The sequence below is a fragment of the Delphinus delphis genome, chromosome 5 (assembly GCF_949987515.2).
Source record: "Delphinus delphis chromosome 5, mDelDel1.2, whole genome shotgun sequence".
Taxonomy (NCBI): domain Eukaryota; kingdom Metazoa; phylum Chordata; class Mammalia; order Artiodactyla; family Delphinidae; genus Delphinus; species Delphinus delphis.
The window spans coordinates 25,106,201-25,250,379 of NC_082687.1; the positions used below are offsets into that span (position 1 = coordinate 25,106,201).

Consider the following 144,179-nt stretch of genomic DNA (forward strand, 5'->3'; position numbering starts at 1 on the left):
GGGCCTTTGTTGCTGTGTGCTGGCTTTCTCTAGTTGTGGCGAGCAGGGACTGCTCTTCGTTGAGGTGCACAGGCTTCTCACTGCAGTGGCTTCTCTTGTGGAGCACCGGCTTTAGGCTCACGGGCTTCAGTAGTTGTGGCACGCTGGTTCAGTAGTTGTGGCTCACGGGCTTAGTTGCTCCGCGGCATGTGGAATCTTCCCGGACCAGGGCTCGAACTCATGTCCCCTGTACTGGCAGGCAGATTATTAACCACCGTGCCACCAGGAAAGTCCCTGACCATTTATTATTAATTTTGATTGTATTTTATTATTTTTAGAGAATGTGACCTGTTTAGTTTCAGATTTTTAAAAAATTTACTGAGTTTTTTGTAGCTTAATGTATATCAATTTTAAATTTTATATTTATTTTATTTTTTATATAAATAAATAAATATAATAATATATAAATAAATATTTTATTATATTTATTTATTTATTATATAATATTTATTATATAAAATAATAAATATTATATAAATAAATATTTATATTATATTTAATATTTATTATATTTAATTATATATTATATATTATATATAATATATGTAATATATATTATATATTAAAATATATATTAAATATTATATTTAATATTTATTATATAAATAAATATTAAAATATTATATATTTATTATATTTATTTATTTTATATTTATATTTATTTATATTTAAATTTTAAATTTTATATTTTTTGAATATATTGATATATTTGAAAATATATCAATTTTCAATTTTCAATTTTAAATCAATTTTAAATATTAAATAAATTTAATATTTTAAATAGATATTTTATAGATCCTTGTCATAAAGAAGTAGTGATACATCGGGTCTAACATTCAAGATATACATAAACAGATAGTTGGCAGGTAGATAGATAGATACCAATCTTTAAAATTATAGTCATCTGAGGGGTTTTTTTCCTACTTGATTTGTCAGGTCATTAATTCAAATGACACAGGTATAGAATATGAATCTGCTTAGGGATAACATGTTTAAGCCTATGCTTTTCTAAATTTGAAGACATTTTCCTTTACATTACTTTAGAATACTTAATATTTTCACTAGTGATACTGGAAAGAGTAAAGCACATGGTTAGTGTCTGTAACAAGATTATTTTCTCTGTCAAATTTTTACTCCCTGTACCTCTTTCAAACTAAATACATATCAACTTTGCCACAGTTGAATACATGTCATGTATAGTCTTTCTGTGTCTTGTCTCTCCAGTAGGTAACATGACGACTGTGTTTTTTCTTTATGCCTTGGATGGTCACTGTGTCCATCTTTTCCTAGCAACCATATGTTTAGGGGAAAAAATGGGCAAGAATGGTGTCTCTAACTAGTATTTTGACTTTGGAAAGTCCCCCCTCTCTATTTCTTCCTTAATCATTATATTGATAAAATATAGGAATAAAATAGGAATTTAATAGGAATAAAATGGTTTCTCATAGAAAATTTGAAAACAGCATTTGCAATATTAAGAAGCAGGGAAAAAAAAGGTACATATAATCCCATCACTCCAATGCAACCACTATTAAGTAGTTTTGCCTGTTTCCTTCTATTTTTTTCAAGAATTGTTTTTACACAATTGAGATCAATTTTGTATTCTGATTTTTCCAGTATTATATCATAGGCATTTTCCATTCTTAAAAACTGTCCATCAAGCTCATGTTTAAATGCCTCGATAACATTCTACTGTTTACTAAATATTCCTTTAACGATAGACTATCATTTTCAATATCTTTGTATTGTTAATAATGCTTTGATGAATTTCTTTTCTTTTTTTCCAGTAATACAGTGGACCTTGAACCTTCAGGTGCATCAGAAGCACCTGGAGAGCCCCTTCCTCAGAGTTACTGATTCAGTAAGTCTGGGGCAGGGCAAAGAATTCACATTTCTAATAACTTCAGGTAATGCTGATGGTGCCAGACCACATTTTGAGAGTCACTAGAATCACTGTAATTAATAGAATGTATAAGGATTTGCTTTAATACATTTCTGAGAAGCAATGCTTCTTCCTTCCACAGTAGGTTATATCTTTGATATTTCAGGGAAAAAATGGTAATGCTTATCCTGGTTGGAAAAGGAAGTAGTGATGTCTATTTAAAGGTTCTCTAAAATCTTCTAGTCACTGGCTTTTGCTAACCCATTTGCACTTACTGTGGAATCTTACTGGAACAGGCATCCATTTGACCCTGGAGCTCCATCACTATACAGCTGGTCTCTTTCTTTCTTTCTTATTTTTTTTGGTAAGTCACCTGCTCTCATTTAGTTCATTTCCTTTGGTGTTTTCCTTCTTGTGGGAAGCCTCTGACATCTGTCCCACATACTTCTTTATAAATACAAAGGCTCATCTTTTATCTTTTTATTTTTAACTTTTATGAGTCATTTACTCCTACCCTTTTTATAGTTGTGATCTTTTCATTCCTTATGTTTTAAAAAGACACTTTAGACTAATTCTTTATGGCTGCTTTTTAAAAAAAAATCTTATTTTTTTAACACCTTTAATTACATTCTGTTGACATTTATATTTTGGTCTGAGCCTAGTGTCAAATATTAGGATCACATGGCTTCTCACTTCATTGGCACCATCATGTGGTGAAATTGTGTATCACATTGGAAAATCTGCCACATATAGTGAGACAGGATGCCATATCACATCTTACATAGAGATAACACTGAAATTAGAGAGGTCATGATAAGTTGGGGGATCTGGAATAATTCTGTTAGTTTAGTAAATACACAGCAAAATGGGAGCTAATAAACACCAATGATTAAGCATGCGGATACTGGAGTCAAGGACATGAGCTCAAACCCTGGTTCAAACCATTTATAATGATATGACCTTGTGTGCCAGGTTAATCTCCTTGAACCTCAGTTTACTCCTGAGTATGGGGATACCAGGAGTATCTACCTCACAGGGATGTTGAGAGAAGCAGTTATTATTATGATAATAGCACAATGGCCATCAAACAGTTCAATAAGATCATTAGCTGTTTACAAACCATCACATTTGGTTTTCCTTACATTCTAACCCAGGATAGAAAGAGTACCAGGAAAGAATGATTCCCCTGAGATTTTTAGAAAGTTATACCAAAATGGCATAATTATTTTTAGAATGATCAGAAGTAGCATGAAGGTAAAAGCCACAAAATGTTGATGTTGAAAGAAACATTTAAATAAAAATGCTTTTATAGAAAAAAGGAAGGGAACTTGTGAAAAAAAAAATGTCTTCTAAACTCTACCTACAAAGTGAAATTTGAAAATTATCTGTCTAAATTAACCATAATTTACAGTCAAAATAAACAATTGGCGGGGGGAGTAACTTAAAATCCTTTTTAAGGGTGGAAAAAAACTTTTAAATATTAAAAATGATTTATAGCCCCAAATCCTTTCAAAGTTCTATTAAAGAGAAATGTTTACTTTTATAAATCCTTGGAAAAGATACACTTAGGACAAACCTGGATGTTGGACACTTTTCTAGTAAAAATGAATTTTAATTATTTGATTAGAAAAATAGGATGAAAAGATACTTAAGATCAGTGAGAATAAAGTATGTGGGGTATTCCGCCCTCCACCTTAAAACAATGCATCATGATTGAATAGAATGGGAAACCTTGCCAGAACCAGAATCTTTTTTTTTTTTTTTAAATAAATTTTATTTATTTATTTATTTTTGGCTGCGTTGGGTCTTCGTTGTTGCTGTTTCGCACGGGCTTTCTCTAGTTGCGGCGAGCGGGGGCTACTCTTCATTGCAGAGCACCGGCTTCTCATTGCAGTGGCTTCTCTTGTTGCGGAGCATCCTCTAGGCACACGGGCTTCAGTAGTTGTGGGCTCATGGGCTCAGTAGTTGTGGCACGCGGGCTCAGTAGCTGTGGCGCACGGGCTTAGTTGCTCCGCAGCATGTGGGATCTTCCGGGATCAGGGCTTGAACCCATGTCCCCTGCACTGGCAGGCGGACTCTTAACCACTGTGCCCCAGGAAGTCCCCAGAACCATAATCTTACATTCAGTTTTCAAACTGTAGTTTCCTCAGACAGCCTCATTCAGTAAGTTTTTGTTATGCCATTATGCAAATGTAGTCTATGTTCATTATCTTTCTACTTATTAAATTCATCAAAAGCTGTCCAGGAACAGATTTTCTGTTTTGTCAACTACACCCACAGTCTTGTTCCCAGATTTGTCATCAGCATTTCCAGACTGTGAGGGAAAGAAAACAAGAAATGGAACACTTTTATGAATTTTAACTATGCTGTAACTCTGTTTCAGTGCAGTATTCTAGTGTGTAACAGCCGTCTGCTGCTGCTCCCAGCATACCCAGTCTCAGGGCGGTGCCAGGTTAGTGCAGTTGGTTAGAATGTGGCATTAATATGTTCGTAATCAATTCCTATGTCATTCAACTGGCTGTGCAAAGCAGAAAAATATCTTCAGTGTCAACCTGAACTTCTGAGGCAAGCAGTCTCGAAAATGTATGCCTTTGTTTATTGAGATTTGGGAATTTTCCAGAAATCTACTATTGACTTCTATTTTTATTTCATTGTGGACAGAGAGCAAATTTTGCATGATTTGAATCCTTATGAATGAATTGAGACGTGTTTTTGCCCAGAATGTGGTATATGTTTTGTGTGCACGAATATGGTATATATCCCCATTTACTTAGATCTTCTTTCATTTCAGCAACATTTTGTAGTTTCAGAGCATAGCTCTTGCATACCTTTCATTGAATTTATTCCTAGGTATTTATAATACTATTATAAATGGTACATTTTAAAATTTCATTTTTTAATTGCTGCTTGTTAATATATAGAAATGTTGATTTTCATATACTCATCTTTTATCCTATGAGCTCACTAATTTCAATTATTAATTCTACTAGATTTTTTTTTTTTTTTTTTGTGGTAGGCGGGCCTCTCACTGCTGTGGCCTCTCCCGTTGTGGAGCACAGGCTCCAGACGCGCAGGCTCAGCGGCCATGGCTCACGGACCCAGCCGCTCCGCGGCATGTGGGATCTTCCCAGACCAGGGCATGAACCCGTGTCCCCTGCATCGGCAGGCGGACTCTCAACCACTGCACCACCAGGGAAGCCCAATTCTAGTAGATTTAATAGATTTTCTACATGGACAACTTATTAATCTAAAGACAATTAATTAGGGACTTTCCTGGTGGCCCAGTGGTTAAGAACCCGCCTTCCAACGCAGGGGACTCGGGTTCGATCCCTGGTGGGGGAACTAAGATCCCACATGCCATGGGGCAACTAAGCCTGTGCGCCATAACTACAGAGCCCACGCGCTCTGAAGACCGCACACTGCAACTAGAGAGAAGCCCACGTGCCACAACTAAGACCCGATGCAGCCAAAAAATAAAATAAAATAAAAAAATGTAAAAAATAATATTAATAAAGACAATCTAGATAAATCTATTAATCTAAAGGCAATTAATAGTTTAAAAATTAGACTTTCTATGTAGACCACTGTAAATAGAAAGTTTTACTCTTTTCTAATCTTTATACCTTCTATTATTTTTGTTAATTTTTGCTATTGTACCACCTAGGACCTCTGATACACTGTCGAATAGAAGTGGTGAGAGTAGACATTCTCACCTTCCTAATCCTAGGATTGACTAATTCACCACCAAGCATGATAGTAGCTATTGGTCTTATAGTAGCTGTAGATATCTTCATAATACGAACTCAGTTCTAATTTCTAATTTTGTGACTGTTTCTGTCATTAAATGGAAATAGTATCAAATTGCTTTTCCTGAATCCACTGAGATGATCACATTTTTTTCCTCCTTTATTAATGTCATTAAATTACATTGTTTGATTTGGTAAACCTTGCATGCTGGGAAAAACCCAGCCATTGTATTTTATCCTTTTTCTATATTGCTGTGTCCAATTTACTAGTGTTTTGTATAGAATTTTTGCATTTATATTCATAGATGTGATAGTGGTCTGTGATTCTTTTCTTCTAATGTCTTGGTCAGATATTTCTATCAGGGTTATGCAGTCATTATAACATTTGGTGGATAGTATTCTATTTTCTCAAAGAGTTTATAAAAGATTGACATTATGTGTTCTTTAAACGTGGAAAGAACTCACCATTGAAGTCATCTGGGCCTGGAGTTTTCTTTGTTAAGTGGTTTTTAATTATGAATTCAGATTCTGTAGTAAATGTACAACTACTCAGTTTTTCTATTTATTCTTAGCCAGTTTTGGTAAATTTTGTTCTTCAAGGAATTTGTTCATTTATTCTAACTTATCATATTATACTGACCTAAATTTGTTTATAATATTCCCCTTTTATGATTTTAATTAGACTTTTCCAACCTCGGTACTATTGATATTTGGGGCAAGAAAATTGCTGTGGGAGACTGTTCTGTGCATTGTAGAATGTGGAGCACCATGCCCGGCCTCTACCCACTGAATGCTGATAGTGTGACAACCAAAAATGTCTCTAGACACTGCCAGATGTTCCTTGGGGACAAAACAGCTCTGATAGAGAATCAGAGTTTTAATGTCTATAGGATCTTTAGGGATCTTTCATTCCATGTACTGGTAATTTGTCTCTTTATTTTTTGATTAATTTTGTTAAGAGCTTTGTAGGGTGTGCAGAAGCAGGCTCTGCCCCAGATCTGGCCCATGGATCATTTTGCTGACCTCAGCTTAGATCACTAACTTTTCTTTTCTAATAAAGGAATGAAAATGCTATAAACTTCTCTTCTAAGAATACTTTATCTGTATCCCATAAATTTTAAAATCCTATGCTGTGTTGATGGATATCAGCCAATTAATAGCTCTAAACAATTAGTATTGTTTATCTATGGAGATAACATATGGGCATTACTGAGTATTATTCCAACAAAATTGCTTACAAATGGATTTTTGGTTCTGTGAGAGACAAGGGATAATATTAATATAACAATCTAAGAAAATGTAGTCACATACTGTCCCAACTAGTTGATAAACTGATATAAATTCTTACAATTTGGCAATATTCTTTTTGCTCTTCTAGCTAGGAAAAGCCAGTCTGCAACATCGAAAAATGTTTACCAGGATGAGAAAATAACAGTGATTTTACAGCACCTTATCAAGTATTGATTTGGTGCCACCTGCTGGGAGGCAGAAACGGGTTTCCAGCATCCTCAAAGGGTGAGAATTATGACCTTAGAAGCTGTAAAACTTTGCCTATAGCATAAAATGAAACATAATATAGGTACCTTTGGGCCTGTAAGAAATCAATAATTCTAGAATAAATAAACTGCATATAAAAATATGATCTATGTATTAAAATGGGAGTGTATTCTTTTCCATCTAAGAGAAATCAGATGGCATATTTGCATTTACCATGAAATGATATACAATAAAGTTCCTTAAAATGGTGAGCTCCTCAGGTACTGATTGTGTATTTCTGTAAAGGTAATTCATCACTTGACTGGGGCTAGTGGAGGAGCTTAAGATGTGAAGAACCACTGCTAAAGGAAGATTAGTAAAAAAAAATAAAACTAAATCTAATGATAACATTGATTGTCATAGGCAGAATAGTAGCCCCTCAAAGACATCCATGCCCTAATGCTCAGTGCCCAGAGGATGAAGCCTTGCACCCAGAGACCAGAACCAGGAGCCACAGAGGATTATACCTAGGCCTTGAAACTAAATGGAGACTGCCAGATTGGATTTGAAATCGTATGGGCCTGGGACTCCTTTTTTCCTTCCACTCTCTCCCTTTCTGAATGGGAATGGTTATAACTGCTCTCCTGTGTCTCCTCCTCCACCATTGAGAACTGGTTTCCTAGTCTCACAGATCTACAATAGAAAGGGATATCTGCCCCAGCATGGATTATACTCACCTATACCTAATTTAGACTTAGATGATACTTGGGATTTTTGAGATTTAGATGAGAAGCTGTCACGGGTTGAAAATTTGAGGGACTTAGAGAGGGGATGAATCGATTTTGCATGTGAACAGATGTGAATCTTTGGGAGGAAGAGGGCAGACTGGGGCAGGCAGAACGGCCCCTCCCAAAGGTGTCCTCACCCTAATCATCAGAATCTGTGAATAAATAACCTTATGAGGAAAAAGGGACTTTGAAGATGTGGTTAAGGCTAAGAACCTTGAGATGGACAGATGAGCTGGGTGGGCCTAATTTAATCACCCACATCCTTAAAATTCTTTGACCAATGTTACTGGCTTTGAAGATGGAAGAAAGGGGCCCCAAGCCAAGGAATGTAAGTGGCCTCTAGAATTTGGGAAAAAGCAAAGCAACAGATCCTCTCCTAGAGCCTCTGGAAAGGAAGCAGTCAGCTGACATCTTGCTTTTACTCCAGTGAGACATGTGTGGGACTTCAAACCTGCAGAACTTTAATATATTTGTGTTCTTTTAAACCACTAAGTTTATGGTAATTTTTTTTACAACAGTAATAGAAAATGAATCTGGTAATAACAGCTAACAGTTACTATGTTCTAGCACTACAGCACTACATCTATCTCAGATGATAACTCTCTTATGAAAGGAAGATAAAGCACCCTGAAATCATATTACATAATCTGGCCTTGGTTACCTCTCTGACCTCATCTCCTGTTGCTCTACCTCTTGCTTCTATCACCCATTCACTCTGGTCTCCTTACTATCTTTTAAGCATGCCAAGCAAGCTGTCCCCTTTTTTTAGTATGTGCTTTCCTTAGATATCCACAACTCACTCCTCACTTTCTTCAGGTCTCTGCTCAAACGTCATCTTCTCAGTGAGGCCTTCTTCTTTGTCCACCCTCTATAAAATCTATACCCATCCTTACCTGGCACTCCCTAACCCCTAAACCCTAGTTTATTATTCTAAATAGCACTTTTAATCATTTGATATGTATTTACTTGTTTACTCGGTTTTTTCTTGCTCCCTAAATATAAGCTCTATGTGGCCAGGGGCTTTATCTGTATTGATGACAGTTGTATCTCCAGAACCTAATACAGCGCCTGGCACATAGTAGTCACTCAATAAATATTTGTAGGACTAAAGGAACATTTTCAAAACAATTGACAGATTACAAGAATTCATTTATGCTAAAATTCTAATGCAGAATACACATCATGGAGCAGGGCAGATACACATTAACATTACTTTGGTTGGCAAATGGACCTCAGTGTACAGATTCAATATCATGCCTTGAAGAATGAGATCATTTCTCAGATGACTTCCTACAGTTTATAAGATTTATAATCCTACAGATTATAAGAAAACTAGTATATAAATGAATTTTGCATTTTCCTATAAATAAGCATAACCAAAACATTTTTAAAAGATAATTACTAGCTACATTTTTCCCAACTTTTTAGTCTTGAAAAATTTCAAACCTATAGAAAATCTGAAAGAAAGAACCACAATTAACACAGTGCCATATTTTCTCTCTGCACACACACTTTTTGTTTTTTGGCCTGGACTATGTGAAAGCAGTTTGCAGATATCATGACCTCATCCCTAAATACTTCAGCATGCATCTCCTAAGAACAAAGGCCGTTTTCTAATAATCACAATATTATTATGCCTGAGAAATCTAAGTTAACAACATATCTATTATGCTTCCATGTTCAAATTTCCCCAACTGTCCACAAAATGTCCTATATAACTTTTTAAAAATCCATATTCCTATCCAAATCATGGTTGCCCATTAATGGAGATCAGTCCTTCTGTCTTTCGTTGTCTTTCATGATATTGACATTATCGAAAAGTCCAAACAAATCACATTCTTAACTTAACTGAGTGTTTCCTCACAGATTCAGGCTAAACGTTTTGGCAAGAATGCTACATCAGTGTACTTCCAATAATTTGTGTTTTCCTCAGTATTGATGCTAGAAATTTTTTCCTCGAAGCAACTATTAACTTTTTGCAAAGTACTAATGTTCCAAGAACATGCTTTAGAGAACACTTGGATAAGGAAAAAAAAAGTGAAATGCACAAAAATGTTTAAGAGTTTGAAGTTAAAAAGCAGGTAAGGATTGTAAATCATTTTTAAATTACAAACTTCATTTCCTTAGGTAATGCAAACTCAGCTTTCAAGTTTAACACATACCAAAAAAAACGCACAAAACATTGTACAGGTGAGCAGCACCAAGCTTAAAGAAAGGAAATAACTTCTCCCAAGTTCTATCCTTATTCTATTTACTGTGTTCAGGAGCTGAGACCTAAAACCAGGTCTGAGTGCTTACATGTTCTTTCCACCAGACCCCCTGCTTCACTTAGCCTGTTTTACTTTCTGTAATTGACTATTCTTGGGTCTACAATTACTCTGGGATGTAAGTGGTGGGCGGTTTTTAGTCTAAATAATAATAATAAAGATGCTAAGGAAGACGAATCCATTTTTTATTGTTCCATATTCAGTAAGAACCAATTCATGGCAAGTAATTGAGGAATGCCTAACCCCTCCCAAATGCATGCAATTATGCAAATCATATGTGGGGACTGGGGGCTTGGCTCCAGGCACTAATTATAATATAGCCCCCATTTATGACTATTTCTATTCGCCGTAATTTGATCCTTTGCTATTGCCTTATGATGCTGTCTTTATTACACTACAGCAAACATTTGGGAGACGTCAGTTTTTCCTAAAAGTCCTGGAACTCAAACTCAGGTTTTTCTACTTATTACAGGATTCAACAGTTTTTCAAAAAAAATAAGTTACCATTCTTAGCTGCAGTGAGGTAGCAAATATTAAGCATGTTTGTTTTCACCCATTTCAGGCGAAAGCCTCTCGCCCTCTGACGACTTTCCAAGGGCGGTGAGCGTGAGTCCTTGCTTTTGGTACAACTCACGAAATATTAATCAATATAAATGTGTAACTTTTAAGAGAAAAATCTGCGAGCCCTTCCGCCGTTTAAAACCACGCCATGCTTAAAAGCTTGAGTTGTACAGAACGTGAGCATTTACTCCTACAGGTTGGAAATTGCTTTGCGGAGTTTGAGTTCCCTTAATTTCACCAGACTGTCAAACGTCCCCATGTCCCGCCCTTCACCCCATACTTCTTAGCTTCCAGGGAGAGTTAGGAAGAGGTCTGCGTCTCTGGACCGCCGCAGGATGCGGGGGCTGGGCTGGACTCTGGCTCCATCTCCCGGGCTTTGCGGAGCGCCAAGCCCGGGAGAGGATGGACATTACCCCTCGACCTTCGGAGGCGATCTGGAGCTAGAGGAGAGCAAAAGCTACCCGTGAACACCGTCAAGCGCCCTCCCCAGCTGCACTTCCTTGACGGCTGCCCGGCGCCCCGCGGACCTCCCTACGCTCCGCGGGCCCGCAGGCCTTCAAGGCTCACAGGCCCTCCGCCACATAACTCGCGGCCAAGTCCGCCGGGACCCAGGCCACACCCCACGCCGCCACCCGGTCCCCGGCCGCTCCCCTTGCCCCACGCGCCGGCAGTGGGCACTGCGCCTGCGCGCCCGCGAGCGCGGGGCGGGGCGAATCGGCCCGGCGGAAGGGGCGGGGCGGGGCGGGGCTGGGCTGTACTTCCGTGGTCGCGGGTGGGTGAGTAGGGGCTCGGGGTAGCGTGCGGCGTCCGGAGTCCGGCGGGGTTCCCGCCTCGGGTCGTCGGGGAGCCCATGTCGGCGTCGCGGCGCCCCCTGGAGGATTTGGGGAGGGGGAAGGAAGAAGAGACTATTACTGAGTTGGATGATGTCGGGGTGCGGGAAGTGTGTGGACAAGCAGGCGTTGGCAAAATGGGTTCAGAGGTTGGTTTTCTCCTTAGAAAGGAAATTCTCTTCAAACAGCGTTTTAAAATTTTCATCATTTTGGACAGGCTTGTGAGTTTACCGTTGTGCCTCAGTAAGGCAGTTTTGGTAAGGTGGCTGGTCCCTTGCCGCTGCCAAACCTAATGGTTAACCAGAGGATGGGTCGGAAAAAGGCACAATAGTCCAGCTTAGCTACTACCAAAGAGGGAAATTAAAACTCATCTTTTATGGAATAAAATCCAGGATATAAAAATAGGGTGCAAAAAAAAATAGGGTTCAAATCGAAAGTCACAAACAGCATCTAGGTTCTGTCAAATACTGTGCCGGGCGCGGACTAGGTCTCTTCCAGCAGACATACTGTATTCAGATAATTTGTTTTTATCATTAGAAAATGAAAGACAATCTAAGCCAGAATGACCTGAAAAAATTTAATTATCTTGAGAGTTGTGCCTTAATACATATACTTTGGAAAACAAACACTACTATAGCTTTTCCAAGTTGGTAGAAAACCAAAAGTTTCCCGAAAGCCTGTGCAGATTCCTAATCATTTTGGGGTCTACAATGTCCAGAATGTTCTTTTATGTAGTAAAAACTTCATATCGTTTTGTGTGCAAGGTAATAAGAACCAGACAGTTCCGTTCCTTTAAGGGCTGTATTCTATTAGGAGAGACAAAGAAACGTGAAAAGTTATATAATGGTAAGAAATGTAAGTTACAGCTTGAGATATTTGAAGATATCGAAAATCCTTTATTTGGCATGGAAAGTGCTGGTGAATGCTTGAAATGAGTACCCCTCAGCTGATTGTTGCCATGTGGGAATGTGGGTCCCTCAAACACAGATACGATTTTCTCCAACACAGGCCAAAAATCTCTCTCTTTGTGCTTTTTCTTGATTTTTAATATTGTTGGCAACCTGCAGTTATGCACTCACACACCCTCTGTGGGCCAGGAACAGGGAGTTTGTGACATCTGCAGATTATCACCTGAGTACTCAGAAATAATTGGAATCAAAAGAGCAAGAAGTTCCTGGAAACTGATAGGAAGGGATTTAAGAAAACTGGGGTTTAAGCTGGGTTGAAATGGAGAGGTGTCATGGAGGGGAAGGATGTAACGAGTGAGTAAAATCTCAGTGGGGAAAGCGAACAGCAGGTTTGGAAGATAATTAGTTAACTCTCCTTAGGAGAGGTCTGAGAAGGCAAGTGCAGTAAATGGAGGAAAACTGGTTTGGGAAACCCTTCAATACCAGACTGGACTTTATCCTCCGGCACTGGTTCTCAAATTTGAGCTTACATCAGAATCACCTGGCAGGCTTGTGAGACGGTGGCAGGCTTGGCTTCCACCTTCAGAGTTCCTGATTCTGAAGGTCTGGGGTGGGGCTTGAGAATATCCCCTTCTTACTAGTTCTCAGTTGATGGAGATGCTACTGGTCTTGGGAGCACACTTTAAGAACTACTGTCCTAGGGTGTGGGAAACTATTGGAGGAATTTGAGGTGGATCAGTAAGGAGATCACATTCATGGTTCAGTATGAGTCTTGCTGTGACGTCCAAGATGGAGGACTGGGGAAGAGAGAAAAGAAGTTTCCTTAGAGTTGATTAACGCCTGTCGATGCCAGGCCCGCTCATGCACGCAATTTCATTTCATGCTCACTTTGACCTTGATGTGTAAGTCTTAATATTTTCATATGGAGAATAGTAGAGACTGCCCAGGTCCCATAGCTAGTCTCAGAGCCCCTTAAGACTAGTTCAGGTTTGAACTAGGGTAGTAGCAGTGGAAATGAATCAGGACATTGACTGGTGATGGAATTTAGAAAAATCAAGACTTCCTCAGAAAATTGAAACCTGAAAGTAGAAATTGGGAAATAGTCTTAACAGAGAGTGATAAAAGGTAAAGTGGACAGAGAACTTTAGAATATTCCCTGCATGAATTAAGTATGCGTTCTGTATTACTCTGCTATAACAGCGACCTATTTAAAAGCTGCTTGTTTAAAAAGTCATTCTGTTCTACCAAAATTTCCTGAAATTATTTGAAAAGAAGAAAGTAAAGCCTCCTGTGGGGATGATGGGAGATGGTAACCAGATTAATGGCATCTGACAACTTATCTTCACATCAAAAGTGATCAGCATCGAGGAATAGAAACACATGGTGTAAACACTGCTTCGCCTGTATGAACTGTGCTGTGCCACAGACACTGACCTAATGTATTGATTTTGGAAATCCTGGATGCTTTTTCTTGCCAGAGTAGTTATTGAAATTGAGAATATTCATTGGATCAATTTCAAGACAAATATTCCAAGTCAGACTGGCTGCTGCAGAGCAAATTTTTAATGAAGGAAAACATCCATATACTGAAATAGATTTTAAGAAGGAAGTCCTAAAAATATATTTATACTGTGAAATCTAGAAAAATGTAAGTTTTCAAACACTGATCAACTGAGTAATCAGCATAATGGAGTTATTGACCCATACAAAACTATAACATACATTCATTCATTTATTCTGTGAGCCCTAAACTGTGAGCCATAACCTGTGGATCCAACGATAACTCGGTCTAGGCAAGACTGACATCTTAAAAAATGGTCACAAAACGATGTGATTAGCACTGTAATAGAGGGATGTGACCAGTACATGATGACAGGAGATAGAAATGCTGACTGAAGGGGTATAGAAAGGAGGCCAGGGAACTGTCTATAGAGGAGGAGACTCTTGAGTTGGTCTTGACAGCTGAGGAGGAATTTGTGAGATGATTAAGGCATTCCAATCAGAAGGAACATCACGGACAATGACCAAGATGTATAAAAGAGTGTGGGTTTTTCTGGAACCTTTGTGCAGATCAGAATAGTTACAGCAATATGGTAAAAGTGGAGGAGGGGGATGAGTTAAGTTGGAGAAGTAGATAAGAGCACTCAGAGAGTATGAAAGATTTATGTAGTGACTGGCTTGGCTGGATTGTAAACCTCATGATGTTGGGAGCCATGTTGGACCTGTACACGAGTGTATTCCAAGGCCTTAGCGGAGTGCCTAGCATATGGTAGGTTCTCAATAAATAGTTGCTGAATGAATGAACAGGTAAATCATAGAAAACAGTTTCTTTAAGATAAGATAGAGGGAACTTTTAAAGTGTTTTAAGCAGTGGAGTAATATCGTCAGATTTACATTTTATGAGGATAAGTGGTAGTATGGAAGGAAGATGGTTAATAACGACCATAGAAATGGCTATAGTAGTTTCTGCCTATTGGTAGATTGCAATCTGCATTTTAAGAAAAAATAGAAAAGAGTATTAGAGGATATCACATGTAATAGGGTTAAATAATGTTTTATGAAACTTCTATTTTAGTTATATGTATGCCTGTGTGTTGACTGATGTAAGTGTATTTTTTCCTGTGGACTTTGATGCGAGTTTGAAAGTCATTATAGTAATGTGGACATGATGGTGGAGAGAATGGAATGGATATAAAAGATATTTTGGAGGAAAACAAATGTGGAAAACTAGCACCTTAAAATGCTGCTGTCCATATGAACCCTCTTGCAGGGAAGGGGATGCACTTACCCAACCTATTTCAGTATTTTTGCTTACTTGATGTTTTTCATTATATATTAATAAGTTGACATTCTGGTTTATTAGGAATGGCGGTGCTTTGAGGCATCTTACTGTGTGTTGTAAATGCTGCAAAATTTCTCTTATTTTGGTAGTGCTCAGTTTAAAATTGTAGGATGAAGCCATACTCTTAAGAGTTGTGAAGATTCATTGAAACAGTTTGATTTGATTATTGGCCAGGTTATTAGATTTCTTTCCGTAAGAAAGCAGCGAAAGCTGCTTAGTTACATGAGCGGGTGGGAAGGCCTTCTCCCTACCTGCATGACTTTGCCACTCCAGTAGACTTAGTCTGTTCTGCCTGCGACACGTAAATAAGGGCAGAAAGGTGTTCCTACAAGGCAGTTATATTGGCTTTTAAAAAATTTACAAACTCCTTTAAAATCTGGTTGATGTGGTTAAAATGAGTTTAACTATGTTGTGCACTTCGTTGTCAGGTGTGAATTATTCTGTGGGGAAAGAAAACATTTAAAAGTTTTAGAAATTTGGTCTGTTCTGTCACCTAATACATTATTGGGATCTCCTACTGATAAGGTTTGCACAGAAAATGTAAACTAATTTTTCATCTTGGCCTAAGGGGGGAAAAAAGAGAGAGAAAGAAAAAGAAACAAAATGAAGATAAACAGCCTGCCATACTCATTCCATACTCAAATGTGGAGGGTTATTTGGTGTTCCCTTAATGTGGCATGACTCCACTCCTCTTTTTATACGAGAATCTAGAGTTGACACCAAGATCTGGAATTAATAAAAGGGCATATTTTAAATCGAATCCATTCTTTGCTCCACTTTGGGAGGGGCAGAGTTACTAATATCTATTTCCCTCTTAGCCAAAGGAGCTTTCCTTTATTCTAAAGCAATTTATTAAGACAAAATGCCACAGAGAGTCAAAAGACCTGTGTTTGAGTCCTGGCCCTACCACTGGTTATGACTGTAGTCACCTAACTCGCTCTTGGTTTCCCTTTATTAAATGAGAATAGTAACAACTATCCAACTGTCCTCATGGAATTGTCTGGGAGAATAAAGTGAAATAAAGTAGTTGAAAATGGTTCATAAACTCTTGAGTGACAAGCAAGTGGGAAATGAAATAAGTTCACATTAGCATTTTTTTGAACCATTGCAATGCGCCAGGCTCCATGGCAAGCTTTGGGGATCCTAATGTGGACAAGAGGGTCTTGAATCCGGCTTCTCCTCTCCGTCCCTTAATGCCTTGCCTTGGCCCAGGTCCCCATCATCTCTTTTGGGTCTTTGCTAGGCTGGGCTGTATGTTACCAGGATCTGGTCACTCGACTTCTTGCTGCTGCTCCTAGTGTTATCTCCTAAACACCAAAGTTGATTAGGTCACTGCCGTCCCTGAAGATCTCTGTTGTTTCTCCTCCACCAAGACAACATCTACTTCCTTGGCCTCAGTTTACATCCTGATTGGGCTTCATTTTTTATCACTAGTTCCATATGTATGTATGCCAGGTTTCTGCTTCACTGAATTACTCAGTCTTCTCTGATATGGCAGGGAAGAGACCAGGTCCCAGCTCGGCCTCTGTACAAGTATGTCCTCAGCCTAGAAGGCCTGCCTCATCCTTCTTCAGCTTTGCTTAACCTTTCAGACCCAGCCCTGACATAGTCTCCTGCATGACTTGAACCCTCTCCTCCCACAGGAGAGTTAGTTTCTGTAACCTTGTCTGTTCCCACAGCACATTGTTCTTTCTTTGGACACGGTGTTTATTACTCTGTGAGCTGTTGAAGTGCTGGGATTACGTCATTTAGGGTAAGATAAGGAGGCTGTCCACCTAAGGAGGTGTAGTGGATTGAATGGTGGCCTCCAAAAAGATATGTCCACGTGCTAATCCCTGGAACTTGAGAATGTGACTTTATTTGGAAAAAGGGTCTTTGCAGATGTAATTAAGTTAAGGATCTTGAGGTGAGATCATCTTGGATTATCTGAATGGTCCCAATTCAACAACAGATGTCTGCACAGAGGAGAGACACAAAGAGTAAGCCGTGTGAAGACAGAGGCAGAGATTGGAGTGTTGCAGCCGTGAGCTGAGGACCCCTGCAGGGAAGAGTCCCCTTCTAGAACCTTTGGAGGGAGTGACATCCTGCTAACACATTGATTTCTGACTTCCAGCCTCCAGAACCATGAGAGGATAAATTTCTGTTGTTTTAATCCACCGAGTTTGTGGTTAATTTGTTACAGCAGCCTTAGAATACTAATACAGAAGTTTATAGTACAGTGACTGGAACATAATAAAATATCACTGTCACCACCCTCAAAGACACTATTATCGCTATTATTTTTGTAACCAACCTAGCCTGGGACCTGGAAGGTAGTACCTGCTCAGAAAATAGCCTTGCCTGTTCACTTTCTAGTCTGGTGGCAGTGGTGGTGGTATGTATGAGAAAGAAGTGTGTTTAAAGGTGGTATCGAAAGAGAGCCAGAATAGAGCACCTCTTAGTTTTTTTTGTTTGTTTTAAATGTCTTTTTGTGTGTTTATGTGAAGGGCGGTAGTGGATGTTTTTAAGTTGTTTTTTAGAAACATTTTTACACATTTTAAAATAAATTGTCCTTTTAGAAGACTAACAGTAAAATGATGAGCAGTTATATTTCTAACAATAAAAAAAATCTTAAAATGTTTCTTCTTTTTTCCTAATAAAACATTATTTAGCTAAAATTAATTTTGTGCTGGCCTTGGAACACAATTTAGAGAGGGACTTGGGAGCCACAAGGTAATTTATTTCATGTGCTACAAGGTACTTGAAAACCAAAAATTTCAAATAATCATAAATGCAGACTTGGTAGGTGTTATGTATTGTTTGTAAATTTTAGTTTGCCACTGGAAGCTAGGTCTATGACCTAATTTTTACTAAAGTTTTATAAATTGGTGTCGTAGTAATAAGAGCTAATGTTTATTGAGCTCTTACTATGTTCTAGGCACTGTTCCCAGCTTTTTATATGAATTAACTCATTTTGTTCTAGCTTTCCTGTCTCTTCTCTATTCTCTTAACTCAAGAGGAAGCTGAGGCACAGAGTGGTTAAGTAACTTGCCCAAGGACATGATAGCTTAAGTGGCAGAGACGCAGAGTGGCCCTGGCTCGTAACCTCCACACTCTCCTGACTCTCAGTGGACCCTGTCAGCCTTCATTGTCTAATACAGTCTGAAGCGGAGAATATCAGTAGATCTAAGCGAAGGGTCCTTATCCAATCCTATAGTGGCTCAAACTTTAGTGTGCTTACCCACGGAGATTCTGATTCCTGGGGATGGGGATAAGCATTTTTTTTTTTTTTTTTTTTCCTGCGGTACGCGGGCCTCTCACTGTTGTGGCCTCTCCCGTTGCGGAGCACAGGCTCCAGACGCGCAGGCTCATCGGCCATGGCTCACGGGCCCAGCCGCTCCGCGGCATGTGGGATCTTCCCGGACCGGGGCATGAACCCTTGTCCCCCGCATCAGCAGGCGGACTCCCAACCACTGCGCCACCAGGGAAGCCCCGGGATAAGCATTTTTAATACGCACCAAGGTGGTTCTGACCGTACTTTGAGATGCCCTGGATCAGGTTCCAGACAGTCCTCACGGTTCATTTCACACGAAGGCTTGTGGTGGTGGCTTGTGTGCTTATGTTAGGCCATTCTTTGTGTATTATCTGTGTGCCAGGTGAGTCTATTGAATACATACATGGATCTAAACTTTTGCCTGAATGCCTGCCTTACTAATCACCTTTCTTTTATGGAGATGAATAAAAGGCCAGCATCAGAGGGATTTTTTTTTAACCTTTTGAATGAGCTTCGGAATAGGGTATATTCGATCTGAGGAAATCGTTATGATGGATGTAAGGTTTGTAGACGGAAGAAAATAATCATGACATAGAATTTCTACTCTATTGGGTGTTTTTTTTTTTTTGGTATGTTTGTTTTTTGTTTAAAAGAAAATTTTAATGTGTACTGGACTTCACAGCAGAGCAGTAGTTTCATGATTTGGGTTACTCTGAATATTAACTGTGGACAAGGAAGGAGTCCTTGCTCTTAAGTTTGGGAAGAAACTTTCATGCCTCTGTACAACCCAAACCCCTGATTATGTGTGTTTTAGAATCTAGGGAGAACACTAAGCTTGCAGTTTTACTACTTCCGTATCTTAGTTGCATGTTGAACTGGCAAAATATGTTTTTCTTTCTCTTAGGGAGTCACGAATCGCACTGAACCAAAAAACGTCCAGCCATTTCTTCAGTTACAAGCAAAATGAATATTCCCATGCTGCTCCAACATCCTCATCGGGACTTCCTTAAAGTCCTTTTAAGAACACTTTACCGACGTTACCACTTCATCTTACCCTCAAGTACTCACCTCAGATCAGGACTTCCATGTGCTCAGCCATTCAGTTATCTCGGACTCCATCATGCAAAGTGGATGCTGCCGTCAAATGGTTTAACAAGAAAATTATGTCTGCAAACAACCTTAAAGGAACAGACAGAAGGACTTTCTGATAAAGAACAAAGGCTTGTGGATGAGCTTTATACTGGTTTAATCCAAGGGCAAAGGGCCTGCTTGGCGGAGGCCATAACTCTTATAGAATCAACTCACAACAGGAAGAAAGAGCTAGCCCAGGTGCTTCTTCAGAAAGTGTTAGTCCGCCACAGAGAACAAGAGAAATTAAATAAAGGAAAACCACTAGCATTTCGAGTGGGTCAGTCTTTGTTTTTTTTGGGTTTTTTTGTTTTGTTTTTTGTCCAGTGAATATTTTTCTAAATTCTCTCTTCTTTTAAAATAAGTCAAAATAGCTTATGATCTAATGGGGATTTTTTTGTCCTTGCAGAATTTTGGAATGAATTTTGAATGCCTTTTCTTTGTAAATATTAGTCTTGTTACGTGGTGGGAAATGCAATGGCCATTTGAACGAAGGCTCTGTATTTTAAGAGAATAAGGTGAGATTCCTCTTTTGGCAGGGATCTCGCTGTGGCTCCCAGAACAGAAACGTGCGCAGGAAGAACTGTTCACCAGTTTACTCCTTTCTCTCAGTAGAACTTCTGCTTAATAGTCTAAAGTGACTTCCCTGCTGTTGTGGTTATAGCAACCATAATTATCCTTATCACATTTCAGAATTCTACTTCTTAGGTGTTTCGTTAGTCTTTTCTCTAAGCAAGTCTCACTTCTTTCAGATACTTTAAAAAAAAATAATATATTTATTTATTTATTTTTGGCTGCATTGGGTCTTTGTTGCTCTGCGTGGGCTTTCTCTAGTTGCGGCGAGCAGGGGCTCCTCTTCGTTGCAGTGCGCGGGCTTCTCATTGCGGTGGCTTCTCTTGTTGTGGAGCACGGGCTCTAGGCATGCGGGCTCAGTAGTTGTGGCACCCAGGCTCAGTAGTTGTGGCTCGCGGGCCCTAGAGCGCAGGCTTAGTAGTTGTGGCGCACGGGCTTAGTTGCTCCGCGGCATGTGGGATCTTCCCGGACCAGGACACGAACCCGTGTACCCTGCATTGGCAGGTGGATTCTTAACCACTGTGCCACTAGGGAGGTACCTCAGATACTTGTTTATTAGAGTTTCTGGAAATGGCTTGGCTCTAAGCACAGCCAGCTCAATACCAAAATGCCTTTTAAAGGAGACACCATGTTCATATGCTGTCTAAAAATATTAGGTGTTCACTTCTTGAACAGTTGATCTGTTTCTGTAATTGCAAATAAGCTTGTTATATTTTCGAAGCTGTGCATTATAGAATAATCTAGACGTGTTTGACCAGAAGGAATTAAGCAAGTTTTGGGTGGAGCGAGCGCCTTTCATGATGGCAAACTAGGTGATTCCAGCCAACCCTCGCACTACAAACAACTTAAAATGGGGGACAAAGTGCATAAATTGTGTGAGGAATGGGTAAATATACTTAAAAGTGGATTGGCATTACTTACGTCTCAGTTTATTTGCAGTATGGGGCCTAAAACCTCCTAGATTTTAGGGTAATGGGGCCTAATGCTTTAAAGATAATTCCCAAAAGAGCTCACCAACTGCTGTTTGTACTAGTCCACATTTCCCCCTCACCTTATTCTTCTGCCCTCACTGCGGGGACTCTCTTTCTGAGAGTACTGCGCTGGGTGTTAATACTCTTTATGTATTGTGGACAAAATAGCAAATTCCCAAAGAGAAATTCCAGTTATGACAGAGTGTTTACTTATTAGGCTGTAGAGAATCTTTGAAGAGAAAATGTCCAGAAATACCTAGAGTTAACCAGCAACTCATACATAACTAGCAACTCATAAATTTGCAGCACTATTCTGCTTCTTCCATCCGGACCTTATGAGGCCAGATAAACCTGAGTCTTTGTTGCAGTTGTTTTATCACCGTGGTAAATAAAAGCAACAAATGTTTATTCAGCACCCATTAAGACAGAGACCTGCCCTGAAGATTGTGGTGTGTCGCCAAGCATACCATATGCCATACATACTTTATGTAGTTACAATTAAGTGCTTATGTTTTATAGATTTTATTGAACATATATATCTCCTGATGCCATGTGCTATTCTAAACATATCGCAAAATTAACTCATCTGATCCTCACAATAACCTGAAGAAATAGGTGCTCTTATATCCATTTTATGGCAGAATGTACTCAGGTACAGAATCTTGCCCAAGATTACACAGCTCATAAGAGGTAGAGCTAGAGATAGACCCGGCCGACTGGCTCCAGAGTTTGTGTTCTTGCCTGCCATGCTCTGCTAACTCTCCAAGTAGGGGAATTTCCTGCCTTTCTTAAGATTAAAAAAAAAAAAAGTTTTTTTTTCAGGATTCAGTTTATATTATTTTCTTTGAGTTATGAGTGAGATGAAAAAATTGTATTTCATAAGTAGAAAATTATTTTCTCAATCACTGGGAATTTCTGGAGTAATGAGTTGTTCTTCCAGTGGAAACATAGCATGGACAGAATCGGGGTGGGTGGAATAATCATTGATCATGATGAGAGGTGGGCAGATGTTGGAGAAATTCAGCACATTAACAACACAGGCAATGAAGTCTGCCCCAAAAGCTCTACGTTATACTAAAAAGGCAAGTCACATTTTGTAATTTTTAAAAGTGAATCTGGTGAACATATGGAACTCTGACTTCTCTCCCTCCTGTAACCCTATTACTCAGGGACTAGATAAATAGGTAGATTTTCTTTTACTGCTTTAGGAAGCGTTAAACTACATTAATGACGGTTTTAATAAGGAGAAGTAGAAGGTAGTCTGGTATTTTAATAGAACTCATCATGGTGCTGATTTCATTTATTTCATTAAATTACAAAGTCTGTCTCCACCATAGGATTGTCTGGGCCTCCTGGTGCTGGGAAGTCAACCTTTATAGAATATTTTGGAAAAATGCTTACTGAGAGAGGGCACAAATTATCTGTGCTGGCTGTGGACCCTTCTTCTTGTACTAGCGGTGGTGAGTATTGCTGCTGCTTTGTAACTTGCAGAGGAGGGGCTTGTGGAGTGGAGCCGACTCTCTGTTGCAGTTTAGGGGGAATCTGCACAGACGGGTGTCTTCTAACCTCTGGCTGAGTTTGGTCTCGGTGAAGGAAGGGAGGTGGTGGGTGTGAGGTGGAGGCTGAGGGAGGTGTTTGGGGCATCGGGTTCTCCAGGGGAGGTTAGCTTACAGGTAACCTAGGAGTAGCCTGGGTAGGTAGAGAACTAGGAGAACAGGTGCCAGAAGTTGGAGATGATCAAAAGTCAGTTTCACCCCTTTGTCTATCATACCTGAGGCTCAGCCCCTTTTCCTTCTATTGTTTTTCCTGGCTCCATCAGCCCCTACGCAGTTCAGAAAATGGCTTCTTAGTAATTTCCCCATATTGTAACGTCTCTTCTCAAGCTTAAAAAAAATCTTCATGCTCTGTTTAACTTGTCACCTGTTTATATTACATGTTCAGTTAAACAGAAAGCTCTTAGGGGGACCATGTGATATACTCTGTTCCTGGCAGCACTTAGCCTAGTACGTTGCACACAGTGCTCGGCAATTACTGATTTGAGGTCATGCAGTCACTCAAAGTTTAACTCGCAGCTCATCAGAGATAAAATGAATAAACTAAATTCCCCAAAGGATCATTTAAGGGAAACATAAATCATACTATATAAATACTCAGGAAAGCCTTTTCTTCCCTTACCCCTCTTGATGATTGAAGCATCTCACATGACAGTTATTCATTTAACAAGTATTTCAACACCTATCGTAGGCGAGGCCCTGTACAAAAAAGGTACTGTGTTGTTTAATGTTGAATAAGATGCAGTTCTCTTGGCCTTATGGAGCTCTATATCTCATGAGGGAAACAGACGGGTGCATGCAGGCCATTACAATGTAATGTGTGTTGCGAAGGGGGAAATACAGGGTGTTTTGTGGAAGGGTTTGGTTTATATCCTGTGGGTTTAATGCTAAAAAATAAATACAATATCATATTTCAGGGGCTTTAGGTCAATAGAGAGGTGGACAACAATTCCTGTTACCATCCATTGAGAAATTTAGCTGAGAACATTCACAGTTTTTGATTCACTATAATGAAAGGGTTAACCGTAAAGTAAAATTTATACTCGCAAAGTTCAAGATTAAATCCATGTCAGTGTATTATCCTTTTTTATAGTCTAAGAACTTTGTGAAAGGTAAGCACTTGAACAAAGAATTTATTTATAGTGGCCTTCATTTTCACACAGGTGCAGAGACTTGCCTCCCACCTTCATAATACTCTAGAATACTTGCAATAGCAAAAGAAAACAATAGTTTGAGATAAGAGTAGCGGAAATGGTGACATAAGATAACCTGATGGAAGTTACGTAGCTATGTGGTTCCTAACCTTTCTCAGACCAAAAATGCAGGTCCTTTTCTCAGGTAAAAATACAAAGACTCTGAAAGAAAAAACTGTGCAAGGATAAACAGGACGCTCTTACCTTTTCATTGTAACAGTAGATACATTTGAAAATAGCATTCCATTGAAGTTTGAGAAGCCTGTAGTCAATCCCTGTTGTGCTTCGGACTCACGGGCCCCCTGCAGTGGGAGCTCGGAGACCTCCCTAAGGCTCTGCAGTCACCAGTTTTAGATTCACTGGCAAAGACAATTATATGGGAGAGTAATTTCATAAATGTTTCAGTTCGGTGTGTTAGGATCTATAGGATAATAATGTAAAGTGTAGCTTTGGCAGACTGTTGACTTACACAGAGATGATTTCACCCAGAAAATTACTTTAGAACAAAGTTTTATGTCCAGTAAATAAGGTAGTCGAGCTCTGTTGGTAGGTGTATGCTGGGGCATTAGAACCTATGAGAAGTCAAAACTGGAATCATCAAGGAAAAGGTCATATCTTTAAGGGACTCCTCAGTGTTTAGCAGCAGCTTTGGAAAGGTGAGCTCTTGAGCAGAAATTAAAATTCAGGTTAGAACAGCACTACACTTTCAGATGTTACTACATGGCTAAAGGAGAGAAGGTAAAGGTAATTTCACTAATTCCGGGGCTTTCAGTCTTCTAGAATTTGCAGGTACGGGTGTTTGCCAGAATACTGCAGTACACACGGAAACAGCAACGGTTCTATTCCACAGGCATTACATTAATTGCATTCAGTGTACAAGATATGTAAGACATGGTCCTATAGACAAGCAACTCAGTGAAAGCAGAGTTTCTCAACCTTGGCACTGATGACATTCTTTGTTGTGGGCAGCTGTCCTGCACATGGAAGGATGCTTAGCAGTATCCTTGATCTCTACCTACCAGATGCCAGGAACACCCTTCCCTCCAGTTGTGACAAGTACAGATATCTCTACACATTGCTAAGTGTCCTCTGGGGGAAAAAATCACTCCCAGCTGAGAACCATAAACACAGCAACGTTAAGAGGACAGTAAAGAACCACCCCACCTGGAATGGAAGATTGATTTGGGGATTAGTGAAGCTGAAATTGGACAGGTAAGGTAGGCTACATTCTGAGGGCCTCCAATGCAAGACTGAAGAATCTAGATTTGAACCTCTAGTCAGTGGGAGCCATTATAGGTGTTGAGGGGCTTAAAACATTAAATAGATTAATTTGGCATCGTTACATACATGGTGTTGGAAAAAAGCTTAATAATATGAAATACAATTTGAGGTTTGGGGAGAAATGTCCTGAAGCACTTCCCCTAGGAATTGGCTGATTGATAATTGGCCCTTATAGGTGTTCCATGATTATAAAATGTAACTGTGTGTTTTAGGATCACTCTTAGGTGATAAAACCCGAATGACTGAGTTATCAAGAGATATGAATGCATACATCAGGCCATCTCCTACTAGAGGTACTTTAGGAGGTGTGACAAGGACCACAAATGAAGCTATTCTGTTGTGCGAAGGAGGTGGATATGACATAATTCTTATTGAAACCGTGGGTGAGTGTGATTTTCTATTCTATAACAATAAAATACTATTAAAATGAATGCTGCATAAAGATGAATGACGGCTAATCTCATTTTGTTCATTCAGCAGATACTTACTAAAGAGGTAATTAAATATAAGCTATCTCAGACTCTGTAGGAGATATGAGTATATAGACTATAATCCTTACCCTTAAAGAAAAGAAAGGTGAGCCCTGTGTCTGGATAACTGTTATACAAGGTGGTATGTTTTCAGTGCTGGAGAAACTGTCAGCATTAGGATGACCTATGGAAACACTAACATAACACCCATTTTATTTAAGCAGAGTCATATGTCTGCAGTATTCACTGAGAAGATTAGCGTAGTTGGGCACCTCATGTTTTATTTCACCTTTATATCCCTAGCACGTGGTTACACACAATGAAAATACTGAAAAGGAAACCCCAAGAACTTCACATTCCCGTGGAGAGACAATTTGTTATATTACTGTGTGATCAATGTTTGTGACACAACCTGATTCAGATTTGGGGGATCAGGGAAGACTTCAGGGAGGAGGTGACAGTTGAACTCAGTTTTTTTGTTTTTTTTTTTTTTTGGCTGCGTTGGGTCTTTGTTGCTGTGCACGGGCTTTCTCTAGTATGTGGCGAGCGGGGGCTACTCTTCGTTGCGGTGAGCAGGCTTCTCATTTCAGTGGCTTCTCTTGTTGCGGAGCACGGGCTCTAGGTGCGCAGGCTTCAGTAGTTGTGGCGTACGGGCTTAGTTGCTCCACGGCATGTGGGATGTTCCCGGACCAGGGCTCGAACCTGTGTCCCCTGCATTGGCAGTCGGATTCTTAACCACTGCGCCACCAGGGAAGCCCCTGAACTCAGTTTTGAAGGGAGGGTTGGAGTTAAGTAAAGTATGGGCTAAGGGGCCTTGACTGAAACACAGGAGTGAGCGAATGTGGCCCAGTCAGGGCACTGCATTTTGCGCAGGATCCTTAGAGCATGGAGCACGAAGGCAGGGAGTGAAGACGTGGGCTAGAGTCCAGGAGTCCATCGTCTAAGGGCAGATGGAGGAAAAGTTGCCTGAGTAGTGGTAGGAGAATCAAGGGGGAAGAGGACCATAAAATCACACATATTCATGGAAAGTTGTGTTTGGCTGCATGTTTCAGAGACTCAGACTATCTCTGACTCAAACAAGGAAGAGGGTGGGTTCTGTTTGTTTGTGTATTTGTGTTTTTTGTAAATAAAAGAAGCCTGGAGGCAGGCAGGCCCAGAGGTCGTGGTGGTTCTACAGCGCCCCGTGGGGGGGGGGGGGGCTCTCCCTGCTCTCCATTCTTAGCACTTAGTTTCCAGCCTCAAGGTTGCCCATGGATAAAAGACGGCTGATGAAGCTCTAACTCACCTCCCTGTTCCAGGTAGAAGGAAGGAAGAAGGGGGAATAAGGAAGGGGAAGGGGTCGGAAGCGGTATACCTCCTGGCTGGCTTTGCCCTCTTGAAAGAACTCTCCTGGAAACGCCATCTAGTGACTTCTGCTTTCACACATTAACATCTCTGGCTGACTGGTGATGTGGGGGGTCTCTGGGGGGTCTGGTGATGTGGTCTTTCACCTGGGACACTGATGCCCCTGGTGAACCTGGGGGAAGGAAATAGGGAAGGATGAACATTGCGTGGGCGACCAGAAGTCTCTGCCCCACCGAGGAAGGAGAGAGTTGGAGAGGAGGTTTAGTGGAGTGGGGCACGTGGAAGTCAGATTTAAGTGGATTGCAGTTAATGTGAAGTAGTCGCGTGAGGACAGTGGGCATAAGTTGCCTTTTTCCAGACATTTAGCTATCAAGAGGAAGTGAGAAATGCGGGGATGAGGGCAGGAGGTTGGGAGTTTTTGTCTTCTTATTTTCTGGTCGTGTTTGGTTTTCAGATGAGAAAGACTTGAGCCCAACTCATGGGATGTTTGAGGGACGGGAGCCTGTAGACAAGGGGAGGTTGGAGATAAAGCAGAGCCGGAGCCCAGGGGAGGTGGGAAGGAAGGAGAGGCTTCTGACACTGGGCCCGGCAAGGAGGCAGCAGGGCTGAGCGTGTGTTGTTTCTGCTTCTCTGTGGGGTTGTGGGGGGAGGCTGAGGACGTCCTTGCCTCTGTTTGGTCGTGAAGCAGGTGCCGCGGTCATCAATCATCGTCATGTAGGGAGATTATGGGACAGTGAACGTCTGTAGTAGCCACTGTGGGAAACAGGAAGGAAGCTGCCCGAGGGCGTTCAGGGGCATCGCTTGTCCTGTACCAAGAGGAAGATGTAGCCGATGTTGGAGCCCATGACCCTCTGGTGGCGCCTGTCCACACAGCTGAGGGATTTCTCCAGGACACTTAATGGAGGAGAGACACGGGCAGTAGGACTGATCCACGGGTGGGCTTTGCAGGGTGATAGAGGGATCAGGAGGCAAGGAAGCTGCCAGACATGGTCTAAGGTTGGAATCAGGCGCTCAAGCTGCTCACCCACGAAAGGGGAGCCGAGAACGAGCAGCGGGAGCGAGGGGAGAGCGCAGGTCTTCACCTTCTCCGTCCAGTCAGAGACCACGCTGGTGGGAGCGGGGCTGGACAGAGGTGGGGCGGACCCCAGCTTTGCTCTTCAGGCGAGGCAGCGGCGTTTAATACATTGTTCAGAGGTGGCGGTTAGAGCGGGGTCAGGTTGAGTGCGTGATGGCGAGTATGAGCAGATGAACTGGAGCGGAGGTGGTGGTCAGGGGAGTCGAGGAGGTCAAATTCCCGTGAATGTTTCAATATACACGCGTGATTTAAAATTCCAGGTGTGGGGCAGTCGGAGTTTGCTGTTGCCGACATGGTTGACATGTTTGTTTTACTACTGCCGCCAGCAGGAGGAGATGAATTGCAGGTAATTATTTTGACTTTCCCCCCCAACCCCGAAACACAAAGTGTACATCTCTGAAAGTACAAATTCCCCATGTTGTGGGTTTTTTGTAAATTAAGTTGATATTAGCGTAGGGAAAGAAACATCATTCACGTTGGCTAAAATACCCGAGTCAAAGGCAAACTCTCTATTTTTTTTTTCCAACTTATAGTAGTAGAACTTATGACCTTGAGCTAATGACACAACTTAGTCTTTCCACCTGTAACGTGGGGGATAGCTCCAGCCAAGAGACCACTGTTACATGGGTGTTTGTGCTACAGCTGGTTGAAAGGTCCTCATGAGATATTCCTTTGCTTTTAACTGGGATCCCACTGTCCTAGTTTATATACTGTAGAAAGGGTTCTTCCTTTCCTCCTGCAGCAGTCTGGCATTAACTCCCTGGACTTAGCACAGCCTGCACAGGCTGAGGGCATCATCCTCCCAAGACTGCTTTCACTCCGGACGCAAGCAGCAGGCCCGGGGGTTCCCAAGTCACCCATGCCTCTGTGGGAACCCGCAGATGTGCGGGTTCCCACTTACCCCTCAGGTGCGACAGTTCACTAGGATGACTCACGGAATTCAGGAAAGCACTGCGGTACCAGCTAGAGTTTTATTATGAAGGATGAAAATCAGGACCAGCCAAATGAACAGACACAGAGAGAGAGGTCTGGAAGGGTCCCAAACTCGAAACTTCTGTGTCCTCAGGACACATTTCCCTTCTGGCACATGCATGTGTTTCACCAGCCAAGGAGTGCTCCTGAGCTTCAGTGTCTGCAGTTTTTGTTGGGGTTTTATTATGCAGGCCTGATTGACCAAATCACTATCCACGTGATTGAAGTCAGTCTCCAGCCCCACTCTCCCCAGAGGAGGTCAGGCTGCTAGTGCATGGCTCAAAGCCCCAACCCTCTAATCACGTGGTTGGTTCTACTGGTGTGCTCAGCCCCCATTCTGAGTGATCTTGCATAAACCCAGGTATGGTCCCAGGCATGGTCCCAGGTACCCATGGCAAACAACAAAGTCACTCCTATCACTCAGGAAACTCCAAGGATTTAGCAGTTTCCCCCCAGGAACCTTGGGACAAAGACCAGATAAATGCTTTTTTTTTTTTAATTTTTATATTTATTTATTCATTTTTGGCTGCGTTGGGTCTTCGTTGCTGCACACGGGCTTTCTCTAGTTGTGACGAGCGGGGGCTACTCTTCATTGTGGTGCGTGGGCTTCTCATTGTGGTGGCTTCTCTTGTTGCTGAACACAGGCTCTAGGCTTCCGTAGTTGTGGCACACAGGCTCTAGAGCGCAGGCTCAGTAGTTGTGGTGCACGGGCTTAGTGGCTCCGCGGCATGAGGGGCCTTCCCAGACCAGGGCTTGAACCCGTGTCGCCTGCATTGGCAGGCGGATTCTTAACCACCGCGCCACCAGGGAAGTCCCCAAATTCTATATTACACAACACCTCCCCTTCAGCTGAAAAATTCTGAAAAACTAGTGACATCAGACTCTGGATGCTGCAGTTTAGAAACATTAACTATTAGAATTTAACCACTGAAAGTTACGTTTTAAAATATTTGAAAAGAAATTTTAATCTTAGATAGCAAAATCTTCATTTTCCAAATAAGGTTTGGCCTTAGGATTTTTCTGTGTTTTCACGCAACATAATTTAAATCAAGAGATTGAGGCGTTTTTAGCCATCAGGTTATTTTTTCCTCAAATGCAAATCAAAACAAAAATGCTACATACATTTAAGGAAAACTTCAAAGACTCTTTCTGGAAATGAACATGTTAGTGACGTAGGTGTTTTCTTTTTTAAGCACCTGAATGATGGATGGTTTTGCATCCTGCAGGGTTAGCTCCCGAGAAGTGGAATCTATCATGAGGCAGTGTGAGCTGTTTCCTGCCATTCAATCATATTGTGTCTGGATGATATATTTACTCTAATTCTGAATGTATTTCAGCGTGTTAGTCTCCAAATTTGAAAGAGATATTACAGATGACTTCCATAATCCCAAGAGTCGGTGCTTTTGAGTAATTTCTGTCAATAATTGTGATTCCTAGGACCCAGGGCTTGGGAGGGTGCAGAGAAAAAGTTAGAGTGTATGATTCTCAAAACCTTAGCAGTAACTGGTGTCCCATTTTTGATGGCATGAAATATTTTAGACGAATCAGTTTCTTTTCTTTTTCTCACCAGGGTATTAAAAGAGGTATAATTGAGATGGCAGACCTGGTGGCTATAACCAAATCTGATGGAGACTTGGTCGTGCCAGCTCGAAGGATACAAGCAGAGTATGTGAGCGCGCTGAAATTGCTCCGCAGGCGTTCAGGAGTCTGGAGACCAAAGGTCAGCCTGCATTCTGTTCTGCAGTTTTCACCCTGAGTGGACTGTGCCCGTTAGAAGAGAGGATGTGAGTCCCAAGCTAGACATATGATCAATCTTTGCTTGTAGATGAGATTATAATTTTAAAAACTGTGGCAAAGCCACAGAGTGTGTAGTTACGATTTTAAGTATAATCCTTCAACCACCAGAGGCCAAAGACTAGATGTGAGGCGATAAATTTGATTGCTTAATGCTTGGCTCGAGCCACTTGGATGTGATGACAAATCCATTCTGCAAGGAACCATCCTGAAGATTATGGCGCAATTAATGACTTGACCATCTAGGTTAGAGTTTGAGTAGGAGAGAACAGGCTTTTGATGTGGTAACTTTCCTTCCCATTATGGTTGTCGGGTGATGTTTTCGATAAGGAAAAAAAAAACCCGTAGTAAGTGATGCAGAAATACTGATGCGGACGCTTTATCTGTAGCAGGGCCCTGTGTTATTAAAGAGTAACCTATAATCACTATAACGAGAGCAACGGTGACACTTCTTGCTATCGGCTCCCGGCACGTTGTCTGTGCTGCGTCTGGAGCTGTCTAGTCCGTGCAGATACCCATGCTCGTAGCACCTGCTGAACCAGGCAATTTGATGGAGGGAACGGGGCTATTCTCTCAGCTCGGTTTCATTTTCTGGCTCTCAGCCCTCAGGGAAACCTACGTAGCATTGCCCTTCTCATCCTAGTGACCATTTCCCAGTTCATCCCTGTGGTCTCTGAAGACCATTCGAGCAATCCCCAGTCAAAATAAACCTCTGAGCTAAAAAATACGACCTTGGATCAGTGTCTTATTTCTGCTTCGCACTTAGTAACCTTAGTAAGTTACCTTAGTGTATTTCTCAGCGTGTCTACTTTGACACGATGATAAAATGTCTCATTTTTGTTGCCTACCTATTGCCATAGACTGTAAGACTTAATTGGCAAATGCCAGAGTCCCCATGACAATGTTTTCTATCGTTTTAAGTAAAATAGTTCTGGTTCTTCCCTTTTCAACAGGTAATTCGTATTTCTGCCAGAAGTGGAGAGGGGATCACTGAAATGTGGGATACAATGAAAGAATTCCAGGATGTGATGCTTGCCAGTGGGGAGCTGACTGCCAAGAGACAGAAGCAGCAGAAAGTTTGGATGTGGAACCTCATTCGGGAAAATGTGGTAGAACATTTCAGGACCCACCCCACAGTCCGGGAACAGATTCCTCTTCTGGAAAAAAGGGTTCTCAGTGGGGCCCTGTCCCCAGGACTAGCAGCAGACCTGTTGTTGAAAGCTTTTAAAAGCAGAGACTAATGAAATACTTCCTATCCAATAACTTTATATATCTTTTCATACATATAAAGTTATTGGATAGGGTGCACTTCATTTTAATAAAGTATTTTAATATTAAAAGTCACTTGCATGCTTATATTTTCAGTAATTCTCTTGTGGTGCCCTCGGCCTCCTTATCTGTGAACTGCGCTTGGAAAGTGGAAGAGCGTTAGGTACGGATGGCAAAGGTCAGGCAGTCAGCAGCATTTGTAAGGTAACTGCTGTACGTTACTCAGCTCCATTACTTTCTGTTCTTATACACGGTGGCCTGTAGGATGGTGTCTTCTCATCAGTCACGAGCAGAGAAAGCTGAGGAGGACAGAAAAAGATCATGTACCTTAAAACGCTTTCTTTGATCCTCTATTCTCTGGGTGTCCAGAGAAAATGTAAGCAAGAGTGACCACATTTTTGAAGTCTTACTTGAGGCTAGAATAATACACAGTGGGTTTCTAAGAGCTGAAAATCGTGATCGACATTTGGTATGCCAGACTACCTAGGAATTTCTGAAATGGCCATGTACACGAGTAACAAAACAGTTGGAATGTGTAGGGATGTGAACACAGTTTTACAGTCTGTCATCTAGACTTGCGGACTCCCCACGGTAGGTAGGAGAGCCCAAAGGGAACTGGGGAAATCAGCCACAAATAAGGTGGGTTGTAATCAAAGGTTTTTGCTTCTCTTCCTTCTTGGCCATTTGACTTCCTATTAGCATCTTAAAAATCTACTTTATTCTTGATGGTGAGGAACAAGTTTTGTCCTCTGGAGGAAGCATGGCACAGTGATTGAGGGCTTGGGTGCTGGCGTTGGGACTGGTGGGTTTAAACTTTAAACCCAGACCAAGCACTTATCGGCTGTGTGAGTTTGGACGAATAACCTACCTTTCTCAGTTTGAGTTTCATCCCTGGTAAAATGGAATTGACATACTAACTTTATAGGGTTGATGAGGATAAATGAGATAACTCAGGAAACTCGTTTTGCTGTCATGATGGTACATGGGAAATACTGAGAGTCCTCTTGCCATTATTATTATTATGTTAAAGTTATGAGTATGTGAAGCTGTACAGACCTTATAAAAGGTTCAGTTTTCTCCCATGATCTTATTACTACCATCATGCTCTTGTGATATTTTATGATAGTCTTTAAAGCACCCATTCTAGTTAATTCTTTGAGTATATTTTACACTATTTGATGGTAGTTATAACTGTGTACATTTGAATAAAATCATTTCTAACCATAAAATTTCTCCATTGCACAAAATGTCATTCTAGAACTTTCAAACATATTCTATTCTGAGAATATTTGACACAGTATGTCCGCTTTCATTGTGACTTACCCTCCTACCTAGAATCGAATTTCTTGATTATTATTTTAGCAAGCATTCCTTTACGTTTTTTTTTTTAAGGTTTGTGTTATTGGCATACCTACCTCATATTTGAGGATTAGGAGAAACTTGGAAAGGTCATCCAGCCAATTCATCTAATTTCAGAAAGGACCACTATTAAGCCACCCTATCAGATGAAAAACTGTTTGTAGAATCAGAGAAGGAATTCCATAACTTCCCTTAGTAAGCCGTTACAGGGAATGACAAGCCTGTCATTTGTGGTACAGTGGAAGCCACAGCGGGGCACACGCGCACTGTATTACAAACAAGGCAGAGAAAGGGTGGCATTTGTTAGCCCTAAATTTTTCTATGCATTTCATCTTAGTTTGAACTGCTTTTAAGTGTTATAAATATAGTCATAAAAAGCATTAGAAAACCTCCCTTGTGTTTCTTATGTTGTTGTACCATTGGCTATGATATAGAGACCAATTTCCAAGGTATTATTTACCTTTATTTCTGTTATTTGCTACACTGGAAGCTGTATAATATAGTAAAAGATTTGTGGCCTTAAAAAAAAATTAATGCTCCCTTTTATTAAGCTCAAAAATGCCATCGCTCCTTCCCACCTGTAATTCTACTGTGCTGGACCCCTGACCTGGTCAAAAGTACAGGTTTAGATACCCGCAGAGTCAAATCTCAGCTTTGTCACTAACCAGCCATATGATTGGGGCGCAGGTTATTTCTCCTCTGTATGCACCAGTTTCCTCATCTGTAAAATTAGGGTAAGAATAGCTGCTTTACAGAGTTGTTGAAATAATTAAATGAGATACTGTATTTAAATTGCTTGGCACTCAGTAATTGGTAGGTGTTGTTAGAAATGTTACAGTAGGCACTCTTTGTTTTACAAAACAGATTCTCGTCATTTAATTTTAGTTTGGCCAGACTAGTCTCCCTGTGCCTCAGTTTCCTTATTATTAAAGGGGTTGACAATGGTGTTCACCCAGAGTTCCTGAAATGACTAGGTTAGTTAATACACAGAGTACCTGAACGTAGTAAGTGCTAAATAAATATTTAACGATGGAGAGTTGCTACCTCTTAGAGTTGTTGTAAGGATTAAATGAGTTCATCTTCCTCTGTCTTAAAAGGGTAATTCTTTTCTGAAAATAAACCTGACTTCGCTTTTGTCAGAAGCATAATTACCATTAATTTCCGTAGGTGGGTAAAAATGTGCTGTGTTCCAAACTGAGCTCCAAAATTGACAGACATTTTGCTAAAACAATACCAAATTTCAATAAAATGACTGCACTTTCTTGTACAGGTACAGCCGCAGTTAACAGTAGCTATCACAGTGCAACCTAGCAGGGAATTGTCTCTTCATAATCACCAGGATGGCTATTACCTCTTTCCCTAAGCTCTTGTGGCTATTACCCAGTATACACTGAAGACAAAAGCTCATGAACCACATACATGTGATCCTCAGTGTTTATGTTACTAAGTCTTTAATGCAGGAAGAAAACAAAACAGGAAGAATCAGTGACAACAATTCTAACATGGCACTCATCCAGCAGATTGCCATCATAGAAGTCACGATGCTACTGCCAAGAACTGGTAAACTGCAAGGGCTTCGAGAAGAGAAGCAACTCCTGTGGTCTATACATCCATGCAGATGGTGGAGCTCAGCTGCTCCTGGAGCAGTCCACGTGGGGCTTACAAGCACAAATGCTTCCTAAGGCGAACTTTATGACACTCCTCACAAAGTCCAGTTCTCCTCACCTAAGGGGTACATCTTGGGGTGCCACTGTGACTCATGTAGTGTGTTAGAAAACTCACTAAATGTCAGCGTCATTATTCAGGGAAGACTTGGAAAATGATGAGCAAGTCGAAATTTTCCTTGAAAAAGAACCTTCAGAATGAGACTCTAGACTATTTGGTTTTCTTTCCTTCGTTGTAGTATTTTGGTTACTTGGTTACTAAATTTATGAACTTTTAAAACCCATGCAGCATGAATTTGTAATTCCTGCCCCACATGAGGCTTATGTAAGTACGCTTTTTGGTCATTAGTGGTATGTTTGATAACAGAATATTAGAATGGCACAAAAGCTGTTATACAATATTGGATGCTTTTTTTTGATTCCAGAAAAAATTCAACTTGGTCATGTAAAATGTAGATGATGCTATTGTGAGTCAAAGTACATTAATATTTACCTGAAAATTGATGCATAGAGGTACCCTGGGGGCAGATAATTTTGCTGAGCCCCCTCAGCTTCTTGACAGAACGAGGTGAGGGCACATCTAAGTCGGTAAACTGTTCTACTCTCAGCAAGTCTAAATGCTTAATCAGTTAATGTTGCTTTTAACCAACACAGAGGCAATCATGCAACCTCATCCTCAAAGCTCTGTACCGTCCACCTGGCTGATCTGAGGTGTGGTTAGAATTCGACAGAGGGATATCTTAGGATGATATCTTAAAGCCATTTATTGGGCCCATGTTTTGGTGGCAAATCTTGTTACATATGGAACCTAACTATTCAAGGATCAACACTGCCTTCTTATGAATAGAGTCACTTTTACACCCAAATTTTGCTGACTCAGGATTCCGTCACATCAGGCAGGACCACAGACCCCTCAAGGACTTTTGGAAGTTCTAGGGGTTCCTCACTGATTCACCAACAAGCTTAATTCTTGGGTGCAGCTCACTCCCCGCAGGCTTCTGTTGGGCTCCACTGTTGTAGCTGCCGCTGTTCCTGTAGGAGAACGCTGCCCTGCTTAGATGGTCCCAAACCGTGAAACTCCTAAGTTGCCGAAATAGTGCTGTGTTCACAGAGCACAGGATCCCTGCCTCTCCTCTCACAGGGGCTGGTCCATAGGGCCGGGGTCGGGACCCACTACCACAGCATCTCTCATTGAGCTCAGCTCTCCTGTCTCTTCCCCCAGCATACAAGCCCACAATCTCTGCAGAAAACTTCCCCCACACAAGCCCCCTTTTCAAAATGTCTGTCAACCCCTGCAAAGATGCCTGGGTAGTTGGCAGTCTCTCCTCGTCTGGCAGTATCATCTTCAGTTGAGTCGTGATCTCCCAGCTTCACATATATATGGTTGCTAATATTCTATCAACAACCCCTTAAAGGTATTATGACTCCCATTTTACAGGAAAAGGAATTGAGCAATAGGAATATTAAGAAATTTGTCTAAATTCACTGAGCCTAAATGTGATACATTATATACATTAGATTTAAAAAAATACTATTTTCCAGTTGCTCAGAGTACTTTATGAACCTTATTTCATACTTTCCATAAGATAGTTCAGGTATTATCTTTATTTATGGATGCCTCTGTGGTATAGAATGGGTAAGGGATTTGTACCTAATTCAGATGGTAAGATCCTGCTCAGTATGTTATCTTTAAGGCCTTTCTTCTCTGTAACCTCATATATCTTAGATTTTGCTCTTTTGGAGAATGGTGCCTCAAGGTATTTCTTTTCCAGTAGGCTTTACTGCTTATGGTTGAAGATAATATTTTAGACATTACAAAACAAAACTTAACGTCAGCTCTGTATTAGCCAGGACTCTTGTCCAGAAATGACAGAAACCTACTAGCTTGGGCAAAAAGAGGAATTTATTGGCTCATCTAATCATTCAGGGAGAAGCATAGGGGTGCAGCAAGCTTCAGGGCCGCAAACAAAGCTAGGATTCTCCATCGCTTCCTCTCTGTGTTTTGACGTCATTCTCCACGTAGCTGGAGAACTAGCAACCAGCGGCACTCAGGTCCAGGGGAAGGGCTTCCCCTGTCTCCAGAGATCCAGCTCTGAGAGTCTTGGGGAAACACTCAGACTGGCCTGCCCGACAAGTCATAGGTCTGTCTCCGTGGCCAGTGGTGTGGGGTGTTATGATGTTATGACTGACTGGAAACTTCTGGAGTCAGGGGAAGACCCATTCTCCAAGATAAGTGAGTTGCTAGTCACAGAATAAAGTAGAATGCCAGGCAGACAAAACAAATGTCTGCTAAACATGCTTTAATCTGTTTTGGAATAAAGTGAGATATAAATAAATGAGTGTTATTGATGTATTATTGTAAAGTGTGATCTTCATGAAAAGGTTTAACTACTTAATTATTAATATACCACCAGAACACACAAGTGAAGTTCATATAGCCAGCTGTCACTTATCTTCAAACTTACGTGAGTACTCTAACACTCATTTATTGAAAATACCTTTCCCTAATCCAGTTTTCCAAATACTTCCCCTAGGTTATTTTTACCCTTCCTTATAGTGAAGATGCATCTGAAAACAGGAAAAGATCAGTAGCCTAAACAGGGATGGTTAAACAAAGTATGGTATTGTTTAGGTATTATTTCCCTTTTATGTCTAGCTGATTAATAGGATATTTTAGAGTTATTTTAACCTAACCACCCCCTTTATACAGAAAAAGAAGAGGAAGGAGGGGGAGAGAGAGGGGGTAAGAGGAGGAGGAGGGGCTGTGACAGAGGTCTTTTTTTTTATTTTTATTTTTTGCGGTACGCGGGCCTCTCACTGTCGTGGCCTCTCCCGTTGCGGAGCACAGGCTCCGGACGCGCAGGCTCAGCGGCCATGGCTCACGGGCCCAACCGCTCCGCGGCAAGTGGGATCTTCCCGGACCGGGGCACGAACCCATATCCCCTGCATCAGCAGGTGGACTCTCAACCACTGCGCCACCAGGGAAGCCCAACAGAGGTCTTTTGATTGCATGGTTGTCCTACTCAAGACAAACTCAAGAGAAGACAGACTTATTTGAAATGTAGAGGTTTCCTTAAAATCCAAAGACAGGAGTCAAACTTCAGCCTTCAAGAATGGAGGCAATAAAGACTCTGATTTTAAACTCTGACATGTAAAGAACTCGGGAATCTCTACTCCCATCCCTCCAACTTAGAAAAAGCCAGTCAAATTGAGAGTCAATGACTTTTCTTGGACCCGGAGAGAAACCACAACCCCAAAATCTGGACAGACACGTGCATCCAGAGAGTCGGTCGAGATCTGCCTGCCTGGAGCAGAGACCTTTGGGGCCGTAAACTGGTGGGGACACTAAAGTGGTTATTTTGTAGAACTACTGAAGTCTGAGTGTGAACCAATAGGAGAGTGAGAAACTCCTGAGGGCCGCAGTCTTACGGGAGCCCCCCACTTGCGTGGGCTTTTACTTCCAGAAACCGTGTTGTCATGAAGCGAAGATGCGAGAAAAACCCCTCATGACCCCAGCAGGAGCCGGTGAAGTGTAATCATGTGTAAAACTCCAGAGCCTTCTCCGTAAGACCTACTCTGCAGGAAAAAGGACGTTGCTAGCGCCTTATCCCAGCTGGGGCAAGGGCATTCCTCCCACTCCATCCCGCCTAGTGCTTTTTTTCTCACCTAAAGTGGGGAGGGGGACATCGTCAACAGGGGTCGGGGTTTTAAGGAAATATTGAACAGATTGGAAACTCTGTAGCCAGCGAATGGAATAAGAAGTAGGGGTGGGAGATCAAAGCCCAGGGATGCAGGACCACTTAACAGACTGACATTTAATCAGAAGATTATAAAATTCTCCTTCCCCAACACGTGGCCAGCACACTAACAGGGCTCCAATATAATGACAAGATTACAGTTGAAAGAGTCACAAGACACAGACTCTCTGAGGAGGGCTACTCAGGGAAGCCCAAAGTCGAGGCGGGGAGACAAAAGCAGGGATGCTAGAGGGATCTGAAGCCTCTGGCACTTCCAGCAACCATTACATGTACCCCAACCCTTAGATTAGCAAACATCCTCACACTAAAGGCCTATTTACCTCAGTTCCTGCTACTTGATACGTCATGTCTGGATTTCAGCCAAAAATTACAAGGGAGGCCAAAAGGCAAGACAAAAAATTGCCTTTTTTGTTTTTAATGATGTCTTATTTTATTTTTTAAATTTTCTTTTATTTATTTATTTTTTGTCTGTGCCATGTGGGCATGTGGGATCTTAGTTCCCTGACCAAGGATCGAACCCAGTCCCCCTGCATTGGGAGCACAGAGTCTTACCCACTGGACCACCAGGGAAGTCCCGAAAAAACATAGTCTTAATCATCAGAACCAGAGTCAGAGATGCACAGATGTTGGAATGATCAAACAAGGAATTTAAAATAACTATGATTAATATATTAAAGGCCCTAAAGAAAAAAATAGATGACAGGCAAGAACAGATGGGTGATGTAAGTGGAGAGATGGAAACTCTGAAAGAATCTAGCAAAGAATTTTGCTAGAAATCAAAACACTGTAACAAACATGAAGAGTGCATTCAATGGGCTCATCTGTAGATTTGACACAGCCAAGAAAAAGGATCAGTGAGCTTGGAAATAGGCCATTAGACACTTCACAAACTGAAATTGAAGATAAAAAAAGAATGAAGAAATAAAACAGAACATCCAAGGACTGTGGACCAATTTCAAAAGATGAAACATACAAGTCATCGGAATACTGGAAGAAGAGAGAGAAGAATTATTTCAAGTAATAATGCCTGAGGGCTATCCAAAATTAATGACAAAAGCCAAATCACAGATCTGGGAAGCTTAGACAACACCAAAGAGGAGGAATACCAAAAACTAAAAGAAAAACCCACACGTTACCGTATCATATTCAAACTGCAGAAAACCGAAGAGAAAAAGAATGGAGGCACCTCTCACATATGAACCAGAAAATTTCAGTCATGACAGTTCTGCTTTTCTCTGCACCATTCTAGACTTTATGATTGTTTTCCGTGAAGACCATCAAGGGCCTTTCTAGCTCCAGTTTTATCTCATTATTTTACAGCTCTAGTTCTTCCTTTAACACTTCCTAGTTTCTTGTTTCCCAATTTCAAATTCTTGACAGAATTATGATTGGCCTGTTCATCTTTTGGAGGCAGTAGAAGTCACTGAAGGAAGTCTCTGGGTGGGTTTCCCAGAATCGGTTGCCCACCTCAATCTGTGTTTCAGAGGGTGGAATAACGTATAAATGTGGTTCCTTCTTACTCAGCAAGGACAGTTTGTAAGGCACTGTTTCTTGGTGCTTGTGGGTGGAGTAGGCAATGATGTATACTTCCACTATAGAACAAATTACTAGGTGGATAAAGGAGTTTCAGAGGGGTGAGGTGATTTGCTGAATCAGCCAGTATGACTCAAGACTCAAACCTACCTCTTACTAACTCTTTACTCAGTGATCTATTACATGGATTAGAAGCAAGCGATTAAGAAAAATATATTGCCTATTGACCATAATCTTTTAAATTATTCCTGCTCTTCCTTAGAATGTTATCAGTCTTTTTAATTCTAGAAATGTCATTATTTACTAACAATCTGCTGCAATACTACATCTTTATTTAGGATAAACATCTAAGAAGTCACACCACCTCTTTTTAAGACCAGTGCCGTTGCCGGTTCCAGAAATTTTCGTCCCACTAGCTCCAGTCACTTGGGGCCCTTGGCATACTAGAGGACACAGACACCATTTTACTCAGTGACTCTCAGAACATCTTATTGCCCCTGTGGTATCTATCATACACCCTCATTGTTGTTATGATTTGAATCGTGTCCTCCTAAAAAGGTATTTGGAAGGCCTAACCCCCAGCATCTCAGAATGTGATCTTATTTGGAAATAAGATTGTTGCAGGCGTGATTAGCCAAGAGGAGGTCATGTTGGAGGTGGATGGGCCCCAATCCAATGTGACTGGTCCTCCTAGGAAGACAGTCACGTGGAGGCAGAGACACACAGGGCGAATGCTGTGTGACGAGAAAGGCAGAGACTGGAGAGACGCAGCTGCGAGCCAAAGGATGCCAGAGATCCCCGGGAAGCCACCGGAAGCTAGAAGAGGCAAGGAAGGATCCTCCTATGTGTTCCAGAAGCAGAAGGAGCCTGAGTCCTGCTGACACCTTGATTTCAGACTCAGCCTCCAGACCTGAGACATTACATTTCTGTTGTTTTAAGCCACCGAGTTTGTGGTACTTTATTAAGGCAGCCCCAGCAAACTGATATAATCGTCAACTGCTGTCCGAGCCTAACACAAAGAGGGAAAGTTCTGCAAAGCTTTTACTGCACTCCCCCTCCACCTCAGCTAAGAATATAGTCTTCACCTTCCAAGTCTGCCTTCCCTCAGTACAATGAAAATGCATAAAAGGAAAGGAACACAAAAGATTCCTAGTGTTTCTCTTGTCAAGATACCTTGCTTCGGTTTACGTTCCACAGTTTCTACCATATCTTGCCATTGAACTCGGTATCCAGCTTTGACTATCCCAGAGGACCTAGAGTGTACAAGTCTGTGAGGCGGGCTTCCTGTAAGAGGGAGCGGGGATATTACAGAGGCATCCTAAAACACTTAGCCATGAGCAACGGTAAAGCGATCACGAAATGTCTGGCTGCTCCAGGGTATTCTGCCTGGAGGAGAGAATGTGTGAAACCCCCCGGGAAGTGTGGGAGGTCTGGAGTATATAAAAGCGCTGTGCTCTTATAAACTCACTCTGGTTCTATTCAAATTTTTATCATGTGCATTAAGCTTCTAGCATCATGCCCTATCATATGGTATTTGCAATATGAATTTTTAGCTCAAAATAATTTCACCTGAATAATCTGCTGAAAAATTGTACTGGGTATTTGCATCTCAGAACAACAACAAAAGTTAGTTCACTGTATGTGGTTTGCGTACTTCCCAATATTTATGAAGTGTACCCAATTAAACTTGTATGCTGTTTATGCTGCCTTTTTACACCGTTCTCTACTTAAATAGCTCTTGATTAGTGAACGAATCCTAATCAGGGTGGCAGGAAAAATGCCATCGGTATATCATACATCATTGTATTTGTAGGAAGTAGGCTAATATGGCGCAAAATAACAAGTGCTGTTGTTCAGTGGCCCAGAGTAGATGCACAATAAATATTAATTGAATGAATGGATGAGTGAACAGCTTCTGAGCAAAGCTCATACGTAGCCACAGGGACAAAGAGACATAGCTACATATTGAACAGTCCTTACAAAGAATGGCACATGAAAGGGCATGAATACGTTGAATTAATCCAATTCTCCGGAGCACCCTAAAATTGCATTTATTGGGATACCTACAATTTTGTAAGACAAAATGTGGTTGAATGTCTCTTAGCTCAAGGCATAACCCCGGAAATGCAGAAACAGGCCTATAAATGCCTGTGCACGTTATGAATGTGCTGCCGTTCAGATTACGTGTCCAAAGGAGGTGGGGTGGAGTATTAACCTTGATCATTCTAGGGCTAGGGTAGCCTTTTCCCAGGTCTTGTGCACATTCATTCCTGTGCATCCCTAAACCTGTGGACCCCAAATCAGCATGTGGTGTGATTCAGTAACAGAAAAAAGGAAGTAGAACTTAGATTCCTATTTGACTTAGCCAACAACATAGGCAAATAACCCCCCTTGGAGACCAGAGAGAGAATGAAGGGTCTGTCAGTTAAATCCTAGGATTTCTCTTCTGGTCTTTGCTCACCGAAAAAACATGCATTAACTGATCATTTTAGCAACTTTATTTCATGCCTTCCACCCACTCCTGCCATGACCTCCAGGTAGGATTCAACTTGTTTAAAGCTATGAGGAGTTCATCTACCTATTATTTGTCTTCAAGCATTTAGAAACTCTAATCCACTAAGATTAATCTCGTTTGGGGGAATTCCCTGGTGGTCCAGTGGTTAGGACACTGCACTTTTCACTGCTGAGGGCGCAGGTTCAATCCCTGGTCAGGGAACTAAGATCCCGTAAGCTGCGCAGCACCGCCAAAAATAAAATAAAATAAAATACGAAAAAAGAGGACTTCCCTGGTGGTGCAGTGGTTAAGAATCCACCTGCCAATGCAGGGGACACAGGTTTGAGCCCTGGTCCGGGAAGATCCCACATGCCGCAGAGCAACTAAGCCTGTGAGCCACAACTACTGAGCCCACGTGCCACAACTACTGAAGCCCGCGCACCTACAGCCCGTGCTCTGCAACAAGAGAAACCACCGCAATGAGAAGCCTGTGCACCACAATGAAGAGTAGCCCCTGCTCGCTGCAACTAGAGAAAGCCCACGCGCAGCAACGAAGACCCAACCCAGCCAAAAATAAATAAATTAAAAAAAAAAAAAAAGAGATTGATCTCTTTTTAACAGAGAAGTTTTTTTAGAATCCCAGTTAGGAACTATGCGTGGGTAATAGGCTTCCTAGAATCTCTCTTCTCATCTTGGAAAATATCGGGGGTTGCAAGGGTTTTTCATATTAATATTTAATTGACAATATTTGATGTATCATTCTTAAACTTGATCTCAGAATCTTCAAAGTATTAAATTATGTGTGTTAACAGGAGGCCCGTATACCTCTTTCCTCATAAACAAGTCTATGGACCTCAGCTTGGGAACACAAAGTAGTTGTTCATTTAGAAAAATAAGAACTTGGGCTTCCCTGGTGGCGCAGTGATTGAGAGTCCACCTGCCGATGCAGGGGACACGGGTTCGTGCCCCGGTCCGGGAAGATCCCACATGCTGCGGAACGGCTGGGCCCGTGAGCCATGGCCGCTGAGCCTGCGCGTCCGGAGCCTGTGCTGCGCAATGGAAGAGGCCACAACAGTGAGAGGCCCGCGCACCGCAAAAAAAAGAAACAAAAAAAACCCCTAAAACTCATTGGTCTTTTCTGCAGGGCACATTTATTAGGTCATCGATTAGAAGCTTCTCTGAATATGAAGATTATTACTATGTAAGTTGTTGGGGATGCTTTTGGACTGGGTTGATGTGGAAGGCAGTAGTCAGCAGGTGCGGGACCAGACAAAGGGTGCAGGGTGGGCACTGGGGAGAGATGGGGGAAGGTGACAGATAAGGAGAGTAAAGCAAGTTAAAGATGCAGTAGTTTTAATAGTCTAAAGAGTCCAGCCTCTGCAGTCACACTGCCTGAGTTTCAACACCAGTTTTCCCTCTTCCTGGCAGTGTGATGTTGGGCAGACATTTGGTGGATCACTTTCTTCCTCTGTAAAATGGGGATAAAAACAGTACCTTCGGGGCTTCCCTGGTGGCGCAGTGGCTGAGAGTCCGCCTGCCGATGCAGGGGATACGGGTTCGTGCCCCGGTCCGGGAAGATCCCACATGCCGCGGAGCGGCTGGGCCCGTGAGCCATGGCCGCTGAGCCTGCGCGTCCGGAGCCTGTGCTCCGCAACGGGAGAGGCCACAACAGTGAGAGGCCCGCGTACCAAAAACAAACAAACAAACAAACAAAAAAACCCAGTACCTTCCTCATAGGGTTGTTGTTGTGAGGATTAAATGAGTTATTGTATATAAAGGGCTTAGAAGAGTATCTAGAACATATAAATACTTGCTTCTGTTGTCACCAATTATTATTATCCTATACATGAGACTCTCCCAAGATTCAAGTTACTTGAGTAGGACTTTGAAATACCTTTTAGGATATTCTTCTAAATGACTTTTGATTATCCTAATAATGGTTCTATCTGAGATTAAGAGTGTTGTCCAAGCAGAATGGTACGGCAATGGCTTAATTTTATAATAGAGGAAAGATGGGCCTGTTCAGCTTGTGGGCCTACTTCCCGCAACACTCACCTTGAGTGAATCCAAGAAATCAGCTATCGCTTGCTATATGCTGTTTATCCCAGGACGTACCCGCTATGAGATCTCAAAAGCCTCGACCATTATTATGGCTCATTTTTTTAGTTACAATCATTGTGAGTCTTTTTGTTTGTTTCTTTGAGAGTGTGAGACACAATTTGTGGATTACTTCCTTTATCAATTCAGACAGGGCTTCCTTGGAAAACAGCATCCATTAACTCAACTTTCCTCACTTTGGGGTCCACAATATACCTGATCTATTTCTATTTCCCTATTCTCTATTCCCCACCAACACACACACACACGCACACACACACACACACCCCTGAAGACCTTGTGCTTTATTTTCTCCTTTCCCTTGACTATGCACCCAGAACTAGAGGGAGAGAAAGTCTAAGAAGCATCATATTTGATTGAACTGACTCCAGCCTTTTTGCCATAGAGTTTCTTGTTTTTTGTTTGCTCTTGTTTTTATGGCCTAGACTCCAGAGAGAACTGGAAGAGAAAAATAAATGTAAACTCAAGAGAGACTCTTTGTAAGATTAGGGAGATTGATTATATATGGATGCATTCCATTTGTTTTCATTTTTGTAAAATAGAGTCTTGGCTCTGATTATGAGTTACATATATTCATTGTAAAACATTTGGAAAATAAAGAAAGGAATGTAAAATATACAAATCACATGCAATCCTCCTACTCAGCTATAAGTACTAACATCTCTGTATAGAGCCCACTAGGCCTTTTCTTATAAATACATACACATACATATACTTTTTTTTTTTTTTTTTTGCGGTACGCGGGCCTCTCACTGTTGTGGCCTCTCCCATTGCGGAGCACAGGCTCCGGACGCGCAGGCTCAGCGGCCATGGCTCACGGGCCCAGCCGCTCCGCGGCATGGGGGATCTTCCCGGACCGGGGCACGAACCCGTGTCCCCTGCATCGGCAGGTGGACTCTCAACAACTGCGCCACCAGGGAAGCCCCATACATATACTTTTTATTAAACAAAATTTGGGTCACAGTGTTTACGTTTTATAAGCAGTTTCAGTTTTCATATAGTAAACATAACCAAAAATAAATTTCAGGAAAGGAAAGAAAAACGATCCTTCCCTTAGGCTCCTCTTCCCTAATTTTATCAATTTCCTTTTCCTGTTCCTTTGCACTTCACCCTTCATTTTTTTTTTTTTTTTTTTTTTTGCGGTACGTGGGCCTCTCACTGTTGTGGCCTCCCCCATTGAGGAGCACAGGCTCCGGACATGCAGGCTCAGCGGCCATGGCTCACGGGCCCAGCCGCTCCGCGGCACGTGGGATCTTCCCGGACCGGGGCGCGAACCCGTGTCCCCTGCATCGGCAGGCGGACTCTCAACCACTGCGCCACCAGGGAAGCCCTGCCCTTCATTTATTTCCATCCAGTTCTGGTTGCAGCTGGCTCCTTGTTTTCTGTGTCTTGTAGACCATGTAGACTGTAGACCACAGTTTTTGACAAGTTACTAAAATTTCCAAATGCTACACTTGATAAGCATGAAGAAATTATTGCAAGATCAAGGACTGAGAATTAATATTATTATAACCAACAAGCAGTTATTAACTATAACACATTACGTACACTGTCAGCTGCTGGCCACGCTTGTCCAAATACCGGAATTTGGCACCTTATGGGCAGGAGACAGATTCTTGTTGAGATGGAAGCTTAAGTTTCAAATGGGATCTTTTTTCTCAAGAGAATTCTGCTTGTTTTTGGTCTTTCTATTACTTGGTTTCTCCCTGGGTTTTGTCTTGGAATGGCATCAGTAAGTTTCTGCCTGACATATCTAGTCTCTGGTGATAAAAATCGAAATAGTAGTTACCTGTGTGTGTGTGTGTGTGTGTGTGTGTGTGTGTGTGTGTGTGTGTGTGTGCTGTTTTGACTGGACACAGAGTGGTGCATCTGGGTGGTAGTTACATAGATGTACACGTATGTCAAGTATATTTGTGTACTTTACTGTTTGATGTTACGTCTCAATTAAAAAAAAAATACTGCTAGAGTCACCCTCTTGCCAGGCTGTCATTGGTTTAGGCTGGAGATCTAGTCAAGATGTAGTAAATTCCAGAGACTTATAGACCAGCCGTTGTCTTAGCTATAGAGACCTCTGCCTTTTTACTTCCTGGACTGTTCCACAAAACAGCAATACCCAGAGACGCTCCCCGCCCCATAAAGGGAGTTAGTTGTGTGGTCAAATAAGTTTAGGAAATGCTGCCCCCTGGGAAGGATTCACGATGCACATTGAAATGTTAAAGGCCCTAAAGTCCTACAGCAAAGAAACATGTTTATCCCAACTTGTCCTAAACCTACTTAACCATGAAATTCTTTTAATTAATACCAATTAATACCTCATTAGAATAATCAGCCCGTGTTTAGACAAAAGGCTGGTCAAGACCTGCCCATTAATACCCACCCCCTGGACCTCGCCACTTATCAGGGGCAGATGAAGTGCAGCCAGGTGCAGGGGGCAGCTCTGGGCACTGGGCTGCCTTGGCCCCTGTCGCCTGCAGCCTCCAGCCAGGGCAGAATCTTTCAGCCGCAGCCAGACCATCCCAGGGGATTCCAGCAGAGCCTTATGTCCCAGTGACAGTGGCCCATACGGCCAGAGGGGAGGTGGGCTGAGCAGAGGCCTTCACTCCTGCATTCCCACTTCCAGGGAAGCCCTGATTGCAAAGAGCGGGTGCTCTGGGAATTAAACCAAGGTGCTAGTTGTCCCTCCAGGACTCTGGCTCACTGAGAGTGAAGTGACCAAGCTTGAAGTGTCTCCCTCTGTTGTGAGGGCAGGTGCAGAGGCAGCTCTCCTGTTCAGCTGAGGCATAGGATGCTGACAACTGCTGTGTGGGTGCTGTGAGGACCAGTGTGACATGGGATGTGCTCTGGGCTGGCTCTTCAGGGCACTCAGGTCCACGTTCTCCCTCACCTGGTGCTGAGGAACAGCTGGGCATGTCTCACAGGTCCCCTTCCCTGGAGTGGGTGGGCTGGGTCCTGACATAGCTGGGTCCTCTGACACAGACAGCACTTGTGATTTACAGAGGAGGATATGCTGGCTGGTCAAGCCAAAAACAATGTACAATATTTAATAGCAACTCTTCTTCCTCCTCAATTCTCTCCCCAGCCCTCTCTCTCTCTTTTTTAAAAAAATTTATTTTATTTAATTATTTTTTATACAGTAGGTTCTTATTAGTCATCCATTTTATACCCATCATGTATACATGTCAATCCCAATCTCCCAATTCATCACACCACCACCTCCACCCACTTTCCCCCCTTGGTGTCCATACATTTGTTCTCTACATCTGTGTCTCTATTTCTGCCCTGCAAACCAGTTCATCTGTACCATTTTTCTAGGTTCCACATATATGTGTTAATATACGGTATTTGTTTTTCTCTTTCTGACTTCACTCTGTATGACAGACTCTAGGTCCATCCACGTCTCTACAAATGACCCAATTTCGTCCCTTTTTATGGCTGAGTTAATATTCCATTGTATACATGTACCACATCTTCTTTATCCATTCGTCTGTCAATGGGCATTTAGGTTGCTTCCATGACCTGGCTATTGTAAATTGTCCCAGCCCATTCTCTTAAAAATTTTTTTATTAGACTATTTTTTAGAGCAGTTTTAGGTTCACAACAAGATGAAGCAGAAGTATAGAGATTTCCCATACATGCCCTGTCCTCACACATGCAAATCTCCCCCACCAACATCCCCGCCAGAGTGGTGCATTTGTCACAAATGATGAACATGCACTGATACATCATTGTCCCCCGAAGTCCATAGTTTATATTAGGTCACTCTTAGTGTTGCACACTTTGGGGTTTGGGCAAATGTGTGATGATGTGTATAATACAGAGTAGTTTCATGGCCCTAAAAACCCTCCGTACTCTTGCCTCTTCAGCCTTCCCCCTCTCTTTGTAACAAATATTTTAGTAGATTCCAGACCTCACGTGCACAGGCTGGATTTATCGAAACCTGTGCTTCGCCACACACTCTCTGCATTGGTCCCTGCTGGATGCTCTTTTCCTTTAAGATTATAGTAGAAATATAAGGAACACTCTGCACCACCAGCCAGTCCAAGAACTGGAACAGCCAGTACCTCAACCTCTTCCGCCTCCATCTGAGGTAAACATGATTCTGCACTTGGTGTTCATTTTGTTTTTAGTTCTGGGACTTGATTTTTCCTATTCAACATTACATTCCTGAGCTTTGTTTATATTCTGCGAGCAGCTGTAGATAGTGAATGTCTCCATGGTAGAATTTTTCATTGTGTGATTACATCATACATTATCCTTCCTCTTCTCCCGTTGTCGGGCCTTTGGGCTGCTCCCACGTTTGCTCTGACAAACAGGTCTCCTGTCCGCACACCCAGGGGACCCTCCTGGGAGGAGAGCTGAGAATGGAATCTGGATCACGGGAATGCAGAATTTTAACTTGGCAAGAGTTCTGGTGATGCACATCTTCTCTGACATTTGCAATTATCAACATATTTTTTTTGGTCAGTCAAATGTGTGCAAAATTCCATCTCACCGTGAAACGTGTCCCTTAATGACAGTGAGCACAGAGGGCCTGTCTCCACGTCTGTTGGCCCCTCTACTCTCCGGGAAGCACCTGCTCCTGTCTTTTGCCCATCTTGCTGTTGGGTTGTTTTTGCTACCTGAACCCTAGGAATTCTTTGTAAATTCTGACACTTGTCTTTGGTTGGTTTTGGGTGCAGTGAGAATTATCTCCCAGTTTGCAGCTTGTCCTTTCACCTTCATTAAGTTATATTTTATTGTGTAAAAGTCCTTAATTGTAATGTAGTCAAATGTATCAATCTTTTCTTTTATATGGTCAAGGTGTGTGAGTGTGTTGTTTAGGAAATTCTTTCCTATCCCGAGGTCACATAGATATTCATGTGTATCTTCTTCTAAAGTTTTAAACTTTTGCTTTTGACATTTTGTTTCTGAATCCATTTGGAGATGCTTTTTGAGTGTCATAAAGGATCTAATTTTTTGTCCTGGGGTTTTCCTGCCTCCTTTATTGCATGTCTTTCTCCAAGGACCCATCATGCCACTTCTCTTATTTATCAAAGCCCATCTATGGGTGTGTATCCTTCTGGGTTCTGTATCCTGTTCAATTGTCCAGTGTGTCACCTCCTGGGCTGACACCACACTTCATCCCACCCCCTCCCCTTTTTTTTTTTTGGCTGCACTGCACAGCATGCGGGATCGTAGTTCTCCATCCAGGGATGGAAGCCATGCCCCTTGCAGCGCTAGTACCGAGTCCTAACCACTGGACTGCCAGGGAAGTCACCACACTTCACCCTTGATTGTAGGCTACCTTACAGATAGCCTTTCAACTGGTGGGTAAGCCCCACTGCCTTCTTTTTCTTCTTCAGGAGGGTTTGGATGGTTCTTTTTAAAAAGTTGAGCTGTAGCCTACACAGAGCTAAGTGCACAGACCCCAAGTACGCATTTCACTTACTCTTTACGTGTGCACTCGCTCCCGTCACCAGCGCTGCCGCACCAGCCGCCAGAAGCAGTGGACGAAGCCCCTTCGTGATGTGAGGGCTCTGCGGGTCAGGAGCCGGCCGGAACCTCTCCACGCGGCCTCTCCACGCGGCCCCTCCTCGGGATGGTTTGGGCTTCGTCACGGCATCTGGAGGCTGGGTTCCCCGCTGGAGCGTCCGTCCAGGCGGAAGTGCGCACAGTCTTTCCGTGGTCCTCTCTCTATGGATCGAGGGATCACAAAGGTCTGCTCACGTTCAAAGGGAGGGACTATCCACCTCGCACCTCAACAGGAGCCTCAAGTCCACGTTGTGAAAACCTTGTGGGAAGGGAGAAATTGACGCAGCCGTCTCTGTACAATACAACCGGCCACATCTGTGGAGCCGCCCCCCAGGTCAAGGTGTGAAATAGTTCCAGTGACCTGGTGGCTCCCTGGGCCCCTTCCAGTCCACGCCAAGCCCTGAAGGTAATTACTGCCCTGATCTCTATGACACAGACTAGTTCTGCCTCATCACCAATATTACCCGAGTACATAAATGGAAGCCTGCGGTGCGTGCTTTGGGGTCTGGCCTCTTGCGCTCCACGTCGTATCCTGAGAGACTGACCCGTATTGAGCGGTCAGTAGCTTGCCACTTTGCACCGCTGTGCAGTACTCTGGTTGTATGACATGCAGTTTGTCCGTCCCACTACGGACAGACAACGGTAGGTTTCCATTTAGATCATTATGAATATTCTCGTACAACTTTTTGATGTGCGTAGCCTCTCGTTTCTGTTGGGTATATACCAGGAGGGGCACGCTGGGCCATAGGATGTTTGCATGTTTAGCTTCCGTAGACACCGGCAAACAATTTTCCAAAGTGATTGTAGATTTTACTCATCAGCAGGAGGGCCATCTCGCCACAGCCTGCAATTTTTAGCCATTCGGGGCAGGGGGAGGGGTGCCTGGTGCCGTCTCACTCTGGCCTGTCCCTGGTGACTGATGGTCCTGAGCCCCTTTTCCTGTTGATTGGCCATTTAGGTAACTTTTCTAAAAGTGCTTTTTCAAGTCCTTCACTCATATATTTAAAACTGGGTTGTCAGACCTAAGCGTCCATCAACAGATGAATGGATAAAGAAGATGTGGTATATATCTAGAATGGAATACTACTCAGCCAGAAAAAAGAATGAAATTTTGCCATTTGCAGCAACATGGAGGGACTTGGAGTATATTATTATGCTAAGTGAAATAAGTCAGACAGAGAAAGACAAATACTGTGTTATCACTTATATATGGAATAAGCTATCATTTATATCTAAAAAATACAACAAACTAGTGAATATAGCAAAACAGAAACAGACTCACAGCTACAGAAAACAAACTAGTGGTTACCAGTGGGGTTAGGGAAGGGGGAGGGGCAAGATAGGGGTGGGGATTAAAAGGTACAAACTATCAGGTATAAAATAAGCTACAAGGATATATTGTACAACATGGGGAATATAGCCAATATTTTATAATAACTATAACTATTTTATAATAACTATTTCTTAGACTAAATACTTATGATAATAAATTCAGTTAGTCTGTTCTACTTCTTTTCTAATTTGAAGTCCAACTTATTCTTTTTTTTTTTCCCCAGCACTTACTTTTATTTAATTAATTTATTTTTTTAACATCTTTATTGGGGTATAATTGCTTTACAATGGTGTGTTAGTTTCTGCTTTATAACAAAGTGAATCAGTTATACATATGTCCCCATATCTCTTCCCTCTTGCGTCTCCCTCCCTCCCACCCTCCCTATCCCACCCCTCCAGGCGGTCACAAAGCACCTAGCCGATATCCCTGTGCTATGCGGCTGCTTCCCACTAGCTATCTACCTTACATTTGTTAGTGTGTATATGTCCATGACTCTCTCTCGCCCTGTCACAGCTCACCCTTCCCCCTCCCCACCAACTTATTCTTAACAGACTTGTTCAACATCTAATAGACTGATGAACTAAGCTATAATCTCATCTAAACCAATATTAGACATTTTCACTCAAATTGTTAAGTTTCACTACTCTTGGTTCTTGAGGTTATAATTGTTAAAATGATATCGTAATTGATTTTGGGAGAAGAAAAGAAATAAATAAAAATAAAGGGCAGGAATGTGATGATAAGGTATATTTATACCCTAATTGATTTTTTAGAGTTTATTTCATTACACAATTGCTTATAGACAGCCACACAATCTAAGAAGAAAATTTTTAAATGCTTTCTATAAATAATCTTTCACAATCTGTTCTATTTATTTTCTAGCCTCAAAACAATAATTATTGCTAGCAGATTTTTAAACCACCATTTTTGCTAGAGTGGCTAAAGGTTTAAGCATTGAAGCAGTTGCCACCTGACACTGGGTGTGCTGAAAAGAATTGGGCATCCTGGTCTGTGCTCCCCTCCTTCACTCTTTATCTCCACCTTCTCCTCTCATCCGGGTTTCCCGAAGGAACCTCCAACTCCCTGAGAAAAAGCAGCCAGCTCTGCTAACATCGGCCTAATCCTTCTAGGGCAAATGTGCTTATGTTCCAAATTTCAAACTTTTAAGGAAAGATACTTCTACTTTTAAATACTAACAAGTATTAGCAAGTAATTTTACTCTCAAAGAAGCATACCCTGTAGTGTGTCAGCCTCACTTTTAAGGACTATTTAGGGACTTCCCTGGTGGCGCAGTGGTTGAGAATCCGCCCGCCAATGCAGGGGACACGGGTTCGAGCCCTGGTCCGGGAAGATCCCACATGCCGTGGAGCAGCTAAGCCAGTGCGCCACAACTACTGAGCCCGCATACCATAACTACTGAAGCCCGCACGCCTAGAGCCCGTGCTCCACAACAAGAGAAGCCACTGCAATGAGAAGCCCGCGCACCGCAACGAAGAGTAGTCCCCGCTCGCCGCAACTAGAGAAAGCCCACGCGCAGCAACGAAGACCCAACGCGGCCAAGAATAAATTAATTAATTAAAAAAGAAGAATATAATCTCAAAAATAAAATAAAAGACTGTTTAAATTCAGCTCGTATTCCCAGCATTCAAAGATAGACTGCCTCATGTAACCATTCAAAGATAGACTGCCTCATGTAACCATAGAAATATGTTGATTCTGGGGCTTTTCCTCAGACCTATAGTCTGTGAAGGGAGGGCAAGTCCTCTGCATGTTTAAGGCACTCCATGGGTGCTGATCCAGCCACCTATGGAGAATCCTTTTTTTTTTTTTTAAATTTTTTGGCCACGCCACGTGGCATGTGGGATCTTAGTTCCCCAACCAGGGATCAAACCCACGCCCCCTGCATTGGAAGCACGGAGTCTTAACCACTGGGTCACCAGGGAAGTCCTGGAGATTCTTTTTTTAATGCTGATGATGGATCCACTCACGGAGTTGCCAATCAAGGTGCGGCAAGACGCGTTTCTATAAAGAATCCCACAGGTTACGTGAGTGAACACAGAGGGTTGAGAACTTCTGCCCAACACTGTAAAGCAACTATACTCCACTAAAAATTAATTAAAAGAAAAAAGAATTGATCAGAGAAAGGACAAAAATAGAAAGATCTGTTTCGGTTTGCCAATGAATAACAATTGTGTGGAGGAGGAGAGGCAAGTGTATTAACCAGGTTTAGAGTAATTATTAGTGAACGATAGAGGAAATCAGGTGAACAGAAGATCCTAAAAAAGGTTCACAGTGGTGTTTCAGTGACCTTAGTTCTTAACCCTGGCTGCTCTTTAGAACCTTCCAGAAATAAGCTTTTGAAAATTACCAAAGCCTGGGCCCTACTCCAGACCAAGTCAATCAGAATCTATAGGCTGGGGGGCTGATTTTCCCAGCTCCTGGGGCGACTTCAGCACGCCGCCAGCTTCAGCATCATTGCTGTATGACGCGCAAGAAGCCGTTTGAGTCACCTGCTCTCGTTGACATCACAAGAGGGGCACGTTTGCCTCCAGACCCTTGGAGGCCAGTCTTTAGAGGAAATGAATGCTTGGCACTGTCCTCTTGTTCCACATCTTAAACCTTTCACTCTTTTATTTATAAAAGCAGTGGCCACCTGCTTTCTTGCCATAATTTGTAGCAGTATATCGCTTAGAGCAAAAGCCAGAAAGTTATATAACTTCTAAGTTTGCAAGTTGAAATTTGGGGGGATGGAAGGTGGTATTTGTGGAATTGTGTGACCTGTTGCTTGGCAACTTTAAGAGAGTTCAGCTTCTGCATTCTGTGAACTGTCGGAAGTCACGGAGTTTGGTGAGGCGGGTCAATTAGTTCTTGCTACAAAAAGGAAATTAATTCTTCCTTACTCAGAGGGTTTGAAAAGTCGTCCTTCAGAGCAGGCCATGTCACACTTCTTCTGCTTGACTCCACAAATTCTTCTGCCCTTTAGCCCTCTTACTTCTCAAGAGTTTGATCTGATCCGACTGAAAGCTGGAGCATCTTGGCAGAATGAAACAAGGTGGTCAGATTCGTCTGTAACAACATATGTGGGCAGTTACCGGAAAAAGCAGCTGCATGATTCCACGTGCGGCCGACTTCAAGCAGGGCGGCACTGGCCTGAGTGTAACCAGCACGGTTCCTTTGTGATTCACCCCTGGCGATGTCACTCTAACTAGATGAGAATGCTGTTAGAAGGAGGAGGGTATTGTCAACCCTGAGACACTTTGTAGACTTCCGCGCTGTATATTTTCCTGGGTAAATGTCAGGGGGAGGAAGACCTAAATGTCAGTTACCAGCTGAAATTATGTTTGTATTCTCTATTTAGTACTCCTAAAATTATGCGCAACTACCTTTACTCTTTTTTTTTTTTTTTTCGATACGCGGGCCTCTCACTGTTGTGGCCTCTCCCGTTGCGGAGCACAGGCTCCGGATGCGCAGGCTCAGCGGCCATGGCTCACGGGCCCAGCCGCTCCGCGGCATGTGGGATCTTCCCGGACCGGGGCACGAACCCGTGTCTCCTGCATCAGTAGGTGGGCTCGCAACCACTGCGCCACCAGGGAAGCCCGTACCTTTACTCTTGAAAAGTTAAAATATGAGTATTCAGTTAAGATGTAGATATTCTGTCTTCTCTGCTCAGCAAAGAGGTGCTCCTGAGGATTTCACTTTGTTTCTTGTCTAGTTTTTCCACTTTGGGGAATTGAAAAATTCCCTCGGATCAGGAGGAACGTCGACTAGACCCTCCTCTGCCCTCCACCATGAATTGTCTCTGGATGAATTCAAGTGCTGGGGGCCCAAAAGACATATTCTGAGTGTTTACTATAAACCAAGCCCTATGACAGGCCTACAGAAAACATTAATTTCAGTTTCATAGGGTAACTGAAACCACAGAAATAAGTAACCAGCACAGGGGAAGGAGATTTTATCAGTGTCTGTGGCAGGGGGAGGGGTATTGTGTTTCTGGAAAGAGCTCTGTAAAGCAGCTTTCTTCTGAGCTGGTTTAGCAGGTGGGGAGAGAAGGGAGGGCTGCCTGGAGGAGAGAGTGCACAAAGGCAGCGAGCACTTAATCCCAGGTGTTATCTGAGAGCTGCAAGCAACTCAGTGAGTTTGAGACAGAAAGCATTAAGTGAGGATGTGGAAAAGCTGAGGATTCGAAATGCAGTATTTCCCTCTGTAGGTTGTCAAATGTCTTGTCCAAATTCTGGAAATCTATTTGAAAATCAATTGGATTATTGGCTCCAACTTGAGACGTGAGGAATAATTCAAATAATACCCTAACGAATACTAGTTATTTTGCCTTCCAGGGCTTTCCAAATTATCAAAACAATGCTTAAAGCCAAAATGCCTCAGAAGTACTTTGCAACTGGATGCCTCATCTGGTGTATTCCAGTGAACGACACAGTCACTGCATTTTTAATAGCTCTCGAGTATGTTGACACCTCAATTAACTTTGGAAGTCCCTTTGCTAATTCTGTGAATTTTGAGGCACCTCTAGGCCAGCAGGGGAATCTTCAAGGCAATGCTTGCTTCCCTATCTCAACCTTGGACTCCCTGAGGTATACAAACCCAGAAAATATGAAAACTGTGAGAGCTCTGACTGGGCCTTTCAGAAGAGTCCCAAATTCTTTGAAAAGCAATGATTTTCCCTTCTGCATTGGTACTTACAGAGACAAATCCCTGAATGAAAAAGCAGCAGCATGTTGGATCATGCTTCTGAAATGAAGAGGCGCTGTGCCAGACTCACTAAAAGGCCACGGGACAAATAGGGAGCATTAGTTTGTTACAGCAGCAATAGAAAAGTGCAGGCGGATGTCGGAGATATTGCAATTTGGTCTAATAAAGTGAGTAACCCAATGAAGCAAGTCACACAAATTTTTTGGTTTCCCAGTACATATAAAAGTTATGTATACACTATATTGTTAAGTGGGCAATAGCATTATGTCTAAAAAACAATGTTCATGCCTTAATTTAAAAATACTTGGTTGCTAAAAAAAATGCTAACCATCATCTGAGAACACAGCGTTGCCACAAACCTTCAATTTGTAAAACACACGGTATCTGCAAAGCACAATAAAGCCAAGTCCGATAAAACAAGGTATGCCTATAACACAGGTAGAGTGGAGAGCAGAAACATTTTCATAATAAAGGAAAGTAAAAATTGTTATAATAAAGGAAGGAGCACGATACAAAATTTTCATGAATCTTTAAAAGCAGGAAATATAAAAGAAAATTAGTACTTACCAGACCAAATTTTCACTTACCAGTGAAAACACTCAGAACGGTGGAGAAAGGTCGTGTTTGCAATCCCAGGCAGATTAATTAATTTGAGCCAGAGGCAATTTTTAAAATGAAAATTAAAAAAAAATGCCACTTTGCTAAAATATGTCAAGTTTTTAAGAATAAAGATAATCAAAGATGTGTCAGATCTCCACACAGAAAACTATAAGACATTAGTGAGAGAAAATAAAGACCTAAGTCAATGGAGAGATAAACCATGTTCATGGATCAGAAGACTAAATATGATAAAAATATTATTTCTCCCCAAATTGATTTATGCAATTCCAATAGGTGTTTTTGTGGAACTTGACAAGATGATTCAAGGCCAGGGAATAGCCAGGACATTCTCAAAAAAGAACAAAGTAAGAGGGTTGGTTCTACAGACAACAAAATTTACTATGAAGCCTCAGTAATTAAGGCAGGATGGTATTGTGGCACAAAGATAACAAACAGACCAATGGAAGGGAGTAAAGAGCCCAGAAGCAACCATGCATATATGGGCACTTATTTATGAGGAAGGTAGCAGAACCGTGGAGAAAGGTCGTGTTTGCGATCCCAGGTAGATTAATTCCAGATGAATTAGAGGCCTAAGTGTGAAAGGCAGAACAGCAAATCCATTAGATGACGACATAGAGAATATCTTGTTGATCTTGAGGTTGGCAAAGATTTCTTAAACAGACACAAAAAGCGCTAACCACAAACAAAAAGTGAAGTAAATGGGACTGTCTTAAAATTAAGTAGTTCTCTTTAACAAAACACACCCTTACGAGTATGAAAAGGCGAGCTATGGAGAGGAAGACAAGATTTTCAATTCAGTGACTGACCAAGGGCTCATAACTATGATACATATAAAAAATCTCCTACAGGGCTTCCCTGGTCGCGCGGTGGTTGGGAGTCCGCCTGCCGATGCAGGGGACACGGGTTCGTGCCCTGGTCTGGGAAGATCCCACGTGCTGCGGAGCGGCTGGGCCCGTGAGCCATGGCCGCTGAGCCTGCGCGTCTGGAGCCTGTGCTCCGCAAAGGGAGAGGCCACGACAGTGAGAGGCCAACGTACCGCAAAAAAAAAAAACTCCTACAAATTAGTAGGAAAAAGACAACCCACTAGAAAAATGGAACAGAGAATCCAAGCGACCAATAAACTTATCAAAAGGTCCTTAACCACATTAGTAATCAGGAAATGTAAATTAAAACCACAGTGAGCTTACTCATGTCATCTTCCAGAAAGGTGAAAATTAAAAACACCATGAATACTAAGTGCTGGTGAGAGTGTAGAACAATGAGGTCTCTCATGTACATCTGGTGGGAATGTGCATTGAATTGTTTTCTTTAGAAAAACTGTTTGGTCTTGTTTTCTAAAGTTGATGCTATAAATTTCTTAGGACTTAGCAGTTTTAAGTATATACCCAGCTGAAAGGCATTGTCACACGTGCACCAAGAGACATGTACAAGTATGTTCATAGCTGCATTTTTCATAATAGCCAAAAAACTGAAAAGAAGCCAAAGGTACGATATGTACTATTCATCTACAGCAGAATGCACAGACAGTGCTGTGATCATACGATGCTCGTGTAAATGAACAAACTATGGTTACACCTTGTAATGACACAAACATTATATTGAGCGTTTTGAGCCAGATGCAATACATATTGTATTATTCCATTTACGTAAAATTAAAAAAAAACACAGTCTAAGCCCAACTATAGTGTTGGGTATATCTGCCTGGGTAATAAGAAATATAAGAAGCAAAGAAATGATTCCCAAAGAAGTCAGGAAACTGGCCCACTGATTACCTGCCTCAGACCTTCTGCCCCAAACCTATTGGAAAAATAATTACTGGGGTTGGGCTCAGAAATGTACATTTAAAAAGTAATACCCTCTAGTGATTCAATCGCTGCTGTTGGTTAGGAGAAGAAAGATACAGGGTGGGCCACCAGCTGTCATCTCAGGAGTTATTAGGGCTAGTCTGTGGGCTGAATACATGTCCAGGAGCATTTTAGAACTCTTTAGGCTGAGATAATTCCCCTCGATCCTTACCTCACACACACATTCCAGGTCCCCAGAGCTCGGAGACCCTCCTCCCCCCAATCAGAGGCCCTAAAACGATGGCCACCATGTGTCACCCTCTAGAAATTGATGACTGTGCTTCCCGCCAAGCCAACTGCTTGCCTAAAACGAGTGTCATATCTGGATTCAGGGAAACTGAACTACAGATATGTTTTGAAAGAGAGACACAGCATCTGTGAATCCCCAAGTTACCGCATTGCTACTAAGTTTTCCTGGGAAACCAACATAATTACCGTAATATTTCCTATTCCATTCACAGCACTTATCTTATTTTGAAAACAACTCTCTAGCGAAAGTCTCAGAAATCCTGTGAAAACAATTTTGAACTTAATGTTTGAGATTTTCGTGTACAAAAGTTGACCCTTTTATGACAAATCAGGGACCAAACAAATCACTAAAGACAATGAGAAAGTCCAACTTGGGTTGATTTAATGAGATTTTACGGTTGGGAGTGTGGAAAGAGAGGAAGAGAAGAAGCGTCGAAGTTTAAGAAATCAAATGAAAGGGTGAGTGAAAAGCCCTGTTAAGTCCATAGTCTGTGACTTATAAACCCATAAGCTTATAATTTGTACTTGCTCTCTTTAGGATGTCATTGCCAAACGGCTTTGCCCGCAGGGCTGGTCTCCAAGAGACCACAGATGTTAAAGGTAAGTGCAACATGATCAGTTCTGAGCACAGCCCTTTGGCCAAGTTTGCTGTCTTGATAACTTTTATATACTTGATTGTCATCCAGATGGTTTCCATTTGCCTACTAAAGGCAAGGCTTCTCTAGCAAGAAAACGAGCATGTTCCACTCTGGATCTGTCGCTCTTAAAAATAACAGTTATTCCAGGGCAAAAAAACTTCCTCCTCCATGTTAGTCCCAAATGTACCTTCTGACAGAGCTTGGAGCTCTAGGTAATGGAATCTGAGCTTTACTGGGTACATCAAAGAACTGGGAAGAAAAAACAAACTATTATAAACGACCAATTATAGTAAACTAGTAAATGGAGGAAACTCCATTTACTAATCTATACCCACCTCCACCCAGTTTTAGTTAAATCAGGATAACACTAGCTGCTATAATAGATAAACCTCCACATTCCAGTTGCTTAACACGTTAAAACGCAGTTTTTTCCTTCATCTAAAGGCCCAGGAGGGCGTTTTGCAGACAGACCTTCCACAGGGTGATCTAAGGACACAGACTTCCTTCATCTTGGGGTTCCACATCCCCTGGGGCACCAGAGTCCTTTCTCTCCATCCAGCGGGAGGGAATAAAGGGTAGGGAAGGCACCCCTGCTTTTTCACCATTTCAGCCTGGACATGACTCGCATCTCATATGCTCACATTCCAGTGGGAAAAGCGGTCACAAGACCCCACCTACATGCCAGAGAGTTTAGATTCCTGGGTTGGGTAGACTCTTCCCAGTAACAACTGCACACTGTGGAAGGGGACAGCTGGCCTTCCTGCCACACACTCTGATTTTGGGGGAAGAAACACAATAGGTTTTTCTCATACAATTTCCACCTCTCAGGGTTCCATCTTTGAAGGTTTAATAAGACTAAAGATTATCTCAAATTAGGATTTTTAAAGCACCTTATAAAATATTCTGTTAATACTTTTTGTTGTATTTGTTGTTCAATATGTACCCATGTGTTGTGGGAGGAGGGTGGATGGTGTCAGGAACCACCCTGCAGCCTCATGGGGTTCTCCTAAATAATGGCTATCACCATTCTGCTGGCTTTCTTAATAAAATTGAACTTTATGGGAATAGTGCATTTGAAATGGGTTTTGTGTGTCCCTGTATGATTTGTTGAGGCAAGAGACAGCACAGGTAACCATCTGTGCTATTGTGAAAGTCAGGAAAGACTTTCTTTCCCCGTTTGCAGTAATAAACGTAAAACCGAAACACACTACATAGCTCGGAGACAAGTCTGAGCTAGGGTAAGGGAAATTAAATTACTTAACCCCTCTACCATAGGAATTGCTTTGTTTTCCTATATCTCCTCTCCTGTCTTTATGGTAAAGTATTAGTAGAGGAAAGGTAGAAAGGACATAAATGTTGTATTCATAATGATGACTTACTAATGGACCTCGCCCATGTTGCCTTTTTCATTTTCCTCAAATGGCCTTTTTTTTTTTTTTGCGGTACGCAGGCCTCTCACTGTTGTGGCCTCTCCTGTTGCGGAGCACAGGCTCCGGACGCGCAGGCTCAGTGGCCATGGCTCACGGGCCCAGCCGCTCCGAGGCATGTGGGATCTTCCCAGACAGGGACACGAACCCGTATCCCCTGCATCGGTAGGCGGACTCTCAACCACTGCGCCACCAGGGAAGCCCCTCAAATGGTCATTTTAATTCAACTGATGACTACACTCTTCATTAAGAGGTGACAGTACATCAGAGTAGAATTATTTAATTGGGCCAGAGGATAACTTCCCTTTGTGCCTCTTTTCAATGTCCAGGTCTAATTTTTGGATCATCAACTTTGTGCTAGAAGCTTCTAATGAAGGGAATTGAAACACAAAGCCAAGGATCAGATTGTCAGTACAAGCCCACTGGATAAATTTGCTCACCACTAGTGGACATTGGTCTGTTGACTGTCTCTTTGTAGAAATGTGTCCATTGGGACTTCCCTGGTGGCGCAGTGGTTAAGAATCCGCCTGCCGATGCAGGGGACACGGGTTCGAGTCCTGGTCCGGGAAGATCCCACATGCCGCGGAGCAACTAAGCCTGTGCGCCACGACTACTGAGCCTGCGTTCTAGAGCCCACGAGCCACGACTACTGAAGCCCGTGTGCCTAGAGCCCGTGCTCCGCAACAAGAGAAGCCACCGCAATGAGAAGCCCTTGCACCGCAACCAAGAGTAGTCCTTGCTCACCGCAACTGGAGAAAGCACCCGCACAGCGATGAAGACCCAGCACAGCCAAAAATAAATAAAATACATAAAAATTTTTAAAAAAGAACGAAGAAGAATTGATAGCAGATGAGAGATGTCATTAAAATTTTTTTTAAAGTGTCCATTCGTAGATATGCAAATCAGACAGGCTGTTCTTAAGTGTGATTCACATCATCAGAGGAAATACGTTCTCAAATTCTTTTTCACGACTGCCTTTCACAGAGTTCCATCTTATTTGTTCTGCCTACACTAAGGCGGGTTTTCCTTTTGCGTCACTATTAATTTTCTTTCCAAGTGATGTGGTTGTGGCTTTTCCCTTCTTTGGCCCCTCATATGCCCATCTCTCATGTTCAAAGAACAAAGCAATAGCTAATAAAAACTAAAATCAAGGATCCTAAAACTGCAATACCACAGACAGTAACTGTTCAACAATTCAACTTTCTCTGAGACAGATTCTAGCAAGTTTTGTTTAATTAAAAAGCTTCCCTCCAGCAGAAGCAATTTATGAAGAGTGAGGTGGGATGCGGGGCAGCTGGGGTAGCTCTCACGGGCTGTTCCTTTCCCTCTTCTCGTTCTTAAGGCCATGCCTGTGTCCCTCCAGGATGAGCCCAACTTACCCTTGCAGAAGGGTACACTGGGCTCTTTGATTCTTGTTCTTCCAGGAGACGTATGTACTAGGGAAGAGGTTATCTATAGAATGACCACATCAAAGCCCAGATGTGACAGCATGTGTAAGATCTTCTTGGGATATTCCCTAGCCACACATAACAAATTCCAAGTCCCTAAAGCAGCTACTTGGAACTCTATGGTATATGGCCTTTTACAAGGATGACAGGATCCAGGAAGATATTTACAAGAACCAAATAATATTCTAAGAGGGCAACATGAATATGGTTTGTCATGTTACTTCAAGAGTGTGTATGTCCATTTTTAACATCTTTTTTCTCCTATTCTTTCACTCTCACTTTTATTCTCCTGCAAAGCCTTCTCCAAACCTCAAGAGACTTACAAAAGTAAAAAGAACTCAGCAGACCACCCGTAAGTCATGTCTTTACACAGGGAGATCTTAAAGCATAAACAAGTCATGTCTTTATCTTAAAGCATAAACAAGATGATGTCACTTCTCTGTTTCCTGTCAAACTTGCAATCAAATCCTAACTCCTTACCAAGGCTGTAAGGTCTGGCACAAATGGGACCCTGCCTATCTGTCCAGTCTCACTCCATGCCTTTCTGCTTTTGATCACTCTGTTCCAGTTACATTGAAACTGCTAAGCCATTTCCCACTTCAGGACCTTTGCACATACGTTCTCTTTGCTGGAATGCAATGATCTCAGCTCTGCTGAGCTGTATCCTTCAAGTTTGAATTTAAATGTCACCTCTTCAAAGAGGTTTTCCCCAGCCACTACATTTAAAGTCAGTTTTTCACACTCTTTCCATTTTTAATTTCCATCTTAGTTCCTAATTTGCCATGTATTATTGTATTCGTTTACTTGTTATCTCTTTCCTCTTCTAGAGCATAAGCTTCATGAGAGAAGGAACTTGTCTGTCTTCTTCGTCTCTGTAACTCCAGCACCCAGGACAGGGCTCAGTACAAACCAGATGTCGTTTAACTGCATGTTGAACAGTGGTTTTTATGGACTTTCCATGGTTGACTTTTTCTTTCCCACAATATATTTCCTTATAGAGGCAGATTGTTACATAGAATTTGCCTTCCCAAAGGGAATTCATAAAGTACTTTCAAAAATTAGAATATACTTTTTACTGAAGCAAACTTTCAAAAACTTGTGTTTCCACGACCCAGCAATCCCACTACTGGGCATATACCATGAGAAAACCATAATTCAAAAAGAGTCATGTACCAAAATGTTCATTGCAGCTCTATTTACAATAGCCAGGACATGGAAGCAACCTAAGTGCCCATCAACAGATGAATGGATAAAGAAGATGTGGCACATATATGCAACGGAATATTACTCAGCCATAAAAAGAAACTAAATTGAGTTATTTGTATTGAGGTGGATGGACCTGGAGTCTGTCATACAGAGTGAAGTAAGTCAGAAAGAGAAAAACAAATACTGTATGCTAACACATATATATGGAATTAAAAAAAAAATTGGTCATGAAGAACCTAGGGGCAAGATGGGAATAAAGACAAAGACTTGCTAGAGAATGGACTTGAGGACACGGGGAGGGGGAAGGGCAAGCTGGGACAAAGTGAGAGAGTGGCATGGACATATATACACCGCCAAACGTAAAATACCTAGTGGGAAGCAGCCCCATAGCACAGGGAGATCAGCTCGGTGCTTTGTGACCACCTAGAGGGGTGGGATAGGGAGGGTGGGAGGGAGGGAGACGCAAGAGGGAAGAGATATGGGGACATATGTATAACTGATTCACTTTGCTATAAAGCAGAAACTAACACACCATTGTGAAGCAATTATACTCCAATAAAGTTGTTAAAAAAAAAAACAACTTGTGTTTCCAATGGCAGGCTTTAAAATCCTCTGTAGTAGCACATAAAATTGTAATACTTTAAAAATTGAATGAGGGAATTCCCTGGCGATCCAGCGGTTAGGACTCCATGCTTTCACTGTCGAGGGCCCAGGTTCAATCCCTGGTCAGGGAGCTAGGATCCCGTAAGCCAAGCGCGGCTTGGCCAAAAAAAAAAAAAAAAAAAGGAATGAAAAATAGCGTTCCAAATGGCACTGTTGCATTCGGTACATGGTTTTAGATGTACACGCTGCGCCACCCCCCACCCAGGCTCTGTAACAGGCTGAACAAGGCACAGTCAGGCGAACCCAAATCTGAAACATACACACGCAGTCGTGTAAACTCGTGATGGTGAACACAATCGGGGATGAGCGGGAGAGAGGAAAGAGAGCGGGAGGAGAGTTGGTGCCTGTAGGGCCCGAGGCAGGGCAAGTACCTTCCTCTGCTTCGTGATGTGGGTGTCCTGTGGCCTCCAAGCTTTGCTCACCTTGTTTCCATAACGTCTCAGGGATGTGCCCCCTTGTGCTGTTCTGGGAGCGTTTCCAAGGCTTTTGGCTTCTGGAGGCTGGGGCCCCAGAGTGAAGGTGGGGGCAGATGGGTGAGGGCATGCCCGAAGAGAGGGACTTTTCCTGCCGGTGTGCTGGTCGGCCTGGGGAGGGAGCAACAGGCCAGCCCCGGGACGGAACAGTAAAGGGGTAAGATGGCCACCAAACCAGGCAAAATCTGCCCCAGCTGTCCTGGGAGAGACTCGGAGCTCGTCATCCAGGCTTCTCTACATCCAAACCAGCATCTCCCAGGCAGAGGCATCTGGAGGGCCGCCCCTCTCCAAGGCATCCTCTTTTCCTAAGGCCAGAATTTGGGGCCAAGAGGAAAGACTCCCCTCCTCTGCCTCAGCTACCAGGAGAAACCCCCAGATGAAACCTCCCACCCCGCCAAACAGAAACCTAATTCCTACCTATCTCCTCCTGCGTGTGAATTCACGCCACCTTGTGCCTGTCACCTGAGTTGTTTATCCTTGAGGTTCCACACTTTGCACTCCTACCACCCGCACTGAGAATGTTCTAGCACTTTCTCCACCCATCCCATCCCCCCCCCACACACCTGTTGCCTGATGGGGACCGATATGACTTGTTCCTGGATTCCTCCTGGTGCAAGCCCTGCAGGTCTATTCTGCTGGGGGAGAAGAGGACTCCTCAGGCTTCCACACGAATATCCTCCCTGGCTGTTCCTAGGGCCACTCTTGTGTGCCTTCCATTGTTAACACAGGCGAGCTGCCCCTGCAGGACACCTGAGGACCAGCAGGGCCGCCGGGCAGGCCACTGCCTCACCTAATCCTTGCCCCGCCCCCTTCTTCCCACTCCCACCGTGGAGCTCGACAGCGCAGCTGCCCAAGGAAGGGAGCAAAGTGGCTTAGAACAAGCCCCACCCACCACGGGGCTCCCGACTTCACTCCTGGTGTGGGCTGTCACAGCAGAGGGACCTTCTAACGCCGGCATCTAGTTTGTTTTCTGGTTAATTTGTATGCCTGGCTGTGGGAAGCGCATACATTTCTTTTAAACTACAGAAAGAAAAAAGCTTATATTGGCCACCCATCAATCCAGGCAGCCTGGGAAGCGTTTTGCCTGGGACTGAGGTCCTCACCACACTCAACATGACAGATACGCCGGATGATGGCCAGCACACCCCAAAGAATCCCAGGATGGGCCCCCAGACCCACAGAATACCCGTGTCCCTTTCAGGAATTGGGAATTTTGTTTTCCTCTATTTGAAATCAGGCAACAGTCTAATAAATGGTTAAATGTGTTTGTCAGAAAATATTCAAGTGTAAGGCAAGAGTTTCCAAATTCCCTGCAGAGACTGGACACAAGGGAACATTGGCAGCTGAGCCTGTTATTAAGAAGGTCACAAGATGCCATCTGTTACTGTGCATACTTTGCTGTTCAAGCAAAACATCGACTAGGCGGTGGCTGCGATTGCTTTTGCCCGTGAACTTAAAAGATAGCACGACAGTGGGCACTACCGTGATTTCAGGGGCTTGTGTGAACAAACCATGGGTCTGCCTACGGAGCGGGCTGGAGCTATGTGGGGAGAAGATGGGAAGAAGACACTGTTTTTAGGTCTGTCCTTGGTTATGGCTCCAATGTAATTTGGGATGCTGCTGCCTGGTTTTCTTAATCTTTTTCTGTCTTTTTAGCCATCTATAAAATATGATACTAGCACTTCCTTGCCTATAATTATGAAATTAAGGCAGATAAGTGAATGCCTTATTATACACAATTAAAGATTAAAAAAGTATTTATTTATTTATTTGGCTGCGCCAGGTCTTAGTTGCGGAGTGCAGGATCTTTAGTTGTGGCATGCGCGAACTAGTTCCCCGACCAGGGATCGAACTGGGCCCCCTGCATTGGGAGTGTGGAGTCTTAACAGCTGGACCACCAGGGAAGTCCTAATTTTTTTTTTAATTCATAGAAAAGTTGAAGGAATTGTACAACCAATATTTGCCTACTCTCTGCCCAGATTCACCAATTGTTAACATTTTGCCACATTTGTTAACATACAGCTTTATCTCAGTCTCTCCCTATTGATACTTGTATATAGTACTTCTTTGCTGAACTACTGAGAGTACATTACAGGCATAATAACAGTATATCCTTAAATACTTCAGCATGTACTCCTAGGAATTAAGAATGTTCTTTTAGCAAAAAAAAAAAAAAAAAATGTTCTCTTACATAACTGTGATACTATTATCGCACGTAAGAAACTTAATATTGATAGAAAAATTTTTACCTAATATACAGACCATTAAATACCTTATTCTTAAAAATCTGTCAGGAAAAGATTCACTCTGTCATCTATCCCAATGGTTAGCAATTCTCTCTTTGAAATACCTTATATTTTTGAGGCACTCTGAAAAGCCTGATGAAAGCTCTGGGCCCTATCTTCAGAAACACATCCATTGAGACCCTTCTACAAGCCAACAACGCGTACCTCTTGGATCCCTCCAGGGTGTCCATGGACTCTTGCTTAAGTGTTGTTAATCTTTGATCTAAATTCTCCTCTTTTGTGTACATACAATTTGAGACCACAGTACTCCAAAAAGGCTAAAAACTATTTTTCTTCCCTTTCCAACATTATGTTTTGTGTTCATGAAGCTTCATTTCAAGGAACTCAAAGTTTCAAGGACCTCAGGGATGGGTAGGTAGGGGATCATATGATCCCGTAATCTAAGCTAAGAAAACGGAATCACAAATACAGCTGAGAGCAGTACAATGACAGATACCCAGTAGGCGGACTACATGATTAGAAGACCAAGAATATTTCCAACTTGAGCTTCTCTGATTCTGAAAGAGCGGTGCTCGCAAACCCACACTTGCTTTCTTGATAATTCACTTTTAAAACCAAATACTTGTGGCATTCCATCAGGGTTGGGGCAAGATTTATGGACCTAATATGTAAGGTAGAATTTGTTGGCCCTTACTGACATTGTTAGTTTCATCAACAAAATTGCCCAATTTGGTTGCAATTCTAGGAGGAGGAAGTGGGAGCAGGGAGGTGGATACACAGTAGCAAATTAGGGTAATGTTAAATGTCCTTAATTAACAGGCCAGTTGAAACTGCCAAGGTCAAGTTGCCCTGTGGGCTCTATTTTGTCAACTGTTAACTTGCAAAGAAAAAAATCGTCAGCTGACCGAACTCCAACATATGAGAGCTTGCTGGTGTTCGTCTCCATAAACAGACTGAAGAAAATGAGAGATGTTTCTAACTCAGAAGAATGACCAGGTTTGGCTACAAGATGAGCATAAACGTGTAAATCCCTCATGCAGTGGTCTAGCACAAATCCTAATGCCTGTTTTCCCCCTATAATCCAACAAACGCCTCAAAATTACTTTCTATAAAACTTCTATATTATAAAATCATATAATTTAGTAATTAATGATTATCTCATATAATTCTTGCAAGGAAGGGTGACAAAAAACGACCTAAAGCCTCTGGCAGGCCTATGGGATTTATAAAAGTCTTATAGAGCTTCGAAAAGCTAAGGATTTACAGCCAATGGAATAATCATAGCTAATTATGCAGGATCAACTTCTAATCCACATGCTTTAACTGCCGCTGTGAAAAAGTGAGTTTTTCTTGAATTTAGCTAAATAATTATTGAACTCTTTATTTGACTTTAGCTTAAGATAGCTTGTTTTTAAAAGTTTATCAGCATAAAATAGCACAAATAATGAGTATCTCCCAAATGCTATTCCTCTCCCTTGACTCATCCCTGTTGACCAGGCCCCATCATTTTATGCCAAACCAGACCCTCTTTACCCTTTTAAATCAGTTTTTACTTACTTTTAATCAAGTTTAATTTTTTCATCTTATAGGAAATTTATAACTTATAATTTTTTCCTCATAACAATGGCTATAATCACAAAGACAAATGTTGGTAAGGATGTGGAGAAACCAGAACCTTCATTCATTGCTGGTGGGAATGTAAAGTGGCACAGCTGCCTTGGAAAACACCTTGACAGTTTCTTTAAAAGTTAAACACAAATTTACAATAGGATCTAACAATTCCACACCTAGGTACCCACTCAAGAGAAACGAAAACAAACGTCTACACAAAGATCTGCACGTGATGTTCACTGCGGTATTATCTATAGTAGCGAAAATTGGAAAGAACCCTTACGTTCATCAGTTGGTGAATGGATAACAAAATCTGATATATTCATACAATGGAATACTAACTACCCACCAATAAAAAGAACGAAATATGGAATGTGGATGAACCTCAATAAAATTGTTAAAAAATACACTAGAGCTTCTTCAGACCTTGAGAAAAATGTATAGCTTTAGCATTTCAGCATAGTCTTGGTTCCCTCTGATTCTAAGAGTATAAGCTGTGTATCATGGAAGAATGTTCCAGGCATAAATTTACCTTGACTTCTGGCTTCCAGTTCTGCATGTAAGGGGCTTGAACGAGTCCACTCCATCCTCACAATGTGGTAAAAAGCTGAAGAGACTGAAAAATCAACAACTCTTCTTAGATCCATAAGAGAGGTGAGGACACAGGGAAAACCGCCACCCCCAAGACTGAAGAGACAGACAGGTGAATTCAGAGAGTCACAACTTAGCAGAGGAGTCTCACAAGTGGAAGCCACTACGGGAACCAGTGCCAGGGCTGGAATACCTGAACTGTAATTGCTGACAAATTGCTGGAGGCTCAATGTAGACAAGTCTGAGAGTGAAAAATTCTAAAAGGACCCAGGCATAGGGCAACCCCTACAGTACTGTGAGATTTACCCCAGGAACTTGACCAGGTACCCACGGTAAATATCAGAGAAAAATCCCCTTGTGCTTCTGGCGGGGGGAGGGGAAAAAGGAACCATTTTGAAATACTCCAGAGCACTATATTCTTCTTAACAAGGTCTACCCTCATGAGAAGCTAGTTAACCAGAGCCTAATCTGCCAGGGTTGTTATCATTGCCTAACTGACCTGGGAGCAGGGAAGTACCCCACTCCAGCATACCCAAGCTTTCCATGTGGGAAAAGAAATACCCAACGCCAGTCCACTTTAGCCATTCTGTTCTACCTAAGCAGGGAGAAAAAAACTTGGAAAAACTTGTGAAGTTCACAGTCCAGAGGCACAGGCTCACTAAATGGCTGAGACCTAATCATAGGGCTATAGAATGCTTCCCCTCCCCCTACAACTTACCACCACATTATTTAAGGTCCTATTTACAGCAATTCCTTTTACCTGGTACAACACATTCTGCCATCAAGAAAAAATTACAAGGCATGCTAAAAGGCAAAAACACAATTTGATGTAACAGAGCAAGCATCAGAACCAGACATGGCAGGATGTTGGAATTATCAGACCAGGAATTTAAAACAACTATGGTTAATATTCTAAGGGCTCTAATGGATAAAATAGATAGTATGCATGAACAGATGGGCAATATGAGCCTACGTGGAAATCCTAAGAAAGAACCAAAAAGAAATGCTGAGATCAAAAACAGTATAACAGAAAGAAAGAATGCTTTTGTGGGGCTTATTAGAAAACTGGTCACAGCTGAGGAAAAAAATCTCTGTGCTTGAGGTTACCTCAATAGAAACCTCCAAAACGGAAAGGCAAGGAGAACAAAGACAGAAAAGACAGAACAGACTGTGGGACAACAGAAGGTGTAATGGGCACACCAGGAAAAGAAATAGAAAAAATATATAAAACAATAATGAATGAGAATTTTCACAAATTAATGTTGGATACCAAACCACATATCCAGGAAGATCAGGGAACATCAAGAAGGATAAATGTAAAACAAACAAACAACAAACTCTACATAGGCATATCATTTTCAAACTACAGAAAGTAAAAGTTAAAGAAAAAAATCCTGAAAGAAGCCAAAGGGAAAAAACACCTTACCTATAAAGAAACAAGATAAGAATCATATCCAACTTCTTCTCAGAAACCATGGAAGCAAGAAGAGAGTAGAGTGAAATATTTAAAATGTTGACAGAAAGACCCCACTAACCTGAAATTCTATACCCTGTGAAATTATCCTTGAAAAGTGAAGGAGAAAGAAATACTATCTCAGACAAACAAAAACTGAGGGAATTTTTTGCCAGTAGAACCGCCTTGCAAGAAATGTTAAGTTCTTTAGCAAGAAGGAAATAATATAGGTCAGAAACTTGGATCTGCATTAAAAAAAGGAAAAGTATCGAAGAAGGAGTAAGTGAAGGTAAAATAAAAACTTTAATTTTTCTTATTAATTGATCTAACAGATAAGTTTGTTCAAAGATAATAGTAGTAACAATGTATTCAATTATGTATGCTTATGCATATGTATATGTCTTATGTATATACTTATATACCTATGCTTATATATAAGTGAGGTGAATGACAAAAATAATACAGGAAACAGGAGGGAGGAAATAGGAGTATTTTATTATTATAAGGTATACTTGTGAAGTGCTATAGTGTTATTTGTAACTACACTTGGATTAGCTGTAAATGTATATTGAAAACTCTAGGGCAACCACTATAAAAGTAAAAAAAAAAAGAAGTAGAATTATTATACTAAGAAAGGAGCAAAACACAATCATATGAAATGCTCATTTAAAATGACAGAAGGCAGAAAAAGTGGAAGACAAAAATAGGAATAAGGGCAACAAGTAGAAAACAAAACAAATATGGTAGATGTTAATCCAACTGTATCAACAGTCATTTTGAACATCAGTGGTCTAAATACACTAATTGAAAGACAAGAGGTTATCAGTAGATCAAAAAACAAGACCCAATTTTATGCTATCTACAAGAAACCCCATTTGAATATAAAGACACGTATAGATTGAAAGTAAATGGATGGATTACTTGATTTTCAACATATGTAAGTTTCAGAAATACCATACAAAGTTAAATGAAAATAAATGCTTACAAAAAAAGAAAATAAATGCTTACAATGCAAACTAAGTAACTGAGAAAGCTTTGAGATGCTTGGTAGTATGAAAAATTTAAAAAAAACACTTCAAATCATAATAATTGCTATAAAAAAAGTAAATAGATGGAGAAAAATATACTATGCTAATACCAATGAAACATAAAGCAAGAATAGCTCTATTAACTTCAGACACAGTAGACTCTGAAACAAGGAAAATTACCAGGGATAAAGAAGGGCATTAAATAATAATAATGATAAAGGGGTCAATTCTCCAAGAAGACATAATAATCCTTAACATGTATGTACCTAATAACAGAGTATCAAACTACGTGAGGTGAAAACTGATAGGAAGGAGAAATAGATGAATCCACTATCATAGTTGGAGATTTCAACACCTCTCTATCAGAAATGGACAGATCTAGAAGGAGGAAAATGAGTAAGGACATAGTTGAACTCAACAACATATCAATCAATTGGATATAATCAACATCTATTAAATAACTTCATCCAACAACAGCAGAAAATACATTCTTCTCAAGCTCACATGGAACATTCACCAAGATAGACCACATTCTGGGTCATAAAATACACCTTAACAAATTTAAAAGAATAGCAATCATAGAATGTCTGCTTTCAGACCACAGTAGAATTAAATTAGAAATCAATAGCAGAAAGATAACTGGAAAATCCCCAAATACATGGAGATTAAACAATACATTTCTAAATAACACATGGGTCAAAGAAGAAAGGTCAAGAGAAATTTTAAAGTATTTTGAACTAAACAAAAATGAAAACACAACTTATCACAATTGGTGGAATGCAGTAAAAGCAGTGTTTTGAGGGAAATTTATAGCATTGAATGCATATATTAGAAAAGAACAAAGATCTAAAATCAATTTATTTTCCACCTTAGGAATCTAGAAAAGGAAGAGCAAATTAAATTCATAGTAAGCAACAGGAAAGAAACAATACGTAGTAGAGTAGAAATCAATGAAATTGAAAACAGGAAATCAAGAGACAAAATAAAGGAAACAAAAAGCTGTTTCTTTGAAAAGATCAAGAAAATCAATAATCCTCTAGCTGGGCTAACTAAGAAAAAATAGAGAAAGGACATCAATTACTATCAGAAATAAATGAAAGAAGGGAAATCACTACAGAGCCCATGGACATTAAAAGGATACTAAAGAGCTTCCCTGGTGGCGCAGTGGTTGAGAGTCCGCCTGCCAATGCAGGGGACACGGGTTCGTGCCCCGGTCCGGGAAGATCCCACATGCCGTGGAGCGGCTGGGCCAGTGAGCCATGGCCGCTGAGCCTGCGCGTCCGGAGCCTGTGCTCCGCAACGGAAGAGGCCACAACAGTGAGAGGCCTGCATACAGCAAAAAAAAAAAAAACAAAAAAAAAGATACTAAAGGAATACTATGACCAATTCTATGCTGACAAATTTGATAACCAAGATGAAATGGACCAATTTCTTGAAGATACAAGCTGCCAAAACTCACACAAGAAAAAAATACACAATCTGAATAGGCCTATATCTATTAAAGAAATTGAATTAATAATTAATAACATTCCCAAGCAGAAAGCAATAGGCCCAGATGGGTTCACCAGTTAATTTTACCAAACACTTAAGGAAGAAATTATACTAATTCTCTACAATCTCTTTCAGAGATTAAGAGGTGAAGGAATACTTCCTAATTCATTCTATGAGGCCAGCATTACCTTAATACCAAAGCCAGACAAGGACATTACAAGAGATATACAGATAAACATACCTCATGAACACAGATGCAAAAATCCTCAACTAAATATTAGCAAATAAATCCAAGAATGTATAAAAAGAATTATAACCACAACCAAGAGGTATTTATTCCAGGTATGCAAGGCTGGTTCAACATTTACAAATCAATAAATGTGTCCATCACATCAATAAGCAAAAAACAAAAACAAAAAACACCCCACACGATCATATCAATAGATGCAGAAAAAGCATTTAACAAAATTCAACACCCATTCATGATAGTAAACTAGGAAAAGTCTCAGTAAACTAGGGAAAGACGAGAACTTCCTTAACTTGATAAAGAAAATCTACAAAAGAAACCTACAGGTAACATATTTAACGACAAACTAAAAGCTTTCCCACTAAGATCAGGTACAAGGCAGGGATTGTCCTCTCACCACTCCTTTCAACATAATACTGAAAGTACTAGCTAATGCAATAAGATAAAAAAAGGAAATAAAAGGTATAGAGATTGAGAAGGAAGAAATAAAACTGTCTTTGTTCACATACGACATAATTTTCTAGGCAGGAAATCCAAAAGAATTGACAAAAAAAGTCCTGGAAGTAACAAGTGATTATAGAAAGGTTGCAAAATACAAGGTTAATACACAAAAGTTGATTGCTTTCCTATATACCAGCAATGAACAAGTGGAATTTGAAATTAGATTCAGTGCAAACCCAATCAAAATCCCAGCAAGTTATTTTGTGGGTATCAACAAAGTGATTCTAAAATTTGTATAGGGAGGGATAGATAGGCAGAGCACAGAGGATTTTTAGGTCAGTGAAAATATTCTGTATGATACTATAATGATGGGTGCATGCCATTATACATTTGTCCAAACCTATAGAATGTACAACATTAACAGGGAACTGTAATGGAAACTGTGAACTTTAGGTGATTATGATGTTACAATGTAGGTGTGCCAATTGTAACAATGATTAACACTCTGGTGGGGGAATGTTGATAATGGGAAGGCTATGCATATGTGGGTGCAGGTGGTATATGGGAACTCTATGTATCTTTCTGTGAACCTAAGACTGCTCTAAAAAATTAAAATCTTTAAAAATGTAGAGCATTTGAAAGGTTAACTTTTCTTTTTTATGGGGGAGAGGGGACATAAAGAATTATTTTGTAGCTGAATTAAAATTTAAGAAAATTAATAAAGACTGAAACACAGTCCCTAGTTTAGACTTACTTCAGGAAAACCTCATAGAGAAAGCCAAAGGACATATAAAACTGAATTATTCTGATAACACTTTTTATTATAGACTCAATTTCAATGTCTTCTTAGCTATTATCAGTATGGTTTTCTTTTAAAAATAATATTGAAATATGTACTATAAAAAACAAACAATTTTACCCAGCCACCCCAGAAGCTCCAGAATGTTTACTATGACTTAACTTTTAGTTATAGCTTTGTCTTACCTCTTACTTTTCTGTTGGTCAGATTCTAAAGGGAAATAAGTGATGTGTATACAATTTGTTGGTATAGCCTAATTGGGAATGTAAGAAATTTTATTCTAGCACTGGGCTTGATCTTTGAAGAAGGTTTTCCTTCTTCATTTGCACGCAGGACTATTCCCTCATACAACCAGCTCCTTTAAAAATTCATTGATGTCAAGCATGCAGTGGTAAGTGCAACATTTCTCAGTGATCATTTACATGTAGAGCTTAAATGATTGCATACTGCATATTATTTATTTAAAAAAAACTGGAGGGAGTTGGAGTTATTGTTTAATATATTCATTCATTAAACATTTATTCCTGAGTGCTTATTATGTGTGTAGCTTTCCTCTAGATGATGGAGAAACAGAGATAACCAATATTATAATTGTGAACTGATGATACTGTACTTTCTTTAATAGTCACCAACTTTTCCTCTTTCCCATGTGTGACAATAACGATACATACTACACTGACAGTTAAAAACAAAAACAGCTTTTCTCTGATTGAAAACTTTCAAATAGAAATAGAGAAATAGAGACAAAAGTAAAAGTCACCTGAAATCCTTCCCCTCTCCCCAGGGATAATCACCACTAACATTTTAGTGAACTTCCTTAGAAACTTATCTCTATACTTATGCATACATAAAGGTGCGCACAGGCATACACTTAAGAGTACATTGATGGGATCCATAGTCCTCTGTAACCTGCTTTAACCACTTAATGTTTTCATGGGCATCTTCAACGTTAACACAATCATTAATTTAATGGATACATAATATTCCATTGACTGGATGTATCAATTTAAAAATATGCCATGTTGCTGGGCATTTAGGTTTTTAAAATTTGTAACTATTATAAATAATGCTGGGATCAGTAAATTTGAATATAAATTTTTATAACTGTACAATCATCATCTCAGAGTCCTTTCCCATAAGTAGAATTCTTAGGTTAGAAGGTATGCTTATTTTAAATTTTGATGTACAGCCAAATTGCCTTCCAGAAAATTAGCCTTATGAACTAGCAGTCCACAAGAGTGCCTGTTTTCCGATATTTTCTCTAACACTGGCTTTAAAAAATAATTTTGATAAAGATATTTCAATCTCCTTTTAACTTTCATTTCTTTGATTATCAGTGAGGTTAAGCATCTTCTGTGTACTAGTTATTCATAGCTCTTTTGTGACTTATAGTCAATTCTCATTATTCAAGGTAGTTATCTTTTCTAAAGTCTCCACTAACACTGAATCACTGAATACTGAACTATTATTGCTCCTAAGGGAAATGGAGGGTCAGGTTCCTGTGAGCCTCTGGTCATACGGTTTTCACCAACTGATCAATATATAAATTTGTTTTATGCATGTTTCTGGTTAACAGTACCTTATTTAATATATATTGTTGATCCATTAACGTTGAACTTACAGCACTATAACCTGTACCTAAACAAAGCTTATCTAACAGACGTATTTTCTCTGTAAGGCACATCACAGCCTTCCTGCACTTAAGAAACACTAGATAGCACATCAGCACTGCACCTGGGGGCCATCTTAAACAGTGAAGTCATTAACAAAAAAACATGAGAACGCAGAACATGTGGCATTAAATTGGCTGCAAAAAGCATACTTTGTTTACTGTCTGAGAGCTGAAACAAGAAAGACTGTGCTCTTGTTGGACCTCCATCGAGACTGTGCACGTCAGGTGACTCAAACTGTTTGCCACTTTGGGCATGTCCTTGAACAATCTAAAAAGTGCTGCGAGTATTGACTTCGGGGTTACATATAAATTTTAGCAAGCAGGCAAATTCTCAAATATGGAATCCATGAGCAACGAGAAGTGATTGTATTCACTTCCTTTGCCCATTTTTCTACCAGGGTGTTTAGCTTTTTCTTATTGGCTTGTGTAGGCTATTTGCATATAAGGATAGCAATTTTATAAATATTTTCTCCAATTTTGTCTTTCTATTCTATTGCTAGTATCTGTTAGTATAGTGGCTGCTGACAGCAGTATCAAATGCCTTTTGAATGGGGAGGATGACACAGTGGAAACACAACAGTGGAAAAGGAATTTTATTAAGTTTCTATTGTGAATGTGGTTGGTTTTATTTTTACCTCTCTTTCACAGGCACACCAAATTCTGTCTGGGGATTTTCCTCTAGCACCTCCAAGTTATGAAAGACCTGTAAGTCCAATCCCAAACTACCACTTTACATTCATGTTCTGCCTTTATTGTAATTATGATCTTTATCTGATATCTTCATCCATTCCAGAGTCTGAAGTCATTTAAGGCCTTTTGCATTTTTGCCTCCTTCCTCCCATCATGCACTTTGTTACGTCATTGCACATACCCCTCCTAACTGTAAGGATGGTAGGAAGCAGAAGTAAACAGTGGGGGGATTCCCATAGAGGCACTGCTAGCAGCAGCTCTGAAAAAGAGCGCACCTGTGAAAAGGCTGTGATGGTGACAGAAGCTGGGGGTCGGGGTGGGAGGGTAGCATGTGTGTGTGTGTATGTGTGTGTGTGTGTGTGTGTGTGTGTGTGTATGTGTGTGTGTGTGTGTGAGGTAGGTAGTGTGTATGAACTATTGATTAAAAAATGGTTTAGGAATGTCTGTACAGTTCATTTATTTATACTATGATAGACTCTACCACGAGCACTTACACACTGGCTGTCTGTCTCTTCATGCCAGATGTGAGAATTAAAAACCCAGCATCTGAGAACCTGATGAAGTACAGCTGACTAAGGAGAGAGTTCCTGAAGCATGTAAGAATCTTTTCACTTGTCACCCAACAGTGGATCCCTGGGAGTGTCAGTAATTTTGCACAGTGTAGCCGTGAGGGTGGAGGTGTGTGTGTGTTTAGAATTGGTGTGAAGGTAATCCACAATTTACAATCATGTGATAAATAGAAAAGACTATAGAAATAGGCTATTCTGATAAGCAGTCTTCCCCAAAGCATCATGAACATTTCTTGTTTAGATCTCTACAGTTATTTTGGAAACAAGCCTCAAAGAGGCTTTTAGGGACTGGAATTTCTCTCCTACGGTCCAAATTCTCATCAGTGACATCAGGGATTTGCTGGATTCCACCTCTTGTGAAAAAGGCAGTAAGTTCTCAGATTGTCCTCCCCTTCTGGGGACCCACCATGGGTGCCCAGGGTCCTGGGCTCAGCTTCCTCATGTGCCCGTTCTGCTACCCAACATCTCCTGTCCCTGCTCCCCCTGACGTGGCCCTCCAGAGCAGGGGCTTTGTCTTGCCTTCTCAGACATTCTCAAAACCCAGTAATTTTTAACAGGATATGAAAATGGGATTCTTCTTATATCTTAAGAGTTCTGGCAGAGACTTCTAGAGAAAGAAAGAATAAAAACTGGTTTCTACAAGCACCCTACTGACTTCACCTCATTTAATATAAAAGTTACAACGATTTCTGCTATCCTATTTTGCTTATAAGATTTCTCTTTAAATTGACTTAAAAAATGTGGCCTCACCCTAAGTAATTATATTTACAATACCATGGGTTTGGTATGCTAGTTATGTGCATTAGACAAAAAAACCTGGACTTCCCTGGTGGTCCATTGGTTAAGACTCCAAGCTTCCACTGCAGGGGGCATGGGTTCGATCCCTGGTGGGGGAACTAAGATCCCGCTTGCCGCACCACGGCGAGGCCAAAAAAAACCAAAACCTGACCATTAAAATAAAAATGTTACTCAACTACCATCTAACATTATCATAAGAACCACCAGTATATATACATATCACTTTGGAAAATCCTAGTCTGTGGGCACCAACAGGCTTATCTGATAAATTTCGCTAATGGGACAGGGTTGAAACGGCCCACCTCCATTCCCAGGTAGCTAATCTATTTAATGGCGGCCTTCCAGAAAGTTACCAGGTAACCTTCCTAGCACGGGAGGGCAGGGCTGTGGCAGGCAGTGGAGGGAGTTATGTGCGGGCATTTGAAGCTGGGCAGTCCACTGAATGTTGTATTATGCGGGCAGCCAGGGACCTCCCTTCCCTGTAGGGTTGATGCCTGCTTCTAGGAAGGGTCGCTGATTTCCTGAAAGTATATTTACTGCTAGCTGGCCTCCTGGGAGTTGCTTGGGAGAATCATGAACTATTGTTAAATAAATAAATCCCTCTTGCTGCACAGAGTTGTACTGATGCCAAGCAATTCCGCTGCCAGTGTCCGCAGCTGTTCCAGGGAACAGTTGCCTGTCTCTTCGAGGTGCTTCCCCGACCCCCTCCCCTAAAGTGAATTTTCTATACTCACAGTAGCTTCTTTTTAGTCAACAATTACCGAAAAATTAATGACATTACATCCTGCTCTTGTTTGTACGGTGCAACAGGCTAAAAGTACAACACACACACACACACACACACACAGGCACACCCCACACAATTAATATGGGGTGCTTGTTTGGGAAGCCTTGGGCCTAGGGTTCTGAGTAAAGAATAAATCACAACTTGTAATTTATAGGCCAAGGCAAAAATCTTAATTTGAAAAAAAATAGGCATTATATTTGGGGGAATGGGAACAAGCACTGAGATGTAAAATGTACACATTCCTGCATCAGCAGCAAGTAGGAACTGAATGAGATTTTCAGCAATAAGTAAGGACTGAATGAAAATTTCAACCATCATTAACAGTATTCTCACTTTAAAAAGTATTTGCTTGGTGTCTAATGCTTTTGGTAACCATCTTCTGCTTATTTATATTTCTGGGCCCTGTTTTCAAGAAGTTCATGATGTAACACTGGAAAGCAGAGACATCCACACCCAGGAATGTCTGGACTAAAGGGATGGTAGGGAAGACAGGGGGAAAAAAATCTTACCGCTAAAGGATGATTAAGGGGCAGTAGAGAAGCAGTGAATGGTTCGGTTATTGATTCCAAGAGTTCTTGCCTTTTTTTCCTCTCCTGCTTATTGATCTGGGCTTCCTGTCACAGACACAATACATGAAATAGGAAGGTTAAAGGAGGTGGAAGAAAATGCAGGAACAATCCCAATTCCTGCTCGTTACCGATGTCTTGGCAATTTAATTCCCAATTCTGTTCAAAAAAGTAACCTTAGCGTTTGGGCGAGTGCTGACAACCAGGCCATTTCTTTTTTTCCAGCTTCGGGAACCATGTAATTCTACAAGCAAGACTAGCTCATCTGAAGACTCAGAAGCTGATCAATACTCCGTTTACAGTCTGGGAAGACCATTCTCATCATTTAGCTGAGTCGGAAAACGAAGCCACAAAGCTGGAGGCCCAGAGCTTGCTTAATTAACGCCTTTGAGGTATGAGAGGGCCCGGGAAGACCCGGACCCGGGCAGGTTAGCTTTCTTGGGCACTTGCCGGGGCTTCAAACGCCTTCATCCCTGTTTGTTTTTTCTCTTAAATTGGAAGAGGGGACAAAAGTCATCGTTATAATCATTATTAAAATTTCCTTTAAAATAAATACTTGGAACCACACTTCTCTGCAAGAACCACAGAAATGGTGGTGTGGCCCCGACAGCTGTCGTCTCCAGCGTCCAACGAGCCAGCCCCTTCCGTCCGGGGGTCCCGGGCCGGGAAGGGCGCAGGGGCGTGAGAAAGGCTCTTTTGTATTCAGAGCAATAGCCGCCAGAGCTGCAGCCTTGCACCGCCAGGTCTTCCTCCGCGCGAGGCGCCGCCAGGAAGCAAGCTGGCGAGGAGGGGCGGTCCGCGTCGCGGCGGGGGCGGAGCCTGGGGGCGGGGCGAGTCGCGGCCTTTCTCGCCTCGGCTCCCGCCGGAGTGCCCTCAAGCCTCCATAAGCCCCTCCCACGTCCCGCCCCGCCCACGGCCCGGCCCCTCCCCGCCGCCGTCTTGGTCTCCCGGCTCCTCCCGTGCGCTCGCCTCGCGCCTCTCCGCAGATCCTCCTCCTCCCTCCAAGATCCTCCTATCCCGCTGGATCTAGTGTCCGGCCCCTTCTCCTGCTCTTTCTCCTCCGGCTTTGCGACCCTCCTCCCCCTGCATTCCCACCGCCATCCTCCTGCGCGCTGCCCCCGCCCGCGCCGAGCGCGCTGGAGGGAGGGCGCGGAGACCCTGCGTGCGGGAAGGCAACGTCGCTGTCCCGGGCGCGAAGGGCCTCCGCTGCTGCTGTCCCACCGGGGGACGCCGAACTACGTGTGGTTACGGAAGTAGCTGCCTCCTGCTACACCTCTTCCTCCGCGCCCGCCTCTCTGCCCAGTGCCCCGTTTACTCCCATTTACCAAGCCGTCCTTCTCGGTATGATTTCTGTTAAATAGAAAAGGTAATTAAAAGTCGCACCACCACCCCTACATACCCGTGCCCCCCCCCCTCGCCTTCCCAAACCTCCTAGTGGTTATTTTTGTTCTTTAGCCCAAGTTAGGCTAAATACCTTCCCGGAAAGCCATCTGGTCTGATTCCCGGGATCCCTTCGTATGTTTTTTTTAAGGTCTCCAAACCGTGCTTTGGAATGCTGCCTTGGAGCCACTCAGAAACCTTCAGGGTTTTGCCCTGGCCAGCCTCGTGGAGAGGATCTCGGGCAGAGGGAGGTGACGGCCTCTGTTGAAGGTCTAAATACCTAAGGGTCCTGGTCTTGTGCTGTAATTAATACGTTTTACTACTCCAAGAAAACACAGTTCTCTATGTTAATAGGTATTTATTCATTCTTTCTTTCAGTGTTTGTGTTTGTGTTTTTTTTTTTCCGGAATGCAAAGCATAGCTTAATAGAATACTCTTTAAATTCTAAAACCCGGTGTGAACAGCTTTACGGATGATTTTACAAAATAACCTAGCCACAGAAATTCAGTTTGACCAGAAACATTTATACGGTTGGGTCTACACCTTCTCCCTTTCTGTCCCCCATTCCTCTGCCCCCTAAAGACAAAAAAAAAACAAATGTTAGCCTCTGGAAAAATATTCCCATACACATGGGTTGGGGTTTGTGGTCTAAGAAAAAAGGGAACAGATAGGTTCGTAGAATCATAGTGTTGTAACTGGAAAGTTCCTTAGAATTCGTCAAAAAGAAGTCTGTCAGTTTATTGAGGAGACTCAGAAAGTGTAGGGGTTTACAGAAGATCCCATGGTTTATGAGTAAAGGACTAACTGAGACCTGGGGCCTCATTTCGGGAGGAGACTGACGTCATGTGCTTTATCACATACAGAAAAATGACTGATCAAATTCAGTTCAGTTCTAGCATATTCCCTGTCTCTCTCTCCCCTGCCTTTTACTCTGCCCCTCACTCTCTGTCCTGCTCTGGGTCTTGCCTATTTGGGGAGTTACAGCCCTTTCTTCCTTCCCCTAACCTAGGCTTCACTCCTTTCTTTTTTTCTTTCCTTCCTACCCCCCCACTCCACCTGAGCCCCGACCATGAGATTTTATTTGAATTTTTAAAATGAAACCAGGTGCTGCATAAAACAAAAGCAAAGTAATAGCAAGGAAAGACTATCCAACGCGTAAGGAATGTGCTGAGTTTTATGACTCAGGCTGTCCTGGCAAAGAGCTGCGACTTACACGGAGAGGTGGGTGGCACAGAGCGAGGACCATACATGGCAGCCCCAGCCCCCCCTGATAGGCATGATCAAGGCGGCCTGAGACTCATTGCACAAAACCAAAGACTCTTGTTCCTGGTGAAACAAGATTTCCCGAGACTAGAACCAAACGATCATCAAATTTTCCCAGAGAGGCCAGTTCAGGCTGACATAGCAGAGGCCACCCTGAGGTTTGGAGGGGAAGGGAGCCCGGGCAGAAGGCCAGCCCTGGGAAAGAAACTGGCTTGGTGGACTTGGGCTAGGGTTTTGGTACATTGAAGAGATGAGTAAACTGCAAAGTGACATGAAAATTAGCATGAACTGTTGTGGAGACAATGGCTCCCGAGCTCCAGGTGGCAGGATTGCCACAGTGCCTTGGAGTAGGGGAGTATGACAGCACTGCTGGGAGCCCAAGGGGGGTTTGCTCTTGGCGGAGGGTGTGAGGTGAAGAGCGCAGGAAAAGCGGGTCAGATGCTGGCAGGGTTTCTGGGGTGCCCTGCTTCGTGCAACCAGGAGCGGATAAAAGCAGGAGTGGTGGACTTGACATGCACACTCCCAGACACCCAGACACACATCCTCACGTTCTGAGAATGCTTCTCCAGTGAGCAGAGTAGTGGGCTGAGGTGTACATTTTTTCTGTTACTAAGGCGGGCAGAGAGAGCTGAGAGCAGTAAGGAGCCGGTCTCACCTGGCAGAGGTGGTGGGAGGGGCTGAACTTGGGTGACGTGTATCTTCTTGTGCTCCCTTCATCACACAGGCCTGGGCGGAAGGAGTCCAATAGAGCTTCCTCTGGTTTCCGCCACCCCATTGACGGCTGTCACTTTCTGAATGAGAATGAACCTGGACTGGCATAAATGAGATCTCCAAGCAGCAGCCTCCTGGGAAGGAGCCTTATTTTTTCCTTTTCTTCTTTTTCTTTTCCTTTCCCTGGAATGCCCGTTGAAAAGCTGCAGCGACTATTCTGTAATGGCGGGAAAAGCTCTGCTTAACTTTTTCATTAAAGTCTACTTACCTGGAAAAATAAAGTCTTCTAAGGACCATGACTACATAAATATTTATAGTGTGAAAGGCGTCGCTCTGGTTCCGCAGGAGAATGGGCTCCTTCAGTTTTATTTATGATATGACACTTGGGTGAGCGACATCTATCATCTGGGTCGGCCCTACACTCTGTTCCACTGAAGCATGTTTCTGGAGTGATTATGTCTGCAAATATTTGCTGTATTTAGTCCCTCTCTTCCCTTAACCCCCTCTTAGCCCTTTTAACTCCCCAAACCATCAAACAGCCAAGCTTATGGTCTCAGGAAGATTTGAACCCCAATGACAAGGCACAGGGGCTGGAACAGTGCTGTAGAAGCATTTGATGAGTTGGGAGGGAATGAGAGTGGGAAGGATGAGTTATTATAGCATCTCCACACTAAGTTGGTTTATGGGGCCTGTGTCTAGCAGGTGAGGGCTCTCAGCTGGGCATGATGGGTTTTGACAGGGGATGGCCACTGCCCTGAGTGATGAATGCAGATAGATCCTTATGAAACTTTCCTTCGTAGGGAACTTTCTCTGGACAGGATCTCACAGGCCCTCAGATCCGTCACCGTGCACCCCAGGGCTGTGAGGGCAGGGGTTGGTGGGAGTTCTATGACCTCAGCTGCGTCAAGGTTTCTGGTGTAACCCAAGTCTGCCGCAACTGGTCCCTGGCTGGAGGGCTGGAGCTGCCCTCCATCAGCTGTGGAGAAGGGAGGGCCCCCTCTGGCTTCTAGCTTTACAGCTGCACATGGCCGCACCTAGGCATTCCAGGCTGGACCTGGGGCTCAGTGCCTGCCTCTGATCAGCTTGGCCACCTATTGTTTATCCTGGGAAGGGCCGGGTCTTGGCACAGGGGGCTGAAGTGTTGCCAGCATTTTATTTTTAGAGACAGGAAAATGTTTGCTTTTCAACAGCTGCTCTTTCTCTGGCACACACCGGGATGGCGTCAAAAAGTTCAAGCGAGAGATTCCAAGCCCTAAATTCATCGTGTGTGTCATCATAGGCAATAGCACCATAGACCTCTCAACAGAAGCCTTTGTGGAGCCTAAGATCTTTTATTAGCAGGCCTCTTGCACAGAGTGGGTCCCTTTGGCTACATCCTGGCAGTGAGAGATTTCTAGTCCCCAGCCCTCATAGCCTGAGCGCCTAACGAGTCCCTTTTCGGTGCACCAGCTGGTCTGAAATTTTATAGTTCTTACTTCTGTTGAGCTCCTTCCCTACCAATTCATAATCTAGTCCAACTTGGCAGGCAGAGTAAGAAAAACAGTCTGCTAAACCTGACATTCATCACCCCTCCTCAGAGCCACTATCATTATCCTCATGATGATTGGTGCAAGGCAGTCAGCTTCCATGGCAAGAAGAGCATTACCACCCTCAGGAAGGGCAATTCCAGGTTTTATTGGAATTATTATTTGTTCCAACATGGTTCCTCTTAAAACATATTTTTGTAGGTCCTGTGATTGTGGCTACTGACAGTTTATCTGAAAGCATTTTGTAAACTGTGATGACATATTATACAAAGGTAAAATGGAATGGATATAAAAGTAAAGAATTAAGTTGTATTTCCTATTTTTCTTTCTCCCCAATCTTTTCAAAAGTTACTTTTTAATTACAAAAATAAAAAATGAATATATTCTCCTGGATTCATTTTTCTTCTGGCTGGAGTACATTCTCTGGTAGGTTTTCCTTTGTTCTTCTCCTTTCTCCACCAGAGAGTGTCTGTGGATAATACATTTTCCTGAGAATTTATTTTCATCTCCAGTGTTAGTTTGGCTTGTTATGGAACTCTAAGTCCAAATTCATTTTTCCTGAGCATTTCTAAGCTATTGTTCCATTATTTTCTTGAAACTTCTGTGGTTGATCTCACTCTCACTCCTTTGTAGACTCTTTTAGCGCTGTCTTTTTCACCTTGGTGTTCTGGAGTTTTATTATGATGTCTCTGTGTGTGAGTTTATTTTTTAAGTTTATCCTCTTTGATACTGATAGGCTCTTTCAATCTGAAGCCCCACACCTTTAGTTCTAGGATGTGGGGTGGTGAGGAATAAACCGGAAAGGTTAAATTGATGTATATAAAAGTTCTGAGGAGGAGAGAGAAGTGGCTATGTGGCCTGAACATTGGGCAGAACTTTAAGGGGTTCTCGAGAGAGTGAGAAGATTAGGTTTGGAGGAGTTTGTCAATGAGGTGAGGAAAATGTCCTAAAAAGATCTTTAAGATCTTTGGATATACATCAAGAATGTACTCCCTTCTTTGGTGTTTTACTTGAATTGCTGTTAATTATATTTCTTCTGTGGGACTCTTCTTCTGGGATTTGATGCTGAAACTGAACCATAAGACCGCCTTGGGTTAATATGACTTATAGAAGACATGATTATTTTTATAAATTTTTAAGCAAATATCTTTGTTTCATTCTGTGTCTCTCTCTCCTCTCTGACCTCCCCCCACCCCGTACATGCCACGGTTTCTTCTTTTATATAATGAGGAAATGAAACTAGATGCTCCAAATTCCTGCCATTTCTCTGTAACTCTCATTCTCTCTCTCTTACTCATCCTTCAACTACCTACCTAAATATGCCTTTTCATGACGAATAGCTTATAAGAAGCATAGGCAAATAGTTTGTTCCCTCATTCCTGTAATCTAATTTGTCACTCAATGAGCTGTCCTGAATAGATCATACATTTGGACAAACGTGGCAAAACAGCGGCCAAGCTTATAGCAGGTCAGGACCCTAGGCTTAAGGTCTGGTGTACGAAGCTCTGCCGTCCCCCGCCTCACCGCCCCACCCCCAGAAGCTTACTATTCTAGCCTGAGGAATTCATTCCATAAATTCTCTCAGTCCACCCATTGGGGTTTGTATGTGGCATACAGGAGAGAGGTTTAGGAAAGGCTCAACCCAGAGTATCTTTGAGCAAAGGAAAAGCAGAAGATGCAAACAAAATTATTCTTCCTGAAACATAATCATTGGGTTGGTTTTTACTTATCGTGTGCGTGTCTTACCTTTTGCAAAGGACTACAGATAGTTATTAAACGTTTAAAAATATGAGGAATACAGGTGTTGACACTGAGCTTCCAAATTCTCCTAGGAGATTTGGGTTGCATGGGGGCCGTTTCTTCGACTTCTAATATACACACTGAAGTGTTTGATATGAAGAGACGGTAAGAGAAGAGAATGTAATCTGAATTACTCACTCTCCTAACTAAAAGGTAATCAGGGCTTGAGTAACCCCAACTACCACGTAGCCTCAAAACCCCTGACAGATACGGAGCTCCTCGTTGATAGGTGCTGGCATTCTCACTAGTATGTTAGACAGGCCTAAGTAAGTAAGAATGCAGTATATCCTATTAATATCGTTTTGATGTGTCATGTGGCCCTTTTCAGATGACTCCATATGTAGCGATTGAACTTTGGTAGGTGGATGGCTGGTGGTCTTGAGTTAGGGCCAAGATGGGAATAAACTCTCAAGTACTGGAAGCCCATCAGGGTCGGCTCTGCTGACCTCCGTTATTCTAGACTGAGGAATTGTTCTTCAGAGATTCTCTAGGACTCCCCACCGGACTTGATTTGTGACATAGAGGAGAGAGATTTGGGAAAGGTTCCAACACAGCACTGATATTCAACCAACAGTAGCACCTTGGAGCAAGTGAAGGCAGAAGATGTGAACAAAATTAAGCTCAGAGTCTTCTGAGAATATAGGGCAGGCAGATGAAAACGGTCCGCATGGATCCTCAAGGGAATCAGGCATTTCTTCAAGCTGCCATCAGCGTTTCTTCTTTTCTGGAGTGCAGGGTTTCCTCCACTCTGTGTGCAACCAGTGTTCCATCTGTCTCCAGAGACGGGGATGTTTTCCAAATTATAGATATCCCCCTGCCTTCCTGCAACAAAGTGACAGTGTGAGGTTTTTAAAACTGCATTAAGAACCATGCATTTACTTTATATTTTCAGGATTCTGTATTTTCAATTTTTGTTTCATCTATAATTGTGTCTTCTCTTTCCTACATTTTCCTTCATCTTCCCTCCCACATTTATGTTAAACAATGAATGCTCTATATATTTGCAGGTATATACTCTTCTGGAATTTGGTACCCAAGAAGAGAATCCAATTTTAAGGGGAGAGGTTCTGAAATAATCACTACCCCTTGTTTTGAAAATTTAAGTTTTCATATAATAGCATTTGTACAAGCTGGCCCACCTCTAGAGAAACACGTGATAAGTATCTAGCAGATGTCATGATGTCATTACTGCAAAGTACTCCCCTTAAAAACCCTTCCATTTTCACTTCCTCTGGATTCACTGCTTTAATGGAAGAGCCCGCCAGGGTGACACATACACTTTGCTTGTCAAAGTGTGGTCTGTGAGGCCCTGCCAGATGGTCTCCTTCAGAATAAACGCTTTCAATATGATAATATTTATATTTGTGTTTCTGGCATGAATTAATAATTTTCTCATGATATTTAATAAGAAACAGATTATTTCACTTCCAGCTCATAAAACCCCGTACCTTTCTTTCCATTATGTCTGACGAGGGTTATTTTTTTCCTGTTGGTGAGCTGGCAGCAGGCATGGGGCGGATCACTGAGTTGTAGCTCTTTTAGCCCAGCTGAGTGGTGTGCATCCCGGAAGGGTTGGAGACCCACTGCTCTCCACAAAGGTGGGGTTTGCAACGCATCAGAAAATGACAGTCAGGGTAGCGTGAGACCAGGGCTCTGACATAAACAATCACGTTTAAGCTTCAGGATTTACCCCTGAGGTCTAATCTTCTGGAATTCGGTGACTGAGTCTGTCCTCTCTGGCCATATCCATCACGTGGTTTTTTTTTTTTTTTTTTTTTTAACCGGGCTGCACTGCATGTGGGATCTCAGTTCCCCGACCAGGATCAAACCTGTGCCCCCTGCAGTGGAAGCGTGGAGTCTTAACCACTGGACCATCAGGGAAGTCCCCCCCATCATGTCGCTTAAGAGACCTATCATATTCCTTTCTAAGCCTTCATCTTTTCACACTGGAATCCTTATTATTTGATCATTCTGGCCACAGTAGTGGGGGGTGGCTTTCCACCCCTTGACCATTTTTCTTTTTTTGCACTTCTCCAGACTCTTATATTTAGGGGAAGTACCACTAAATTTCACCCATGCAGCCCTTTTCCTGCAGATGTCTTTGACTGACAGAAACTGGTCCAGGCAGATAGCAAGAGCAGGGATGGTGTGAAGACAGACCACCTGCACTTCACAGGATGAATTATACCAAAAATGATGAGGAAAATTGGTTTGAAGCACGGCTGGGATTGTAAGGCCAGCAGCTTTCTCTTCTCTTCGAAGGACTGCGAAGTAGGGATGGGGACAGGTTAGATCTCCCTGAGAGGGAAGGGATGGTTTGACATCTTTGGGCAAGTACGAGGCACGCATGATTTTTTTTTTTTTCTTTCACTACCAAACTTCATACAAGAGTAGACTTTTCTCCTTGTCACCAGCTGCTCACCATCAATTCATTCTTTAACCTGTTGGAATTTGGTTTCCACCCCCAACCTGTCACTGACACTGCATCCTGAAAGATCACCAAGGACCAGCACATCGGTAAAGGCTGTGCAATTCAACCTTGGCCTCCTCAACCTTCTGTGGAATTGCATATGTGGCCCTCTTCCCGCGGCTCCTTCTAAGTGCTGTGCTTGGCCGTGACTTCTCTGATTGTTGTTCCTCGGTCTCCTGTGTGGCCTCCTCCTCCTGTAAAGTTGGCGTCTCCCAGGGTTCTGTCTTTGGTGCCTTTGTTGTTGTTGCTCTTGCTGCCATCGTGTAGCCACCTTCGCCGCTGGCTCCAGATACCACCATTGTGTCTACAAGTCTGATCATGAACTTTCTTCCGATCTCTAGAATACCTTCTTCACAGGCTTTTCTACCTGAGAATGTCCTGTTCAGAGAGGAAATTATTGTGAGACACCTGGCAAGGATGCCGAGGACCTGCGCCAAGATGTGAAGAGGGGAAATACAGGAGAGATTCATACAAGTCTTGGCAGATAAAATGAACAGGAATTTGATGGATTCGCGGTCCAAAGCAAGGGAGGAAGAGAAAGGAAGAGGAGAGACAGAAGGAGGCAAAGCTGACCCCAAGTTTTGGAGCTCGAGTAACTTGGAGGGTGGGTGTGCCCTTATTGGTCTAAAGAACACATGGCTAAGGGGCAGATTTAAGGGAGAACATGGTGGCTTCATTTCAGGATATTTGAACCTACCACATCTCTCTGGTTCATTTTTGTCTCTCGAGTCCTCCTTTTGCAGCGCTGCTAGAATTATCTTCCTAAAACACAGGTCAGATCCTGCCATTCTCCTCCTCAAAATGTTTTCTTAGCTCTTATTAACTAGAGAGTCGTTTAGATGTTCAGGCTCCTTAACAAGGGATTCGAAGCCCTGCACAAGCTGGCTTTGTTTGGTTTCATTATAATCTTCTAGCACAACAGAACCCACCATGCAGTTTCTCACCTTCTTGCTTTTCCTCAAGCTGTTCTCTCAATCTGGAATGCCTTCCCCACTTTTCCCGCCTCTGAGAATCCTACTCAGCCTTCAGATTGCAGTTGGCATGCTCCGTCCCCCACAAAGCCTCCTGTCACCCTGGTTGGAAGTAGTCACTCTTTATTCAATATTTCTATAGCAATTTATGAGTACTTTTTCCTGGTATTATAATGCATTTGCTCAAACGTGCATTTCTTCTATGGGTTGGTAGATGTCTTAAAGCTAGGGAATGTATCTTACTTTATCTCTGTTTCTTACCAGCTGCCAGCACATGACTTTCCACATATTGGTTGCTCACTTAATAATGAATGAAAAGGAGAGAAATTGGTCAAGGTTAGAGTGGAAGCGGAGTCTGGGGTTTGCGGGGAGAAGTGATTGGTCGGATGGGCTTGGGCTTGCTTTAGAACATGGCAACTGGGGTGGAAACTCTGGGTTGTGGAGAACAGATGCAGAGAATAATAATGAGGGAGGCGGTGGATTATGGGTAATGTGAGGAGCTCATATTTAAAGGCAGGATCCCGTGACACAAGATCACACGTAAACACAATTTAGCCTTCCTCACAGGCAGACACACCAAACTGTAAAGTCCTTCATCAACGGGAAATTATTCTTCTGCCCATTTAAAAAGACACATTGGCCTCTTTGCATAACCAAGATTCCTGCATATTCAGTGATTGCTGCCATGTCTATTGTCTGATGCCATAAAGAGACGGGACCTTGACCGATAGTATGGTGATGACCCATTGCTATGCCCGTTTATTTAATTGTAGAAAAGATGGGCAAGGGCATATTCTGATTAACGAGATTTCTTTGACCCTTAATTATTCTTTTCATATGTTACTCTTTCATCAACCTGTATTTATTTTCAGCAGTACAAAGGAAAAATGAAAAGTACTATCTTTTAATATTGTGAATTCCAGAATAAGAAAATTTATGGTCTTCCTTCTGGATGCTCTCACACAAATGCATATCTATAATGTTTATATCTGTACTGTGTGTGTTCTCTGTGCAGTCTCTCTATGTTCTATGTAACCACGCTTAGCCCAATCTTCCATTAGTGAAAGGACTGCCAGTTGTGGGTTAGAGATGGAAAGAAACAGGTGAAATATCTGAACATTTCAATTTTCAGTCAGTTGTTTTCCATGAGGACAGATACCTCGCTGTTCAGCCCCAGGTTCCCCTGGGAGATACAAGTACAAAGAAAATGCCAGGCGAATGTAACTTTTTTATTCCTCAATGAGTTCCGGCTACCAACCCCTTTGCTGGACCTGCATCCACGAGAAGTTGGGACCTAGGAGAGCCACCAGGATGCCTTTTGCTTGGGCTTGAGGTGGCCACCAAATCTGGGGGATGGCCCCTCGCTGCTGGCCTCGTTCTGGGCTCTCACGGGGCTCTCCCAGGTCAACGAGGCTCTCTGAGGTGGGAGACAGCCCATGTCCCTGTCAAGTGATTTCCCCTTAATCAAGTCCTAGAAGGGCTCAATCTCGTTAGAGAAATCAAAAAGCAAACCCCAAAGGAGGGAGGACTCTAAAGAGACTGCGCCATACAGGTGAGAGGGCCTTTATCTGCTTCTCATATGCCACATCTTCCCTTCCGTAGCGCCAGGACCCAACACTGCCTTGCCTCTGCCCAGCTCCCAGTGGAGGAAAGGAGAAGAGCTTCAAGGTTGGATGTGTAGCCAACGTTGGTTTAGAGGCTAAAGTGACGCCAACCTTTAAGCCAAATATGACCATTTTATAAGACACCTATTGTTCTGCGTCTCACAAACTCACCTTCTGACTCCAGCCTTTGCTGTAGCCACCAGCTACGGTCAGGTGGGATTGACAGCACCTTCCCTCGGCTTCACCAAGCAGCTCTTGCTTTCTGCACCACTGGCTTCTTGGCCACCTCTGTGGCTGTCTGTGGGGACCGACTCAGCCACTGCAAATCATGGGCAAAGCTGGAAGTGCAAGGGAGTTCACACTCTCTGCGGCTACTCCGGCTGCTTCTCCCTTCTCTCCCTTGGGCTGTCAATTCTGAAATACATTTACACAGCTCCGCCTGAGGTTTCCCAGACGGGTTGCATCCCAGTTGTTCACAACGATGACTAGCTCACCGATGTGCCCTGGGATTGGCTTTCCCCTCTTACTTGCTTCACTCATCTAGTTTCCCACCTTTATTTCTGGAATTTCTTTCCAAAATAAATGTCAGGGTTCAGCTTTTTAGTGGAACCCAGAAAAGAGAGAGAGAGAGAGGCTACAAATGCTGATTAAACCCATTGCATGGAGAACGTTCTAATAGACATTCTGTTTGAAGTGGGACATAAGGGGAAAGGGGACTTGATGGTCTCTTTTTTTTTTTTTTAAGATTTTTTTTGATGTGGACCATTTTTAAAGTCTTTATTGAACTTGCTACAATATTGCTTCTGTTTTCTGTTTTGGTTTTTTGGCCACAAGGCATGTGAGATCTTAGCTCCTCGACCAGGGATCGAACCCGCACCCCCTGCATTGGAAAGCTGACTTAACCACTGCACCGCCAGGGAAGTCCCTGATGGTCCTTTGTAATACACACTGAGAAGTCTGTAGACCACTAATTAGGAATTGCAGTTAAATAAATATGAGAACACTGAAGCCAAGTGATGGCATCTCTTATCTAGAAATCTTTGAGACTGGAGAAACATCATTCTAGAATTCAGGCTGGAGGATGCCTAGATAAATTTCTCAGGTCCTAGCCCAGTGTTTACTCTTTTAGTTTTGCTTGTCTGATGACGGGGACCGATCAGTTATTTTCCTGTGTCTCTGTAAGACACATGGAGCCTTTCTATCCAATGGAAGCACCTGGAAGCTTTGATAATGTGCTTAGAGTTCTTGGGCTGAGAGTCTGTCTCAAAAAGTGGCAAAATGAGAATAGTATCAATATATTCTTTCATTATGTTAAAACTAAAATGTCTTTCATTACCTGTTAAAAGAAACCATTTGCTCTTCCCCAGAAAAACATCTGAAACATGGTCGGCAGGAGCTTAGCGGGCACAGCTGCACTTGAGGAGGTTGGAAGCAGGTGGTGGGAGAAGGAGGGTGCAGAGTTAGAGAGATGAAGATGGGCAGGGCAAGACCTTTCCATCCCCGCCTGGCTACCCGCAACTCATCTCACCAGATTAAGTACCCATAGTTTGGCAAAATATGTTTAAGCCACCCTCAAGATGACTGCAGGGAATCCAAGCATGATGACTTGGTGTTTAATCAGAAGAGACACATTTTAGGCCTCCCAAACTCTGAAGTGGGCAAAAAAGTATTTTTAGTCATTGTTTTCTCCCTTAAGTCTGTTGTGGCTTGAAAATGTTGAGGTGTCATTTTTCGCTATAACTGCCCTGCAAGGATTCTGCTTTGCGACCACTTTTGCTTCAAAGACTACTGACTTTTGCTTGTTTAGAAAGAGTAGTGGAATCTGCGTATATTAGATGTTATCTGTTAGGGCGGAAGGGGTCTTAGACACCATTTAGTTCGATCTTTCTTTTTATAAGGTGCTTTCGAGTCAGACTTCAAACTCAGGTGATCAAACTCCACGGGAATGTCTTTTGTGGTTGGATAACATTATCTGTAATCCAGATATTCTCACTAAATAGGGCAGAAAGCCACCTGTAGGGGAAAATACTTTAGAAGTATGAACTGAGATAGATTCTGTGTTCTAGTTCTACAGTTCTATTGAAAACTGACAACGAATTAACTATACTTACCTTAACTCCATCAAAAAAGGAATCCTAAGGGGATACAGCAATTGATTTTCCTTTTCTCCTTTGCAGCTCCTATGAACATGAGCAGAATTTACATTTTCCTCTTTTACAGATCCAGCTATCAAGAAAGAATGATGGGGCTTCCCTGGTGGCGCAGTGGTTGGGAGTCCGCCTGCCGATGCAGGGGGCGCGGGTTCGTGCCCCGGTCCGGGAAGATCCCACATGCCGCGGAGCGGCTGGGCCCGTGAGCCATGGCCGCTGAGCCTGCGCGTCCGGAGCCTGTGCTCCGCAACAGGAGAGGCCACAGCAGTGAGAGGCCCGTGTACCGCAAAAAAAAAAAAAAAAAAAAGAAAGAATTATGAAGGGGAGAACTCCTACCTCATAAAGAAGAGGCCCTGATTGATAACCTCATATCATTCAGACCTTGGACGGGAGAAGAATGGGCCCCTAGGTCCCCAGAGCCACATTTTATTTACTCCAGGGCCTGCGTGATGGGTATTTGCTTTCTTAGTGAATTGTAATTACTTGCAAAATAAACCTCACTTTGAGTGGGATTCTTGTTTTGAGAGAGTTCTATAAGTAAAAGTGTTGGCTGGGGTCTCTTGAACATCTGTGGTTGACGGCTCCTTGGAATGGAGTCCGAATCCCAAGAGTATTCTCTGATCCTGCGATTTTGCTCACAGGTTCTAAGTCACTGTTGGGAAAGATTCCAGCTTTACATTCTCTGAGTGAAAAACTGATGAGATCTTGTTTATTTTGCACGAGCCCCCTGACCGTTTATGTCCCACTTCAAACAGATGAAATCACTCAGCTGCTGTCCCTTTCCGTCCCTCCCTCCCCTTTTGTATGAGCTCCTCCCCATGGACTGAAAGCACCGAGGTGACTTGATTCTGTGTTTTGGCCACTAAGGAGACGTGCCTTCCCCTGCAAGTCCTTCATGAGCCCCACGTGACCTTTGGCAAGCGAGGGTTCTAATGTGACGCCCTGACTGTGGGTATGGATGTACTGGTGCTCATCAAGCCTTGACATTTCTCCTTGTTCCCCTGTGACCAGCACTGCGGCTCTATGAAACGGTCAAGGATGGTTTCTGGTGTCCACCAAATGGGGCCAATCAGCTGTAGAGACGTTATAGAAAACATGGCCTTGAGTCTTCGCTTACAGTCTTATTTATTTAACAAGACAGTAGGAAAAGTATATATGATCTGGTATTAAATTCAAACAGGGGCCGCATAACTGCCTTGGAGTCCACATGCAGCGCTCTCTGGGTAAGTGAAGGAGGCGGATGAGGTCTGTCTTCTCATGGATGGCTCCCATCCCAGCCACTCCTCAACGCCACTGGAAGCCCATTAACAGGGGAAACAATTGCCAAACTGATGATTATTTTCTTTCTACTTCTGGCTTTTTTCACCCAAAGGGAAAATGTGAGGTAGGTGTGGAATCTAAGGGAAAAGAATACGTACACAAGATGAGATGCCATGCCTGCTGTAGTGCTAGCAAAAAGCCAAGAAGTCTGACTTACTTTAATATTTTCAATAAATACCAGCCATCCCCAAACAAAGTGAGTATTTGAATCAAGTGAGAGAACTTGATTCAATCACTTAAACACAGTTACTGGATGAACAAATGAAGGGGAGAATAGTGTCTGATAAGTGACTGGCCATTTTCAAACTGGGTTCTCCTACATTATCTCATTTTATAAAAAGCAAATTTGATCTTTGTGAATGTTAGAGTGAAGCAGTTCATAATTTCTTCCAACAAGCCAAGGACGTTATACTTAGAAGCAGGCAAATTGTGAACCAGGCAAAGTATTCTCTTTTGCTCCTTTGTATGTTTCACCAGCCATCAAGGATTCATGGGGAAGTTCTCTAAGGGACAGACTTTAAAATGGATTTAAAAAAAAGTTGTTTCAATGTATCAGTGTGCTTTCTCACTCTCTCTCTCTTTCTCTCTTTTGGGCTCAGTTTCTTTCTCTGGTACCTTCCTTTGAATGGGGAACTCTTACTTGCATTTGGATAGATTATTATTTAGCTTGCAAAGCATATCATTTTCCCCCTCATTACGTCTCACAGTTGCCAGACTTCATTAAGACAAATGGAATTACTCATCTGTTTCCCCCCCGCTATGGCTATGGGGTCAATAAAATGCTGTTAAGCAGGAGAGGGTAAGGCTGGTGAACACTTTTAAATGTCACTAAGTATTTTCAGGAAGGAGCCGGCCTGCAGCTGTACTGATTGATGGACATGCTCTCGATCCTAATGGCCATGAGTGATTTACATAATACCAGTTTGCGTTAGAACCATGGTTGTTCAAAACTTGCATTTTGCAATAGTTATAACTAGTAGTGGACACTTCCTGAACGTATCTAAAATACACTGAAATGTGAAAATCAGAACAAAGCAAGACAAAACCGTGAGATTAACAAGTAGCCAAGGATGGCACCCAAGAAAGAAAAAGAAACAAGAGTATAGCCAACCTTTTTTTTTTTTTAATTAGAGTATATTATACTTCCAAACTGGATACACTAGAAATTGGCAATGCAACATAAGATGCAAAGGAATATACCAGTTACTGTCAAAATGACCCTGTACAGCCTTGTAATGCAAAAAGCTTTATACAATACAAATTTTCAGTAATGTACATAAACCTTGACAGTATGATCATCTGAACGTAATATGAGGAGTTAAAAAAAGGAGAGAAGAAAGTGCTGAGAACTCTAACTGCATTACTATATGGAAAAATAAGCTAGCTTTCATTGAAGAATGCATAGTGAAAACAGAATTGAAGTTAGTTGGCAGGTGACTATCTCAAAGACATTAGTGTTCTACACGGAAAGGATATCTATGGAATACATCCTTCCCTGAGTATCAAACTGCAAACCAAATTCAGGGGTACATATTACTTCGGTGGAGTCTGAAAAATGCTGTAGACTTTTCTTTATTAATAACAATAATAATAATATAAAAAGTCAAACAAACTCCAAACACACCTTTTCTCACTCAGAAAACTTTTATAATTTACCAGAAAGATTGATGACTCTTTCCAAAGTGCTAAAAAAGTTGCCCAATTACATTAAGCATGACTAAGTCATTCAAATACAAGTTCAGTGGCAAGCATCTGAGCGGCAATTGTCTCCTTCCGACACCCTTCTTGATCTTGAAAGTTTCACCCTAGGACCTCGTATTGCACAAGTGGCATGCTGTAAAATCCGCAGTTTTAATTGTCAGGGCCACCCTTCAGGTTTTTAACCTGCTGGTGCTCACGTGGGATTCGCCCTCCTGCCAGCCTCTGTGGGATCACCATGGCCCTCTTTCCTGTCATCACTGAACTTGTAATTGTGAAAGCACATGATTAGCCAGGTGGCACATTCTCCATCATATGGGGAAAAGGACGTGACTTTAAAAAAACCAATCCACCCATAAGCCCAGTATTCTTGGAGTGTATCGTCCATAACTGTCTATAGTGTCTTTTACTGAGACATTGATATGGCGACGTTGAATGACGTTTCAAACGTGGCCAAGAACAGACGTCTCTGCTGGAAGATGACCCAGGGTGCGGGAGCTTCCTGCCCTAGCTGGCTCAGCCTCCCTGCCCCTGGAGACATCTCCTTAGTGTAAACAGGTTGCCAGGGCTGGATGACTGGCAAGGGAAGTGTAGCACACCTGCTAGGTCTGGGGGAGGAAGGGTGGGTATAAGGGAGGACCATGGTGTGGACAGAAGACTTCTGGACTCCTTCCTGTAGAACGGTACCAATTTCAAGGGGAGCTTTCAGTGAAGCAAACTGACTAGAGGAAGAAAATTAGGGATGCTTTTATTTTCCCCCGGTGGAATAGATGAAAAAAAAAAATCCCAACCCTAGGATAACACATGATGGAAAAACAGCAACGCAGTAAGAAAGCATTCCTCCTGTACACCACTTCTTCAATAGATAAATAATATATAAACTTTTATATTCCAAACTTCTCATTATTATACAAAGCACATTTCTTCCTGCTCTTCAGCCTGTTTCATACTGGAAATTCTGTTGTCTTAAAAAATACAAGCCATTAACATGTTTAGCCAAAGATTCTTTTCCTTTTCTTCTTTTTAAATCACCCATTACTTTTTAAGAATAGCAAAGGGCTGTACAACCAATCCATATCTGCTTCTTGCCGCGATAAAGTGCTGCACATAAGTTGCCATTTTAATGACCACAAAATAAGAGCTTTAAATAAGTATAAAGTTAGCTTCCTAGCAGGTTATATCTACCAGGTGTTAACAAAATGGAATACAGAATTATTAATAACATGGAGAATACCGCTATAGCCTGACGAACTGCAAACACAATGGAAACGACTCAGGGGCATAAACTGAACGGTAGGACAAAACAGCACCTTTTTGTTGGGTCGTTATATGTCAAAGAGGTTATGACAAAAGTTTCAAACGTACAGTCTACTCTTTCCATAAAAAAGGTACATTTTCTTCCTTTTATTTTACTTTTCTTTTTGCAGATGAGAAACAAAAACTAGTGCAAGACCAAAAGCACTGTGCAAAACTGCCATTTCTTTTTTAGTCTGAGCATTTATACCCAGAATTTATCCAAACCCCTTTTAATCTCCTTGGCTGGATTTATCAACCATAAAAATTTTCACTCATACAGTTTTTCTTTTCCTGCAAACAAATGGTAACCACTGACTTAATACATCACATACATATATATATATAATCTGCCCTTAAAAAAATGATGCACTGTGTGTGTGTACCATACACACTGCATACGTATGGACACACACACAAAACACACTTAAGTTTTGTGATGTCGGCTGCAGTGCTGCAAGCTATTTCTCCCAGATGGGGCTCTCAACGGCTCGCATCTTCCTAACCAGAGATGCGAGCACAAGGTCTCCAGGACTCTGTCGGAAATCTCAGGCAGCACTGAGATGTCTACCATTCCTTCGTCGCCTTAGCACCAGGCCCTACCACTCTGTAGCCACAAGATAGAGAGGGAAAGGTAATGAAGGATCTCGGGGTGCGACTGTAGTGGATGAACCACCCAGGAGGGCCAAGAATGTTCATCCCCGCGAAAGAAGCCAGTACAGAGGATGTGCAAATGTTATGGCACACGACACACGGCTGTCTCTTTCCAAATCCACAAACGCCCACACGCCCCATTCACCCAACAGAAAACAAAATGCACCGGTACAGAAGCTTACAAGTGCTGATTGCTATTAAGGACACTCTCTTTAGGGTTTAACAAGACGAATTTCCTTTCAAAGTACGGAGAAGGGCTGAGGGTGGGAGTGTGTGGCTGGGGAGGCATGCCTCTGAAGGTAGACGGATGCAGTAGGTCACCTCTCTGAAGATTGGATAAAGCAGCTTTCAGGTCAATGCAATAGGTATACACACAGAGCCAATTCTCTATTCCTCACTAAAGATATACAGTACACGTGGTCAGACCCGGGCGGGTCTGTAGGTTTTGCAGCAACGTACACCTGCTGGGGTTGTGTTTAAGTTTTGTGAGTTTTGTGTTTTTGTCTCTGTCTCTTGGTTTTTGGTACAGAGCCCGGCTGCCCTCAGACAGTCTCCGCTCTCTCTCTCAGTCCGAGATAGGCGAGGAAGGAGTGTTTGGGGGACGGGATGCTGGGCGGCGCAGTCTGAGGTCGGGGAGGGTGGAATGTGAGATCCAACTGGTTCTTGGGGTATAACATCGTCAAGGGAATGAGATGGGCAAAATCCGAGTTCCGGTACTTGTCAAAGCGCAAAGGGGAGCCATTCAAGGGCAAGGCCTTGAGTGCCAGGTTGGGCTCGGAGCCGCCGCCGCCACCGCCGCCGCCGCCGCCGCCGCCGCCGCCGTGGGCGGCCGACAGGGCCACGGTCTGCAGAGCCTGCGAGGCGGACATGACCGACAGGGGAGACAGGAGGTGGCGGGCGCTCCCGACCACGAGGAGCGGGGCCCCGGGGCCGGCGGCTTCCTTGGGGGCCGGAGCCGGGCCCTTCTTGTCCTCCTCGGGGCTGTCCGCGCTCTGGTGCTTCTTGACGTGGCGGCTGAAGACGAAGGGGTGAGTGGTCTTGAACAGGCACTCTTCGCAGCTGAAGGTCTGGCGCGGGGCGTGCTTCAGCTTCTTGTGCAGGTTGAGATTGTCCTTGCGTTTGCAGCTGTAGCTGCACTGGTCACAGTGGAAGGGCCGCTCCCCGGTGTGCACGCGCACGTGCTCGATGAGCTTGTTGGCGGTCTTGGACAGGTAGCCGCACTGGTCGCACTTGTAGTGGTTGCCGAGGCGATGCTCGCGGGTGTGCGTCTCCAGCTCCAGCTGGTTGGCCTTCACCGTCTGGCAGATCCGGCACTTGTACTCCATCTTGTAGTGGGTCTTGAGGTGGCACTCCATGGCGGCGGGGCGGTTGGTGGAATAAATGCAGAATGGGCACCTGTGGGCGGGGGGCGGGGGGGAAAGCAAGGACAGGGGAGGGTCAGCCACGCAGGCACGGCGGCCGCCCGGCTGCTCCCCGCCTCACCAGCCTGCCCTCGGCCGCCCTCCCAGCTCCGAGGCCCGGCCTGCCCCCTGCCCAGCCCGGCCCTGCCGCCTCCTGCGGGGGCGACGAGGACCCTCTTCTGGAGCCGTCCCTCGGCCTGCTCGGGGTCTCCTGGCTGCGCCCGCGGACGCCGGCCCCCAGGAAGGGGAGCAGAGCCAGTGCGGGAGGGGGCGCCCGGCTAAGCTGTTCTCCCCTCCGTCCTCCCCGCCCGGCCCCTCGGAGCCCTCCCCGGCCCCCCCCACAGTGGCCTCGGCCGAGGGCTAACCCTCACGACCTCCCCTCGAGATGGGAGCAACACAGAGAATCGACTTTTCATGCACCACACCAAGCACACGCAGAAAGGCTAAGAGTTTTGAAGAACAGCTTATAGGGGGAGAGCTACCTCCAGCAAACAGAAAGTCGTAGGGGTCAGAATCGTGCTGATGAAAGGGTGGTTAGGACGAGAAGGCCTGGGTGTGTGTGTGGGAGTGTGTGTGTGTAGATGCAGAGACCTGTGCTCCTAAAACCTGCCTCCTACAGCCCTGGGGTCTCCATCAGGGAAGGCAGGGGAGGACCAGGGGTGGGCTCGGCAGAAGGAAGCCCACCCACCAGCCCGGTTAGGAATGGGGGATGGTGGGAGGGAGGCGACTGCTATCTGGAGCTCGAAGACATTATTAATGCATTATTAATGATTAATGTTATTACATCGTGGAAATAATCATCATCCAAAGGGATCATAAACTCTCAGCGGGCAGGACCGTATCCCCCTTTTCTTCTGCATTCTCTGCAGTGCTCGGTAGAGTACTCAGCACATGGTGGGCGCTGATTCATTACTGGACTGGTCTCTGCAAGTCATTTAGGCGGAGTCTGTCTAGAAGGGACGGTTTCAGTCCCAGCTCTGCCACCTTATCGGGCTGGCTGTGCCCTGGGACAAAGCCTGGGTCTCTCCATCCTAGGCAGTGAGGCTACGCTACCCGCGAGCCTCCCGGCTGTCCGGAGGGGCGGGGAGAACAGAGAGGGCAGGTTTCGCTCTGTAGAAGCTGCCGGGCTCGAGTCGGTGGCTGATACGCTAGCTGTAGCCTGTGTGTGCTCTCTTTACCAAAAGAATGCAAATGCAAAAGTGGCTGCCTCGGCTCTGGCCTGGCACCTGCAGGGCAGGGCCTGGGAGGGAATTGTCCTCGGAGGGTTTGGAGAGGTTTTCAGCAGAGCCCAACACACCCAGTGCCCGTGCGCTGCGCCTCAGCACCAAGCCCGCCGTTAGCCTCGGAACCTCAGCTCACAGAAGAGTGCACACGAGAGAAATATAAAGCCCATTCCCAGGTCAGGTGCACACACAACCCCTACGCCAAGCTGGGCCTTACCTAGAGGAGTCTGAAACTCACCACTGTCCTGAGCTACGGCAAAAGAAAAATAATAGTATAATCTTATTTGATCTGCATTATGAACAGGATATAGAGTACAAGCAGTCCCATCACAGAAAAGCAATTTAGACATCGGCAGTCTGTTTCATGTTAAGGACATTTCTGTGACCCACGGCTCAGTCTTTCCTTCGCTGCTCAGGCAGAGTGCTAAGGGTTTTCCGTGCTCCCGTTACTTATTGTAAAGACACTCTCTCAGGCAAATTAGAGCTCTGATACGGCCAAGGGAAAACAAAACAAAACAAAACAAAGACTCACTGTACAGCCAGAAGGCTTTAGCAAGTTTTTCAAAGTATTCTTCTACTTGGTCATCCTAGAACATAAACTATTACATAGGGGACCATTAGTACTGTACGGGAAGTGTCTATACCCGCAAAAGCATCAGCGTTCACTCTGCATCCTCCCCAGTGGGTCGGAGGCTCGGGACTCCTTAGGTCCCCGAAGAAAGGGGGCCTAACTGGCAAAGCCACAACTGGCAGGGGCCGCGGGTAATGGGTGTGACTGGGCTTCTGGGCAGGGCAATGAGTGTTAGTCTAACCACGGAAATACATGGCTTTTTTTTTTTTTTTTTTAAACATGAGTACACAAATATTTAGAAAGGGACAGTGGGAATAAACCAAATCAAATTCCCAAATAAGCTCGTGCTAGGCATTTCCCATTTACTGGTGGTCGGGAATGATAATCGCCCCTCCCCCCATCCCATTTACCCACCCCTCCCCCTCCCACCTAATCATCCCCAAGGGTGAAATAAAATGGGATCCAACAGTAGGTGCTGCTCCTCTGGGCAAGTTCTTGAGGAGGGTCCCCCTGACCCGGCAGGAGCCCGGGGAGTTCACCCTGCAAGGAGCCCCCCCGACTCGACTCCCAGGCTCCTTCTGGGTCTCTCCACCCCTCACCCATTCAGGACAGTCATGCCACTTCTCTGGCAAGTTGTGAGTTTCAAAGATAAAAATGTTTAAAAACAAAAGGTTTTTTGTTCTTATATTAAGTACAATGTCATTTTTCATTCTTTTAATAACAGGATCATTTCAGCTAAACATGAATAATTATGCTTTGAAAGTGGTATGTCTTTCTGTGCCCAGTGACAGATGCTTTTCTCTTTACTAGACCATGAGTGCCTCCTGAACAGGGACTCTGATTTCAGAACCACTGGGAAGATTAAACTCTGATTGTGCTTGGACGTACATTTCCCAAGGGTGGAAATTATATTTTATTCCTTGTTTGCCCTTTAGCACCTATTATCAAGCCAGACACACAGTGCATTTGATAATAACGGATGGGTCTCTCTTCAGACCAGAGGGCTTGTTGCAAATATTGGTTAATGATGATGCTCATTGTCTAGGTCTTTGGGGATCTGTGGAGAACATGTGACCGGAAATGTCAGATCTCACGAAGGCTACACCAGGGAGATCCCAATGCCAGCTCCTGGGAAGGCGTAAGGCATATGTGCAGGAAGACACGAGGCACATGATCTTTGCATGAAAAACGGTGCCTCTTGCCTGTTCACACTGGCAAGGATCCGATATTTGGGGGGTGGGTGTGTGTATGGGGTAGCTGTAATGCTTATTTAAAAGACTTGCGGCAAATCATCTAAAAAACAGAGGATGAAGTGCAGTGTCAGTGTAATGATTTACACCTGGGGACACGAACCCCCAAGTCCCTTAAAATCAAGTCTGAGTGAAACTCAAGCCGTGTAGGATGGGTCTACCCTTGCGTGCCTGTGCCAAGCTGCTTCAGCAAGTCGTCTTGTGAAATGGAGTCTCCTGCTGATATCTGCCAACCTCCTGGGGGGCAGATCTAATTCCTATCCAGCTAAAGGCAGCAGAGGTGCCTGACTAACCACCCCCCATGCCAAGCCCCCCTTCTGCATGACCCCAAAACCTTCAGGGGAGGGGATGGGGTAGGGATGGGGAAAGGGTGTTTAATAAACAACACAGTAAAAGGTTCTGTACTTGCTTTCCTTACTTGAGCCCACCGGTGGGGACAGTGTGGCATTTCTTATGCTCCAGCAGCTGTTCGGGGGTCTTCATGAACTTGTGGCACACGTCACACTCAAACATCCGGGTGATGAGGTGGATCTGCAGATGGCGCTCAAACATGTTCTTCGTCTTGCAGACAAAGTTGCAAAAAACGCATTCGAACCCTGAAAGGACCGAGGCTGGGTGTACGGGTGCATGGGGCAGAGGGACAGGAGGGCAGGAGTAGGACAGAGACCCCCCACCCTCCAGCTGTACCCTTCCAGGCACCGTTCCCTGCATCTCCGGGCTAAAAGGTGTTAAACATACAGCTTCAGAATCAATGTCACACTCCCCATCTTTCCACCCCATATACAGATGCCAAGCAAGCCAAAAAGCACACGTAAATTTTAGATGCTACATACAATACTGTTCCCAGGCCTAATATCTGTTTTCCAACATCACTTCTGTCAAGGGCTTATTCTCAAGACTGGGTCATCCCCCCCAGAGTGGGTAGGGTTGAGTAGACCAGCCCACCTCCTCCCTTACCTTTCTCTGGCTTTTCCTCACTATTCAGTGAGGGCTGGCTCCCAGGCACGACAGAGATGACCAGCAGGTTGTTTCCGCTCTTGTTTTTCTGGGAGCTGTCTGAATCGTCTTTGCTGTTGGCTGAATCACTCAGAGCTGAGAGGGAGGATGAAGAGGGGCTGTTTGATTCACTGGGGGTCTTCCTGTCTTCCCCTGAAAAATGAAACAAACAAACAAACCCAGGTCTGTTATTTAGGAGATGAAAACCCTAGAATAATAGCAATTATGGGTTGGGGATTTGGGGCCTCATGTCTACATCATCATTCAGGGAGCACAAGCTGAGGTTTCCAGCTCTCCCAGTGCTGGATCCCAGGTCCCAGTCACCTATGGTGATGACACTTGTGGTTCTCGGGTCAAGAGTAGATATTCAGTTGGCAAGTGTTTATTGGCGTCTTATAAGAATTAAAATAAAATGACAACAATAGCTAAGATGAATGTGTTACCAAGTTCTAGAAACTTTAGATGCGTTAAATGGGTTATCACGCTTTAAATGCGCTATCTCATTTTCTCCTCTCAAAAATCCAATGAGGCATGACTATTATCACCCCCATTTTACAGACTAAGGAAGGGAGGCACAGCCAGGTTAACAAGGCCTTGGTCACGTGGCTAGGAAGTGGTGGAGCAGAGATTTCACTAACGTCCGTACTCTTCATCAGGGCACTGGACTCTCCCTCAAAACCAGGAGTAAACAAGTCAAGAGGCCATTGAAATCTAGCGTCAGGAGACTTCTGCTACCATGCAAGATGGAGTGTCAGAGACGGGATTTACCATTGCTATTTATCAACTGACAAAAAACAGACAAAATTTATCAAACAATAGTTTTCACAACATTGGACATGAGGCAATAAAGAGGAGTGACCCCTGAGAGAGAGGAAAGAAAACAGGCAGGCTCTAGGTTTAACCTGCTTCCTGCCTTGAGAGATTCTACTTTCCAGACTGCAGTACAGGGTTGGGGAAGGGCCTGGCAGACTCACTGAGTTGAGGAGATAGAGCTGAGGGTCTGAGGAGATTGGACTTTGCAGGACAGAGCACCAGAGAGGAAAGAGCAGCACAGGAGAGGAACCCGGAGACCTGCAGAGGGTCCCTCAAGGACCTTCAGCAGAGTAGGGGTCAGAGCATGTGTGTGAGGAAACTACCCAAAGCTAGAGGGGAAAAAAGCCATCTGAAAGGCTTAGAGAACAGTGTCTGTTTCCACTGGCCAAATTAGAAAAACTTATAATTCCCAAGGCATTGAGTAGAAAACTGAGGAAGATCTTTGAATCGTGGGTAATGATTAGCCACTGCTCCAGACCTGCCTAACAAATCATAAAAGCAAGACCCCAAAAGATCAAAGTTGCCAAGTAATTAACTGAATCCTAAGACAAAGGTCAAGACTATTTATAGGGATATAAAATGTACAGCACCTGACAAGGTAACAATCACAATGTCTGACATCCAAACGAAGATTATCAGCATGCCAAGAAACGAGAAAACACACCCCAAACGAAAAGAATAATCAGCCAATCAAAACTGACCCAGAACCGACAAAGCTGTTAGAATTTGCAGACAAAGACATAAGAGCAGTTATTGGAACTGTACTCCACATGTTTGGAAAGTTAAGTAGAGACATGAAAGATATAAAAAGATCCAATCCAAATTTCTAGAGATGAAAATTACCATGTCTGAGATGAAAAATGCACTGGATGGGATTACCAGCAATTTAGACATGGCAGAAGAAAAGATTAGTGAACCTGAAGATATAGCAATAGAAATGATCTGAAATGAAACACAGAGGAAAAAGAATCACAAAAATGCAAAGGGCATCAGTGAGCTATGGGACGCCTGCAGGTAGCTTGATATAAGTTCAACTAAAGTCCCTAATGGGGTAGGGAGGGCAGAAAAAATATATGAAAAGGCCAAAATTTTCCCCAATTTGAGGAAAACCACAAACCCACAGATCCAAGAGACACAATGAACCCCAAACATAAAGAAATCTATACCAAGGGACATCATAATCAAAATGCTCAAAATGAGTGATTAAAAAAAAATATATCCTAAAAGCAGCCAGAGGAGGAAAGCTACATTACGTGCAGAGGAACAAAAATAAGCATGACAGAAGATTTCTCACTGGGAGCAACGCAAGTGAGAAGTAGTGGAGTAACGTCTTTATAAAGTACTGAAAGAAACAACTGTCAACCTGAAACTTTATACGCAGTGAAGATATATTTCAAAAATGAAGGCAAAAGAAAGTCAAAAGAATTCATCACCAGCAGACCCAAATTACAAGAAATGTTAAAAAAGAATTCTTCAGGCAGAAGGAAAGTGACACCAAATATAAAAAAATGGATCTACACAGAAAGAATGAAGAACACTGGAAATGATAACTGCATGGGTAGATAGATGAATTTTTCTTTCTATTTAAAATCTCTTTAAAATATAATAAAAGTAATTTTGTTTAAAAAATAATAACAAAGTATTATAAGGTTTATAGTAGGTAAATGTATGACAACAATAACATAAAGGCTGGGAGAGAAGAAGTTATTGTGAGGTTCTTATACTACATATGAAGAGGTATAATATCACTTGAAGGTAAACTGTAATAAATAAAAATGGACATTATAAACCCCAAATAACTGGAGAGCTATCCATTGTAAATGTTCAAGAGACTCAGTATTGTTAAGACATCAATTCTCCCCAAGCCAATTTAATCCAATTAAGCCCATAGTTTTAGGCTAGGGTTGAAAATGTAGGGAGACTGTGCTTCCATTCCCTTCAGATCAACCAGTTAAGTAATCTAGTGATTGTAAACTCTAGAAACAAAGTTCCTTTATTAGGAGATTAAAAATAGAAATCATATTTTATATATAGGCATAAAAAATCCAGAAGTAAACAAAACTGTAATGGTGGCTACATCTAGCATATGAAATGATCAGCCTTATGCCTGTTTTCTTTTATTTGGGTTTTCAACATTTTCTGGAGTGACCATAAATTACTTGTCTAATTAAAAAAAATTTGTAAAAAGAGGAAGGGAAAATATTTACCGGCTTACAATGTTTTCAAGTCCAGTTCCTGTCAGAGCTGCACTTATGCCCAGAGCATCCAACCCTTACTTCAGTTGACAATTTTAATTTTCCTTTTTATTTTCGTTTTTGGGCACGCCCCATGGCATGGCATGCAGGATCCTAGCTCCCCAACCAGGGATTGAACCCGCGTCCCCTGCATTGAAGCTCGGAGTCCCAACCACTGGACTGCCAGGGAAGTCCCAAGTTGACAATCTTTAAGATCTTGTTCCTTAGCAGAAGTGAACTTGGTTCCTGGACAGACAGTAGGTGATCTCACTTACTGACCCACGAGAAGGGATGGAACACGCTTTTAGGATACATTCCTCCCTTGGTAAAAGGAAAGCGAGCACCATGATTGCCAGTCTCTTATCTAAATATTGAACCAGTTCAGTCACAGTTTGGAGACAAATAGAATATTTTCAGTGGGGGCCCTGAGTCCCTGACATTGCTTCACCAAATCCATCCTCTAAGACTAGTCTTATTAACAGAATATTATGAGTGATTATTTTAAATGAGTTCTTAGAATTAAAACAGATAATTTTAATTACCATCTTTAAGAATAGCTTCAAGTACCCTCAGGCTTACGGCACTGGGGAGAGCTCCCTAAATTAATAAATGTATAAATATAGAGGTGCCGCGGCAAATGCTCTGGGCTACAGCATGGGGAAACAGTCCAGCCCACGCTCTTTATAATCCCTCATCTACACAGCTTCCTCTCCCCTCAGTTCACATCTCCCCTCGCTGTATCTGTAGGGAGTGAGCCAGGGTGCCCTTGTCAACCCAATCCAAGGCTTACTGCAATCCAAGCCATCACTGATTTTCAGCATCGCAAAGATTTTTGGTGAAGGACACCTGTGCACAGGTAACGCAACCTCAAACACTGGGACAGCCAATTGAAGAGAACGTTAAAACCCTAAATATTTCGTAATTTAAAATGACACCAATTGAGAGATTGAGACCAGAAAAAAGTACCCACCCTCTTGCTGCCTCAATACAAACAGCATTACATTTTTGGTGTTCTTTTTTTATTTTTGAAAAAGTAAGCATTTTTACTTTAAAACTGTTGTTGTTAACTGCATAGTGGTTAAGAATAAGTATTTAAGACAAATATCACATGATATCACTTATATGTGGAATCTAAGAAAAAGGGTACAGATGAACTTATCTACAAAACAGCAGTAGAGTCACAGATGTAGAAAACAAACCTATGGTTACCAGGGGATAAGTCGGGGGAGGGATAAATTGGGAGTTTGGGATTGACATATACACACTACTATACATAAAATAGATAACTAATAAAAACCTGCACAGGGAACCCTACTCAATACTCTGTAATGACCTATATGGGAAAAGAATCTAAAAAAGAGTGGATATATGTATATGTATAACTGATTCACTTTGCTGTACACCTAAAACTAACACAACATTGTAAATCAACTATACTCTGATAAAAAAATAAATTAAAAAATAAAGAATAAGGACTTAAGATCCAGAATACCTGAGTTTGAATGCCATCTGTTCAACTCAGTAGCTGTATGACCTGGGACAAGGTATGTACTTTGTGCCTCAATTACCTCATCTAAAAAATGGGGACAATAGCAGCACCTGCCTCATATGTTTGTGGTGAGGCTCAAATGGGTTTTTACATGCAAAGCACTAAGGACGATGCCTGGCTCATGGTAAGCATTATTGAAGAATATATTATTATATTATAAAATATAACATATAATATTTATAAAATATAATAATAATGATAACTAACACTTTGTATTTTCCCATGCTGTTTTATATACCTGGCAGACAGTTGGTGCTCAAAAAATTTATGAAAATAATTATGAATTAATACTTTTAAATGATATTATTATATCCATGGGGTAAACTTATCCTACTCTACTTATTTCCTTAAAATTGCATTTGAAGTTAAAATTAATATTCCACTGGCTGGTTTTTTTTTTTTTTCCCCTACAGATAAATTCCCAGAAGCAGGATTACTGGGTCACAGCGCATTACAGTTTCAAGGCTCTTGGTATATACTAATTAGTTTTCAAAAGTTCTACCACTTTGCAAGGCCATGGCCACAGGCGGATCAGCAGCTTCTGGTAACAGTGGGTAACATTATAAGACGTGCTCCTGACTTAACAGGTGAAAGATAAGCCACTTTTGAGTTTTAGTTTGACGGCTAGCGAGGTTGAACATTTTTCCTGATGTTAAGTCATTAGCTTTTCTTTGTTTTATTGTGACTTGACTGTTCATGTCCTTTGTGAATCCTTTAATTGGAGACCTAAAGTGTTTCTTACCAGTTTATATGAATTATCCATATTGTAAATAGATTAACATTTTGTCATTCTTACAAACACGCTTTTTTTCAGACTGTGGGTTTTTCTTTTCCTTCTCTTTTGCTTTGCTTTTGCAAACAGGAGAAATTTTCCTGTGTCAGATCTCTTGATTCTTCTCCTTCGTGATTTCTTCTGTCACTTAAGCTTGTACAAATCCTTCTCACTCTGGAAGTTTGAAAAATATTCTATTTTCTTCAAGCCTTTCTAGGGGTGATTTGTAAACAGGGATTGGGTAAGTCATGTGGCATTTATTTTGGTGTCAATGTGGCGTGACATACAGATGGTTGTATTTTCCAAATAGCTATTCAAATTCCTCAATGCCATTATTGCGACATTTAAAGACTGCAGCAAAATTTGCATTTAGGAAGCACCAGAGGGAATATTTTATCTTGCCGATGTTCTCTGCAGGGACAAGGAGCCGTGGAGGAAGAGGGTAAGGGAGAGTCACTGAAGAAACACTAAACAGAGGACAGTTCCTCAGATACCCGCTCAGCACTTCATTCACAGGGTGCCTCGGGTAAGAGTAGCCAGTAAGGAAGTATGAAGAAGGATGTGGATTCTAAGAGAGACTGAGTAAAAATCTGCTGTTTATTAAAGCTCATCCCGTAGATCACAACTTTACTAGGTAACAAGAAAGCACTTCAGATCTCCTAGGGTACTGAAATAAAAGATGCCCATTCCTACGACAGGTAAGTCAAATGAGGGAACAAGGCTCACAGAATTAGAGAATCTCAGGCCTGTCTGGCATCTCCTACTCATTAAAAAAACTCAGGGAACAGATGGAGGCCCAGAGAAGTTAAATGAGTTCTTACATTCCCAGAGCTATTTACAGTAACATGGGGTCTAGAGCCAGGATCTAGAATTCAACGTGTGCTCTCCTCCATCCCAAGTAACGTCTTCCACATAGAGTACAGGCAAACCTCGGAGACATTGATGGTCCGGTTCCAGACCACACCAACAGAGCAAATACTGCAATAATACAAGTCACAGAATTTTTTGGTGTCCCAGTGCGTATAAAAGTTATGTTTACAGTATACTGTAGTATATTAAGTGTGCAACAGAACTATGTCTAAAAAAACAATGTACATAACCTTAATTTAAAAAGACTTCATTGCTAAAAAAATACTAACCATCATTTGAGCCTTCAGCAAGTCTTGATCTCTTTGCAAGAGTAACATCAAAGATCACTGATCAGAGATCACCGTAACAAATATAATGATAAGGAAAAAGGTGGAAATATCGCAAGAATTGCCAAAATGGGACACAGAGACACGAAGTGAGCAAATGCTGTTGGAAAAATGGCACCATTAGACTTGCTCGACGCAGAGTTACCACAAACCTTCAATTTGTTAAAAAAAAAAAGCCCAAACCTGCAAAGCTAAATAAGGCAAAGTGTAGTAAAGCGAGGTATGCCCATATATACGTAAGTTAGTGGACTCTAAGGTCAGGCAAGGGCCACGTTTCAGTAGTTTTCTTACTTGGCGTGCACATGTGTGTGTAGATGTGCGTGCACACTTATGTTCATTCACTGGTTGAAGGCTTACTCCCCCACCTACACTGTGCAGCCACTGCTCCAGGTGCTGGAGACACAGCAGTGCCTTACATAAGCTCCTTATTCTCAGGAATATATCTTGTTATCTATATTATATCGCATACATACTGCTTTATATCATAACTTTGCAATTACACAGCTTACTGATTACAGATGTAGGCTGACATATTTTGGGTTAAATTCTAACCTCAAAGCAGCAGCTAAATACGAGAAACCCAAACTGTGGGGCCATAAGCTTATAACTGGGGGTCAGCAAACGATAACCCTTGGGCCAAATGTAGCCTTGAGTTTTTGTAAAGCAAGTTTTAGTGGAACACTGCCACGCCCACTCATTTGCATATCACATAGGCTACCACGCCCACTCATTTGCATATCACCTACCGCGGCTTTCCATCCAATGGCAGAGTTGAATTGCAGTGACAAAATCTGTATGGCCTGAAAAGCCTAAGACAGTTACTATCTGGCCCTTACAAAAACCTTGCTAGCACCCCGGGATTATAAAATAGGATAGAACCTTATTCTATCCTATTTTTATCCTATTTCTGCTTTCAGACTTTCCTTAATAGCAGCAGCACTAAAGGCTTCTACTGTGTTACAAAAGAAACTTCTTCAATGCATTTCACTCTGGGCTCTCTGTGCTAACAAGCAAGAATGTTCTTCCCAGCTAGAGCAGGGGTCCCACCATCTCAGAGGGAACAAGATCTTCACCGTGTTCCCTGTGGCAATTAGGTCAGTGACTTTGCGTCGGTTGCTTGTGAATGTGAAGTTTCCAGTGATGACAATTAAGTGGTTCTAAGTCCAACATCTTTCCAGCCATATGGTTTCTATAGTTTCCTTGAGGTGGGGTGGAGAGAGCTGTGGATAGGGGAGGGAGGAGAAAAGTTCTCAACAGGGTTTAGGCATACTTTGGTGTGGAAAGAGTTAGAAGAAAGGAAGTGTAACAGACAAGAGAAAAAAAAAAATCTGAAAGCCAGTGGAAATAGAAGAGAGGCTGGCCTTTCCCTCCACTGGCTACTCCAGAAATGCTGAATTTCATTTGTCTCCACATGGGTTTCCCAGCTCACCCGCTGCCCACAGTGCTAACATGGTTATGGTGAGACAAGTGACTGTAAAAACGGCACCTCCTCACTCAGCATAACGGTTCTCTGCAGACCTCCGAGTCATAGCTGCTCCACTTACTGACAAAAGCAAGCGTTTATTGTTGCTGGTACCACGGAGCCAAAGCGGCCAGTAAAGCACAGAGAGATGCTTCTCGGCCGTGCACATTGTCAGCACAACTGCCAGGGAATTTCCCCTTCCCGAATCCTTCAAGGGCCGAGGATGCAAGGGGCTGATCCACCGCCCAGGGCTGGCAGTCAGCAACGTGAGCTCATGACTTGTAAGCAAAACGCAGGGGGAGCTCCTCTTCACTGTCACTTAATGACGCCACGCTGGTGTCATTTGTAACCATTACTTGGGAGAGGACGATTGCATGGTGAAGTCCAAATGTTGACATCATGAAATGGATGAAGTTAACCAGTATGGCCGGAGCTTTATAGGAAAGGAAAAGTGCTGGCAAAGTCTTGGCTGCAGGCTAGAGAGCCACTGAGTTGTTTCAGGAGAAGCTGGCTTTCTTTGCCCCTAAACAGAGCCGCCATGCATCATTCTGGAGGGGGTCAGGGCTGCAGTTTCAGGGAAGAGGGGCAGAGCCTGCAGAACTAGGTGCACAGGGCTCTGGCCCCACAAAACAGAAAGGGGCAGCCCTCTGCCCAGGGTTGCCTGGGGCTGTCAGAACAGCAGGGTCACAGAGAGTGGCTCTAGCATGAAAGTGTTCTGGTCTGAGTATCTGGAGTCACTTCCTGGTTGTAGACCTTGGAGAGAATACCTGACCTCTGTTAAGCTTCCGTCTCTCACCTATATGGTATGCCCACGATGGTACTGACCCCAGAGGGTTGTTCTAAGACTTCAATGAGATCTGGGGCACAAAGGTGCAAGCCTGGGGCGTCATAAAAGCTCTATGACTGTTACCTACAATGATGATATCAGGATGAGGAACAAACAAACAGCCCTCGCCTCTCCACCGCACCTGAGCCGGTGAACCTGTCAGATGGGTGAGGCGTAAGCCGGGCCAGGCAGTGGCCTTGTGGATACAGAGGGATGTGGCTCTGCTACCCTGAGAAAGTCCCTCCTTCGGGAAGGAAGTGTCAGCGTCGCATGGCGATGAGGACGCCCATGCCAGGTGGGGCGGCGGGGGATGGAGGAGAGACGGGTGAGAAGGGCAGACAGGGAGGGTCACCTGTGTGCTTGGTGCCGATGTGCGCCTTGATCTCCGTCTCCTCCATGGTGACGAAGTCGCAGGCCGTACAGCAGATGGAAAACATCCACTGTTCCTTGTCCACATGGAGTGACATGTGGCTGACAAACTGGACGTTGAGCTCCGTCTCAAATCCGCACACGTGACAGCTGTACGGGACAAGAGAAGAGTGAGCTTCTAAATGGAGGCTACCCAGTTGCACGCGGTACACTCCGAAATCTGGACCTTGACACGTGTTTTCCTCCCACCAAAAGGCTTTGCCTTAGAAAATTCCTCCACTTTCTGGGACACCTCCGAAGTGGTCACTGTGCCAGACAGGCTAAATGCCAGCACGATGTAACAATCCCATTCACGCTATAACTATGCTAAATAATCATAAAGTTAATTAAAAATTACAGATTCCAGATGCTGTACATTAACCTAACTGACTCCTTCGGGCCAAGAGATGCGGGGCAGCCTTGCCAAGATATCAGCGGAGCTGGTGCGCTGATACACTCGGGCAGGATTCGAGAGCAAGCCTGAAAACTCGGGATTTTATAGCAAACAAACCAAATATTGATTCACGGTTGAATATGGAAGAGAAACATACCATTCCAGGTACTAAAGGATAGCACAGCCAGGGGAAATTATGCAATACGTCCAGGGCTATTCCCTCACGGTTCTCAGATTCATTTCTCCTTAGGATAATTCTCAGGAAGCAGCGAGGTGCTCAGTGACAAAGGTGGGAGCTTCCCAGCTGCCCAGACCTCACAGCTCATCACCCCTGAGCCCTGCCACTCTCTGGACTCCGCTCCACAAAGCCACCTCTAAGACCTCCACCCTTTTAATTAACTCTCCCAGGGCCACCCAAGCCAGGAAGGAGTCAGTGCAACACAGGGTTCAATCCAAGCAAAGCCAATATTGAAAGGAAGCTCAGCCCTGTGACTGAGAAAAGACACTTTGTCACGTGTGCCCTCGCAGATGGGCAGGGAGTGTTCAAGAAATTCTGGGCAGCCTGGACCAGCGGGTTCCACTGGCGCGCTCACCTGTAATAATAAGGGTGCTTCTTCCCATCACTGCCTTCAGAGGTGACGGCGCTGACGATGTCCTCGGTGTCCGTACTCACCAGCTTCACCGAATGGACGGTCAGGTGCTGGTTCAGGTTTGCGCGGCACTTAGCAGCATACGGGCACAAGTGGCATTTGTATTTTCTTTCCTCTGGGGGAGAAGGGACAGGAAAAAACCCAAACCACTCTCAGAAATGAAATCCCAACACCTTGCCAAAGACCACTTAAGGGTATCAGGAAAGGAGGGTTCAAATCTCATTTCCAATGGGGACAAAGGGAACACTTTGGAATTTTAAATATCTAAAAAGTCTTCACGTGGCAGGTCGCTTCTGCTTTCAGACTTTCAAAGATGAAAGAAAGTTCCGGGGCAACTGGACCACCTGCTTTTTTCCTGGGTACCTATAGGCCCCTCTTCCTGATAACGTGAGCTCCATGCAGGCTACAAGAATAATTTGTGTGTGTGTGTGTGTGTGTGTGTGTGTGTGTGTGTGTGTGTGTCCAAGCCCTGACATGTGTCAGTCCAGGGTGGGTGCTGAGCTGAGGAAGGGGATGTGATCAGCCTTCTCAGGACTGGTGTGTAAGAGAAGCCCCTCATTTTTCCTAAGCTCCAGGCCTGAGTTAGCCAAGAAATAAACACTAATGACATTAAAGGGACTCCAGATGACATAACTTAATTGGAAATTTTCATGCTACAGAAATAAAATAAAAAAACTTTAGTTGATTTCTTAATAGAAACCCTTTCATAAAACTGACCATGTTTCAGGGCTGTTTCCAGAGTGGCATTCTGAATTCATTTGATTAATTAAGGAAATTAAAGGAGCAGGCTTTGCTTTTAGGTACAGATCAAGGTAACAGATGGTAGCAGAGGAAGGAAAGAACAACTTCCTTTTCTATCCTTAGTTCTGAATTTGTAATAGTGGGCTCACCTTAAAGAAAACACCTGTCTTATCTACTTCACGGGAAAGAGTGTGGAAAAAAATTTGTCTGCAACAAAATGTAAGGCATCATTATTGTTATAGGTGGTCCCCAGCATCCGAGGTGCTGGTGACCTGGGCTTTGCGGGGTTGGGGAGGAGCCCTACGGTACAGATAGAAGAGAGTCTTTTCTTTAGAATTTGTGCATTTGTATTAATAAGTGAGGTTGTTAAGTTTTGGTGTTAAGGTTATGATTTCTTCATAAAGTGAATTGTTGAGCTTTCTTTTCCTATCATTTGGAAAAGTTTAATAATATCAGAATTTCCTAGTCTCAACAAGTTAAAAAGAACCCAGTTGGGGGCTTCCCTGGTGGCGCGGTGGTTGAGAATCTGCCTGCCGATGCAGGGGACATGGATTCGAGCCCTGGTCTGGGAAGATCCCACATGCCGTGGAGCAACTGGGCCCGTGAGCCACAACTACTGAGCCTGCGTGTCTGGAGCCTGTGCTCCGCAACAAGAGAGGCCGTGATAGTGAGAGGCCCGCACACCGCGATGAAGAGTGGCCCCCGCTTGCCGCAACTGGAGAAAGCCCTCGCACAGAAACGAAGATCCAACACAGCCAAAAATAAATAAATAAAAAAACAAACCAATGAACTGACATTAAAAAAAAAAAAAAAGAACCCAGCTGGGAAAGTTTCTGGACCTGATGCTTTTATTAATAGTATCTCCATCATCTTTCCAAATTCCCCTTTGGTAACTGATTTACTTAAGTACCACCACCTCCCCCCTACCCAGCTTGGGTCAATTTTGGAAATTTTGCTTAAATTATCTATGTCTTCTAAAGTTTTCAGTTTTTGTTTTTTTTGCCATAGAGTTGCCCTTATTCTCCAATAATTCTTTAACAGCATCTGTATTAAGAATAAGCCTTCCCAACCTAAATGTCCATCAACAGGTGAATGGATAATGAAGATGTGATACATATATACAATGGAATACTACTCAGCCATAAAAAAGAATGAAATCTTGCCATTTGCAGCCACATGGGTGGACTTGGAGGGCATTATGCTTAGTGAAATAAGTCAGACAGAGAAAGACAAATACTGTATGATATCACTTATATGTGGACTCTAAAAAATACAGCAAACTAGTGAATATATCAGAAAAGAAGCAGGCTCACAGATATAGAGAACAAACTAGTGGTTACCAGTGTGAGCGGGGAGGGGCAATACGGGGAGGGGGAGAGGGAGGGGGAGGTGCAAGCTGCTGGGTGTAAGATGGGCTCAGGGATGTACTGTACAGCACAGGGAATAGAGCCAATATTTGGTAATAACTGTAAATGGAAAGTAATCTTTAAACATTGTATAAAAAGAATTAGGCTTCCTTTTTCATTGCTAATTTTGAATATTTCAGCCTTCTTTTCATTTCCCTTTTTTTTGTTTTTTTGCTGTACGCGGGCCTCTCACTGCTGTGGCCTCTCCCGTTGCGGAGCACAGGCTCCGGATGCACAGGCTCAGCGGCCATGGCTCATAGGCCCAGCCGCTCCACGGCATGTGGGATCTTCCCGGGCCGGGGCACGAACCTGTGTCCCCTGCATCGGCAGGTGGACTCTCAACCACTGCATCACCAGGGAAGCCCTCTTTTTCCTTTCTTAATCAGACTTAAAGTGATTTATCTATTTTATGGTCTTCTTCCTAGATTTTGTTCTTCTACTAATTCTTTAATATGAGTGCTAAGTTCCTTTATTTTTGTTTTTCTTCCCTTCCAATTAAAATGTTTAAGTCTATAAACGTCCCGTGGACCAGAGCTGTAGCTATTCATTCCAGGTTAAGGATGAATGTTCCCCTTTCATTCCTCTTAGATGTCTAGAATTTGTGATCCTTTCCTTTGATACAATTAGGACATTTTATGGCTCCTTGGTTATTTTAAATTTCATTTAAGTATGCTCAGAGAATGTGGCTTATAGAACCTCTACTTTTTATTTATTTATTTATTTATTTTTTTGCGGTATGCGGCCCTCTCACTGTTGTGACCTCTCCCGTTGCGGAGCACAGGCTCCGGACGCGCAGGCTCAGCGGCCATGGCTCACGGGCCCAGCCGCTCCGCGGTATGTGGGATCTTCCCGGACCGGGGCACGAACCCATGTCCCCTGCATCGGCAGGCGGACTCTCAACCACTGCGCCACCAGGGAAGCCCCCTCTACTTTTTTAACATGTGAAAGTTTTCTTTGTGGTTAAGTATATGACTAAATTTTGTCTTTAGTGGTTTAATAGTTAAGATTAAAAATATTAAAAAATATATATATATAAAAAGAAATTAATCTTGCCATACTAATACTGTCTTGCTTTTTTTTAACTTTGTGTGAGATACAAAACTTTTATTTTCTTTACCACTTTGTTTTGTGTTTCCTGTAAATAAGACACATTTGAATTTTTAACAAGGCTGATCTACGGTGTAAAAATTGAAATAGTTCATTTTTTATTTTCCATCTTGCTTTTTGTTTGCTATTGATTTTACCTCACTTCTTATTGTCCTTGCTTATTATTGCTGCATTGATTAAGTTACTATTTATTCGGGTTTCCGCTTCCCAGCACTCAGAATCAACCACATTTCTCCATTATTATATGTAAATAAAGACAGAGACTGTTTCTCCATCAAGGTGCTCTTTTCCCCTCTGCTTCCACCTACCGCAATGAGATGAAGCCAATAAGATGGGGTGCAGCCCCATGCCCTGCACCCTCAAGGTGACAGCAATAAACTCCTCAGAGTTCAGAAATTTCACCTGAACACACCTAAACATGTGTATCTTTTCTCATCCATCATCCTTGAACTCAATGGACCCTTTCAATACAAATAAAAAACCCTTTCCAGAGCCTTATTTGAACATGCCAGGTAAAATGGCTTGAAAAGGTCCGGATAAAAACATTTCTACCACTTCCTGATTTAATTCTCTTAGAGACACAGCTTCCTGCTCATGGAGAAGCTGGTGGTCCAGGGAGGGAAGGCCCGGCAGGGAGACCCTGACTCACCTGTGTGCAGAGACAGATGTCGGGACAATGTCTGCTGTCGGCCAAATACTTTCCCACACACGTCACAGGGAAAAAGCTGGTCGTTGAATTTCCAAGAGGGCAACCCATTTCCTGCCTCGAGGACTATCTTTTCTGTTTCTGGGCCAAAAGAACAAAGCAGCATGAGGAATAAACAAGGCAACGTGAACACATTTCAGTTTAGTCAACATTCAGGACTTAAGCAAAGACTTCCTTCTGAAGAATGTGACCGGTAAACTGCAAGTATTGATAAGTCCAAGTAACCTCTGGTCTTCACGCTCAGCTCTTGTCTCTAAGAAGGCCATTCTTGAAAGCTGTGGTGGCACATGGATTCCAATTTTAGTCAAGTCTCCCGTGGTTTCTCTCCTTCCTCACTAAAGGTTAGTGGACCTCCAGCAGGTTGACAGCTTGGTTTAGCACTGTGCTCGGTATACAGTTGGCACTCCATAAATAGGTGCTGAATGAGTGAATGGTTGAGTTGCAGGTTAACATTCCAGAAATGCAGACTCTCACCACCAGACAGTAAATCAAGGGGGCCGAAGCTTAGATTCTGATGTAAAAATAGATGGTTCCATCCTTGAAAGGAAATACACTTTCACTGCCCTTTATGAAAACAGGCATTGCCCTATTTTCTGGGTTGTGCAGAATCCTTAATGAGGAACTTAATGTTACACAGACTCAGGGATGACAACTGCGTACTGCTGGCTATGGTCTGAATGTGTGTATCCCTCTGAATTCATATATCGAGACCCTAGTGCTCAAGGCTGTGGTTTTTAGAGGTCGAGTCTCTGCGAGGTGATTAGGTCATGAGGGTGGATCCTCATGAGTGGAATTAGTGCCCTTAAAAAAGAGGCCTCATGGGGCTCCCTAGCCCCTTTGCCACGTGAGGACACAGCAAGGTGTAGGCAGTTTGTGTCGTGGAAGAGGGCCCTCACCCGACCATGCTGGCACTCTGATCTAGGGCTTCCAGCCTCTAGAACTGTGGGCAATACATTTGTGTTGTTTATAAGCTACCCAGTCTATGGTATTTTGTTACAGCAGCCTGAACGGACTCAGACACTACTCCACATAAAACTCCCTAATGCAAGAGTACACAACCAGAATTTCCCCCAAAGTCTCATCATATTAGGGAAAATGACGAGAACCACAAGGTCTTCTGTACCTAATTCACAGCCATGAATGCTCTAAGTGGGCGTTAATACCTTCTCCTGTCATCTTAAAAAGTTTTTATTTTCTTGTCATCATTCATTGAGTTACCTTTAATTTTCTCACGCTTATTTCTTCTCCCCGAACTGTAATGGATTCTACAAACATTCCTTCTACAGTAAGATAAGGAGAGAGATGACAGACTACCAAAAAGAGGGAAGGGGACACTTCCACGAGGACACTTGTCTGGGCCACTAATAGGGCTTTTGGCCTCAACTCTGAAGAGAAAGACAAATAACTGACGGAGTCAATATCTTGTCCTTTGCCTCAGTAAATTCTTGTGAATGTTCCTACAGCACGGTAGTGCTTTATAGAACCGGATACCACGTGGAAAGAACTTTTCATAAAAACCAAGCAGATGAAAACATTCAGACCACTGGGCAGAGACAGCATCAGAACAAAGAATTTGATTTCACACAATTTGGTTAAAACTGCTTCCCATATACAAATACAGGCTTCCACCTGGATCTGGGTGAGTCAACTGGATCAATTTTCATTTGAATTCAGGCTTGCCAGATAGTGTGATCTCAGGAAAGAAGTAAATACGAATGTGTGTTTGGAACGGGGTGGGGGATTGATGATGAAATTGCAACAATGTTTGCTGTGAGGCACCTGCCAGCAATCCTAACACTGATAAGACACATTTATCGATTTACCTGTGTTTGTTAAACGTAGCTTTTTGGGCCTCAGAGAGAAGAGCTAGTCTTCTTATTAGAGTAGGAATGTGTGACTACAAACGTCTTCAGGGGAAGGGGCGGAATTCTGGGGGAAGGAAGGTGAAAAGGGAGGTACAGGGCTCTGAGATGTGCGGACAGGAACCACTCTCAGACGACTGCCCTTGAGTCCAAGCCATGGGCATTTCCACCACGGCGCAAGAGGGTATTTTAGCAGCTCCTTTGAAGTGTGTAATCAAAACAGTGCTTCAAAGGAGGATGATAGTAATAATTATAAGGAGAGATCAAGAGGGTACAGGGTCTTCCAATACATTCACAACAAGAATGAACTAATTGGGTCACAGACTGAACAAGTAGATGCAATTAAAAAGAAAGACATCTCTTAATAATATTAGTCACACGCTTGAGACATTGAAGCATCGTGAAAAGTCCAATTCCCTCCAGTGGCCTAGAAAATGGTTCGAACCATGAAGGCTGTGCTGCGGGCAAGCAGAAGGCCCACCTGCAGCCGCGGAGGCAGGAGAGGCACCACGGGGGCGGCCAGGCTTGGTCAGCCACACCCCTGGGGCCTGGACCCCAAGGCTCACCCCGCTTGCTGTCTGCATTTGCTACGGCCGCCCGTTGTCATTTCACACGCAGGAGCAAGGCAACCCGGCCATAGGTGCCTCATCCCAGAACACGACCTTGAAACCACAGTGGGGTGAGGCTGGAGGTGGAGGTGCAGGGGCGAGAGGGGAATTATTACTGCCTAAACAAGTACTAAAGTAAAAGGCCTGCTCTTCTTTTCCTGGAGCTGAAATGGAGCTCAGCAGATGCTACGTTCTCCCACATTTCCTGGAGATGGTGTCAGCCACATGCCATGGGAGAAAAACACAGAATTTTTTGATTCTTCCTGTCTCTGTGTATGTACCACCAAAAGCTGTCCATCTGGTTCCAGAGTGATATCTGAATGTGATGGACACCCAGCAAGGCCAGGCTTTAGAACGACCACAGCCTGCCTTGTGGAAGCTGGACTGGCCCCATCACCGTGGAGGGCTGCCAGCCGGGATACCGGCTCTCCAGGAAGCGTTCTGGAAGACAGCAGCGCACTCTGTCTGCAGCTCTTGAGGATCGAAAGTTGCCAAAAATACTGAAAACTATTTAAATTGTGAACCTATTGATAAATGTTTATAAAAACAGATGCGTAGGCCTGTACTAATCTCTAGGCGTTAGCAATACAGACTAAGCCTACATTAAGCAAATCACTGCACGGACAGTGGCGAGTGTCCCCAGGGTGTGCATCTTAAAGCTCAATTCATAGTCACAGGTACTGTTCTCCATCTCCTTCTCGGAGGAACCGAATGAACTGGCCTGGTTCCCTCTGCGGTCACATGCTACAGGTTTAACAAAAAGATATCACGAGTTGATTTGTGTGTGTGTGGACACTGTGAAAGCTAAAATTGCCATATTTTAATGTAAAGGTTTCCTGTTCTTTGATTTTTGATAAACTTCGGAAACCAAAAAAAAAAAAAATAAAACAACAACAAAAAACCACAAAGACCTCAAAGATCTTTCTGGAATCCCACTGCCTTAACTGAGTCATCATCACTCACCAGGACTTGCGAAAGCCTCCTAAAGAGCCTCATGGGTACCATTCCAACAGCCCCTCTCTCAATTCCAACAGCCCCTCCTCACGGGTTCCAGAATGATCTTTCTGAGGCCCAGGTCAGGTTATGTCTCGTCCTGTGTTCTAATGGCTTCCCCAGGCCAAACTCCTGTGCATGGAGCCTGAGGTCCTTCATACTCTGGCTCCAACCATCTCCCCGCTTCAGCTCCCCACTTCACCTCCCACCATCCAAGGGCTCCGCGGAGCGAGCGACTCGCCTTTTCGGGAACAAGCTAGTGCCTTTGGAGACGTCAGTGCTTTTGAACCAACTATGCCCCCCCCGCCAGCAGCCACTCCCCACCTTGGCACCTCTTTCTGCACACAAACTCCAGCTCATTTTCAAGCACTATCTCAGACTGCATCTCCTCGGTAAAGCCTTCCCCAGTTCCCCAGGTAAGGAGTCGTTTCCCATTCTCTGTCCCAGAGCACTTTTATGAATACTCTATTGCACCACTTTACCTGTTATATTATTTATTTACGTATCTTCTATATTATATGCATTTTTTTTTTTTTTTTTTGCAGTACGCGGGCCTCTCACTGTTTTGGCCTCTCCCGTTGCGGAGCACAGGCTCCGGACGTGCAGGCTCAGCGGCCATGGCTCACGGGCCCAGCTGCTCCACGGCATGTGGGATCTTCCCGGACCGGGGCACGAACCCGTGTCCCCGGCATCGGCAGGCGGACTCTCAACCACTGCGCCACCAGGGAAGCCCTATATGCATCTTTTTAATACGGAGTACCCAGCAAGTCCAACATGCGGTGGTGCTCAGTAACGATGCTCGCTGGCCTCCTCTGCCTGTTCGAAGGTGACTCATTGAAGGAGGGGGTTCTGCAGGATTTATTTGTGCATCCTCGGTATGGGCACAGTGCCTGATACATAGCAGGTGGGTAGTAGATAGTTGCTGAAGAAATGAATGACTGAATGAAAGGACCCAAGTGAGGCAGGGAATAAACATGATTCTTATTTTATAGTGGGAAAGACTGAGGCCTGGAAATACCATTGGTTAAGGCTAATGGCCAATTCAGGGTGAAAAATAAGGCTGCTTGCCTTCTGAATGGTGTCTTAACTCAACCCAAGAATGGTGATTTTATGATTTTATTAGTGGAAATGTTTGCAGTCCTGAGCCGTATCCTCAGAGGTCTTCTGTCCTTACTTCCTCCCAATAACAAGCCACGGATTATTCTCTTCAAGACAAATTCTGTGGCAGATGCTGTGTTTTCATTAACCCAATAGTTATTCTCAACTTTCCTTCTCCCCTGTCTATTCCCACTGTACAGGCAGCTGGGGTGGTCATGTGCTAAACTTCTGGCCAATGAGAAGGCTTTTGCTTTCCTGACAAAGAGAAATGTAGGCTTGGTGTTGGCCCTCTTCTCTCTTTTTCTTGCCTTGATCACAGAGGAAATGCCTGGGATTATGGAAGCCATTTTGTGCATATGAGACCTGAGGATGAAAAGCAACCTGCCAAGGATGGAGGAAGGGAAAGATGGGAAAAGTCTGGGTCCTTGATGGCATCTTCCAGTAGCTGAAAAAATGGCAGAAACTACCGCTCTGGACTTACTTCTTATGCGAGGAAAATAAACCCCTGTTTCTTTCAGCCACTGTTAATTGGGTTTTCTCTAACTTATGACATTCTTAATTGAAACCCTCCTATGGTTACTCTTGGTCTTGGAACTTTGGAAGTTAGGTCTGGCCTTTGACAAGCTTTATTCCAAAACACCTGCATCCTGTGAAGAACTCTCCATGTTCACTGTCAACAGCAATAAGTTTACAGACATCTGAGCCCATTTCCATCTTAATTGTCTTCTTTTGTTCCGCTCAAAAAACTTAAGAAGTTTCTTTTAAATTATTAAGGAATATACTTTTTAAAAACTTCTGATTGAAGCATAACACATCACAGAAAAATTCACATAACACTAGCTCCTTTTCAATCAGTCCAAAGTCACAAAAAATTTTGGAATATAGGTATTATTTTTTTTAATTTGCTCTTCTTGGGCTTCCCTGGTGGCGCAGTGGTTGGGAGTCCGCCTGCCGATGCAGTGGACGCGGGTTCGTGCGCCGGTCCGGGAAGATCCCGCAGGCCGCGGATCGGCTGGACACGTGAGCCATGGCCGCTGAGCCTGCGCGTCTGGAGCCTGTGCTCTGCAACGCGAGAGGCCACAACAGTGAGAGGCCCGCGTACCGCAAAAAAAAAAAAAGAAAAAAAATTTGCTCTTCTTCATCTTTATTCCCATATCCTTTAATATTTGTTTCATTATCTTAAAAAGATGCAAATGATTTTCTTCATTTCTTTTATAGCAAAATACTTATTTAATGATTATATATTTTTTATACAGTGTCTCAGAGGATTCTGTCTCCTACAAAGCATTTTATTTCCCTTTATCCTCCTATACTCTGATTCCTGAGATAGCCATAAATTTTTCCCATAAATTCCTCGCCACTTGGTACTATTTCATTAGATGTTTTTCTCTCTACTTTTCCACTCACGGTCTTTGCTTTGAATGCCATTTGGGTCTTTGCCTCTTCTTTAAATACATTTTTGTTTTAAACGAAGTAAATAGGTGTGCAGGAGCAAGCACTTTTTTTTTTTTTTTTTGCAGTACGCGGGCCTCTCACTGTTGTGGCCTCTCCCGTTGCAGAGCACAGGCTCCAGACGCGCAGGCTCAGCGGCCATGGCTCACGGGCCCAGCCGCTCCGCGGCACGTGGGATCTTCCCGGACCGGGGCACGAACCCGTGTCCCCTGCATCGGCAGGCGGACCCTCAACCACTGCGCCACCAGGGAAGCCCCAGGTGCAAGCACTTTTATCCCCTACAGTACAGTCGGGAATATGGGACCAGCGCATTTGGAAAGTCACCTCATCTTAGTGGTCCCAATGCAAGGCTCTTAGCTCCTCCCCTTTTTGGTGAACTGAGGCCCCTCATTCATAATGGTGAGGCCCAATAGCCAAGAGACAGGATGCCAAACTCCTCCTCTTGTGACCTAGTCATCCAAGGGGAAAGGTCTCATTTCATGCACAGATCCTGGGAAGATGAAACCCATCCATCAAGTATTTCTCCAAAAACTTCCATGAAAGAAACCCATCTGGTACATTTGCGGAGGGAGCTCCATCAAACTCTATGTGACAGAACATTGGATCCAGTAGAGGACTCAGCTTTTTTTTTGAATCCAACTCCTTCATTTCCATAAGGATGAAACCGAGGTATAAAATTCCAGAACCTCTTCCACCTCAGTGCACCCCACAACCTGTACAGAATTGAATAATAGAATCAAGGTTTCCAGAGTCACGAAGACTCCCTCCTGCCCCAAACCTTAGTTCAGGGAGGAACCCGAAGGATCGTCTTGTTCAATGTTCTCTTCCTACATATAAGGAAACCGAGACCCAGAGGACTGAACTGATGGCCCAGGTAACCTGGCTAGTGACGCTGGGAGAGGAGGGAGCAGACCATGGGTCTCACTGACGCTCCTCCAAGCCATATGGGATCACTGCCAAAGGTGACCACAAACAAGGAAGGGACTTTTCTTTCTCCTCTTGTGTTTTGGCCCTGAGTTTAATTTCTTGGTGACAAGTGGACATGTGTAGATTTAGCAAAAATTCACAGACACTAGAATTTCTTTCCGTCTCTCTTCTTGAAGGTGTCAGCCTAGAGTATTTCCAGCCACAGAGAAATTAGAAACTGTAATATGTCATGAAGTAGAATAAGGAAGGAACAAGAGGAAGATCAAACGGGAAAATCCTAAAAGCCAAGCCCCTCCGAGGTAAACTAGTTATTACTACAGAAAGTTCCCTTGGGCCTTTCATTGACATTTGGGGAACATTTTTGTTAAACAAACAAACAAACAAAACGAGGGGCAAAGGAAAGGACTTGAATTTGCTTCTTCCGGTTTTAACATCTTTTAGCTCCCTGACTGGTATATCATCTGGCTTTGTCGCTGTGTTTTGCTGTGTGAGAAGATCCCTGTATCTCCTGCCAAAATAATCCTCTCAAAGAATCATCGCTCAACCTGACTTTGGCAAGAGAAACGTGGAGAGAGAAGGCTTTATTTGGTTAAAGCCATAAGCAAAAGATTGGCCAAAATGTGACCTCAACACATAAATAACTGTCCAGATTGACTAATCTGCATCAGCTGCTCAAGGAGGAAGAGGCTCTGGGGCCACATGGGTTTTCCATTATGACAGATGGTATTTTGAATCTTTCCTTCTTTCATCATCAAGCCTGGAGAGTTCCGAGGCGTATCGCAAATGAACTTCTGAAACCCTCGGCATTTAGAGTCAGTATTCTTCTATAGGGTTAAAACCTATCCAATCATTTCCAGGCAGGGCGTGTGATTTCTCTGGTTAGTCCTTTCCCTGCTGGCTCTATCCTTTGGTTTTAGGGGCTTAAGACAAGCTGCCACCCTCTGAGGGCTGCTTGTGAGTTAAGGAGTCAGCTGTGGTTTAGGACTCTTTGGGGGTTAATATCTTTGCTCTAGTGTTTGCGGTTCTAGATCCTTTACAAATTCCTTTTCTTTTTAAGGGTCACTTCAACTTAGGGGAATATGGCAGGTTCTAACACAACTCTTAGGTTCCCTATGACCACCTCTCTGCAGGTCTTAGTGCAACCAAATTCCCCTTTAAAGACCATTCCAAACACTCTGCCAAAATATAGGATTTTCTGCTGGTTAAGATGTCAGATCAAGGAACAGCTAAGATCGCAGATTTTAGTAAGAGTCAATCTGTGCTCAATTAAAAATAGTGGGTAGAGATTTTTAGGCATAAAAGAGTTCACAGCCTTGATCTTTTTTGGCCTCATTTCAAACTTTAATGCTTAACATACTTAAGCATTAAAGTCCATGCATAGGTCCAAGAAGTATTTCTCCAAAAGTTTTCATGAAATAAATCCATCTGGTAGAATTTGGGAGGGAACTCTATTAAACTCTACTTGACAGAACATTGGATCCAGGAGAGGACTCGTCTTTCTTTAACCCTAAGTGCTTCCCTTCCATGAAGATGAAACCAAGGCATAAAATTCGAGGACCTCTCTCACCGCAATGCACCCCACAACTTAAAACTTACACAGGGTTGAGTAACAGAGTCAAGGTCTCCAGAGTAACTACATCTCCATCCTGCCCCAAATCTCACTTCAGGGAGGAACCTTAACAATTATCTTGTTCAATGGTCTCTTCTTATTCAATACATATAAGGAAACCAAGGTCCAGAGAATGGAAGTAACTGTCCCACAGGCTCACTCAAGCTCCTCTCAACCATAAGACTTATGCCAACGTCTACAACCAACATGGGTTTGTGGAATTGGTTATTAGTAAACATCCTGGGATCAACTTAGAAAAAGTCTTATGGCATTTTTTGCATAATTCTGGGCAAGAGTTAGCCTCAAAGAATCCTTACTAATGGACTTTTAATTCGGTAAAGAACCATAAATGTTTTCTACACCTGCTTTTTTTCATTTAAAATCAATAGAAGAAAACAGAACCTGGATTCCTCTGGTAATGGAAAATGGCTAGGACTTGGTACCCCTAATTCCAGTGAGGCTGATCACATGAGCATCTTAGGGAACTTCTGTAAGCATCCAAAGAGAGAGTCACTGGCAGAGTTTAGCCAATAGATGTCTGTCATCTCTGTATAACTTCAGCTTAACAAGAAATCCATTGGGAATTTGGATGTTGCTTCTATATTTTCCCTCTACTTGTGTTTCCAAGATCAGTGGACCTTCAATAAATGCTTACTGAATAAATGAGACAGTCACATCACCAAGATCATGATTGGTGAACTAAATGGCAACCAAATTTTACATTGCAACAGGGAAGCAAACTGACAATATTGATTCAGGAGTGACATCTACAGGGCTTTGGTTATTATCTTGCCACTTACATACACCGGTAACCACTTCTCTTCTTAATGATGATGGTAAGATGTAAAGTCTTAGCAAATGCCCTCAGAATGTCCCAATGTTGAGAACATTTATAAATCTTTGTTAGAAAACCATTAGGCCTGGGAGCTGTGTCATTCTTATGTCTTTGTGGCAGACACTGCTGATTACTTACTCAATATCCAACAGAGTGACAACTTTTTTCTTTAGGGTAGCACTGTGCCTTGTTAAAAATCATGCACTTCCCTTCACAACTTCCACTGCTGTTAGGGCCTTGCCCTGAAACATAGTTCTGGCCAATGAGATTCACCCCATTTGGGCAGCATATCTCCATTATGCAAAACAATATCAGAGTTTCTTAAAAGTATATTAACGATTTAAGTTTAATTAGGTCCCATTTGTTTATTTTTAATTTTCATTATTCTAGGAGGTGGGTCAAAAAAGATGTTGCTGTGATTTATGTCAAAGAGTGCTCAGCCTATGTTTTCCTCTAAGAGTTTTATAGTGTCTGGTCTTACATTTAGATCTTTAATCCATTTTGAATTTATTTTTGTGCATGGTGTTAGGGGGTGTTCTAATTGCATTCTTTTATGTGTAGCTGTCCAGTTTTTCCCAGCATCACTTATTGAAGAGGCTGTCTTTGCTCCATTGTATATTCTGGCCTCCTTTGTCATACATTAGGTGACCGTAGGTGTGTGGGTTTATCTCTGGGCTTTCTATCCTGTTCCACTGATCTATATTTATGTTTTTGTGCCAGTACCATACTTTCTGGATTACTGTAGCTTTGTAGTATAGTCTGAAGTCAGGGAGGCCTGATTCCTCCAGCTCCTTTTTTTTTTTTTTCCCTCAAGATTGCTTTTGCTATTTGAGGTCTTTTGTGTTTCCATACAAACTGTAACATTTTTTGTTCTAGTTCTGTGAAAAATGCCACTGGTAATTTGATACAGATTGCACTGAATCTGTAGATTGCTTTGGGTAGTACAGTCATTTTCACAATATTGATTCTTCCAATCCAAGTACATAGTATATCTCTCCACCTGTTTGTGTCATCTTTGATTTCTTTCATCAGTATCTTATAGTCTTCTGCATACAGGTCTTTTGCTTCCTTAGGTAGGTTTATTCCTAGGTATTTTATACTTTTTGTTGCAATGGTAAATGGGATTGTTTCCTTAATTTCTCTTTCTGATCTTTCACTGTTAGTGTATAGGAATGCAAGAGATTTCTGTGTATTAATACTGTATCCTGCAACTTTACCAAATTCATCAATTAGCTCTAGTAGTTTTCTGGTGGCATCTTTAGGATTTTCTATGTATAGCATCATGTCATCTGAAAACAGTGACAGTTTTACTTCTTCTTTGCCAATTTGGATTCCATTTAGACAGCCCTCAGAATGGGAGAAAATATTTGCAAACGAAGCAACTGACAAAGGATTAATCTCCAAAATATACAAGCAGCTCATACAGCTCAATATCAGAAAAACAAACAAACCAATCAAAAAATGGGCAGAAGACCTAAATAGACATTTCTCCAAAGAAGATATACAGATGGCCAACAAACACATGAAAGAATGCTCAACATCACTAATCATTAGAGAAATGCAAATCAAAACTACAATGAGGTACCACCTCACACTGGTCAGAATGGCCATCATCAAAAATTCTACAAACAATAAATGCTGGAGAGGGTGTGGAGAAAAGGGAACCCTCTTGCACTGTTGGTGGGAATGTAAATTGATACAGCCACTATGGAAAACAGTATGGAGGTTCCTTAAAAAACTAAAAACAGAACTACCATATGACCCAGCAATCCCACTACTGGTCACATACCCTGAGAAAACCATAATTCAAAAAAACACATGCACCCCAATGTTCATTGTAGCACTATTTACAACAGCCAGGACATGGAAGCAACCTAAATGTCCATCAACAGAGGAATGGATAAAGAAGATGTGGTACATATATACAATGGAATATTACTCAGCCATAAAAAGGAATGAAATTGGGTCATTTGTAGAGACATGGATGGACCTAGGGAGTGTCATACAGACTGAACTAAGTCAGAAAGAGAAAAGCAAGTATCGTATAATAACGCATATATGTGGAATCTAGAAAAATGGTATAGATGATTTTATTTGCAAAGCAGAAATAGAGACAAAGACATAGAGAACAAATGTATGGATACCAAGGGGGAAAGGGCTGGGGAAGGAGGAATTGGGAGACTGGGATTGACACATATACATTATTGATACTATATATAAAATAGTCAAGTGATGGGAACATACTGTACAGCACAGGGAACTCTACCTAATGCACTGTAGTGATCTAAATGGGAGGGACGTTCAGAAGGGAGGGGATATCTGTATGTGTATGGCTGATTCATTTTGTTGTGCAGTGGAGGCTAACACAACATTGTAAAGCAACCATACTCCAATAAAATTTAATTTTAAAAAGTATATTAAGGAGATAATGCATAATTAAAACCATAGGCTACAGGTACAGAGGATTTACCATTGTGCCAGGTACTCTATTATGCATGTACACATATTATATTGAAACGTATAATGGCACTATGGTTAGATATTATTACCATTTCCATTTTACAAAAAAAGATGTATCAGGCTCAGGGAGGCTGAACAATGAATTCAAGGTCACGCAACTGGTAAGTGACAGTCTATCCCAAACCCAAGTCTGACTCCAAAGCCCAAACCCTTAACCATTCGTTACATGATACTACTGTACAAGATCAAAGAAGAAAATCCAAGAGTTCGGATTTATCTCACCAAAGACAAATTTATCTGCTACAATCTCGATTTGTTCCAATTTAAATTTTCCTATATTCACCAGCCATGAAGAAGAAGCATCCGTGATTGCATAAATTTAAAGGAGGCTTTACTGGGGCGACCCAAATGCCTACCCCAGGACCTAGATGGAGAGAGAATGGTGGAATTTGGAGCCCGCCAACTCCCTTCTCTTGCCTGATTCCTCTCAGGTCTCCTCCTAGGTTTTTACGCTGATGGGTTGCTGGATATCAAAAATCTGAGCACCAGTTATGTAAATTTTAATTAAATCCTTTCAGGTCAGCTTTCATTGGTCTTAGAATAAGCCCCTCTAATGACTGTACTTTCAACTTTTCCCAGCGAAGTAAAAGAACAGGCATTCAAGTGTGGAGCTACCCCATGACTGTATTAGGTAATGGTGAATCTTTAAATCAAAAAAATTTTCTTCTACAAATTATCATAAAATATGGGCACATATGAAAACACCTTGAGGGAAAACACTCCTTGGGCAAATGGGAGAATTCTCTCTTTTTCCCCTTGTAAATTGCTGAACTCGGTGCTCCATATTTATTTATTGAATAAAGGAGGGGATGAATAAACTAAAAGCAAATCACCATTGTTAAAAAATTTAAACTTTATAAAATATTCTAGACTGTGAAAATTCAGACCTTGTAAACTAACTTCTAAAATACTAAAAATGTTGATGTTCATTTACTTCTAATATTATATGATGTGCTATGCACCACACCTATAGAGTATTTTTAAAATATTTAATATGTTTCTTTTAAAATTCAAGTCACAGTCATTTCCAAATATTATTCAAGTAAGCCCCTAGGGATTCTGTAGTTCCCTTCACTGAATTGGAATCCGCTGGTATTCTCAATTATTCTAGTTCTCTTTTCTTATGGACAAGCCTTGATCATATCATCCATTCCTTTAAAGATTTCTAAATTTCCTTAAAGCCCTTATCAGCTCCCAGACACTGCAGTATTCTTGAGTGACTACATCCAGTTTCAAATTTTCAGTCTTCTCTCTCTGTTTCCTAATCTATTGAATTCTGTATTAACAGAAAATATAACTCTTCCAGTTTGCCTTTCTCTTGACCTTGGGTTTTAGCACATTATAAAATTTGCAATAGTTGATGGTCGATTTAACATTTGAAGGCAACACTCATCACAAATATTTTTCTCCTGGACCCAGAAATACTATCTATTTGATTAAGCTGAGCTGTATGTTTTTATATGGTGAAGATTTCTGCTTGTTGGTTTCTTTAATTATTTTTTCCCAGGTAGGGCACACCAACATGGGTTTGGGACATACCTTGTTAATATTTTCCTATGAAAGTGTGTCTGAATGATTGGCAACACTGATAATTTGTTAACAACAATAATAAGTAACACAGCTGGCAAACATTTTATTTTTAAAATAAATAAAACAGGCCATCTCCACAATAATATTATTGTCAATTATTTGAATATCCATGTACTTTCTTTAATGGGGGAGAAACCTGTGGATTTAGATGTAGCTGAAAGAGGAATTATACATACAACCAGTTAAGATTTACTTAGCACTTATGTTGTTCTAGGCACTGTGGCTAAGTCCTTTACTTATATTATATCATTTAATCCTCAAAGCAACACATTAAGGTTGGTCTCACTGTTATCCTTATTGTACCGATGAGAAAAATCAATGCTCAAGACGCTTAAGGAATCAGCCTGTTCTCACACAGCTGGTAAGAGGTGGAGCTGAGATCTGAACCCAGGATCCCCAACCTGGAAGAATACGTACACTGGCTTTCCTCATGCTGCACGTAACACTCGGTGTGTCCATGGGATGCGTCACCCCTTTTTTGTGAAGGATCTTTAATCTCTGTGTCAAAGTAGAAAAAGGCTGATAGCAGATTTTGGACTGGGTCCTAAGGAGGCCAAAGTTGTGTGTTTAATTTTTCTCTTTCCTAGATGGCAAGTGTCGCTGCATTTTATGGTTTCAGATGAAAGTACAACCTTATCAGCTGCCTTAAACACACATGTCCCTGTTAAAGAACAGAAGGTAGCTACAGCACGGAAGGTTTAATGTAAGTTTAATCCTACTCCAAACACATATCCTATGGACAAGGAGTCTGAAGAATTGAACTTGAATATGAAAGTTAAGGCATTACTATTATCAATATAACTAAATGAAAACTCGAAACCACTTCTATTTAATCATTTAAGGTTAGAGCAAATAGAGGATTTTCAGCTTACAAACCAAAAACTGCAAATATCCAGTAGCCTAAGGATGTGTTAAGGAACAGTAAATACTCAGGGATACAACTCCAAAGTAGCTGAGCGAGAGGAGGAGAAATCTAAAAAAAAAAGATGTTTTCCTTCCATTTCAATTTTCAAACTGAAAAGGAAATCAAATAAATTAAATACAAAAATATCAGTGCAATATTTTGGTTACAAATCAAAATAGAGAAAGATCAAATAATAAATTTGGAAGTGTGGAGGCACAACCTTAGTCCATAATGGAAATGCAATATATTTTAACTATATGTCCTGTATTACTGAAGGTTGTATGTATGTATCTTTCTCATATATTCTGACTTGGTCATCTTTTTTTTATTCTTTAATTTTTTTTTATTTGGTCGTGCCACACGACATGTGGGATCTTAGTTCCCCGACCAGGGCTCGAACTTGTGCCCCTTGTATTGGAAGCATGGAGTCTTAATCACTGAACCTCCGGGGAAGTCCCTGACTTGGTCATCTTTGAAAGCATCTCTTCCTAGCTTCTTGTTTTACATAGATCTTAAATATAATAGACAATCAATAAATATTGGTTGATTTGATTAAAATTTCACTAATTATAGGCAAAGGAGAGAAAAGCATTGATGCATGATATATGTAAATTAATGTAAACCACTTGCAAATAGATAAGGCTGAGAAGTCCTAGCCTGTCCCATGTTGCACCACTGCCTACCCCATAACAGAAAGTTACTACCTCAAACTATGATGATGGAGGTTCAACTTTCTTTGGAGACTTCGCCTCAGAAGAATCTTGGCCTCACCTTCTGTGAACCAGGGAGAACTGGGAGAAGGCTTCTATTACTGCTTCTAATTTATAGAGAACCTGAGGTGTGGGCCAGCTAATTGCCTGCCTGGAGTCATACAGTAAAATCCAGATTGGGAGTGAACCAGTCTTAGCTCAGTGCTCTCCTCACCTCCTCTCCCTGCCTCCCCACAGGCTGAAGTTCAGGTGCTTAATCACACTACCTACCAATGGCTTTGCATAACTAATCAGTCTTCAACCTGTACACTGCCCTATAGAACACATACTACAGTGGAGAACAGACGTCACCATGATAATATCATTTTCTATTTCCCAGTTTCGGCATACGCGCATCTGTAACCTTAACGTTGCATGAACAAAGATTCTTACATTTAATCTTAATATGGGAACTCACAAATGCTCCTCCCATCGGAATGCCGCCATATTCTGATTTCAACAGTGTACGAGCATATGATTTGCCTCAAGGTCCTTTCGGTGTTGTCTGAGATGAAAATGTGGTCACAGTCTAATCTCACAGGACATAATGTCAGGTGAAACTCCTAGAGATCTACATTTCTCATTTAAAAAACGTACACATACCCCAAACCCATAAAGGCCAATGGGAAAGCTCTTTACCTGTCAAGACCCAATTCACAGAACTATTTCTACCGTTAAGGAAACCAGTAATATCTCCAGGAGAACAGAGCACTGAAAAATGTCAAATCCCAAATACTGGTCTGGCGGGTAACCATGGGTAAAAAGCGAGTTTCCAAAGGCTTTCAAATGGAACGGCACACCTCTTTCCTCTTCCAAAGTAAAGGTTTAACCAAAATGGCAAACTCTGATACCTAGACTAAGCCTACTCACCATCCGTGCGTGTCAAAGGATGTCAGAATCACTGCTTATGGGGAGTGACTGCGTCTGCTTCTCTCTCTGTGTTACTTATAGATAACATAACCCTATTACTTAGGCACCAGGATAATCAGAAGTATGCCCTTTTAACCCAATCATTTTTGCCCTAATTGATGGAATGTGGAAGAGTTAAATCTGATTTGACTAGGTTCATGTGTGAGGGGCAATGGGAACGATTGAAAGAAGGGAAGTGGAAGCAACTGTCATTCTTCTGAAATTCTTTGCTCTATCTGCTTAGCTAGAGTAGGGTGTCTTACACCACTGACTCCTCCACTAAGGCTTCTAATTCCCCGTCAGTGTAATTTGGAGCCAGTCAGCTAACAAAGCATATAAAAATATGTAAAAGAGAATTGGTTGTTGATTCTGGGCACCCACATATTTGGCCCACATGCTTAAATGATCATGTCTCTATGTGGACATAAAATGGCCTGCTGAATGCGGTACTAAGCTCCAGTGTGAACCACCCTTTGGGGCCTCAGTGTCTACCCTGTCAAAAGGATCCTCTATATCCAATGTCCTCTTTATCTTGTTAAATCAAGAAGGATGTAACCACTGGATTCCACAGGGTAGAAAAACTTGCCATTTGCAACCATGCAGGGAAGAGACTCTTAACTTCGTTTCCCTACTTCAATTATCAGCTTGAAAGGAGGTTCTTTATCCTTTCAAGTGGAGGGCTGTTCAAGAATAAATGTTCCAAAAATAAATATGGATACACGCAGATATACAGATACATTTTCACTTGTCTGTGCGTATAGTATCTCTGGAGGGATGCCCATGGAACTGGTAACACTGGTTGAGTGGCGGAGAAGGGGGAAGGAGGGGGAGAAGAGGGAGAGGGCAGGAGCAGGGAGTAGTGAAGTGGTGGTGGGGAGAAGGGTGGGGGGATACCTTATTTCATCAGTGGCAAATCGAATTTCTAACCAACTGTGAACATTTTTTTTTGCGGTACGCAGGCCTCTCACTGTTGTGGCCTCTCCCGTTGCGGAGCACAGGCTCCGGACGCGCAGGCCAAGTGGCCATGGCTCACGGGCCCAGCCGCTCCGCGGCATGTGGGACCCTCCCGGACCGGGGCACGAACCCATGTCCCCTGCATCGGCAGGCGGACTCCCAACCACTGCGCCACCAGGGAAGCCCCAACTGTGAACATTTAATATCATGTCTCCGTTTACCCTCTTAACACCTGGGCAGGAAATATGGCGGCAGCACCAATAATAAAATTTGCTACTGAGAGCTAGCAAGGCATCAGGCGCTCTGTAAAGTACCTGAAGTAAATTATATCATTGGCTCCTCCCAACAGCCTCTGTGGTAGGTTCTGTCCCCTTTTCACAGATACTGAACCAAACCACGCATTCTGGGGGTGTCCTCCCAAGTCAGGGCAAGGTCAAAAGGCAGGAACCGTGTAGTGTTTGATCAAGAATTTTGGTCTCTTAGGGGCAGTGGCCCTGAGTCACACAATTCTGGGACCACATTTGCAACAATTATTAATCAATGGAATCCTTATATAATAGCTCAAAACAAAACCCAAATGTCTTGAAGAGTATCCCACAAACCAACTATATCTGGCTCAAGCCACGGTGTGCTGGGTACGATCTCTGTACTGGATAACAGAGACCCTACAGACCAAAGTACAGATCTTGCTTTTAAAGGTAAACTCTTTGCCTTTAGGTAAAATTATTGTGGAAAGCTTCACATTTGACCTTTACAGACACTCCGTCTACTGCTTTGATATAATAATAGCCAGAGGATTATCTTTTTATCAAGTTACAACTGTTCACCTAGTGACTCACATGAGTCTATGCTTCGTTCCAGTTGGCCAAGGAGAGGTTTGTGAAGTCCTTGAACTTTAAGAGATTCACAGCGGCTACCCCTGCCCCAAAATGCTGCATCACAGGAGAAGTTCTTTGTCCCCTTTTTCTCTGGAGCTTGTTCACCAGTAAGGCTATTAGCCCTCATTCTCCCATGTTCCTTCTATGCCTTTCTGTTTCCTGTATTCATTTATTTTAAAAAGAAAGAGAAAAAGAGCGGAATCCTTCTGTTTGGAGGAACCCGCACTCTAGGGCTTGCTTCCTTAAGTCCTGAATAATTTTTAAAAGCGTTATACTGTAATATGCTGAGTTTTAAGAAACCAAAACTTCTATGGCAGAAATGGAAATGATTTATTCTGGAAATCGTTGTTGTATTTTTTTTTTTTTTTTAGGGTTGGGCATCATTAGCTGTTGTATATTCACATTGTTAAACCCACATGCCCTCTTGAGTGCTTAAAGTTTTAGCCTGCCTAGTAAATATTTTGATACAGGTCAGTCTAAATAACTTCCATTTCAGACTTCCCTGGTGGCGCAGTGGTTAAGAATCTACCTGCCAATGCAGGGGACACGGGTTGGAGCCCTGGTCTGGGAAGATCCCACATGCTGCGGATCAACTAAGCCCATGCACCACAACTACTGAGCCTGTGCTCTAGAGCCCACGAGCCACAACTACTGAGCCCAAGCACCTAGAGCCCGTGCTCCGCAACAAGAATGAGAAGCCCACACACTGCAATGAAGAGTAGCCCCCGCTCACTGCAACTAGAGAAAGCCCCTGTGCAGCAACAAAGACCCAACGCAGCCAAAAAACAAACAAACTGAAAAACCTTAAAAAATAAATAACTTCCATTTCCATGCGATTGGGTGAAATTGTTTTCTTTACCATTTTCTGTTGATACGATAATAAGAATTGCTATAATGAGTCACCATCATTCTTCCTCACTGAATTTAAGAGTAAATGGATGTAGAATCATCCATTACATTTATGTTGTAAGGACCAAAGGGACTTTGAGAAGAAAATCAAGACAAATGTTTGTGTACTGGAGTATGGCTGCCCCCACTAACTCTATATTCACATCAGAGTATGTTAGAGCCTATAGAAAATACACCCTGCATTCCATAAACAATATACATGATTTGCATTTCTATTACTTCATATAGAGGTAAAATACTAATCTACTTCCAAAATTTATACTAGTAAAAAGTAGGAAATGACCTAACAAAGAACATGTGTGTCGTAGGGGCCAAACTATATTATCACCTGCAGAGGATTTTCTCTAATACACACACAGATACGTATGTATATTCATCAGCTTTCAAAATGTTCTAACCTTAATTTTAGTGATCTGCTCAGAATTCAGGGACGGATATCTGCTGTACGATGTTGACACATGAAATACTGTAGAAAGCATGATAATTACTGCCATTTGTAGATCTTCTGAGTTGCAATGTTTTTGCCGTGAGTTCGTGAATTCCTTTACTGAAAAGAATTACCTCGAGTTTAATGAAATTGATCGGATCAAAGCAGAAATCTCTGACATCTGCGGAGAAATCCACAGGTAGTTGACAAAGCCGCAGAACATTAGTTGTCTACTCTGAATTTCTAGCTTGTCCACCGTTGTGACTCCGATGTAAAGTGCCGGCAGTCTACTAGTTCATGAGCTGGCTCAAGCCCACATCAATCCTGGTCAGCTTTATTTTCATCCCCAATCAAATCCCACGTTTTGATAACTTTATTGGGGGTGGGAGCTACAACTCAAAATTAGGTCAAAGCAACAAATCTGTATTAGGATTTTAAAACCAAATGAAATTGACAGACATGTATGTGTTTACAAAGTTAAGGTTCAAATCAGCAGATAGGAAATCAGCTAGTCGGGAGCAGGGATCCACCACAATGATAACAATGTGTAGAAATCTTAGTAGGTCACTCTGATGGGCACTGGTCTGAGTGCCTTATGTGTATGACTTCGCTAAACCTCACCCCAAGCCTGTGAGTTAGGTATTACTACCATCAACAATTTACAGAGGAGGAAATCCAGGCACAAAGAGTGGAAGGAAGCTTGCTAAAATCGACTCAGCTGGCAAGTGGCGGAGCTAAGATTTGAACCGTGGCAGTTCAGCTCCTCAGCTAGTACTGCCCTACGTGAGATTGAGGATTGATTTAACAGAGTGAAATAACGAGCCATTGTAGACATCATCACAGTCTGTGCCCTCTATCCTGACCAAAGGCCAGCTGGAATCATTAAGCAGTCTTTGGGTTCCTTGACCTTGAATTAACCGAAGACAAGATATCTGAAGCAGAGGCTGCTAGCTGTCTTCCCACACGCATGCTTTTCTTCTTCCTTTAATAAAGGAACCCCTGAGGTTTTGCTGGGCACATGTCTGCCCAACAAAAAAACTTTGTCAGTCTCCCTAACAGCTACATGTAGCCATGTGACTAAGTTCTAGACAATGAGATGAGCAGAAGTGATGTGCACAACCTCTAGGTCATGCCCTTAAAAGGAGGGCCATGCCCTTGACTTTCTTCTTGCCTTCCGGCCGTTGAGGATGTGGGCGTGATGGTGGGAGATGGAGCCGCCATCCTAGGTGGTGAAATGGAAGCTATATACCAAGGTTGGCAGAACAAGACAGAAGGAACCTGGCCACCCTGGGGCCACAATAACAGCCCCAGATTGCTCACACTCCGGCTGACATATCAGAGAGAAATAAACTTCTACCTTATTTAAGCCGCTGTTCCTTTGGCCTTTTTTACAGCCATCAAAACTTCATCCTAACTGATCCATGTAATTTTTTTTATCATTTAAAGTAGGCTCAGGTACTTCACAGGGAATAGGACTCCCGTCCCATAATGCATATCCTCCATTTCCTGAGATTTTAAGAATTCATGAGCAAGGTTCTGTTCACGTTTGAGGCTTGTTTTTCAGGCCACTGTTATAATGAAAGAGTGTCACCGTTGCCCAGTTGTCTACTATGAAACAAGTGCAAGTGTTAATCATAGAGCTATTAAACAACAAAACCCTAGCTTAGAAACTTGAAAAATTTCCAGAAGTCTGTGTTTATACACAGTGGAAGCAATACCACTTAATTTGTATATCTGGTCTGTGACTTTTAGTTTTCAACATGCCCTTTAGGTACACACCCGCCAACAGCTAAGGTGGGGTTTCTCAACCTCAGCACTACTGACATCTGGCCCAGAAAATACTTCGTTGCTGGGCCTGTTCTGTGCATTGCAGGATACTTGGTAGCATCCCTGGCTTCTAGATAATAGGTACCAGTAGCACCTGCCCCCGGTCATGGCAATTAAAAATATCACCAGGCACTGCTAAACGTCTCCTGCGGGGGACAAATCAACCCCAGTTGAGAACCGCAGATCTCATCCAGCCTAGGTTGCAGATTTTGAGAAAGCAGACTAGGACTTTAAATTCTAGCTGGGACACAGACAGGTAGGTCCTTAATGTGCCTTCAATGATAGTGGTACCCTGGTGATTACCAGGGGCAAGGAGCACGAGCTGATTCTTAAGTTTTGAATTAAGAAGTTCACTGAGCTTTCGATAAGAAAATTCACAAGGCAGTAAAAAAAGTCATAGGCATAATTCCAATCACACTTAACTATTAGTCCAACTTCCTCTATCCAAGGTTAAGATGGAAATAATTGCCTATGTGAAGTAAAAAAAAAAAAAAAAATCCTCCATGTCTGAATGGGATTCTTTTGTAGAAACTCTAACGACAGAAGAAAATTTGACCCTTTCAGAATGGAGAACATTGCCCTATTAAACTTCCAATTCCTTTAGCCTTTCTATGTTGTGGCACCATATTTTTCAGACATTTGGACACTGAATATGTGTAATAAGTGAGAATTATTTGCAGGTATCTTCAAATATGTAAGCCTTTTTAGCCCTACCAGTCAAGTTCTTCTACCTTAATAGCCTTCGCAATACTTCGCATACATATGGATCTATTTTTAATTTTATTTTATTTTTCATTGAAGTAGAGTTGCTTTACAATGTTGTGTTAGTTTCAGGTGTTGTATCTATTCTTTTTCAGTTTTTTTTCCCTTATAGGTTATTACAAAATATTGAGTACAGCTCCCTGTGCTATACAGTAGGTGACAAATAGAAACTTTTCTATGTTCCACGGAATCAGCTCATTCCAAGCAAATAATATCTTCAAAATCTCTTTCCTATTAGAGAGAGTGAGGAGGAAGTGTACTGTAAAAAGATACGTCAGGCCCGTCACCTGTCCTGAGATGGGGCTTCGGGGGTGAGGTGAGGAAAATGCTGTCACCTTACATTTCTTTCAGATCACTGCACTCATTAGGAAGGTCCCCAGCACCTTTGGCATAACTAATGATTGTCAGGGCGTGGGAAGCCAATCAACTTGATGTTCATTATCATCAACAGAGCAGAAGTAATACCCCAAGGGTGGGATGAAATTTCATTGTTTTAATTGAGAGAATTCTCTCTTTGCTGATTCCTGGAGTGGGTGGAATCCAAGACATATCTTTTTCTCCCTTTCAATACACATGCTTTAAAAAGCTTAGCTGATTACTGTAATCCATCATTTCCAGCAACCGAAAAACTCCATTATTTCAATCTGAGTCTTTTACCATTCATGGGGGAGGCGGAGGAGTGGGGGGAAGGCAGGAAGGGTGATCTGCTATTCATAGGAAATTATTTTTAAAAATGGGAACTAAAGGCAACATACTGCGGAGAGGGGGTCATTCAGCCCCTGTCTAACACACTGAATAAGAATCAAGGATGGACACTGTCATAGCTACTTATATGCAAGAAGGTACAAAACCAAAGACTGGTTTCAGATACTAAGGACTAGATTCAATTAATGGCTAAATGCAGAATTCAAAATTTTTCTTCTATCCTTTTCCTCCCACTTAAGTTCACTTTGCCATTATTTTAAAATTTTGAAAAGCAATCTAGAGACATTTGTTATTCAATGAGATTCACTCACATGCAAAACATCATTACTTTCCAGTTCCTACTGAGATACAAAGACCAATAGCACCAGACCACTCTGGGAAAGGTTTGGTTTCTCTTCTGTTTTGTTTGTTTTTAGTACAGTGGGGCACAGCTTCAAAGGTCTGGTTCAGGAGTGATCCAATCATCTCAATAGGATGGGAGTTTGGATCTGCAAACTGTTTGGCACAAACCAGCCTGTTGAGTCAAGACCAAAGGATTTGGGACTTCCCTGGTGGACCAGTGGTTAAGAGTCAGTCTTGCAATGCAGAGGACGCTGGTTTGATCCCTGGTCGGGGAACTAAGATCCCATGTGCCGCGGGGCAGCTGAGCCCGTGTGCCACAACTAGAGAGAAGCCTACGCACGGCAACAAAGAGCCTACGTGCCTCAACTAAGACCCAAGGCAGCCAAAAAAAAAAAAAAGACTAAAGGAGTTGGCACCTAGTTGGTCCTTCTTGACTTTGCCAGAAGGGAACTCAAAGGAGGAGAACACTCCCGTTATCCTTATCGGTTAGCCCAGTGATGATAAAATTGCTGGGTGTGACCCACCAGCAGATCATGAAATGAACTGGGCTCAATCAGCACTTTAAAAAAAAAAAAAGGTGAAATAAAATAGGATAGACTAGAAAATACCAGACATGGTACATGGTGAACATTGTGTCATTTACCTATCTTAATCGATCAACCAACCTATCTCTATATATTTTACACTGTCATTTAACACACACATATACATGCATGTTTGTAAACACATGAAACTTACTCTGGGTTTTTGTCCAAAAGTTTGAAGGCCACCAACTCAGTACATGTTTCCACCTATTTTGTTATGATCAAGCATTTTAAGAGTCCAAGTCTATTAAAACCAATACATAACATAGCTGCACATATCTTTTTCCTCGTGCATATTTAAAATTCTTTCTTTAAAAATCTCTTTAATCCCATCAACCTGAGCAATTGGAAAACAAAACAAAAAAGAGTCCAAGCTGGTTACCACCTTCAAGAGGGTAAGATAATCACTTCTTTGCTAGCGGTGTACTGGGATCACTCTCGTTCTTCAATTGCACAAATAAAGGTAGTCGTGTTGGAATTCAGCTGTTTGCAAAAGGATTTAGAAAGCGTCATGGATCTAATCTGAGAGGAGTTGATAGCATCACCTTGAGAATGTCAACCACACAATCTGACCTATGAGACCTCTCTGTCCTCCTTCCGAGTAGAGAGAAGTTTTTCCAGTTGATCAAAGGAATCCTTATGAATCAGTGTATATTACTCCCCAAGACTCCAAGACTGTAATAGAGACAGCAATATCATTTAGCTTGAGCCAGTAATGATTTCCCAAAGGTCTAACTGCAGCTTTATCCCAGCTCCCCAGTAAAATGAAAATGACTTAAATGTATTCAGTGCGCTAAGCACACAGGAACATCCTGGTTGGGTTATTGATGCACACACACAAAACAATCCAGTTTCTCAAAATGTATGCAGTTTTTCTCAAATTCATTTCCCTTTGTTATTACTTGTTCTAACCTATGGTGTGCTACCCTGAAAAGGGGCCACTATGGCTAGGGAACAATGAGTCAATTAAGAACTTTCTAACTATGAAATCTCTTAAGTGGACATTTCTATTTAAAAGAGCAAAGCCCTTAAGTCAGATGGAGAAAGACAAATATGGTATGCTATCACTTATATGGAGAATGTAAAGAATACAACAAACAGTGACTATAACAAAAAAGAAGCAGACTCACAGACATAGAGAACAAACTAGTGGTTGCCAGTGTGTGTGTGGAGGGGCAACATAAGAGTGGAAATTAAGAGGTACCAACTACTAAGTATAAAATAAGCTATAAGGATGTACTGTACAGCATGGGGAACAGAGCCAATATTTTATGATAACTATAAATGGAGTATAACCTTTAAAGATTGTGGATCACTGTATTGTACACCTGTAACTTATATAATATTGTACAGCAACTATATTTCAATAAAAAAACAATGCTTTAAAAAAGTAAAGTAGCAAAGCCCTTTTAGAGATTTTGACCAGTTTCTTCCCACACGCCAAAAGAAAATGAACACACACACACTCATGAGTGTAAACAGATGTAAACGGACCGCTTGTAAAGGTTTCTCTTGTCTCCACCCTCAACCCTTCCCCCAGTGAATTCTGAAGCCTGCATCACCCTGGAGGAAACTGTAATTCAGACTCACTCTTCAGCTCAATATTAAGTAGTCAACCTCACAGCTTGCCAGCAAGAAGTGGACTGCTTTTCTATCACTGAATCTTATTATCTCATTCCCTATCTCAGCAAACTGTCTCTGAAGGACTCGGCTGAAAAATTGTATGGTAACAGGTCTAGTCTAGACAATCATCTACTCTATTCTGGTGGTTGGAAAGCACTTAAAACAAAAATTTAGCCAAACAATGTGTTTATATGATGCAAGTCTCAAAAAGTCTAGGAAGAATCTCCATTGCCTCAGATATTACAGATGACAAAATATTGTTAAAAAGGGATTTCAACATTTGAGGATTGCTGGAGAGAGGTGGGAAGAGGCACATATTTA

General features: G+C 42.6%; 2 protein-coding genes and 1 long non-coding RNA gene across 4 annotated transcripts in view; 1 reads left to right on the plus strand and 2 right to left on the minus strand.

Moving 5' to 3' along the window:
- Positions 1-11,517: 11,517 nt before the first annotated feature.
- On the plus strand, positions 11,518-32,330 carry MMAA (metabolism of cobalamin associated A). Of its 2 annotated transcripts, none has more exons than XM_060012111.1 (7): positions 11,518-11,535; positions 19,497-20,000; positions 22,602-22,724; positions 25,504-25,674; positions 28,441-28,526; positions 30,723-30,872; positions 31,900-32,330. In XM_060012111.1, the coding sequence occupies exons 2-7, from the start codon at positions 19,556-19,558 to the stop codon at positions 32,185-32,187; spliced, it is 1,263 nt and encodes a 420-aa protein (XP_059868094.1). In that variant the 5' UTR covers positions 11,518-11,535; positions 19,497-19,555; the 3' UTR covers positions 32,188-32,330. The 2 variants fall into 2 exon arrangements, with proteins under 2 accessions (XP_059868094.1, XP_059868093.1); XM_060012110.1 differs by lacking the exon at positions 11,518-11,535 and adding an exon at positions 11,542-11,738.
- Positions 32,331-32,423: 93 nt separating this feature from the next.
- LOC132425801 (uncharacterized) lies at positions 32,424-80,297 on the minus strand. Its single transcript, XR_009519505.1, has 3 exons — positions 80,191-80,297; positions 69,648-69,731; positions 32,424-32,514 (listed from the first exon to the last, which is right to left on the minus strand). It is a non-coding gene; the product is annotated as an uncharacterized lncRNA (long non-coding RNA).
- A 19,332-nt stretch (positions 80,298-99,629) lies between these two features.
- The window catches only part of ZNF827 (zinc finger protein 827), a 177,855-nt gene continuing 133,305 nt past the window's right edge, over positions 99,630-144,179 (minus strand). Inside the window, exons 9-14 of the mRNA XM_060011635.1 lie at positions 118,735-118,872; positions 114,775-114,946; positions 113,732-113,898; positions 104,489-104,680; positions 103,950-104,127; positions 99,630-100,482 (exon numbers count right to left, since the gene is read on the minus strand). Coding sequence (XP_059867618.1) covers positions 99,630-100,482; positions 103,950-104,127; positions 104,489-104,680; positions 113,732-113,898; positions 114,775-114,946; positions 118,735-118,872 — 1,700 coding nt within the window. The remainder of the gene's footprint in view (positions 100,483-103,949; positions 104,128-104,488; positions 104,681-113,731; positions 113,899-114,774; positions 114,947-118,734; positions 118,873-144,179) is intronic.

Excerpts from the sequence above, each read along its gene's own strand:
- MMAA (XM_060012111.1), top strand. The coding sequence starts at position 19,556 with ATGAATATTCCCATGCTGCTCCAACATCCTCATCGGGACTTCCTTAAA. Across the intron at positions 20,001-22,601 it reads ACCACTAGCATTTCGAGTGG|GATTGTCTGGGCCTCCTGGT; the intron begins GTCAGTCTTTGT and ends TCTCCACCATAG. Across the intron at positions 25,675-28,440 it reads AATTCTTATTGAAACCGTGG|GTGTGGGGCAGTCGGAGTTT; the intron begins GTGAGTGTGATT and ends TTAAAATTCCAG.